General features: G+C 33.3%; 6 protein-coding genes and 1 long non-coding RNA gene across 9 annotated transcripts; 3 read left to right on the plus strand and 4 right to left on the minus strand.

Moving 5' to 3' along the window:
* Positions 1–3,450: 3,450 nt before the first annotated feature.
* On the minus strand, positions 3,451–6,697 carry LOC107954393 (probable WRKY transcription factor 47). Its single transcript, XM_016889935.2, has 5 exons — positions 6,370–6,697; positions 6,128–6,199; positions 5,882–6,034; positions 4,888–5,244; positions 3,451–4,808 (listed from the first exon to the last, which is right to left on the minus strand). The coding sequence occupies exons 1-5, from the start codon at positions 6,601–6,603 to the stop codon at positions 4,044–4,046; spliced, it is 1,581 nt and encodes a 526-aa protein (XP_016745424.1). The 5' UTR covers positions 6,604–6,697; the 3' UTR covers positions 3,451–4,043.
* Positions 6,698–26,923: 20,226 nt separating this feature from the next.
* Positions 26,924–27,587, minus strand: LOC107956697 (uncharacterized). The gene is made up of 2 exons (XR_001700205.2): positions 27,326–27,587; positions 26,924–27,123 (listed from the first exon to the last, which is right to left on the minus strand). It is a non-coding gene; the product is annotated as an uncharacterized lncRNA (long non-coding RNA).
* A 21,775-nt stretch (positions 27,588–49,362) lies between these two features.
* Positions 49,363–50,660, minus strand: LOC107956698 (auxin-responsive protein IAA30). Its single transcript, XM_041096677.1, has 4 exons — positions 50,249–50,660; positions 49,992–50,176; positions 49,803–49,911; positions 49,363–49,644 (listed from the first exon to the last, which is right to left on the minus strand). Exons 1-4 carry the CDS (start codon positions 50,404–50,406, stop codon positions 49,599–49,601), a joined length of 498 nt encoding a protein of 165 aa, XP_040952611.1. The 5' UTR covers positions 50,407–50,660; the 3' UTR covers positions 49,363–49,598.
* A 13,402-nt stretch (positions 50,661–64,062) lies between these two features.
* LOC107954394 (meiosis-specific protein ASY3) lies at positions 64,063–70,897 on the plus strand. Of its 2 annotated transcripts, XM_016889937.2 has the most exons (10): positions 64,063–64,356; positions 65,265–66,909; positions 67,624–67,761; positions 67,854–67,923; positions 68,030–68,179; positions 68,252–68,310; positions 68,845–68,979; positions 69,617–69,708; positions 70,174–70,299; positions 70,488–70,897. In XM_016889937.2, the coding sequence occupies exons 2-9, from the start codon at positions 65,271–65,273 to the stop codon at positions 70,255–70,257; spliced, it is 2,367 nt and encodes a 788-aa protein (XP_016745426.1). In that variant the 5' UTR covers positions 64,063–64,356; positions 65,265–65,270; the 3' UTR covers positions 70,258–70,299; positions 70,488–70,897. The 2 variants fall into 2 exon arrangements, with proteins under 2 accessions (XP_016745426.1, XP_016745425.1); XM_016889936.2 differs by lacking the exon at positions 70,488–70,897 and having other exon boundaries at positions 70,174–70,474.
* A 1,121-nt stretch (positions 70,898–72,018) lies between these two features.
* Positions 72,019–75,788, plus strand: LOC107954397 (transcription factor PHYTOCHROME INTERACTING FACTOR-LIKE 15). 2 transcript variants are annotated; one of them, XM_016889939.2, is made up of 8 exons: positions 72,019–72,509; positions 72,719–72,789; positions 72,882–73,599; positions 73,684–73,794; positions 73,911–73,976; positions 74,083–74,148; positions 74,240–74,742; positions 75,413–75,788. In XM_016889939.2, the coding sequence occupies exons 2-7, from the start codon at positions 72,758–72,760 to the stop codon at positions 74,666–74,668; spliced, it is 1,422 nt and encodes a 473-aa protein (XP_016745428.2). In that variant the 5' UTR covers positions 72,019–72,509; positions 72,719–72,757; the 3' UTR covers positions 74,669–74,742; positions 75,413–75,788. The 2 variants fall into 2 exon arrangements, with proteins under 2 accessions (XP_016745428.2, XP_016745430.2); XM_016889941.2 differs by having other exon boundaries at positions 72,724–72,789.
* Positions 75,789–75,835: 47 nt separating this feature from the next.
* Positions 75,836–78,229, minus strand: LOC107954396 (pentatricopeptide repeat-containing protein At2g03380, mitochondrial). The gene has a single exon (XM_016889938.2). It carries the CDS (start codon positions 78,227–78,229, stop codon positions 75,836–75,838), a length of 2,394 nt encoding a protein of 797 aa, XP_016745427.1.
* Positions 78,230–132,270: 54,041 nt separating this feature from the next.
* LOC107954398 (transcription factor MYB61) lies at positions 132,271–134,383 on the plus strand. Its single transcript, XM_016889942.2, has 3 exons — positions 132,271–132,756; positions 132,837–132,966; positions 133,041–134,383. Exons 1-3 carry the CDS (start codon positions 132,624–132,626, stop codon positions 134,071–134,073), a joined length of 1,296 nt encoding a protein of 431 aa, XP_016745431.1. The 5' UTR covers positions 132,271–132,623; the 3' UTR covers positions 134,074–134,383.
* Positions 134,384–144,179: the final 9,796 nt, after the last annotated feature.

Consider the following 144,179-nt stretch of genomic DNA (forward strand, 5'->3'; position numbering starts at 1 on the left):
CAACAATCTTCCAACAAACCTCAGAAACTGAATCAATACTACTCAGTCATTATGTCATTGTATGTTTTATTTTTTTACTTTCATTTTGTGTAGAAGTTAGTCGGAAATTTTCATGAATTTATTTTAGTTTTATTGTTTTTTTTCTTTCATTTGTAGTATCACTTTTATGGATCAAAAAGTGACAAGTTTGCCTTTTAGCTCTTAAGTTGCCTAATAAAAAGTGACACGTCAAGTTCTTTCATAAGAAATCTTTGTAAGAACTTTTTCTTTTAAATATTGAAATAAGTCTAATTGCCACTCTAGTAAACTTCTTTTATCATAAAATTAATTACAAACCATGGATAGTGAAATTTGATGATAGTATTTTATCATAAAAATGGGGTCTCGACTAATCATGTTGTCAAGAGAACAATTAAGCGTCTCATTGTCACTTAGAATATCTTGATCTAGTATCCCCAGTATTATGCATCGCCAATATGTGATGCAGCTAAGAGAGAAATGAAAAAAGGTGACGAGATTAGAAGAGTTAAAGAAGTTAAGGTTTATTAAGAGAATGTCCAAGGACTTGTCATTGCTTCCTCAAGTGGCTGTTGCAAATGATACTAGGATTGGATTGATTGGTGCACTGGGCTTAATGTGACGATGATTTCAGTAAGAAATTAATTTCCCCTTGCTTTCATCGTCCTTTTTGGATTGATAGAGTTTATTTCTGAAAAATTAGTTCATAGTTGCTCTTTGGTTTATAACAACAATTGCCGCAAATATTTAAAATAAATATTGAATAAAACTTATATGTAAGTATATGTGCTTGTGTTGTTTTGTTAAAGCCATTTTGGAGAAATCAGAACCATCATCTTTCTCTTCCTCTTCTGAGGTCGACTGACAGAGAATATGGGGAGGTAGTTGACATGAAAACTCCAACAAGTAATGCTTTGAGACCACCACAAGACATGGAAGGCCAACGGTGACAGAGGAAGCATCACTGGCTAAGTCACTATTGGATCTGATTTGGAAGTGAATGTGACAGTACTTCAATATTCAAATGGCTTCAAGGATGGTGAAAAAAGTATCAGCAAGCATTATGGAAGGAGGATCAACCAAGAAGGGTGAAGTTTGCATTGGTGGCAAGTGCAAGATGCTGGGAGCTGCTGCTTTGTTAGACACGTTTGAGCGTAAGGTTGATGTAGAGACTACTGTTGTCGTGTGTAAAGACTGCTCCAAATGTTAAGGGTCTTGAACTCTCCTAGTGGAACTCCAACTGAAGCAAAAATAAAGTTGCACCCTGTTACACTTGGGATTAAGCAAACATGCACCAGTGTTGGGTTGATATAAAAAATAATATGAATATCTGATGCTCTTTTCTCGAGTCTTTGGTCTCTCGTTGATGGTGTGCTAAATCCACATATTCATGTGCTTTATTTTATAAACTTTTGGACACGATGCTACTAATTTTAGTGTTTATTACTTAAATTTTATGTAGGAGATGGTTCACATGAAGATTTGGGTATGGGCACAAGAATTTGACATACAAAGGCTTTTTAGACTACAGCTCTTGTGTATGACTTGAATTTGCAGACAGAGTGTTATTTTATCATGTTAGCTCCTCGGTTTAATAAGAAGGTATGACTTGAATTTGCAGACAGAGTGTTATTTTATCATGTTATAAACTGGTGTGCATCAGGCTGTAGTGATCAGGAGCTACCAAGAGTCTTTATCTGTCAAAAACTGCAAAAGATTACTAGAAATTTTCAGAAATGATGCTTAATTTATGAAGAGGAATAGGAGTTAATTTTCATATCATCATAAATTTTAAAGACTTTGTCCTCCATCCCAGTTGAAGCTGTGTTGAATTCATTGAACCTGGACCGTACGTGGTTATTCTGGTTGGAACTGGAAGCTAATTGAACCCAGCCTTATCTGCACTCACAAATGACAAGTATGGAAGTAAGCTTTAATTTAGTGCCAAGTTGATGAAAACGTGTGGAAAAATGCTCCCAACGTAGACAGGCAGACAGGGTTGATGCTAATTGGTTGTTAACTTAAGTGTTCCTACTTATTGTTTAGCTGCTGCAGTCTGCATCATAATTATTTAGTAAGGGACGCAACTGAAAATATCTTTTATTTTTGGTACGTAGCAGACAGAAATAATATCGAACTGTTGAAAGATGAAAGCATATAATAGCCAACAGGATTGGACTTTATTCCATTCCCACGCTTTCAATTTACTTCAAGAACGCCCCTTTTCATATTTCAGAGAACTCCATTCAGTGTAGATAAATAAAGCCAAAAACAAAAACAAAAACTGGGAGATGAGAGAGTGAAAGTTGGTGGTTTAGGGGTAAAGGTCAATACTTCTTTATGACCAAAACCTTTCCTATACAAATTATAATAACCTTTTCTTTTTTTCTTTTTTAATTAGTGAAACGAAAATCTTTGATGTAACCCAACCTCTTCAATTTGTTTTTGGATTTATCATCTAAAACGTTGTTACAAATTTTGGATTCTTGCTTCACTAAGCTGTTGGTAAAGCAAATTTAAATTATATCATTGCTATTTTTTTTTTATTTTGTGTCATTAAATACCTAAATTTTTTATTTAAAAAGTTTGGTCCATACGTCCAATTTTACCAGTTAGAGCTGTTGACATGACAATTATAGAAAAGGTTTACCTTTACACTTTTTATTTTTCAATTTTAAATATTTTTATTTTAATACTTCTTGGTTTTTTTTAAATAGTTTTTAAAAATTTTAGGATTTCTATTAAAAATAAGAACCAAAAAATTTTAATTTTTTAATACACATTTAAAGAGTAAGGACCAAATTGATAAAAACATAAACATTTAGAGCTAAATTTTATTTTAACTTTTTAATAAACTAAAATTTTTAAATAAAAAAAAACTCAACAAAATATAAACACTTAATTTTAAATTTCAAAAGAATTAATATATTTAAAGAAATCAAATATTAACCCTCTATTTTCAATCAATATCATATATATTGTGATCATGGTATTTATACAATTATTTTAATCATTTTACTAAGTTAGTATCATGGTGATATCAATTCAGTTATAAAATTATTAAAATATTTTCTTATATATAAATTAAATTATATTTTTTTGAAAGTAATTTTGTCTTTTTATATAATATATCAATAAAAATTTAATGATAGTGAGATTTAAACTCAAAACAAATAAACAGTTACTTAATTTTTTAATAATATACTAAGATGAAGTATGGCTGAATCTAAAGTGGAGATTTAGGCGAAGGATTATTATTAAAAAGTTTAATAATATAAGGCAAAGGTTTGGCAAATTAAAGAAAAATTTGTATACATTAGGACGAAGACAGCCTCAATTTGTAACTAACTTCTAGTTTGAAACAAATATTAATTAAACATAGAAAAGCTAATTAATATTACTTTGCCATATATAATCCTGCAAAAGTACTGGTGAATCTCTTAATAACTTATTTAATTTATATGTACGAAAAAACAAAATCATCTCCAACACCAAAAAAAAAAAAAATTGTTTGTCCACCAATTCATTCTTACACCCCACTCTATCCTTTCACTATGCTTAAACTGCATGTGGTAACATATATAATATTCTCCACAGTATAAAAAAAGGATATATATATAGCCATCTTTAGATTAAGTATGAGATCCTGAAACCCTTTCTTAAGGCTATAAACATGGGGAATTGATTGAGACTAGTGCAAGGCCGATTGAACCACTCACCAACCATCAAATAGACTGTTGTTGATCAAAAGAGCTTCTATGAAATTTCTTCTATATATATCCCTGAGGTGTAACAAGATTCAACCCGCACGTCAAACCTTGCTCTGTATATTAATTCTACCATGGTCTTGTCATATTGAATTGTCTGGAACTACCACTTAATATGATCATAAATGATAGATGCATGGGCTCCTTCCTCTCCAACGGCCTACTTATATACCTAGCATTAGCAAAAGCTTATGCAAAAACAAGTGAAAATTTATCCAAAACCCTGAGCATGCATGCCAAGACCCAAAATTTAATTAATCACCCTGGCTTGTTTGTGCATGCCTTTGAGGAGAATGTGGTGCATGACTGTTGAATCTGTGGTGATCCTGGAAGGGCAGGCGCACCCACCCCATTCGAGGAATTGTTATTCTCATCATTGTTATTACTACTGTTTCCCTGGTTTCTTGGTGGCCCCATAATTGTCGAAATGGCTGCTGCTAATGCTGCGGTGAAATTCGGATCAGAAGCAATGGCTGCTGTAACTGTTTCCACCATGGAAGCTGGACGTTGCCCTAACTGCATTGCCGGTGATGCAGTAGATAACTTGGGAGGACCGAACATAGGGTTCCCTAAAAGCTGCGGATAACCGTGCAAAGGTAATGGGAATGAAGCACCGGAAGGCGGGGGACGTAACAACTGAACGGCATTTGGGCCCTGAGTTAAGTCAAGGGTTATGGTGGGAAAGGGGGCGGAGGCGGAGAGGGTGGCCATTGATGATGCATAAGGTAAGGAAGGGTAGTAGGCAGAGGTTGGTAGGCCATCCTTACTTTTGGTTGAACCTGATAGTAACATGGCGGCCGCAGCTGACGTCGTGTTAGCCATAGCTGTGGCTGCTGGTGGGAGAGGATGATTGTGGTTTCCCTCGTATGTTGTGATGAGAATGCTTTTATCGTCGGCACATCTTTGCACCTGCTTACGGACTGGGCAGCCAACAGCCATGGTGCAACGGTAGTAAGCTCGAGGACAAGGGTTACCCTTTGCCATCTTTTGACCATATTTCCTCCATTGACAACCATCGCTTATCTGAACCAAACCAAGAAATATAATTAGATCCACCCTAAGTCCTGCAATTACAAAGCTGAAACAAAATTATACAACTCACCAAGGGAGCTTCTGATCTGGCTCTAACCGACACCCTGGCCTTCCTAAAAGGACCTTCAGAGACTTGGTCTTCATTCTTTGACTGATCTATCTTCGGACTCTTGAGTGATCCCCAACTCTGAGATGTTTGATCAGTACCATCTTCAATAGAAACCTGCTTTCCCGGCATATTTTGAACCATTCGATGGTCGTATTCCTTTGAAACAATTTCTATAGTATTTTCGGGAGATGCTGACAACTCTTGCGTCTTGTCGTCAGACCCAGAAGGCTCGTTGACATCTAATGCAGCCGAAGGCCGTGGGTCCATGAATTGTTGGACTGACATTATGGTACTCGCCATCCCATTTACTGCATCCTTCTGCTTGGAAACCAAACTCTTTCATTAGCCTTAACCAATTTCCTCCATCAATAATATCAAGCGGACATTTTTTTTATTATGTAAATTTAATCTTTCACAAAATTAAGAAGTTAAATTAAGCCTTTTATCATATGGGATCTTGTAAACAAGTACAGTGCACACGAGGGGTTTGGAAAAGAGGCTAAAAGGTTGAGCTAACGCCGCCTATTCTACCGTAGTCTTGACTCTATATCGTTTACTAGGACAACTGGTGGCACACATGCTGAATCATTTATATTGGGGGATCCATTTGTTTATGAATTTAATGAAGCTTTCACTTTGAAATAGATAGGATAGATAGAAGGGTTTCCGAACTTCAATGTGGCTTTGCGTGATAATCATAATAATAATAATAATAAAAGTACAAACCTTTGATTAGCAAAGATATATTACGAATAAGATATTGAATAAAAGATTATACGGGATCAAGGGAGCACACATTCCAATTCAATTGAAGCACGTTAACCAATTTCTTTTATGAATTAAAAAAGAAATATATTTACATTGAAACAAAAACTCTCCGCTCTAATTTTTACCCAGGTAGTAAACCGGTGATGATGATGTAATCAAATAAGGCATGTTTGAAGATAAATCGTACCTGGTCTTGTTGATTTCTGTGGGCCTGTTTTTGCAACGCCATTAATAGTTGACCTTGTAGTTCATTGTAATTTTTGGTAATCTGATCCAACATGCTTCTTAGTCTCCGATTCTCTTCGTTTAACTTTTCTAACTCCATTTTGAGAGCACTCTCCTGAAAATCCCAGGTTTTCTTAACGAGTTTAAACTCAAAAATCAAAATGAAAATTAAACCAGAAAACAGTTCCATGTAAACAAACAAACTTACTTGAGCTTTGGGTTTCTCTTCATTTGTTGCCCTTGAAACTCCGGGGCTTGAACTGAGAAGATTTAATCCAATCTGAAGCAGGTAGCATATATTAAGTCAATGATAAGTAAACTCAAATTTCCATAATACTTCCAACCAGAACCGTATGTATATCACCGGATAGGTTAAATGAAAAACATAAACAAAGAAGAAAGGGAAATTAAATAAATAAAATAAGTTGGGATGATGATCCAAAACCTTACGTTTACACTCGAATCAATAAAAGAAGATGATCCATTATTATTAGTGTTGCCCTCTTGATGATGATGATGATGATCATGTGATTGATATTGAGAAGAAAAGAAATCCATCTCCTTGATGTGTGGCTCAACATGATCCCTAGAATCGTCAAGGGTACGATCGGCCACACCAGAATTCTGCCGGAGGGAGTCACCGGAGTGTAAGAACGTTAGTTCTCGACTGTGCTGCTTCTCCATGACTAAAAGAAAGGAAAAAAAAAAAGAAGAAGAAAGAGAGAGAGAGAAGGGGGAGAGGAGTAGTTATATAGCTTTTTCAAGCTTTCAACAAGAAAGGAGTAATTACAGTAGTAGAGTAATATATAATAGTAATAATAATTCCCAAAAAGAGCAATGGCTTTAAGGGGTGGCCCAGAAAGAAAAATTATTAAAGGAGATATTAGAGAGAAAGGGTAAGCGAAGACCAGCCGTTTTTCTCGCGGGAGATATGACGTAACAGTTGATGCAGAGGGAGACGTGGCGTTCCCTGGGTGAGGTAGCACAGAGGGAGGAGTGAAACGGTGGGGGAGAAAAGGACGGGAGGAGACGGAACGCTGTTAAAGTTAACGGATTGGGGATTTGATCATTTTTACTCTTTTACTTGTGGTACAGATGGATAGGCCACTCGCTTGCCAAGTGGGGGACGTCGTGTTGAGGTCAAGGCAGTTGACCCACGCCTGATTCTGAATCTGACGGTGGTTATTTTAAGGAAAAAAAGAAGGTCTAGCTACTCGACATTACCTAATACCACACACTTATGCTACCTTCTTAGTCGTCTCTCTTTACCCGTAATTTATTTCCACCATTAATCATTTTTATTATGTATTAGGTTTAATTCTGCCTCCAGACCCTGTACCCTTTGAATTTTTAAAATTTAGTCATTATATTTTAATTTTTAAGAATTTAATTCTTTCTATTTCTCTTATTTAAAAAATTAAAGTCCAATAGACAACCTTGTTAATAATCTTCCATTAAGTTTGAATATGTAGCATTCTATTATTCAAATTGATAATACATCTTTAAATTTAATGTAAATCAATTAACTAAAAATGTTGTTAATCGCCAACAACCTCTTAACCTAGTGGCATGAGAGCTTGGGTTCAATCCCTAACAGCCTCACCCCTACCTCCAATTATCAAAAATAGATAATGTTGTTAATTAAATTTTAATTTTTGAATCAAATAAGTAAATGACTATTCTTGTATAATTAAAAGTAAACGGGCTAAATTTCAAAAGTTTAAAGAGCATAAGAACTAAGGGTAGAACAAAACTTATATGTATTAATTTTTTTTATATAATCTTGATGAGATGGAGGTAACACGGTTCGAACCCGTGTTTGACAAGAATTGTAATCACGACTAAATACAAGACAAAACAAACTTATATGTATTAGTAATATCTATATTAGATGTTTTTAAAAATATAATAAAATCTTATTAATAATTTCCACTAGTATGTGAAGATGGGGAAATTGGGCAGAAGAAAATTCATAAGGGATGAGCAGATAATTTTGACTTCTACTTAGGCTTTCACCCCCTCTCTCTCTCGCAAGATGATTTCAATAGAAAGAGCACATTAGTATTATTATTATTATTGCAAATTTCCACAATATGGTTTGCTTTGCTTTTATCTTATCTCTTTTAAAAACGATTTGTTGGTATGTAATGGGTCAAGATTAATTTTAGCTTCTTTTTTCTGGTTAAGATTTATTTTTTGTTTTAGTTTTTTTTTTAAAAAAGAAAAATACCCTCTATTGAAGATGTTTATGACCAAAAAAAAAAAAAGAATCATACTCAGAAGAAAATGCAAATATATTTATTAATAACTTATTTTTTATGGGAAGATATTTAAGATAGAGGGCAAAGTATAGCAGTCTTAAAAAATGCTGGTTGACAAAGTTGTGATGGTATATACAGATCAATGTAATTGATTGCCTAGAAATATATAATCTTAACGTTGAGCAATAAAGATGAGAATGGATTCCAATAGCTATATATATATATATATATATATATTTAAAATGGACGGTTAAAGTGTTTTTTATTCATTAGCAATAAATGTGTTTTAATTTCTCAAGTCATTTTTAATATTTTTATATTTAATTACATATTTATTAATCTTGACGAGTTCAAAGAAGACCTCTGGGAAGAGGAAAAAAATAATTGAAACGTGCTAAGAAGTAGACTATATTTAAAAAACAAAATAAATAAATAAAAATTGAGCATTGCTATGTAGATAGAATATTTAATTTGTTTTGTTTTGTTTTTTTTTTGAAGTTAATTGATTTTGGCTCAGTCATTCTATATCACGCGATAGGTGCTTCCATATTATTATTACATTTCATAAATTTTATCTTTTAATGTGTATCTCTTTTCTAATTCCCTTATTATTATTTTTAGTTAATTTTTTAAATTCAAATTTCATCATTACTCTTAAAAAATTTATTCTTTAAAACGTTAAATTTTTAAATACAGAAATTCGTATGGTAATCCACGTGTATTTCATACTAATTTTTTTTATAATTTTTTTAAATTTTAAGATTTTTCTAAATATTTTTTTATAAGTGTTAAATTATTTCTTGATGTGACATATAAAACAAATAGTACTATATCAGCATGAAGCACATGGATCACCACACCAATATTGTTAAAAAAATTAATGTTTTAGTCAACATATTAGAAAAAGCAATTTGACTCTTTTTAAAAGATTAATGGCCAAATTTAGCTAAAAAAATAAACATCAAATTGACAAAAAAATTTGTAAACATTGAAAACTAAATTTAGGGTTAAATATAACATTGGTACCTAAACTTGTCCATTGATACTTAAGGTTTTTTTTATCCCAAATTGGTACCCAAACTTTTTCTCCATCAACTAGTTTGATATATTTTTTAATACCATTAAATTTGAGATAGGTGGCACAACAAGGTTGTGACACATGGCATGATGACTCCATCATGATGTCATAATCTAAAAAATATATTATAAATTAATAAAAATATTTTTAAAAAATATTTTCATTTTTTTCTTATTTCCTTCCTTTTCCCATATTGATTTCTTCCTTCTTCCTCATCACTTTGCCTTTTTCTTTTCTGAGTTCTTCCAACATTTCTGAATTGCTTTGAAAAGAAATTTAAGAACGTTTCTAGGTTTTTTTTTCCCTTATTCCTTCTTTTTTTCAATAATTCCTTTTTTCTTCCTTCTTTCTCTCGTCACTTTTCCTTTTGGGGGGGGGGGGGTTCATTCAACATTTCTAGGCCAGAACATTAAAACAATAAAAACTTGTAATCAAAAAAAAAATTTGGGTTCATTCAACATTTCTCACACTAAAAAGAAAAATTACAAAACTCATCAATCCATTAAAACACAAAATCTAGAACATCACAAACAAATTAGAACGCCTATCAGTCCATTAAAAAAAATCAAGAAAATTAACATCACAAACAAAATCCATTAAAAAATTAACATAACAAACAAAAATCCATCAATCTATAAGAACACAACCAGCAAAAAGAAAATGATGAGAAACAAATCAAAACCAAGACCCATTTCAAGTTTTCGGGTTCTTAAGATTTAGGCTACGGTTGATAAATCCAAATGGTCAAGACGTTCAACGCGGTGAGGAGAAGCCACGATCAAAGTTTCATGATTATTCAACGATGGTGGCTCGGTTTGACGTCGAAAAGTAGCGGTAGTGAAGCGATGACCAGAGGCTTTGAAAACAAAAATAAAGTAGAAAAAATAAGAGTAGGAGCAATAAAGAGAAAGGAAAGTCGTTCGGTACTTCTCTGATTGGTGAGGAAACAGAAACAGGTGGTGACGGCATCAGAACAAGGTGATCGGCGGAGGAGAATCCCAACGGGATTTCAAGGAGTTCTCTATGAAAACAAATTAGAAATGAAAGAGCAATAGGAAAACTTTGACTAGTGCCATTATTTGGAACGGAGAATGAACACCGGTTGCAACGTAGAGTGTGGCTGTGGTGCATGCCAGCGACAGGTAGGGTTTGGAAAGAGAATAGGAGAATAAGAAGAAAATAAATAATAAAAGAAAATGGAAACTGGAATAGGAAAGAAAAGGGAAAGGGAAAGGGAAAGAATAAAAGAAAAGGGAAAAGAAAAAAAATGAAATAGAAAAATAAAGTCATCATGCCACGTGTCACAATCTTGTTGAGCCACATGTTTCATATTTAACGGAGTTAAAAAAAGTACCAAACTAGTTGACAGAGAAAAAGTTCAGGTACCAATCTGGGACAAAGAAAACCTTAAGTACCAATCTAGGAGAAGTGGACAAGTTCAAATACCAATATTATATTTAACCCTTAAATTTATCATTATGTCAATCATTATTGATAATTATGTAAATGACATTAAATTATTATGGAATTGAAACCCACATCACAATGCGGAAATTGTAATTCCAAGCTATACCTTATTATTTATGGTACAATTTTTTCAGAAGAAACGTGTGGAAAATTCATATTATTATGAATTAAATTATTAGATCTATTATACAACCTCCACACATCAGCCTCAAATGTCACCTCATCAGACACACCTTCGCTACCAACCAGCTCCATTAGAAGTAAAACTAGTTGGCACCTAACACCTAAGACCCTTCAATCATGATAAGACAACCATCACTTGTCAAGCCACCCGCATTGTCACATAATTGATCTACAAGATCATATTGTTGCCTCTACAATGGTAGAAGAAGGTGACTTATTCGCCAATGAGATGTCTACACATGGCATCCCATACCTCTTATATAAAAACCCTCTCACCTCAATAAAAAGGGGATAGCTAATTTTCTCTCTCTTAACTCCTTTAACAATCTCTCTCTCTCATTTCTTCGCCCTCAAAAGGTGACTCACCTTGTACCTTCGCCAAGCTCTTCCATTGTTGATTATTATTATCAACAATTGGGATTATGAGCATGAACGCTCAAGGCTCATCCATATTTATATATCATTGTCGTTAGAAAAGAGAACCCCCGTCCTAAGTAGCGACAACTTGTAAGAAATCTCATCCAAGACCAACTCTAGAATAGTGCAAGACAAATGACCCAAGATCTCCAGTATGCACATCGAAACATGTACCTGTAGTATTATCAGTTTCCACCACCCTGTACTACAACCAACACACTCAAAGCCATGCTAGTACCCCACAAGGTGATAAAAAATATCAAAATCCTCATTTAGGCTTTCTATAACTTACAGAAATGCAAAAAAAAGTGAAGGCACCTGAGGAGCAATTGTTATCACAATAAAAAAAAAAGCCTTTACCAAGAATACTAAAGGCTTTTCCAAGAATAGCAAGAGCATTGGTGTTAGATGAACTAGATGAATGAATGAAATAAGTAAATTATTGAAGAGTTAAGGGCAATTAGAAACGCTCAAAGGTAGAACCCTTAAAAGTAGGAGGATGAGACTATGCAATCATTTCATATGGGATAGCATAGTTCGCAACATAAGGATTATATGGTGTGTAACAACCCATTTTCAGAAGTGTCAAAAATAGTGGTTTTAGGACCACAATTTCGACGCGTGAACCCATAAATATTATTTATTTAATATTTATAAGGTCATTATAATGTCATATTGAAATTTTATCCAATAATTTTGATGTTTAGTTAGTTAATTAAGGAAAATGACTAAATCGTAAAAATCATAAAAGTTAATCAGTGTTGGTTTTTATTAGCTAAAATGCTTAATTGGTTAAAATGGAAGGATTTATATGGTAATTAGACCTTAATGAAACCTAATGGACAGTTAGTGGATGTTTTAATTAAAAATACATTAGATAAAAATGTTAATTTAATAAACAAAGGTAAATAAAATAATAAAACAAAAGAAAGAATCATCAGCTTCTTCATTTTGTTTTAACTCCCATCGAAAATCCATTGTTGTTAGAAAGAATCATCAGCTTATTCATTTTTTTTAACTCCCATCGAAAATCCATTGTTGTTAGTCTCCAAGGTTCAGCCAAGCTAAGACTTTTGCATGTAATTAAAATTTCCACCCATTTTTCATGAATTTTATGTTTTTGATATCGTTGTAGCTTAATCTAGCTAACATAAGGACTATTTTGAATTTTTATTAAAGTTGTGAGAAGTTACCATTTTTATTCTTGAAGGTTTTTACATGTTAATGCTTGAGTTTGAAGCTTGATAATGATTTAAGACTATTTCGTAAAATGATTTTGAACAGTTTTGAGTTTAGGAACTAAAATGATAAAATTGGCTTGGTTTTCTTGTGAAATTTCAGTACTAGAGGGTTGATTAAGGATGAATATGAAATCAACATTTTCGTCCAGGGATTAATTGTGAAAATAAGCTTGTTTCGATTTTAGGGACTAAATTGAACCAAGTGCAAAACTTTAAGGGACTTGTAAGAAATATGAATAGGAACTCATATGCATCAATTGAGTGTTATAATATAATTTAGGATGAAAAATTGAAATAAAATAATTGTATAGATCAAGAACCAGTTGATAATCGTGGAAAAGAGAAAATTATTGACTAGTCCCTAATATTACTATCTCTGTTGTTTGGCCTTGGTAAGTTCATATGGTAGTGTGTTGTATATTTTGGTAATGGTATTATTGAAATTCTGTATTTTGGTGACAATGATTGTAAACATAAATATTACGATTGAATTGGAGAGAAAATAGATTGATACGGAAAGTGTTATACGATTATATGTATTGAGCCTAGATGAACATAAGATAGGATACAATTGGTATGTCAATACGTTATTCTGTGTGTTGTATGAGATTGGCTTGTGATGAAATGATGATATATGACATTTTATTATACACTGAGTATACTGGAATTCAACATTTGTTGCGGATTACTGAGTTATATTTACAGTGATCCTAGTGTGTTTCTAGGGGCGGATGTAAAGTCTACGGGCTTGGCACTTGGTTCCCAGGCATATTTTGGAGGGATGTTAGCCTACGGGCTAGGCATTTGGTGCCCAAGTGTGTTTTTGGTTGGATTGGCTCGGTTGAGCATTCTAATGTGTTTTGGGTGGATAACTGTGTATCTGTATCTGTTCATGTAGTTCATTAGGCTGAGTCTTGATGGTTAAATAATATTATGATGCATATCCTTATCCATATCTCACACAAGTTGACATTATAACAGAGTTGCTCACACAAGCTCATATTATATTGAGGTTATCTGTCTGGGCTAAACCTACGATACGTATAACCTGAGAATTTGCAACAAATGCTAGATCTCGTAATAACACGTAATATCCTTGATCAAACGTACGTATAACCCTAATGACATGCCATACGTATATTGACCTTCTACTAAGTTCACACAGACACCAATTTTGTATACATATGACATAACCAATATCTAGACATGTTTTTGTATTTCATTTACAAATCATGTAATCAATCAATATTTACATTTGCACCCTGTACTATTTCATGATAGTCAATATTTACATGACTTTTCAACTCAGTCCCTTTTAAGCCACATATGTCAAATTCACTAAATTCTATTTAAATCTAATATATAGATAAAATCAAACATAATTTATACATAACATAATATAACATAGGATAGTAAATTCCATATGAACTTACCTGTTCAAAATGTGAAATAAGGATACTTTATGGACTAATTTGAAATTTTAGCTTTTCCCCGATCAAATCTACTTTGATCCAATTATTGATCTAAACAATTATTCTATATCATCAATCAGTACCAAATATCACCATACTATGCTATGATATGCATTAGAGGTGCTCATGGGCCGGGCCGGGCCGGGCCCATAAAAAAATTTCGACCCGGGCCCGGCCCGAAATATGGGCCTAAGATTTTGCCCAAGCCCGGCCCAGGAAAAAAATCATAAGCCCGGGCCCAGCCCGGCCCGGCCCATTTTTATTTTAAAAATTTTAAAAAATTAAAAAAGTATTTTAAAAATATTTTAAAAATATTTTAAAATTAAAAAAAAATTAAAAAAAGTATTTTAAAATTATTTTAAAATTAAAAAAATTAAAAAAGTATTTTAAAAATATTTAAAAATTTAAAAAAATTTAAAAAGTATGTAAAAAATATTTTAAAATTAAAAAAATAAATATATTTATTATATCGGGCCGGGCCCGAGCCGAAAAAGTGGTGCCCGAGGCTCGGCCCGTTTTCTAAACGGGCCTCGTTTTTTTGCCCAAGCCCATATTTCGGGCCTATATTTTTACCCAAACCCTCCCATATTTCGGGCGGGCCATCGGGCCGGGCCGGGCCGCTCGGCCCATGAGCACCTCTAATATGCATGGACCAAAATATGAACTTGATTTTTTTATATTTTTAAAATTTTACATTTTATTTAATTTAGTCTTTGAACTCGAAATAATTATAGCTTTCAATTCCTAGCTTCGGATAAAAATCTAATTTCATATATTCTTATTAGGGAACTTATACTTTCTATTCCTAACATAATTTCATGACAAGTTTTACATTTATTCAATTTGGTCCTAATGTAACAAAGTTAACAAATAAGCTAAACTAACTTTACCATTTTGTCGTTTTTATATTCTAAACTTAAAATCTATCAATTTAAATCCTAATTTTTTAAGAAATCAACAATGGAAACTTTCCAAAACTTTAACAATTTTTCAAACATGGGTTAGCTAAATCAAGCTCTCATGACTCCAAATTCATAAAATAAAATAAAATAAAAAAGACTTGAAATTACCTACCAATTGATGGTCGAGAGTCACCAAAAGCTCTAGGTTTTCTTTCTTCAATTTTGGAAATGGAAAAGATAAATAGGGAAGATGACTTTTTTTTACACTATTTTAATTTATATAGTAAGATTAAAAATTAATTAACTTGATTAATTAAACTAATCATGCTTTGTTTAACTTAATAATTTTTAAACATACTTATTGGATTCTTTTATCACCATCCATTAATTTCCTATGAAAAATGGTTTAACTACCATTTTAGACCTTTAGTTAATTGTTATTTAAGTCATCAAGCCTTTGATCAATTAAAAATTTATAGCGATTGAATTTTACGATTTAGTCCCTAAGCCTTAAGTAACTATTAATTCAACGAATTTTCTCGACCAAAATTTGATGTAACAATATATTAGACACATAAATATTAATATTTAATATTTAATATTTACGGACTCGGTTTACGAAAATGGGGTTCCGAAAGCACATTTTTTGGTACCATTGAAAATCTGACCGTTACAATTAGCATTATAAAGAAGCATGAGATTGAGACATTCCCCAACCCATAATAAATATTCAAAGGCTGAACCTCCGCCACATCCTCATTGGAACTGATATCTACCATCGAATGAATAGTAATTATGTAAAATGATAATAGCTTTTCAGCTTCACAATACCAAATTTGCTCGTACAAAAATCAAATAACCTACATAAATAAAAGCAATTAATTAGAATAGAATCATAAAATACCTTTAGCGATTGAGTCAATGTTTGATCTCGTACATGACCCAACATCCCTAGAACCTCTGGTAGATGAATCCCCGCTAGATTGACCCACACGTATTTTCTTTCTTGGTCGACTCATAAGCTTATATGGTTGCTTTGGCTTCTTTAATTTGTCACTTTGATTATCTCATTTCACAAATAAAAAATACTTCCAAATATTATGCAAACTCAAGGTGCCTTCTACCTTCAATGGCGAATGTTTGCACAAACGAAGATACCAACAAAGCTTCGCATCCGTGTTAGGAATTATTAGTGCTCAGATTGCTTGAGTGTATGCACCAAGAAATGGGGAATGGAAAGTTACCACCGCAATGTTAACGTATCTTAATATAATTCTCCCTCGAGAGTTGTCTATTGCTCTTGGTATTGTCTAGCATGGCACTCTTACCCTTACGTGCCATGAAGAACACAAAGCCTTTTTGGTGAATTTCACTCGTTGGAGACATAATGTAAGATTTGCAAAACACATCAACAAAAGCCCACTATAAGGTCTTTATCAATTATCTAAATGCAACTCTGTATGAATTTAAAATTTCGATGGAAAAGGGATGAAGGGAAAGATGAAACCCCACTTCAAAAACATAAAGAAAAAAAAAGAAATATAGCGAGCCTTTCCCTTTTAGGCCAAATTCGCTTAACTTATGTCTCCCATCTGGTTCTGAAAACTTGCATCTAAATTTTGAATAAACTTCCACTCCCCTACACTTCGACAACCTGTTTATCTTCTCCACTGTGGTGCTACATTCAGACTCATTACTTTCGGTAGCCATATTGTGAGGTCTCCTAGGTACCCTTTTGTGTTTAAAAACATGTTTACCAACCATAACACTCAAGATAACAAAAATAAATGTAAAGTAAAAATGAAAAACATATGAAAGAAGAAAATATACCTACCAGATCAAATAAAAGCAACCTAAGCTCTTAACCACTGTAGAAACAAAGAAAAAGGAAAAAGTAGAAAATCAAACCAAGTTATAAAATGAGCAAAACAATATAACTTTCCTATTCATAAATTAGAGATTTCTCTTGCTATACCCAAGTTGCAAATCAAAAGAGCAATCACGCGTGACACTTGTGCGTATTTCCTAAAAAGCGCAATGAAACTCTCTCCCAAGCAGTGACATGTCTTACCTCATTATTGCTAACCATGGATTAAGATGACTCCGCAAAATATGCATCACCATTTAACGCACACCACCAACTATTCATATTGGCACCGAAACTTAAAACCTATGAAAAAAAAAGGTCAAATTTTAAGATATAATATCCAAAACTTTAAAGTTATCTCTAACATTTACGAACTTTCCTATAGGACCCTTCAATCACCTCGGTGGATGTCACTTTAAGACCTACCCCTTGACAAAGGGGGCAATTGTTATACCACCTTCGCACATCACCCTCGAATGTTGCCTCATCAAGCACACATTTGTCACTAGACACCTCCGCAAGAGGCAAGACCAATTGGCACCCAACACCTAGGGCCTTTCAATCATGATGAGGCATCCATCACTTATCAAGCCACCATACATTGTCACATCACCGATCTACAGGATCACATCGCGACCTTTACAATGGGACAAGGAGATGACCCATTCGCTAATGAAATGATATGTCCACACATGGTATCCCAAACCTCTCTCTCGACTCTTCCAGCAATCTCTCTCTCCCCTTTCTCCTTCTTTTTTCTTATCCTCTCTTGTCACCTTTGAGTGAATTGTCTTGTACCTTGGCCAACCTTTTCTTTTATTGATTTTGTCGAAACCATTTTTAATTTTTTTTAAAAACGGGTATCGACTTTGAAAATGAAATGGGAGTCGCCACCGATCTTTTATTAAGGTGTGATCGGTTCACCATTAAAAATGATTTTGGTCTACGAAATTTGAGAAAACAAGTTCGGGAGTCGGTTACGCATGAGGAAGGGTTAGCACCCTCGTAACGCCCAAAATTGGTACCAAATTGATTGTTTAATGTCTTAGTGCCGAAACTTTGAAAATATTTTAAAATACGATCTTTTGGTGAGAAAACTCGAATGAACTAAATTGAACGATAGGACGCACTTATTTCGTAGAAATAAATTGTCACACTCAGTGAGTTAGGGTGCTACAATTCAATCTTTGAAATTAAATTTGTCCCCTTTTTTTTTAAAGAAAATCATGTATTTTAAGAAGGTTATTTGATTATTTAAGTCAATCGAGAAATCAGAATCCAGTAAGTCAGGGTTCAATTTCTCGAAATTCTTATACATCAAATATTGCCTCTATTTTAAAATCGAGATAACAAAATGTCGTAAGTTAGGATCCAATATTTTGAAATCTTAAGAACTTTATTTTAACAATTGTATGGTTTTAATAAAATGAATACTTGATTATCTAAATTCGTCGAGAAGAATTGAAGCCCAGTAAGTTAGGGCACAATTTTCTCGAGAATCGTGAGTATCGAGTATTTTGACAATTTGCAGAATGAGATGATTTTAATATTTTTATTAAAACACGATTTTTTTTAAAAATGTAATGTAATTAAATGGCAACGCACCATGCAAGATTCAAATATAAAAGATACACCAATGAGTGATGAACAATAAGTAAACATAAGCAAGTATAATAACAATAATTTCAATCATACATTATGCAAATATCAACATCAACATTCAAAAATTATTAATCTAAAAGAAAAATAAAGTGAAAATCATAAAAAAAAAACAAAAATACGAGAAAAGAATTTTGGAATTATAAAAATACGTATACAAAATTATTCGTTCTAAAAAAGAAAAAAAACAAAACAAAATAAGTAAAATGAAATAGAAAATTTAAAAGAAAAAAAAAGCATTTATGTCATGAAAAAAAAGAGTAAAATTTGCCATTTGAAATTAATAACATTCTATCGTATACATATGTACAATAAAATACTTCAATATAAATTATGTATACGTATAGGAAAGGATCATGGAATGCTGTTGTGTGAACTTTTAAAGTCAATTGTATATACATATATGAAAAAATGTTTAAAATAAAATATTTGTATAATTTAAGTAATAATATACAAAAACATAAAATAATAACGTATAATAAAATAATAGAAACCATAATAAGATTAAGTTTATTGATATATAAAAAAAATAATGATAGTAACAAATAATAATAAACTAGTTAATTTAATAATAAAAGGACAAAACAATAGACAAATTTTGAATTAAAATAAATGTGCAATCGAACGAAAATGAGAACCGACTAATATCAAAGGGACTATTATAGCAATTTAACGCGCAAATCCCCTTTGGCATACGGATCAGAATCTTCGAAATGGTGCCGTTCAAACATGGATCCAATTGAAACAAAAATCCAATATAGTGTATAAATTAAAATAATAATAAAAATTAAATTAAAACAATACAAATCACAAAAGGACCTGTGGCGCAAATGGACCATTGAAATAAAACGCGTGGATCCTTCCCTCGGATCGGGTCACCACGCGGATATGAACCTCTAAACGGCACCGTTTTGAAATCATCAGATTGGCATCAAACAACGACGTTTGTTTCACTGCTTATAGACCGAACCCTAGAGCATTAACAACCATTTCATTCTTAAAAAACCTAAAGAGAAGTTTTCTGCGCTGCTCTGTACAACGATCCTTCAAAAATGGATATCTGAATCCTCGCTCAAGCTCCGAATGCAACGGAGAGAACAAGGATCTGGTCACAAGGTATTTTCTTCCCTTTCTATACTCTCCTTTTTTGTTATACTGCTTGAATACTGAACAAATAATTGAAGAAAAGAGAACCTAAGGAAAAACAAAAAATAAAAATAAAAAAGGCAAAAGAAAAATTCAGATCACCTTTGGAATTCTCTGTTTTTCTCTTTGAATTTTTTTTCCTCTCGTATTCAAATATTCTGTGTGTGTGTGTTGATATCGTAAAAAAAGGGTCCTTTTTACAGATTTCGTTGGCTCTTTTTATAGCCGAATAAAAAAAAAACAGAAATACAATGTTTTTCTTTGTCTCTGCTGCGTTGTTTGCTCTGTTTGCAGGTACGTTCGTACGGTGACGTGGCGCATGCGTACGGAGGCTTGCGTGTTGGTGGTGCACGTGAGGCTTGTGTGTGAGGGCAGTGGCTGCTGTGCGCATGGAGAGCGGCGGCGACGGCTTGCTGCAAGCTGCTAGGGTTTTTGCAATCGGGTTGGGGATTTGGGCTGTAATGGATTTGTAATTTGGGCCTGGTGTTGGGTAATGTAATTAGGTAATCAAGTTTGTGATATTGGGGCTTAGTGGTCTGATGTATTTTGGGTTTGGGTAAATTAATTGGGCCTACTGTTGTAATAAACTGGACATTTATTTATTTTATATATATATTTATATTTAATTTTAATACTTGGGCTTGGGCCGGGCGAAATTTGGGTATTATAGATTCTTAGTATCAATAAAATCAATATGATTTTAGGATAGTTAGTTTTTTTATATAAAAAAATATAATTAGAAACCTTACCTAAAATTTGTGTTTGAATGTAAATTACAAACGGAGCAGTTTATATATACATTAATTACAATATATTCAATATGTTGTTGTCAGCTAACAGATATATCTGATATGCTAATCAACACCATATATAAAATTTTTATATAAATAAAAATCTCAGTTTAATTAGTCAATATATATGTGGAAAAGTTTGGTCAATTGTTGAAACTTGAAAGATGTCATTTGACACTGAAAGCCACAGCTGGATCCTGGAAACTTCTCTCTCTGGTTTATATAAAAAATAAATAAAAAATAGAGGTATTTAAGAATGATCAGATTGTCTCCAGCTTTACACAAAGAAAATTGCCCAAATCTAATTAATATATAAAATTTTCCATGTGAAGGACACCTTTAAGTCAGTGTGATACATTAAACAAGCCAACAATAGCCAACTGATCATTTTTTTTTCTCTATTCAATAATTTAAAATTTATTTATTTTAGGATCATGACTATAAAAAAAAAACATTGAACTCATTAATGATGAAAGAAAATTATATTTAGTGGCTTTCTCAATGTCCTTGAAAAGTAATTAACTCAATTAGCAATAATGTTGAAGGAATTTTAAAACCAAAAAAAGATATACAGGGTATGAGGTTCGTGTGGAAAGCAACATTTGGTTATTTCAAAAGCGCCCTTGTCATTGTTCCAACCAAAAGGGAGACAAAATGGAGAAAAACAAATTGTGGCGAAGTTCCAAGCTCTTCCATTCACACACAATAATAATATCTATAAAAGGCTGTCCCTCCTTTTTAAAAACCAAAAACAAATATGAACGTAAAAGGACAAATCTCTTTTTGACTATCATCAACCAACCAAACAAACACATCAAATGGTTCTTTTTATCTGTCAAGCAATTAGTAATTCCCATATGAGGTCCCAAAAAATAAGAAGAAATCTTCACTTCTTTTGTCATCAATATTCCATTTCATCCTTTTTTGTGATGAGCTGAAGCAAGATTTTGAATTTCACAAATAACAGTTGGATCAAACCCTTCTTTTAATATTATAAATTAAGAGATATAGTGCCATGTTTGTGAATGAGTATGAATGTGTCAAAAAAAACCATTTTTTTTAATTTTTATTTTTGTTTCTTAATGTATCCACGTTCTGTAGGCCCATTAAGGGATAGACGTTGACTTCGAGTTTTAAAGTTGCTCTATACCTAAGGCAATGATCGAACTCTCGATGACTTATTAAGTTAAAAGAGATCCTTGCTATCTCACCTAACTCTTGTGGTTAACAATAATTATCATTATTGTAGTGGTAAAATTTATTTTTATATATTAAGTATCATATTTTTACCAATAATTTGGAGGGATAAATGATTAAAATCTCTTGTTCGCACCTCAAGAACATGGCTGGCAATTAGATGGGTTCAAATCGAGTTATTTTAAGTTTGGACTTTTTCAGGTTTGGATCTTATTAAGTTGATTTTTTTTTTAGATTTGAGCTTTTTTAAGTTTGAGTTTTTTATATTCGATGTAATTATATATACATAATTTAATTTTTACATCTCAATATAAATTATTAATTTATTATATTTTCAAGTAACTTTTTATTGTACCAAAAAATGATATTTTAATTATATTTTATTAAAATTAAAATTAATATTCTTATTGTTATTTTTAATTCGCTCTATAACTTTAATTGTGTTAAATCATTTTATTATAAAGATATGATATATTACACATTAATTATATTGATTTTTAAAATAATAGTTAGTATTTGCTATACTGACAATGTAATTTTTTTATTCAACAAGCAACTTTGAAAAATTGACATGTGCTTTTTCTTTAAATATTTATTTTTTAATTTACTATACTCCTATAGGACACTTGTCAACCCCTAACCCTACTTATAGAGTCCAAGTGTACCAAATAATTTCTAAAATAATTGATAAGAAAAACTTTATTCTCAAAGAATACAAAAGGAGCGAGTGTTTTTTATATTTTGTATAATGAAGAAATTTTATGCTTATGAAAAATAAAGGTTAAAATATGTCATAGGTCTCTATACTCTTCACAAATTAGGAATTTAGCCTCTGTACTTTTATTTCTAGGAATTTGGTCTCTCTACTTTTTCAGATTTCAAAATTTAGGTTTAATTGTTGACATTATTTAATTTGTTGGCGTGACATTTTGAAATAAAAAAAGTACCTCCTTAGTAGCCATGCAACTAAAAAAATAATGTTATAATGAACCTAAATTTAACAAAATAATTTTAACATTGTTAATAGTTACACCTGAATGTTGAAATCCGAAAAGTAGAAAGACTAAATTCTTAGAAATAAAAGTAAAAGAACTAAACTTCAAACTTGTGAAGAGTACAGAAATTTTTGATATATTTTAACCAAAAATAAATAAATTTTACATTATAAATTGAATTAATATAAAATTTTGATATGATATAATACTATATAAAATATATATATATATGTTACTTTAAATTCTAAAATTTTGCTTTTGTACTTATGTGTTACTCCTCAAAAATTGCAATTTCATTCAAACTCTTTAAATTTGAATGAATTTAGAGTATAGGAAGAAATTAAAGATCATAATTTCATAATGATAATAAAGACTAGTAGCTAGGCATCTAGATTGTAGTTGGTAATTTGAAGGGAAATGAAAAAGATTCAAGGAATATATCATCACATGCAAACGTGGGATTACTAGACTTTTGGTTAATTAGAGTCAAAACTTCCAACAGAAACCAAAAGAAATTTTGAATCTATTAACACATTAAAGTCAGAGCGGCGCTTATAGCTTCAGCATTCAAAAACCACAGCCAGAGGGAGCCGTTAGAGAAAAACCATCCCCCGCTGGTCCCTCCATATATAAATATATATGATGCGAACCACCCCCCCCCCTAGCCCTTCTCTACGCCGCCCACCCCAAGGTCCAAACCCTAACAAAAACAAAGAAACCATTGCGGTCTATTACTCACGTTGACGCCTCCATATATAAATATATATAAAGTATAAAATTGAAACCCTAAAGGTACTCTATAACCCCCCCGCCCCACGCACGATCAGTCGTTAGGTTAACAGCTAGCCTCGCCCTATTTTTGGCCTTTTGCCTCCAATTTAGGTCAACTTACGTATACATGACGTTTTTACATGTATCTTTTACTACACACTAGTCTTAACTAAAACATGTACTGTAAATGTTGTTAGTGTTTCCTTTTTTCTTTTTTAATTTTTTAAAATTTGAATATTTAAGTCTATATTAATGATTAATCTCTTTATTGTAGATATTTTAAAAAAAATTAAAAAACTAGACATGTACTTTATTTTTATGAGTAAAAATTAAACCTTAAACTTTATGATTAAGGAACGAGATAAATAATCATCACACGCACTACCATCGTTTATATTTCATTTTATATCATCATAATTGTGATATTATACTAAAATGCTTGCATCTAATTGGTTGGATTGTTTATTCAATCGTCTTAAGAAATGATATTTATGAGATCCGAAATTAGAAATGGTTGATACAAACATGTTTTTGGTGGTGGGTTTCGTGTGAAACTCATCCAAAGCGATGGAAAGTGACAAAGAGATGCTTTTGTTGTCATTTTGTGATTGCAAATGGGAGAGAAGAGGCTGACTTTATTTTATCCCAAAAGTCACGCTCACAGCTCTCTCGTCCCGAGGGACCAAACTTGAAGGGATTAGCTAATGAAAAGGGCCAATCCCCTCTTAGCAACTTTGAAAAGGAAGCGACCTCTGAAAGAGAGTGATTTGTACGTACTACTACTAACTATAAAGACATGACGATATGAATGAATTTAATATATTATTTATCTATGACCAAAGTCTAATGTTTTCATATTATTCCATGTTAATTTGGATTTAATTATATTTGGAATTGAATTGAGACATTTGTTTTAGTGTGATTGCAATTTTTGCTTAAAATTATTTATAATATTTTTTACCATTAAGTAAAAAGATAAATACGTATTAAAACGAATCTACATCTTTTTTTCTTCTACATATATATGCTAAGTGAGCAAAAAAATCAATGAATTATGATGGGTAATTTCCTTTTTTTTTTTTGCCTTGATATAAAGAGAACAAAAAGTGGGAGATGCAACATGCTATTCTAGTTGGGTTTCCTTGTATGAATGTTTGAGATCCGGTCAAGCAAACAAGACGTTCCAGCAAGGGAGTGGGTAGTCAGGGGATTCTACCATGAGCTCAAGAAAACGCACAAAAAATTTCTAACTTATACCAATATTTAAATTTCTCATAAATTTAAGAAATATTGGTATGAGCTTAGAGGTAATAGTAGAAGTTTGTAACAGGGTCTGTGGCACCTTCCAATCCAACCAATTTTTTTGACTAATAATTAAATCAATTTCGAAACATGGAAACCCATGTCTCCATTACATAAATAAAATAGAGAATGAAATTCAAAGTTAAAGGAAATTAGGAAAAGGGCAACATTAAGTAGAGTAGGAAGATTAAATTAAAGAAGTAGAAGTGGTATGTGGTAGAGGGAGATTGCATGCAGTACAATCTTTTCCAAACTAGGGTTTGGTGAGAGATAAGGAAAGGGAGTTAATTAATTAGTAGAAGCAAGTAATAGAAAAAGTGTTGAAGAATGGTCTTTGATGGGGACGAGAGGAAAACGGACTTCATCTATAAAAGGCAATTTAACTCCCACGTTACTAGCTGCATTCAAAACATGAATGGGCCTTTTGCCTTCATTTTTCAAAATAGAACCACTTTCTTTTCCTTTTAGCTCTACATAATGTCCAATTTCTTCAAAACCAGGACCACCTTTTTTTTTTCTTTTTGATTATAAAGTCTAACCTTCCCTTACCTCTTTTCCCCCTTTATTTGTTTAGTCTTCAGCACGAATCCATAATGGCCAATTTCTAGAGGATCACTTGACTTAGATGAAAGTCTAGCTTTTTCTCTCTCTGATGTTTATTAAAAATATTATTTATTTAGTGGGGCATGCGATTTCAGCTGAGTTGGGATCTTCTATACCATCAACTTTGGGCTAATATATTACCGAAAGAGAAAGGGCGAATACATGGGTAGGTGTTGGGTTTCGATTAGGTATGGAACCCATAAATAACACCCAACGCTTCCTTGCACATCATTCCGTATGAAATATTCAGCTTCTTTTATTATTATTATTATTATTATTATTATTATTATTATATAATATATGGCAGTTCTTGTTGTGATGTACTTGTAATTGCCATAATATTTCTTTATGAAAAATTATAATAATTTGATTGAGAAAAGATAACGAAAAATATTAACATATTATAAGCATATTTATTTATTTCAATAATTTTTTAGACTTAAATAAATTATATTACAATAATCTTGAGATGAATGTGTGATTAAGTGAGAGATTTAATCTGTTTTGGTTGTGGGTTTGCTGGATAAAGATTTTATATTTTTTCTCTAAATTTGCAAATAGGTATAGTAAGGAAGCGAGGTTGAGAGATGATGTTAAATCTATCAACATTTTGTAATTGGTATTTTTGTTCTACCATCCGTTGATGTTGGATGTATCCAATGCCGACCCAAATCAATTTGAGTTTTGCTATTTATTTGTAAGTATAATAACAAATTTAACCCTTAATATCTACCTCTTTTGTTTAATTAACCCTAACTTTTTTAAGTTAAATTTCACATTCAACATTTAAAAAAGAAAGTTGAATTTGATCATCAACAAAAAGGTTGAATTACTTTTTTTAACAAAAATACTAACTAAAACATTAAATTTTTTTAATATTGAAGCCAACATAGCAATTCACTGTACTTCATGTGTTTTTTTTTTGAGTTTTATGAACTTTTTAATTTTTTAATTTTTGTAATATTTAAATTATTTATTGATATGATATATAAGACAAATAGTGTCATGCCGGCATGAAGTACACATGGACTGCTATACATATTGTCATGCCAACATCATTAAAATTTTAATATTATAGTCAACATTTTTGTTAAAAAAATAATTTGACTCTTTTTGAAAGGTTGATGGTTAAATTTAGTTAAAAAAAAATAAATGCCAAATTGTCAAAAAAAATGTAAATATTAAAAACTAAATTTGTAACTATGCCTTATTTATAATATTTCCAATCAATTTTAATTATTCTAAATAGTTAATATTTTCATTTTGGACTTTGAGAAATTTTTTAAAAAGAATTTAGAGTTTTTTATGTAACAGTTTTAGTCTGTTAATTGTTTTATATAGGTATAGTGATAAATTTAACTCCTTAATATTTACTATTTTTATCATTTTGACTTTAATTCTTTTTTTTTTAATTAATTTGGTTCTCAACTTTCAAAATTTAGTTAAATTATTATTTTTTAGATGAAAAAGTTGACTAGATTATTAAAATTTTTCTAAAATAAATACACATAGACTATGATGCAAACGGTTATGTAACACTTTAATTATCTTTTACAAAAAAAAATGTAATTGAAGATTAAGAAGCAAAGGAGGTAAAATTGATATCTCTTGTAAAAAAAATTCCTTACCCCACGTGACTTTTCAACATCATATAATATGAATAATTATAGAATTAAATGAAACTGATTTATAGAGCACTTACAATTATATTATGAGTTTGATGAATATAAAATACGCAAATCTCAATTTATTTTGTTCCATTATTTTCCTTGGATATGACTACGGTGACAGCATAGATGCTTCCCGGCAGAAATAGTGCCATTGTCAAGCAAACACTCAGCCAGAATTGTCTCTGCAATAAATTCCCCCCAAAAAGGCCTTAGCTTCACTCAAATATAGCTTTTCCAACACATATATCAAAATCAAGTTCAAAGGATTTATCTCAATGTAAAGACATCTGGTATGTTTGGGGGTTAAAATATAGATACAACCTTTAACTTTGTTTTATGATTAGGAAACAGCTTTGTATGAAAGAAAAGAAAAGGATTCATTACCTTAGGTCCTCTTTTTCTGAGAACTCCAATGGGAGGCATGACCATGGCTAAGATCAAGTCGGTGCAATTGGCATCTCCGGCCTTGCAATTACATTTAGCTTTGCAGCAGTCGCATCTCACACATATGCACATGCATGGTTGGTTAGATCGATAAAAGATGCAGTAAAGTGAGGCTTCACATACATTGATTATATACAGCTGCACCCCAAAGGATGCTTTCGTAGTTTGGGTGACCACCATTTTATGACGTCAATAAGGGATCAATCAATCCACAAATCCTCAACGTAAAAATACCATGGAGACCCCTGTGCATTAAGATTTAAATTACATTTTACCCTTTATTAAAAAATGGATAGAATAGTCCCTAAACGTTAAATCAAAGAATAAATTGGTCATTTCTATTAAAAGTACCATAAATCTCTACTGTTAAAATTTAACGTGGTTAGTAGAATAGCTAGAAAGTTACACGTAGTGTGCTCCACATGTACCTTATTCTAACGTATAGGGACTGGTTTTTAACAATAGAATTGAATGAAATTTTTAACAAAAGGATGGGTTTGTTCTTTGATCTAATGCACATAAACTAATTTATCTAATTTTAAAATAGAGGAAGCAAAATACAATCTGATTTCTAATAAAAGGCCTTCAAAATAATTTTACCCACATATATTCCTTCCCTCCTATATTTATTAGCTTGTGCTCACCAGCTCATTCATTTCCTTTTATTGTAAAGAATCGGTTTGAGAATAATACACTAACACTACTAACATTATAATATTATATATATGTGAATAAGTGGGGAGTGAATAGGTTTGGGCATCTATTCCTCCATGTTCTCGTGTTTATGATCAATATCAGGCTTCCCTTTTTGCCTTCAGCTCCCAACTTAATAAGAATTAAATGTGTTATCAGGACACCCATTTTTTCACAATTGACATTGTAATCCCACAGAATTGTAAATCGAACTTTTTAAGATTTATATTTAAATGTACTATTTATTTTACAATTTCTTTAGATGATTTATTCGGCACAATATTGCAATCTGAATAAATTTAAAACTGCGGCTAGTAACCCAATAGTCTTGGGCATTTCAAAATGGTCTCTTTCTTGGGTTAACAGCAATCAAGGATTAATCTTTTATAATTAAAAAAAAGCAATTAAGGATTAATGATTCACATTCTTATGCATTGGTAACAATGTTAATATCAATCGAGTTAAGACTCAATCAATTTTTTATTTCAATCTTTTATTTTTAAAAAGGGACAAATGTTAAATTTATACATGAACTTTTGATTAAATCTGCAATTTGATACATAAACTTTAATTTGTGCAATTATATAAATGAAACTTTTATTGTGATTAATTTTGATTCTATTATACACAGGGGTGAAGACAGAACAATTTTTAGGGGGAGAATAGAATTTTAATTTTTTGTAGTCTATATCTTTATAATTTTTGGGGGGCCAAAGTGTAATTTTACCTTTATTAATTTAAAATTTTAAAAATTTTAAGTGGCCTCAATATTAATATTTTATTTTAGGGGGGGTCGAAGCCCCTGCCAACCCCCTAGCTTCGCCTCTGATCATACACATTTTAAAAAATAAATACATCAATTTATTTTTATATTTGATGAATATAATTATTTGTGCACACAATATATAAACATAAAATAATGTTTTATCAATAACTTTGTTAATAATTTATGAGAATTGGATCAAATCAAAATTTCATGCATAAAATCAAAGTTTATATAAATTTATTCATATGCAAGGGATGGATTCTTTTTTATTATACTTTCTATCCTTATATTTAAAGGATTTTTTCTTCCACTATCGAACGTCGTCCTATATTACTGTAGATGCCCAATTTAGTTCTGGCCCAAATAGAAATCAAACCAAAAATAATAAATAATAATAATAGTCCAAAGTCCAATAGAAAAATAGGGTCCATTTACAATAAATATGGCCTAATATGTTACAAGCCCAAATGGCCTAAATAACACAAGCCTGAAGTCCCAAAAACTTAAACCAGTTTCAGAAAAGCCAGGAACCCTAGGGTTTCTGGCGCCGCACCCCCTCTTCATCGCCCGAGGCTCCTCGTCCCAAGGCCTGACGCGCATTTGCCACTATTGCACCAAAATGGCAAAGATGCACGTCCCATCCATCTGTTGACCCTCCACCGCCACCTGCAAAGAGAAAGAAAAAAAGGACAAAAGTAGAAACAACAAGAAAACAACGAAGAAAATGCAAAAAACAAATAAAAATAACAACAAACAGTATGTAACTCATGGCTATAAAGGCCAATACCATAAATTGTAAGTTTTTTATGGAGAAAAATAAAAAAAAATCAAAAAACTACAAGAGTTTTTAAAAAAGAAAGAAGGTATCTTCCCTTTTTTATATTTTAGAGCACATATATATACATAAATATATATAATACAAAAAGATTTATTTTTTACCTAAGCTGCCGTAGTCGGTGATTCTTCCTAGCATAGAAGACGGTCGAATCCTTAGGGATTCGCCTAAAACTGCGTCAAAAAGGAGGAGAAACTTAAAGGTCCCTTCGAGGTCTTGGTCAGACGGTGACCCTTTTGCGTGTTTTAACCCCAGATCTGTGTTCTATTCGAAAAAGGGGCTAAAAAAAGAGTTTTTAGGTTTTTCGGCCACCAGGAACGGCGGAGCCGTCGCCGGCGATCGGTGGCCATCATGGGGAGTTCGCCGAACTTGGAGGCCGGCCTAAATTCTACTTCAGAGAAAAAAACAAAGGTTTTCGATTTTTTTTTCAAAAACTGGTGTCTAAAATAAAATTTCTAAAACTTTTCAACTTAAATAGCTTTGGTAAAACGGTGTCGTTTCGTCCAGGCCCTAAACTCCCCAAAATGGATTCGTTTTGCGGCCGACCTGGATCCCTTGGGATCTGCGTGTTTTTGTAAAGTGGTTTATTTGCGTCTTTGGTCCTTCTGCTTTTACGGCTTGTTTCAATTTAGTCCTGTTTTATTTTTCAATTTTACCACTTAGTTTTATTTTATTTTCATTTTGGTCATTAGGCCATTTTTAAGAAATGGGTACATGATATGGTGCCGTTTCAGCTGACCAAATGACCTGACCTGAACCACCCTAGGATCCGCGTGTTTTTTAAGGGGGATATTTTTATTTTTAGTCCTTCCGCTTTTAAATGTTTTTCAATCTGGTCCTATTTCTAGCCTTTTTCTTTTTTTAATTTATCAATTTAATTTTATTTTTTTTCATTTCGGTCCTCTAACCATTTGGTCTCTTGGAACGGTGCGTTTAGGGGTCTAGGAATAATTTTCCATTTAATCCCTACTCTTTTTCGCTAGTTCGATTTTGGTCCCTTATTCTACCATTTTTTATTTACAATTTATCCCCTTAAATTCCATTTAAATTTCAATTTAGTCCTTTTTATATTTATTAATTTATTTTATTATAATTTAGGCTCTTAATTTCATTTTATTTTTGATTTAATCATTTAATTTCAACCCTTTATAGATTTTTATATGTATATTATTCTATTTTTATTTATCTATTTATTTATGTATTCATTCATTTATTTATTTCTTTACTCTTTTTTTATTTAAAATTTATATTGTTCTTTATTCCTTTATTTGCACATTTTATTATTATTGTTGTTGTTGTTGTTGTGATTATTGTTGTTGTTATTTATTTTTCCTTGATTTTTATGTTAGTATTATAATAGCAAATATAACATGATTATCGTCATTATTACAAATTGGTTTTTATATTATATTTATATTATTGTCATTTACTACCACGACATTTTATTTTCTATATATCACCATTCCATTTTTATACTTCTATTTAATTTTATTATTGCTACAACCATGTCATGAACCGTGTTCAAATATATTTACCCGTTTCTATAACTATGCCCGAATAAGCTAAATACACATTTCTTCAAGTGTAACGTTCGTTTTTGCACGATGCATAAAAATGGAAAATTTTTAAATCGAGGCAATGTTCATTATTTTTGGAATTAAAAGAGTCGTGTTCCTAACTTACGGAATATGACTTCTTTCTAAAACCAAAATAGTCGAATATCTACTTTAAAGATAAAAAGAACGAGATTTAAGTAATGATCAAATGGCATTCATTCTTGTTCTCGAGGATTTAAGGCATTGTGTCCTAACTTACGGGACATGATCCTTTCTTCTTAATTAACTCGAAATAAGCCTTTTTCGTGAAAATTAATTTAGTTAAGTAAATACAAAAAGGTATCGGGTTTTAAATTCCCTTCAAATTTTCAGTTCTCGACACTAAGACATTGAGTAATCCACTAGGTACCAATTTTGGGCGTCACGAGGGTGCTAATCTTTCCTTGTGCGTAACCGACTCTCGAGCCCATTTTCTAGATTTTGTAGACCGAAGAGCATCGTTTTAATCTAACATTTTATTAAAAAGTTTTGAGGTGACTTGATCACACCTAAATAAAATGATTGGTAGCGACTCCATTTTTGTTTTTTGTTAAATTAAAAAGTCGATCTAAAAAAGAAAGTTTCGACAGCTTAGCGACTCCACTAGGGAAAAAATAAGAGAGTCCAACTGCGAGTTGATTACTTTTGGTCTTTTTTTCGAAAATTGATAATTTGGTTTAAATTTACGATCCCTTCATTGCATTTCATCCTTGTGGTCTTCATCATTTTGTTACGTAATGATATGTTTGCTTTATTGGTTCGAGTCTCTTGGTATATTTCCACATATTGCATTGCATAATCGTTCGATCTTGCCCTTCTTAAATGGGAGTGAGAAGCTATTCTTTCGTGATGTCTTCACCTCTGTATAGGATAGTGGATTGCTTTTGGGATACATACATACCTATGTTTTCGTGAGATCTTCATCTCCGTATAGCCATAGGGAAATGTATTCCCCTGAACCAAACTCAATCCGTATGAGCCTATAATGGGTGAGGATCGATGAATTTGTTGGTTCAGGTACCCTTACTTTATAACCGAACCGCATATAATGAGCCCTAAGATCTACCCTAGGTAGAACCATACCAAACCTCTAGTGGTTACCTTAATAGGTGTTCTATTTATTATTTCTTGCTTTGAATTCTAGCTTTGAATGAAACGTACTGACTTGTTTTGTTTTGTTTTGGTCATGATTGCATTGCATTTTCATCATAGAAAAGGGTGTTGGTTCACGTTTAGTTGCTAAATAGAGAGCTTTCCATGGAAAAGGGATTTCTTGATAAAGTGGAAGACAATGCGGCATACGAATATGGTCTGAGAGAACACAACAAGAGAAGGGTGATAGCTTGACGAAGGGGTACATGTCAGAATTATAGGACTTCACTTGCATCAGTGTGACTCAGAATGATCTCCAAGAGTTGAAAGAGGTATGAGACTAATGGGAGGATGAAACCAAGTAGTTATTCTACCGATACTATGGCAATTTGTCTTATTTACTCGATGTCAAAGTGGATAAACACTTATTCCGAGCTCTTACCCAGTATTGGAATCCCGCCTATAACTACTTTACTTTCGGGAAGGTAGATTTGGTGCCCACCGTGGAAGAGTACACAACTCTGCTCCGTTGCCCAAGAATCCAAGCCGACAAAGCTTATTCTAGAGCCGCCAATGTCCTAACTTTCTTAAAGAGGCTAATGAGCATCACGAAAATGAACGAGCAATGGGTTGCAGCCCGAATTAAACAAAAGGGATATAGTAAATGCATCCCTTGAAAAAGTTTACGAGACTTGATCTTAGCACATTCGAATACGAAGAAAAGAGTCGACGTCTTCGCCTTGAGTATTTACGGGTTGATCATCTTCCCTAAGGCACTATCGCACATAGATGATGCAGTTTCACATCTATTTGACCGGCTTGACAAAAGGGTTACGCCCGTCCCGATAATTTTGGCTGAATTTTTCAGATGTTTGAGTGCATGCCAGAGAGTAGGTGAAGGAAGGTTTATCGGGTGTGTGCAACTCTTGTTAGCATGGTTCTATAGCCACTTTTAGAAGGTAAAAAATGTCTCTTATCGAGTATTTTTTGAAAACTACTCTCCGCTGAAAGAATTCGTGGCTACGCCAAGGTGAGACAACATTTTTGAAGAAAAGTGGATGGTGATTCTCCAGAGTCTCCAAGATAAAAACATTGAATGGATGACCTCTTTGATGATCCCTGATGAGATTTTTTATCGATGTGGAGACTTCGACTGGGTTCCTCTACTCGAGATATGGGGAGCTATTGGATAGGCCCTTCTACTTGTATTGAGGCAGTATAGGTCGAGGCAATTTATACCCGTAATACAAAGGTTAGATTGGTGTGAGTTTGCGTACAAGGGTGGTAATTACAAGAAGAAGGTTCGTGAAATATCGAACGCTTGGAACCAAACTTAAAAAATGAAAAGATTTACCTCAAATCCCATGACGACCCCCAAATATGATTGGTGGCGGGGTAAAAAAGTCAATGACAATGTTCCCGTGTCAAGTTAAGAAAACACTCGACCAATAGAAAAACATCTACAAATGATCTCGTCTGAGTTAAAGGTCATAAAACAAGACTTTGAAAAGAGGAGATCAGAGCTAGGTAAAAAAATAGAATAATTGAAAGAGGAAAAGATGCGGCTAGGATTAGATGTCGACTTCCAGAAGTTAGAAGCCGAGAAAATGAGAAAATGAAAGAATAAGGCTGAAGAAGACTTGGACAACTTAAAATAGATTGTAAGAAACTGTATTTGTTGATGAGGACTGCCGGATTGGGTAAAACATCGGAACAATGGCTGCAAGAAATCAAAGAAGAAAATATTAGAGCTAATGAGTGGGAAAAGGAATTTCAAAATGCTCGAGTTTGAGAAAATGCTCTAGAAAGGGATTTGTTAGAAAGCCGAAATGAAAATGCTGGATTAAGAGTCTGGGTAGTAGAATTAGAAAGGTCACTGCACCAATATCGTAGTCGCAACTCCGCAATTGAGTTGAAAGCAAGCCTAAATAAGATTGAAGAGTTGAAGGGAAAGATAGAAGAGCTCGAGACCGCATTGTAAAATTGTGAACTTGAAGTTGAGCTTCTTGAAACGAACAATGAACACTAGAAAGAAAAATTTCAATGCCCTCAAGGTCAGAAATAAAAAGACCCTAATTAATCGAAATTATGACAGTTACCTTCGAAACCAACAAGAATCTACCAACTGAATATCGTTACGGTACCTGCGACAAAACCAAAGCAATGGATCAAAGATTAAAGAGATTAGAAAAAATTCAGAAGGACATGCAACATCAGTTGCAAGTGCAATTGCAGGAATAATTAACTAAAATACAAGAAGATATGAGGGACAAATACAAGAGTCCCAACGAAGCATGATAAGCCAGTTGACCCAATTGTTGGTTGGGGGATTGAAAAAAGGAAAAGTATTGTGGTTAACTCGGGGGATGATATTGAGGACCATACATACCCTCAGGCTTTACCCTAGTAAACGTCCAAGCCCAACCAGACACATATCCATGAAGGGTACTCGTTACCATAAGACCTCAACAATACCAGGCCGGTACTTCAGCGCTGGTGAATTACCCAACAGGTTTAGGTTTCAATCCCGGGAATAATCTGACTAACCTCATCATTTCAGATTTAGATGACATGGCAGAAATGGATAGAGCAAGAGTAGAACTGCCTAACAGCTAGAAGATCCATGCAAGTGGTTGGAGGAGAAATTCAGAGTTATGGAGAATGCTGACCACCTTTGCAGGGTTGATGCTAAAGAGTTGAGCTTAGTCCCAGATCTAGTATTCCCACCAAAATTCAAAACTCCAGAATTCGAAAAATATAATGGGACTAGTTGTCTTGAAGCCCATATCACAGTGTTCTGTCGAAGAATAACGAGATACGTTAATAATGACCAATTGTTAATCTATTGCTTCTAGGATAGTTTGATCGGCTTAGCTGCCAAGTGGTACAACTAGCTAAGTCATGCCAAAATTAACTCATAGAAAGACTTGGCACAGGCTTTCATGAAACAATACAGCCATGTGACTAACATGACACCTAACAGAATTACACTGTCGCTTTAGGCAGTACGCTTAGAGATGGAGAAAGGTGACAATGCAAGTCCAACTACCTCTTCTGGTGAAGGAAACGACAATGCTTTTCATAAATACTCTGAAAGCTCCGTTCATTAACCATATGTTGGGAAACACTACCAAGAGCTTCTCAGATATAGTAATGTCTAGTGAGATGATTGAAAATGCAGTAAGGAGTGAGAAAATAGATGCGGGGGAAAATGTCAAAAGATTAAAAGCCCCAAAGAAGAAAAAAATGAAGTGAATACCGCAAATGTGTATAATAAGAGTTATTCAAAACCGATCACTATAGGCCAACCAAGGACTGAGACAACCAGCCATCAAGGCCTTTTGAGGCAAAAATCTAACTTAAGGCCAAACATTAAAAAACTCTAATTCACACCCATCCCGATGACATATAAAGAGTTATATCAGAATTTGTTCGATGCGTATGTGGTATCCTCATTTTACTTAAAACCCATGCAACCTCCGTTCCCAAAATGGTATGATGCAAATGCTCAATGCGAGTACCACGCAAGAATAGCGGGACACTCAATTGAGAATTGCACTGCATTTAAAAAGTTGATTGAAAGGTTCACCAAGATGGGGATTGTAAGGTTCGATGATTCATCGGGACCTAATGTAGGAGGAAATCAGTTACCCAGTCATTCAGATTAAGGGGTAAACGTGATAATTGAGAGTGGAAAAAAAAGGACCAAAATCGATGTTGCAGAGGTGAAATCCCCGCCAAAATAGGTCCTGCAAAAAATGATAGACATGAGATTAATCGTTCAAGATTCGGAGGAAGTACCTAAAGAGGTGTGGAACTACTGTGAGTTCCACGCTGAACAAGATCATGAGATCTAGTAGTGCACTGAATTCAGAGCTTTGGTACAAAGTATGATAGATAACAAAGAGATAGAATTCTTTGAGGATGCGAAAGGCTCGGAAGGAGGAGACATCTGCAGTTCAGAGGAAGGATCAATGGAGAATGTCTACAAGGTCAATCACCCGGTTGTGATTATTTCACGATCAAGAAATAATGAAGCAGGAACACAAGCTGTGCCGAGAGTCATAATTCAGAAACTCGTGGCTTTTTCCTATAAAGATAGCAAAATGGTTTAATGGAATTATGATTGCAACGTGATATCTCGGAAGAAGAAAGCTCAGTTAGAACCTCAGAAGAGGGCCAGGATATTGGTTTTTTCACATGCAGTGGTAGGCACTATGGCCCTATAAGTGTAAGAATCGAACCCATTAAAGGAAAAACTCAGGCAGTTGAGCATAAGAAAGAGAAGACGGTTAGGCTTGAATCACCTGTTAATGAGCCAGTAACTGAGAACGGGGCTAAGAAATTTCTAAAATTCTTGAAGCATAGCGAGTATAGTGTTATAGAACAGCTACACAAATAATCAGCTCGCATATCAGTACTAGCTTTGCTCTTAAGCTTAAAGACTCATCATAGCGCGTTGATGAAAGTGTTAAATGAAACTTATGTCGCTGATGATATCTCTGTAAACATGCTAGACAATCTACTTAACAATCTGAGTGCCGACAATTTCATCTTTTTCAATGATGATGAAATACCCCTAGGGGGCATGGGATCCACGAAGGCTCTACATATCACCACTTGCTGCAAAGGATATACATTGTTAGAGGTGTTAATGATAATGGATCTGCACGGAACGTTTTGCCTCTATCTACACTAAATAGGTTGTCAGTGGAAAGCTCTCATATGAAGACGTGTCAAAATATAATAAGAGCATTTGGTGTTACAGAAAAAAGGGTAATAAGAAGGATTGAAATATCTCTTTTAATTGGCCCGAACACATACGAGGTAAAATTTTTGGTGATGGATTTCAAGCCATCTTATAATTGCTTGTTGGGTAGACCTTGGATTCACTTGGCTGAGGCAATTTCGTTTTCACTACACCAAAACCTGAAGTTGGTAACGGAGGGTTGACTAGTGATGATAAACGCTGAAGAGGATATTATTGCACCTGTAACTAGTGACGCACTATACATAGGAGCAGATGATGAGGCAAAAGAATGTTCCTTTTGATCACTGAAATTTGTTAATGCAACTTTCATTATCGAAGGAAACAAGATCCTAATACCAAAAATATCCAAAACCACAAAGATAGGCCTGCAGTTGATGGTTGAAAAAGGAGCCTTACTGGGAAGAGGACTCAGAAAATACCTACAATGAAGGGTCAATGCACCAATACTGATGGACAAATAAAACTGCTTTGGCTTAGTATATAAGCCAGATGAGAGGCAAAAAAAAAGAGCTGGAGAAGAAGCAAGAAAGAAGAAGAGCGCGACTGAGTGGGGGAGAGGTCAAATATGAATCGATGATTTTTCCCCACATATCCAAGACGTTCGTGTCAGGAGAAATCATTTATCCTGAACGAAAGATGTCAAAAAAAGAAAGCCTGGAAGGAATGTTGTGAAATCTGAGCATCAATGTCTTATCCGAAGAAGAAATTGAGGAAAATCTGTCAGGCATTCGTCCTTATATCCTTAGAAGTGTTCTGAACAATTGGACGCAGAAGAGATCCCTGTAATTTTTAGAACTAATTCAGAGTAATGTTCAAAACACACTTATTGTTCTAAGCCTGGGAGCAATAAGAATCTTTTTGAGAAATAGGGATATATCTAATATCTTTATTTTAATAAAATACATATTTGTGTCTCATTTTGGAAAATATTCTTTTTTTTTCATTTAATTCATACTCATACTACACAGATAATTATTCTTAGATTTATTTGTTCTTTGGGTCTTCCTTCGTTCCCATAAAAGGTCCCTAGATATCAATGATACGAACGACACTGCTACTAGCTCAGAGTTTTCTTTTAAGTAAGATATGTGTTTAGAGGAACCTCAAGAATTTGAAGATGATCGAGATTGTAATCTATCTCTTGATTTTTTAAGAATGATAAAACAAGATGAGAAACAAATCCTACCTTACAAAGAGTCAGTAGAAGTTGTGAGCTTAGGAGACAAACAAGAAAAGAAAGAGGTGAAGATCAGAGCTTGCATCACCCCAGAGACAAAGCGAGACCTCATTGAGTTATTCCAATAATTCAAAGATGTCTTCGCAGATTCATATCAAGATATGTCTTGGCTAAGTACTGATATCGTGGTACACCGGCTTCCCATAAAGGAAGAATGCAAGCCAATCCAACAGAAACTTCGAAGAATGAGGCCCGACGTTCAGCTGAAAATAAAAGAAGAGGTCAATAAGTAATTCGATGCTAGTTTCTTACAAGTGGTTAAATACTTGGAGTGGGTAACCAATATAGTTTTCGTCCCTAAGAAAGATGAGAAAGTACGAATGTGTGTGGACTACAAGGATTTAAACAAGACCAGCTCGAAATACAATTTTTGGTTGCCTCACATCGATAACTTAGTGGACAACACGACAGGGTTTTCATTGTTCTCCTTTATGGATGGCTTCTCCAGTTGCAACCAGGTAACGATGCATCCTGAAGACATGGAAAAACCACATTCGTAACCATGTGGGGGACATTTTGTTATAAAGTTATGCCTTTCAGACTGAAAAATGCGGGAGCGACGTATCAAAAAGCCATGGTAACTTTGTTACATGATATGATGTACAAGAAAATCGAGGTTTATGTCGATGATATGATTGCAAAATCTTGAACAGAAGAAAAGTATATACAAGTCCTGAGGAAATTGTTTGAGGTTGAGAAAATTTCAGCTAAAGCTCAATCCACCAAAATATACCTTCAGCTTTAGGTCGAGAAAATTGTTAGGTTTGTAGTCAGTGAAAAGGGCATCAAAATCAACCCGGATAAATTCAAGGCTATACCGGAGTTGCCTTCGTCGCACACTCAAAAGGAGGTCCGAGGTTTCTTAGGGAGATTAAATTACATCACGCGGTTCATTTCACACCTAACCGAGAAATGCAACCCCATATTCCGTCTCCTTAAGAAACATAATCCAGTTATATGGGATGAAGAGTGCCAGAAAAGTTTTGACAATGTCAAACATTACCTGTCCAATGCCCTAGTATTGATGCCACCTAGTCCAGATAAGCCACTGATATTGTACTTGGCAATATTTAGGAATTCTATGGGATGTGTGCTTGGCCAACATGATGAGTCAGGGAGAAAAGAAAGAGCGATATACTATCTCAGTAAGAAATTTATTAAATGTGAGATAAGATATTCGCCAATCGAGAAGTTGTGTTGCGCCTTGATCTAGACAACCTGAAGACTGAGACAATACATGTTGTGCCACACAACTTAGCTCATCTCAAAAATGGACCCTCAAAAGTACATGATGGAGTCGACTGATCTGAATGGAAGAACGACCCAATGGCAAATTCTGCTTTCCGAATTTGATCTAGCCTATGTGAACCAAAAGGCAGTAAAGGGAGTGCAATATCATATTTCCTAGTCAGTAGAGCTCTAGAAGATTATGGACCTTTAAATTTTTATTTTCTGAATGAAGATTTGATGTATGTTGCAACCACTGAAGAAGATACTCAAGACGAATATCCTTGGAAATGAAATTTTGACGGAGCTTCAAAAGCTTTAGGTAATGGAATCAGGGTAGTCCCGGTATCCCCAAATGGAGATCTTTATCCCTTTACTAGTAAATTTGATTTTGATTGCACGAACAATATGGCAAAATACGAAACATGTATCATGGGTATCCGTGCAGCCATAGAACGCAAGATCAAGGTACTAGAGGTATATGGGGATTCTGTATTAGTGATCTATCAACTCAAAGGTGAATGGGAGACAAGATATCCTAAGTTGATGGAGTATAGAAAGTTGATCTTGAAGTTAATTAAAGAGTTTGATGACACCACCTTCTGCTACCTTCCGTGAGAAGAAAATCAGATCGCTGATGCCTTGGCTACCTTAGCTTCCATGGTCAAAGTGAATAGACAAGAGGATGTAAAAACCTATCTAGATGAGTATTTATGAAGCGCCGGCTTATTTTTACAACATCAAGGAAGAGGAAAAGGATGATCACCCTGGGTACAACGATATACTACGATATGTAAAGAATCGTGAATACCCTGATCAGGTGATCGAGAATTATAAAAAGATGTTGAGGAGATTGGCCAATGACTATGTCTTAGATGGGGTGATCCTATATAAAAGAAGAAAGGATCAAGTGCTACTAAGATGTGTGGACACCGTTGAGGCCAAGAAGATTTTGGAAGATGTCCATGAGAGCGTTTGGGAAACGCATGCAAATGGTTTTACAATGGCTAGGCAAATCACGAGATTCGAATATTATTGGTCCACCATGGAAGGGAATTGCATCAGTTATGCCAAGGGATGCCATAAGTGCCAAATTTATGGAGATAAAATTCATATGCCTCATTCACCTCTTTATGTTATGACTTCTCAATAGTCCTTTTCTATGTGGGGCATGGATGTCACTAGGTCGATCTCGCCAAAAGCTTCAAATGGACATCGATTCATCTTTGTGGTCATCTATTACTTCACCAAGTGAGTAGAAGCCGCTTCTTACACCAACATCATGAAGTCGGTAGTCAGCAAATTCTTAAAGAAATAGATCATATGTCGGTATGAAATGCCAGAAAGGATTATATCTGACAATGCATTGAATTTGAACAACAACACGATATCAGAAGTCTACAGTCAGTTCAAGATCAAATACTACAACTCGTCACCATATCGCCCAAAAATGAACATTGCAGTAAAGGTAGCCAATAAAAACATTAAGAAGATAGTGGGGAAAATGACAGAGACTTATAAAAATTGGCATGAGAAGTTACCATTTACCCTCTATGCTTATCGAACATCTGTCAAAACGTCCATTGGAATAACACCTTTTTCATTGGTTTATGAAATGGAGGCGGTTTTGCCTATTGAAGTCAAGATTCCTTCTTTTTGAGTTTTGTCAGAGTTGAAGATAGATGAAGCAAAATGGATCCAATCCCGATTTGATCAACTGAACTTGATTGAAGAGAAGAGGTTGAAAGTTATCCGTTATGGTCAAATATACCAAAAACGAATGATGTGAGCTTATGACTGAAAGGTTTACCCTAGAAAATTTCATATGGGGGACCTAGTATTGAAAAAGAACCTTCCCATACAAAAGGACTTCAGAGAAAAGTGGATGCCAAACTAGGAAGGACCTTATGTCCTAAAGAATGCCTTTTCTGGAGAAACGCTAATCTTGACCGAGATGGATGGAAAAAACTTGTCTAACCCTGTGAATTTGGATTCAGTTAAGAAATACTTCACCTAAAAAATAAAAAATAAAAAAAGGGAGGAGAGGCAAAGGCGAAAACTCGTGAAGGGCACCTTGAGACCAAAGGGGTTTTAAAAATTCTGGGAAAAGGCAACTCAAATTTGGATCGAAGATTGGGCATATAGTAGTCAGAAAAATGTTACATCTTGGGGCATCAACAAAGTACTCTAGATCTCTTAAACACATATCAGGCTTGAGAGGGTCCTCGAGAAGTTTGTACAGAGAAGCTCATGCTACGATATTTGGGACACCTATTTTCATCTTACTCACTTTGTATTTTAGCAACATTTGCAATTTTGATTGATCTATTCATTTCGAGCTCCCAATAAATTTCGATCTTGTCCATTGTTACAACCTTTTTTAAGCATTTTTACATTGAAATAACGATTAATAGACTAACAATATTCAAGTAAAAGGATTTTTGCATATTGCTCTAAAAGGTTTTTTAAGTAGTACAAGGACCTGAATTAGGACCACTAGTTAGAACTAACCAAATCAAAATCTTACCGAATTCACAAGTATACACATACCAAAATGACATTTCATTTGGTCACCTATATGTCTCATTTATGCCAAAATATCATTTATCAAAATCACTGCAAAATGAGCATAACACATAAAGTTTTCATACCAAACCAAACATTTCCAATCCAAGCCTTATCACATAACTTGATCAAACCCCAAAATTCATACCACATTCACCAACATAAAAGGCCATATAATTCAACCCATAAACTAACTTATACATGCCATATTTACATTATTTACATAAAGTCCAAAAGTACCAAATATCGTTTGGAGAGTGTGATAGCAAATCTCTGACCTCGTCCGAAATTGAGCTAGCTTCTGAAATCTCGTATTTGCTCGAATACTTTCGTCTACCCGTCTAACTTTTGTTTCCCCTGATCAAGTTCCATTATTTGTTTATCTTGAACTTAATTAAGCCACACAAGTCTCGGATGGTTTAAGCATTCAAAACCCTATTCTTTTCTTTAGTTTTGGTTTAAAAAGATGAGAAAAAATGAACCATTTTGTTATGTTTTATTATAATTAACTTAAATATATAATTACCACTTTAACCTTAATGAAATAAATGCATAATTCACATATTTTAAGGTCATTTATGACCAGCACCACTATCATTGGTCCAATAACATAATAAGGACATCACATTCAACTTATCATAGCAAATAAATACTCTTAACTTATAGTATGCTACTTTTGCATTTTACGCGATTAAGTCCTTTTTATCAAATTAAGCATTTAAACGGTAAAATTTCTTAACGAAAGTTTTATACTCTCATTCTATCATGCTATAAAACTTATTAAAATAGTAAAATAAATATTTTGATTCGGTTAAGTGGTCCCAAAACCACTGTTCTGAACAGACTCAGAAACTGGCTGTTACAACTCTTCCTCTCATTAGGGATATTTATCCTCGAAAATCTTACCGATAAACAAATTAGGATACTATTTCCATATAGCTTCCTTGGGTTCCCACATAGCTTCCTTTATCCCGTGTTTATGCCAAAGAACCTTCACAAGTGCTATACGTTTATCTCTCAATTCTTTGATATCTCGGGACAAAATTCTGATCGGTTCTTCGTTATACGATAAATCTGATTGTATTTCCACATCAACGGGAGAGATCACATGTGGCACATCCGATCAGAATCGACATAGCATCAAAACATGAAAAAAATATGTATATTTTCAAGTTTAGACGGTAATCATAATGGATATGCTACAGGCCCTATTCTTTCAACAATTTTATACGGCCCGATGAAACGCGGACTTAACTTTCCTTTACGGCCGAAACAAATTTTTTTTTCCACGATGGCACTTTCAAGAATACTCGATCTTCGACCTAAAACTCTATTTCTTTACGTTTCAAATCCGCATATGATTTCTGTCTATTTGAAGCTGCTTTAAAACAGTCTCGAATCGCTTTCACTTTTTCTTCGGTTTCTCTGATCAATTCAACCCCGTGAATCTTTCTCTCACTAAATTGTGTCCAGTATAACAGTGTCTGACATTTACGATCATATAAATCTTCGTACGAAGCCATTTTCAAACTCTTCTGAAAGCTGTTGTTATATGCAAATTCAATCAGAAGTAAGTTTTCTCCCAGCTACCTTCAAATTCAAGTATGCAACAACGTAACATATCCTCAAGTATTTGTATAAATATTTTGAACTGGCCATCATTCCGAGGATGAAAAGTTGTACTGGAATTCAATTTTGTTCCCAGAGCTTCTTGTAATTTCTTCCAGAATCTCGATGTGAATCTCGGATCTCTATTAGAGATAATAGACAACGGTACACTATGTAATCGTATAATCTCAGATAAGTACAATTCAGCTAATCTATCCAAGGAGTAATTTGTACGAATCAGTATGAAATGAGCAGATTTCGTCAATCGATCAACGATAACCCAAATTACATCTTTCTTTTTTTGGAGTAAGGGGCAATCCCGATACAAAATTTATTGTAACTCTATCCCATTTTCATTTCGGAATCATCACCCGCTGTAATAAACCTAACGGTACTTGATGTTTGGCTTTTACTTGTTGACAGATTAAGCATTTTGATGCAAACTCTGATATATCTCGTTTTATTCCCAACCACCAGTACAGTTGTTTCAGGTCATTATACATTTTAGTGCTACCCGAATGAATAGAAAAACGACTACTATGTGCTTTGCTCAAAACTTTCTGAATTAGTTTAGTATCTTTAGGTATGCAAATTCTATTCTGGAACATTAAACAATCATCAGTTCTAATACTAAATTCAGAATCAGAATTAGACTCACATTGGATTCGTTTGGCTTGCAACTCTCTATCATTTTTCTGAGCCTCGCAGATTTGTTGCAGAAATATCGGTCTAGCTTCTAATTCAGCTAGAATAGATCCGTCATCACATAACATCATCTGAGCGTTCATTATCCGCAAAGTAAATCGGGACTTCCGGCTCAAAGCGTCAGCTATAACATTAGCTTTTCTCGGATGATAATCAATTACAAACTCGTAATCTTTCAGTAACTCAAGCCATCTCCATTGTCGCAGATTCAAATCTTTTTCTGACATCAAATACTTCAGGCTTTTATGATCTCAAAATATTCGGCATTTCTCATCATACAGATAGTGTCGCCAAATCTTTAATGTGAATACTATTGCAGCTAATTCAAGATCATGTACTGGGTAATTCTTCTCGTGTGGTTTCAACTGTCGAGAAGCATAAGCTATCACTTTTCCGTCTTGTATCAATACACAACCCAGCCCATTTAACGATGCATCACTGTAAATTACAAACTCTGTACCCGATTTAGGTTGAACTAAAATCGGTGCCTCTGTTAATAGTGTTTTCAACTGTTCGAAACTCTGTTGACACTTATTAGTCCGCTCGAATTTCACATCTTTTTGAAGTAATCAAGCTAACGGTATTGTAATCATCGAGAATCCTTTTACAAATCTCTAGTAGTATCCAGCTAATCCCAAGAAACTTTTGATCTCAGATACATTTTTCGGTGGTTTCTAGTCTATAATTGCAGATATTTTGCTCGGATCAACTCTGATACCTTCCGCTGAAACAATATGACCTAGAAATCTGGCTTCCCGAAGCCAGAATTCACATTTGCTGAATTTAACATATAGTTGTTTATCTCTCAAAGTTTGTAACACAATTCTCAAATGTTCAGTATGCTCCGTCTCATCACGAGAATAGATCAGAATGTCGTCAATGAACACAACAACGAATCTGTCTAAATACGGTCTGAATATTCGATTCATTAAATCTATAAATACCGTAGGAGCGCTAGTCAAACCGAAAGGCATAACTAAAAATTCATAGTGACCGTACCTTGTTCTGAAGGCAGTCTTCGGTATATCTGAATCTTTAACTTGCAACCGATAGTAGCCTGATCTCAAATCAATCTTTGAAAATATGGTAGCCCCTTTCAACTGATCAAATAAGTCATCAATCCGCGGTAAAGGATACTTATTCTTTATAGTTACTTTATTCAGTTGCCTGTAATCAATACACATTCTCATTGATCCATCTTTCTCTTTCACGGATAACATCTGGAGCACCCCAAAGTGAGAAGCTCGGTCATTTTGTTATGTTTTATTATAATTAACTTAAATATATAATTACCACTTTAACCTTAATGAAATAAATGCATAATTCACATATTTTAAGGTCATTTACGACCAGCACCACTATCATTAGTCCAATAACATAATAAGGACCTCACATTCAACTTATCATATCAAATTAAATACTCTTAACTTATAGCATGCTACTTTTGTATTTTACGCGATTAAGTCCTTTTATCAAATTAAGCATTTAAACAGTAAAATTTCTTAACGAAATTTTTATGCTATCATTCTATCATGCTGTAAAACTTATTAAAATAGTAAAATAAATATTTTGATTCGGTTAAGTGGCCCCGAAATAACTGTTCTGAACAAACTTAGAAACTAGCTGTTACATTAAAACTACAAATCCAATACCTCTGAATTTGCAGTGGGTTAGAATGAAGAGCACCAAAGAGGTCAAGATTCGGTAGGACCAAACAAAATCGGTCCTCCTTAAGGTTTTTGCTCCATTCTCGTTACACGACAATGAGCAAAGAAGGGCAGTTGTAGAGGCCCAATTTAGTCTAGGTCCAAACGGAAACTAAACCAAAAATAAAAAAAATAATAATAATAACAATCCAAAGTCCAATAGAAAAAATAAGGTCCATTTACAACAAATATGACCCAATATGTTACAAGCCCAAAGCCCAAATAAAACAAGCCCTAAGTCCCAAAAACTTAAACCAATTTTAGAAAAGTCAGAAACCCTAGGGTTTCTGGTGCCGCACCCCTTTTTCACATGTACGCTGCCCAAAGCTCTTCGTCCCAAGGCGTAACGCACCTTTGCTGCCATTGTACCAAAATGGCCAAGGTGCATGTCCCATCGCCCTCTGTTGACCCTCCGCCGCCATCTGCAAAGAGAAAGAAAATAGGATAGAAGCAGAAACAACAAGAAAACAATGAAGAAAATGTAAAAAAAAAAACAGTATGTAACTCATGGCTATAAAGGCCAATACCATAGATTGTAAGCTTTTTAAGGAGAAAAATAAAAAAGCAAAAAAACTACAAGAGTTTTCAAAAAAAGAAAGAATGTATCTTCTCTTTTTATATTTCAGAGCACATATATATACATAAATATATATAATACAAAAAGATTTATTTTTTACTTGAGCCGTCATAGTCGGTGATCCTCGCTGGCATAGAAGGCGGTCGAATCCTTAGGGATTCACCTAAAACCGCATCAAAGAGGAGGAGAAACCAAAAGGTCTCTCTAAGGCCTTGGCGGGCAGTGACTCTTTTGCTTGTTTTAACCCCGGATTCGCGTTATATTCGAAGAGGGGGGCTAAAAAAAGGTTTTTAGGTTTTCTGGCCACCAGGAACGGTGGAGCTGTCGCCGAAGACCGGTGGCCGTTGTGGGGAGTTTGCCAAACCTAAAGGCCGGCCTGAAGTCTAGGCCCGATTACCCGATTACCCGACCCAGATCCATTGGGATTCGCTTGTTTTTGTAAAATGGTCTATTTGCGCCTTTGGTCATTCCGCTTTTACGGCTTGTTTCGATTTAGTCCTGTTTTATTTTTCAAATTTACCACTTAGTTTTATTTTATTTTTATTTTTATTTTTGTCCTTAGGCTATTTTTAAGAAATGGGTACCTGAAACGGTGCCATTTCAGCTGACCCGATGACCCGACCCGAACCAGCCCTAGGATTTGCATGTTTTTTAAGGGGATATTTACATTTTTAGTCCTTTTTCTTTTAAATATTTTTCAATCTGGTCCTATTTCCATCCTTTTTCGTTTTTTAATTTATCCATTTAATTTATTATTTTTTCATTTTGGTCCTCTAACCATTTGGTCTCTTGGAACGGTGTGTTTAGGGGTCTTGGAATAATTTCCCATTTGATCCCTGCTCTTTTTCGCCAGTTCGATTTTGGTCCCTTATTCTACCCTTTTTTTATTTACAATTTATCCCCTTAAATTCCATTTAAATTTCGATTTAGTCCTTTTTATATTTATTCATTTATTTTATTATGATTTAGGCTCTTAATTTCATTTTAATTTCTATTTAATCCTTTATTCATTTAATTTCAACCCTTTATAGATATTTATATGTATATTATTCTATATTTATTTATTTATTTATGTATTCATTCATTTATTTATTTCTTTACTCTTTTTGTATTTAAAATTTATATTGTTCTTTATTCCTTTATTTGCACATTTTATTACTATTATTATTATTGTTATTTATTTTTCCTTGATTTTTATGTTAGTATTATAATAGCAAATATAACATGATTATCGTCATTATTACGAATTGGTTTTTATATTATATTTATGTAATTGTCATTTACTACCACGACATTTTATTTTCCGTATATCATCATTCTATTTTTATACTTCTATTTAATTTTATTATTGCTACAATCATGTCACAAACTATGTTCAAATATATTTACCCATTTCTATACTATGCCGAAATAAGCTAAATACACATTTCTTCAAATGTAACGTTCGTTTTTGCACGATGCATAAGAAAGGAAAATTTTTAATTCGAGGCAATGTTCATTATTTTTGGAATTAAAAGAGTCGTGTTCCTAACTTACGGAAATGACTTCTTTCTAAAACCAAAATAGTCGAATATCTACTTTAAAGATAAAAAAAAACAAGATTTAAGTAATGATCAAATGGTGTTCATTCTTGTTCTCGAGGATTTAAGGCATTGTGTCCTAACTTACGAGATATGATCCTTTCTTCTAGATTAACTCGAAATAAGCCATTTTCGTGAAAATTAATTTAGTTAAGTAAATACAAAAAAGGGATCATGTTTTAAATTCCCTTCAAATTTTCAGTTCTCGACTCTAAGACATCAAGTAATCCACTAGGAACCAATTCTGGGCGTCACGAGGGTGCTAATCCTTCCTTGTGCATAACCGACTCTCGAGCCCATTTTTCGGATTTTGTAGACCGAAAGGTATCTTTTAATCTAACATTTTATTAAAAAATTTTGAAGTGACTCGACCACACCTAAATAAAATGATTGGTGACGACTCCATTTTTATTTTTTATTAAATTAAAAAATTGATTTAAAAAAAAATTCGACAACTAAATTTTAAAAAGGTCACTGACTATTGATAAAAAAATTATTTTTCTCATAAAAGGAATAGTAGGAATAATATTTAAAATCCAATAATTTGTCAAAGGATTGCATTGATCAATTCCAAAGGAAATTTACGTACAAAATGTATCAAAAGCTAATTGCATGGATTTTAATATTACTATAATGTAATACAATTTCCAGTATACTTTGATTATTTTTTGTTTAATGATTAATTTAATATTCATATTAAATAATATTATGTGATTTATTAAATATTTGACACGTGTAATCTATTATTAAATTAAACATTGAAGTTAAACTCAAATATTTAATTAGGATAAAAAAATTATTACTAAAGTGAACACTAAAACTAAACTTAAATACTAAAGTAGAAAAAAAAAACCTCTGATACGAAACTAAACATTAAAGCCTACTTAAGTAATTAATAGTATATTAACCAAAAAAATCAGTTAATATTACAGATCCTAATAACGAATCCAGAGCCATTGATGCAATTCTGAATCTGAATTACAATCTCCTGAGGCATTTCGTTTCATTAAAATACTCCACTTAACAGGCTTTCATTAAAAAGAAAGAGAGGCGCTTAAAGCTCAAAGGCAAAACTGATGCTTGTTACTTATCATTTTATATTAGTATATGGCAATGTACATTCCAAATCCTAAACCTATCCCACCCTACATATTGTTTGCCTACCTATTGATTTTCACTCCACAGCAAACACCAACACTAAAAACCAACCCCCCCCCCCGGCCCAAAAAGAAAAAAAAAGGATTTTGTACCAAAATTTAGCACTTGGTGATCTTCAGTCTCCTCACAGATGACAAGAACATCCTACACACGCATAAGAAAAAAACAAAACAAAAACCGATTCAGCTCTGGTTTTCTATAAAGGAATATCATCATTTTTATATATAATGAATAATTTGATTTTGACAAAAGGGAATATTTGTTGTATATAAATGGAGATGAAAATGGTTTAAAATACTTACTCCCAAGGAACATCACCAACCATCATCCAGTCCCCTTCCTTGTCTTCGTATGTTAACACATGGTATTTTTCGTAACGATCTCCATCCATCTCAGCTTCAGGTTCAGCCCCTGCATCTCAAAACCATCACTACTCGGAAGAGGTTATTCAGTTTCATTTCAAATAAAAAAATGATGAAATGAAACTTAACAGATAATGTTTGTGTTGAACATGTTCTCCAGTGTCCTTATCAGATCATAGTAATTCTCGTGAGCTAACAGGTTCAGTTTTCTACCAATAGGAATCCCTTCCATGTACACCTTTACGAAGAAAGTTGCACTGTTGCACTCATTTTCTTCTTCAGAAACCACCTGCCTTAACAGCGATGGCTGCCCCCTGACATACACGCTCACTCATTAGCACAAAACAAAAGAAAATTGAACTATACTGTGATGATTAGGTAAACACCTTGCGTAGGGACGAGAGGCTGAAATGCTAAGACCAAGCCTGAGATCAGTGCTGAGGTCCCTCTGCGAGGAAGAAGACGAAGAAGCACCATTGCTTGGAAACCCAAAATGGGTGCTGCTCTCAATGGAAGATGAAGAAGAACTGGTTGCCCTTCCCATTTTCTAAGATTTTTGGCGAAGATTCAAGTGAAGACAAATGAGCCGCCACCTTTGGGTTTAAATAACCAGAACCAGTAGAAAAACTCGTATTTAGTCAAATAGAAATACAGGTTTTTAATTGGAAACTATGTACTAAGCTAGCTACTGAATTTTGTCCATCAAAGAAGGCCAATTCTTAGTTTTCACGATATAACTGGCTGTGGTTGGTTGGTGGGCTGAAATGTTGACAAGGCAGCCGACACGTACACGTGTCTTCTACCACATTAATCATGGTTATAACATTTTTATTGGAGTTTGACTCCATGAGGTGCATGGGCAGGCAGTACCATGTTTGGTGTTGGCTTAGCTCGTGTTATGTTCAAGGATTCACGGGTATATAGTTCGTATAGTTTGTAGCATACAGCACTAATTTGCGGCATCCCTCTCGTTGAAAAAGGTGCTTTTTTGTCAACTGTTAATTATGTAATCTAAATGGTATATATGTATATGCTATGAATTTAGACAAAAGCATCGATTTAAGAAACATACGTTTTGACATAGTAACCTTCAAAATCCTGTCCCGAATCAATGTTCAATGGATATTATTATCGTGCTGCGTGTAAACTACCAACAATTAAGGCATGGTATTACTGGTAACGATGATTTTTAGCTTTTACTATATATGCATTGTTGCTATGCTAATTAAATGACATGTTTTTTAAACACTAGTTACAATACGTATATATTACCAAAATAATATGTCATCACGCGCAAGCGCACGCGCACGCACACACACAATTGAACGTTCAAAGGAAGACGCTAAACGTTTGGATGTCTGAGATGTAGGAATTAATGGGTCCCTACTGCTTCGTCCATAAACTTTTTTTCTTTTGCCATTTCTTCATTTTTTTGTTTGTTCGTTTGAATAAAAGTTTTCTGTCATGCTTATCGATCTTCATATAATATACCTTACGGCTTGACATGCAAAGGTTTTGATTTCACAATAAAAATCAATATGTTCATCAAGTGTTGAAAAACAGTGAAGAAATATCTTTTTTTATAATAAAAATTAATAAATCCAACAAACTACACGTAAACACTAATGTTCTCCTTAAAGAAAGAAGCTAAAGATCTCATCATGGAGGTATATATGCAATCAACACAATTTTGGAAGCACAAGAAAAAGAACACACACTCACAGAGGCCACTTTTTTTTTTTTAAAGCATTCGATCAAACAAAACATTCCCACGTCTCGAAGAAAAGTAACTCCAGCCCTCTAAATTAAAACCAAACTTAATCATTAGTAATTATTTAGGTCTCTATAAACACTTATTATTTTATTTGATAATCTTATTAACAGTTATTTAAATATTACTTGAAGCCAATTGAATAGGCTTAAAAAGTTCAGTCTAGTTGTCAGAATTAGTCAAAAGTTTTGAAGAATTAAGTATAATTTTTATTTGATAAATATATTTAAGTATAATTATGTCCTTCAAGTGAGTATTATTATTTTTATTAAATGCTTCAGCTATCCATAATCCTATAATCCTGAGGATAATTACATATTTATTAGGAGTTTGAGGAGATAAAAATGATAGATTAAAAAGATATATAAAATATTAAATTTATTATAAAACTAAGAGAATTATAGTAAGAATAAGAGAGAAGAGTAGGCACAAAAGTGAAAGGATAATTCTACTTTTTCTTATATTTAATAAGCTTGTACATGCCTTCTATTTATAGGGCCTCAATTACTATAGGTTACAAATACATAATAAAGATAATTAAGGTACTCTATAAATTCTTTAGGGGCTATAAGAGTTACAAAAGAATAAATTTGGAGGTTTTGGGAGTTATATGGGCATCCATTTATCAATAGATTTATAACACTCCCCATCGGATGTCTATTAATGAAAATGTGCCTCATTAAAACCTTATTAAGAAAAACCCTATGGGATAAAAACCTAATAAAAGAAAAATAGTACACAATCTCATATTACAATCTGTCTCGTTAAAAACCTTTACCAGGAAAACCCAATGAGACAAAACCTTGGTTAAAGGAAAAGAGTACAACATGTTTTAGACTCCCCCTAATGGCAAGCAACATCACATTACATCTTTGAGTTGACGCTTTAAATCTTGTATACTAGTCTTTCAAAATAAAACGAATTTCTTGAACTTCTATATTACCTTTCTTCTCAAGATCATGAATGAAGAATAATTCTGGTGAAATATGTTTCGTTCTGCCACCTTTGATGTAATCACCCTTTAATTGAGTTATACATGATGCATTATCTTTATATAAGATAGTTGGCATCTTTTCTGTAAAGGTAAATTACATATCTTCTAGATATGTTGGGTTAATAACCTTGGCCAAACACACTCTTGGCTTGCCTTATGCATTGCAATTATTTCTGCATGATTTGAAGAGGCGGCAACTAATGTTTTCTTTGTTGAATACCATGATATGGAAGTACCCCCACATATAAGTAAATATCCCGTTTGAGATTGACCTTATGTGGATTCAATAAATATCCAGCATCAGCATAACTGACTAATAGGGATTTTGAATCATTTGAATAAAATAACCCCATATCAGTGGTCCTTCTGAGATATCTGAATACATGTTTAACTTCATTCCAATGTCTACGTGTTGGAGAAGAACTAAACCTTGCTAACAAGTTTACAATGAAAGCGATATTAGGTATTGTGTTGTTTGCAAGATACATCAATGCCCCAATAACACTTAGGTAAGGTACTTCAAGACCAAGAAACTCTTCATCATTCTCGCAAGGAAGAAATTAATCTTTATTCATATCTAACGATCCTACAACCATCGGGATACTCAAAGGATGTTCTTTATCCATGTAAAATTTCTCTAAGATCTTTTCAGTATAAGTTGACTGATGAACATGAATTCAATATTTTAAATGCTTGATCTGTAGGCCAAGATGAAAATTTATTTTTCTAAAATCTTTCATATCAAATTCTTTCCTTAAAAAATTTACTACATTTTAAAGCTCTTCAAGAGTTCCAATAATATTTAGATCATCAACATAAACAACAATCATCACAAAATCTGGTCCAAGTTGTTATATGGACAAATTAGATAATTTTTTATCAAGCAATTTTCCCAAGAAACTCTATATCCTTCTGAGATTTTAAATCATTCAGGGATTTATTAATATAAATTTCACTATTAAGTGAGCCATACAAATTGGCTGTAACAACATCCATTAGATACATATCAAGTTTTTCACATACTGCCAAAGTAATAAGATATCTAAACGTGATTGCATCCACCACAAGAGAATATGTCTCTTCATAATCAATGTCGAGCATTTGCGAAAATCGTTATGCTACAAGTCATGATTTATATCTCACGACTTCATTTTTCTCATTTCTTTTTCACATAAATACCTATTTACATCCTACTAGCTTTACATCTTCAGGTGTTTGGACTATGATCTGTCGTAATTTGATATGATAAATTTTTCTCGGTATACTTAAAGAGCTTATTCTCAAGCAAAGTAGCGTCTTTTCTGTAGTTTTTCGTATTTTTTAGATTTGAAGTTAATAAGTGTAAATGTATTATTTTTACTCATTTTGGGACCTAATTTGGCCAATAGTGCCATTGGGGGCCCTAATGTATGGTTGAATGATGTAGGGATGTGTTGGAGGTCGAAAATGAGCGAGAATGACACCAAAGGAGAGGGTATTGCGATATCCAAACCTTGGAATTGCGATACCTCCAACAAACTCGAGAATTGAAGACCACCCTTTAGTGGTTTCGAGATATCCACCCTCTAAAAAAACCCTTAAGTTCAAAACTATTCGAGGTATAGCGATATCCTCTTATTTGGTATCACGATACCAATACCGTGAGGGGACAAAATTAAATAAATAGGGTAGTTTTTGTCCACTCGAAACACCAATCATTGAAGACTCATTCAAGGGTATTTTGGGCACACAATTGGCCAAAATAGCTGCTATATCAGCCAAAATTTGGTTGAGAGAGGGAGGAGGCCACATTACCTTAGTTTAGGTTTAGTTTTCTCTAGTTTTTCTCTTAGCATTTCTTATTCTTCTTCTATGGTTTTTTATTTTCATTTCCTTAGCTATAGATTTTACATTTCCTAGCAACTTTTCTTCTTATTTTAGTTGTTCTTAATGTTAGTTAAATTAGTTATCACTGTATTTTAAGTTTATTTGCACCTTTGGTCTATATACCTTGGTTGTAAGACATTTTCAGATTTAGTTTAATGTATCTCAATTTCTTTTACTTTGTATTTGTTAAAGTTTGCTCCTTTTATGTTTATTGCTTTAGATTTTCTTGTTGAATGCTTTTCTTTACACGTCTTTCAAATTTTCTTGTATAAAAATCTCAACTTTTATATTTTTCTGAAGCTTTACTTTAATGGCTTCTTTGCTTTTCATTTCCTTGGCTGTTAGTTTTACTTTCAGCATGAGTAGTTAAACTTTTGAGGGAGTTAGTTGATAGAGATGTGGTGACCTGATTTTTTGATGAATGACCAAATTGTAATAAATTGGACTAATTTGAATTAACTTAAAAACTTAGGATTGACGACCCTAAGGGAACATTAAGGCAAGTGATACCGAGAGGAGATCTTGTTGGGCACCAATTCATTAGTCCCGGGTTAACCGGTGAGATCAAGAGATAATCTGGATTAATTTGTCTAACTTGGTAAAGTGGAGACTAAGAGGTAAAACGGAGCCATTTTGGGAGTTGTAAACCACGTCAATTTCAACCAACCACCAATTGTTATTTAGTTGTTAACTTTGTAACTTTGCATATTTTACAATTTAGTCCTTTTTAGTTAGATAGTAAAGTAGATAAAATTCTCTTAATTTTATGATTTGCCATAATATATATTTTTTCAATTAGTTGATTAGAATCTTTATTTTACACCCACGTTATTTAGAAATTGTTCAATCCACAATTCTCATGGGTTCGATCCTTGGAACACTACATATATTACAACTGACCTGTCACACTTGGAGTAAAATCATGATTTTTATATATTATTTTAATTCTCGAGTGTTGATCCTTCATATCTCTCTCCCTATTCATTTGCGAGGATGGATAGAGAGAGAGGTGGTCAGACTATAGGTCAAAAGACTTCACGTTTAGAAAGTAAATTCAATTCTACTTGAATTGTGTTTTTCCGTTTTGGTTATTCTTTTTTATTTCTACATTTCTCAATAAATTTAGGCTCAGGATCTTCGTTTTTCTTTTACTATTTCAATAGCAACATTATAAGTAAAATTATTGTCGACAACTATATTTTTTCGATTCCATCTTTTTCTTGTATTGACATAACTTATTGAGATCTCTTTATTTTTATCATTTTTATTTTCACTTCTAGGTACCTGAATCTCTTCTTGAGTTTTATAATTAGTTATGTCATGGGTTTCTACAAGAACCCCCACATCCACTATATGACCATCTTGAATGTTTGCTCCTTTCTTTTTACGAGAATTTTTATCTTTGGAATTGACTGGTCTTCCACGCTTCAAGCGTGGATTACATTCTTTTGCACTAATAGCTTGCCCTATTGAGACATCAATTTGTATAGGAGCATTTTTAGCTGGTATGTGAGATTTTGTAATTCTGTTTAGGTCAGTAAATGAATCTAGTAGTTGATTTGTAAAATGAATTATCAGCTGCACTTTTGGTTCACATTGCTTTGTACAAGGATCTTAGAGAATGATAATTCATTTCAAGTACTTTATTCATCCAACTTTTTATTATATCCCCTTAATGTTGGGGAAACTATCTTATAATAATTGACAATTCATGTCATAACTAAATCTCGAATTAATAGCTCAAAAATATTTAATAATATAAGGAGACTCATATCAATATACATTCCCGGTATCCTATGATGACTCATCTTTGTTCATTGTAGTGGAGCAATTGGAACATATACCGCACATCCAAAAATTCTAAGATGAGAAATATTTGCCTCCTGACCAAAAGCCAATTGTAACAGAGAGTATTTATTATAACTTGTTGGCCTAATGAGCATAACTGTTGTTGCATGCAAAATAACATATCCCCAAGCTATAATAGGTAGATTTGTTCTCATAAGTAATGATCTAGTTATTAGTTGGAGGCGGTTGATAAACGATTTGACTAAATCGTTTTGTGTGTGAACATGAGCGGATATTTAACTTTTATCCCAATTGACATACAATAATTATTGAAATCTTAGGACGTAAACTCACTAGTATTAACAAGATGAATTGTTTTAATTGTATAATATGAAATTAATCATTTAAACAAGCAATTTCGTAAATGACTAGTTGCAAGTTGATAACACATGTGATTATTTTATAGATGCATCTACCAAAATCATATAATATCAAAACCATCCACATGGTGGATGAGTGTGGCCCATATTCATTTTAGAAATGCAAAACATTAAACCTCAACTTTAGCTAGTGAGTTTTTAATAATCAATTATCATTGAGAACAAGCAACACATGAGAATTATTTAAATTAAAGAAACTTGTGGTTCTTTAATGAATGTCCATATGAATTTTCAATTAATTTTCGTATCATATATGATCCAGGATGGTCTAAAATTGTCGTGCCAAATCGTAAATGTATTTGTACCAGTAAACTTCTAGTTTACTTTAACATGCTTTTTAATTGTACTAATAATATCAATATAAATTTTGGTAATTAATAATTTTATTACTATTCCTTCTACTTTGCATCCACGTATAAACAGTATTGTGACATTTACTTTTGGAAATGTCTAAATCAATGTGAAGTCCATAATGTCATAAACTCAATAAAAGAAATATAATTTGCAAATAATTATATACAATATTCACTTCAAGGAATGTGCAAAAAATAATTCGGACAATAATGCAAGCATATATCATATTTCTTACCAATAAGATCATATAGATATCAGCTGCTTCAAGGAATGATTAATTAATATAAATCATTGATCATTCTATTCTAAGAATGAATATTTAGCAAAATTTTGAATCTTCTATATTCTTATCTATTTGCCAATAATGACAGTATGTTCCATTTTCATAATTGTTATGTATTGCTACATTCACTTTAAGGAATGGAGTAGAATCAGTGGAACAAATAACTTGTTGTTTTGTTTAGCCATAAGAATGCATGAGATCAATTTATAATACTTTTAAAATCATTTTCACAAGAGTTTTGCATCATCAATTAACTAGAAAGAAATAGTCAAGTCATGCATGGAGTTTATTGTAAACCAAATGTATGGATAAAACTGACATCTAAAATATCAAACTTGATATAATGCTAGTGCTAGAAAAAAATTCATAAACCATTGTAGACATGCATGAATTTTACTTCAAAATAATACATTTCATGTTCACTAAAACATTTTCATTTATAATTGATCATATCATTTCTCTAAATAATTAACAAATGAAATAATATAAAGTGTATGAACTAACTTTAACAACTCTACAAAAGTAACATGTTTTTAGGGTTGTATAGTAGGAAAAATATAAGTCACTTACAAAATTAAACCACACAAATTTTTTTTTTATGTTTCTTATCAAACAACAATCGATTAATACAAACGAGATCCATATAAATGCCAATGGCCAAATTAATATAATAATTTTTATTTTTAAATTTATGATAATGTTTCCAACCAAAATAATTCAAGAATTAAAAATGACATCGATTAAACCTGAAATTCTATATTAGTATCAACCCAAAAATCAATTTATACATTCTTCAAAATTGTCTTTGGAACTATGCATGTATTATTATTGGAAAATTTTAAATTATATAACCAAATTAAGAAGAGACACTAGAGGAACATAATCTATATTTGAACTAAATCAAATATGGACAATCATAAAATTCATTGGTTTATCAATACAAATTTGTCTACTAAATATGTTTTAGTCAAATATATTATTTAATTATAGAACTTATTATAGCAGCAACGTAAATAAGTCCATCAATATTCATTTTTATGAACGAATAATATGTTTAAAATAATAAGTAGCCCATGAAATCAAAATTTAAAAAGGAATATCATCTCAAATATTTTAATCATATATCAAACCAATTTAATATTTAAAGATGCTATTGTTGAGAAAAAAAAACCCGTAAAGATAGAGATCTAATAAGTTGATATATCTTTCTTGTTTGACATTGAGTCTTGATGATTTTATCAAAAAGTAAACAAATAAAGCTCCAGTAGTATACTTTGAATGCAATTAAAATTCATCAATAGTAAAATTTCAAAATAACTTATATGATACAAATACACCCCAAGTTAAGAACACAGAATCAAAATTATATCGATATCAAAATCCAAAAACATATGTTGTCTATAATTTAGAATATATATATATTCAAATTGATACCATCAAATAAACACATAAAGCAATTAATTTAATGATGATTAAGAACCGATGCAAAGTCACATATTATGATAAACCTTAGGCTTTAATTAATAAAAATGATCGATAAAATTATGTATCACTATTTAGAAATCTATCAACATATAACATTAAAATTAATCTATCATCATCCAAACATAATCACCAAGCAATTATCAAATATCATATATTAAGAAAAATAATTTTTTATGAACAAAAATTGATACGAATTCGCCTCGATGATGATTCAAGTCGTTTAGATGCCCGATCGTGAAATTAAGTAAGTGATGAATTAAATCAAAATAGGTTGGAAAAATGGAAAAATAAGTTTGAAAAGGCTAGAAATTAGATTCGAATAAAGGTCTTAAAGATAATTTAAAAGATGGATGGAAGCTGTTCGGTTAAGGCAAAGGCTGAACCAACAATATATAGGATTGTTAACCCAAGTCTTAAAACCACTTAGATGGACAATGGTAGGTAAAAATAGCAAACAAAACCTTGACTCGCTATCTATCGAGATAGGAACCAAAGGTATAACGAATGCCACACTTTGATAAGTGATGAGTTCAGATAACAAGGAAAGAATGACGCCACAAGCTGAGCTTGATAAGTTGTTTCAGTCCAAGAGAGAACAATGAGAGTTGAATTCTCACAAAGAACAAAAGTTCATATACTTAGCAAAAGAGTCCCCAAAATAATTACAAAAACAAACTATTTATAGGCTGAACATGTTCCAACCGAATTGACACAAACTAATCAGCTTAAATGAGTTATTGATGAACTTAATTAAGCTAATTAAAACTAAAAGACCTTTGAGAAACTCTAACATATGTAACAGCTATGAACAACTTATTTAATCTTCCCAATTAGCTAATAATTAGCTCTAATGAACTGGATGAATTTGATTCAATGCTTGATCAGCTAAAAAGGTTATAATAGCCTTTTATTCTTCTTGGGCAACCGAATGGACAGCAACAACAATTGGCTTAAATCTGGCACACAAACAACCTCTTTGCATGAATGTTTGAAGAAAACTGTTTCAAGGTGTAAATGGATGAATTGGAACAACCATTAACACATAAAAATGTTTGGAAGCTGAATGGTTTGTGTAATCAACTCCTTGTCCATTAAAATCTTCAAATAGTTACTTGAATAAGCTCATAACAGCTGCTGGCCTTTAATTCAACTTGTTAGCCTTTAATTCAACTTCATAACAGCTGAACTCATTCCTCCCTTTAATGCCAATCCATGTAACAGCTGATTTAAATGATTAATTGACCTATAAGCACAATTAAACAAGTTAAATGGCTGTAGCAAATTAATTAAGCTGGAACATATTAAATGCCGAAATTATTTAAGCAACTAAAATTAAAACAACTTAATTCATTAAACTAATGATTTAAGCAACTAAAGAAAATTAAAAACAACTTAATTAATTAAACTAATTTAATTAACCACATTAAAAGTTTAATCCAGCAACTAAGTGAACTAAAAACGCATAAATTAAGTATAGTTAAATTTGAGCTGAACCGAGTTAGATATTCCAACAAATTGATGCACAAGCTAAAACCGAATAATATTGAGCTCAATGAGCTATGAATGAGCTGAATGAGCTTGTAGCAAATTGCATAGAATACTTGAATCGGACTTCTGTGATTGTTCGATTATTCCAGCGATGGTTTCCAACCCAAACTTGCTTAATTAAGGCCTACACAAAAATTAACAAATTAAAATTAAGCTTCATTTTGCTCTTAGGCCCCTCGAGTTTAGGTCAATCTCGATGGCGTCGAGTTGTATCGTAACATGATGCGACCAGGTTCGCATAAAAAATCTAGGTACATATAAGCATGTGATGTGATAAGTAAATTTACCTAAATTTATTATCTTCTACTAATGTTTCAATAGCACGTCAAGCAATCCATAAAATTTAACATAAAATTACTTTTGATCAAAATCTATATTGAGATCAAATCTTTTACCACACTTAAAATATAGAAATCAAACAAATTAAACAAAATCGTCATAATTATTCAAGACTTTAAAAAAATCCAATATGAAACGTTAATAAAAACTCCCTGCAAATTTTTTTGCATCTTGTATCTAAAGCTTCGAATGAAAAATCATGAAGGATAAATTTGATATTTAATAGATAATAATTTTACTTCTAAGCTAAATTGTGTTGATAACATATTATAAAACCAAGAGAATTATAGGAAGAATAAGAGAGAAGAATAGACACAAAAGTGAAAGGATAATTCTACTTTTTCTTAGATTCAATAAGTTTGTACATGCCCTCTATTTATAGGGCCTCAATCACTATAGGTTGCAAATGCATAATAAAGAAAAATAATGTGCCCTATAAATTCTTTAAGGGTTACAAGAGTTACAAAAGAATGAATTTGGAGCTTTTGAGAATTAGATGGGCATCCATTTATCAATAGATTTAAAACAAAATTAAAATTAAAATTAAAATTTATTTGATACACATGGCAACATTTATTTTTGGCATAACCATAAGTGTCAACAATAAGTGTTCTAATCTATTTTACTATGTGAAATGGGGATGATATTTAAGTGAAACTCTCTCAACAACGAAGAATTCAATATTCAAACTTAGCCTAAATGATTGGGGAAAGAAATCTATTTTCATTTCTTTTTTTTTATCGTAACTAAGATATCCACCACTGGTAGCAATAATTAAACTCCTTAGTACAGGTGTTTTTAGAAAAAACTAAACTACTTGTTATCACATATATTTCATTTCCATGAGCGGAGATAAAAGATGAATCATTTCTATTGGCTATAATTCAACCTTGCGGAATAAAAGACTTTTAAAAAACAATTAATCGGTATATGCGGTTTTAATAATAATATCACCAAACACTTGAGGGATCTGCCATGCACGTCAATTAAGAGGAGGGAACAAGAAATATTGCTTACACCAAAAGAAACGCCAATTGTAGGGAAGGAGAGGGAGAGAAAGGACAAAGAAACTGGCGAAGTAAACAAAAGGAGGAGAAAAAGCAAAAGCTGATGTTCCCCACCACCCCTACCATCAATGTTGCTTCAAATGCCATTCCCTTTTTACTGCTCCAATGACTTTTTTTGGTTTCTCTAAATTACCCTATTAACGTTTAACATTAACCCCTTTTTAACAAATCCAAGACTGACACACCCCCACTTTTCCAGAACCCTCGTATCTTCAATTCTTTTCTCAAAAGTTTCCTCACCTCTCCCTTCAATGAAAATCCCCTTCCTCGTGTCAAACCACCTATGGTTTTGTTTTTTACCCGATGCATTGAAATGTCTTCAAGGATAGGCCCCGTGGTGGGAGCATAATCTCATGTTCTGGCTTTGCTTTTATCTAACCTTTACTTCAAAGGCTTTTGCTTTTGGAATTAATCTCTTCTTTACAAGAAATATAACAACTCAGCTCAGCCGCCTACGCAGTACTAGGCTAAACATTATGCTTCCCTACTGTCCGAACCGAATCAAGTCTTTTGTTTTGTACCCTTTTCTAGGGCAGTTACTAGAATAATTTCGTTTACACATTTTAAAGTAGAATATCCGTATATGCGTGCATGGGTTGGGGGCGTGGGCAGAGTTCCTTGCGCTTTGCTTGGACAAATTACTTTTAAGCTTTAGCGTATAATGTCAAAGAAAGCAATCTCCATGCATGCATGCCATTCATTTGCATGTAGCAACTCTTGGAATTGGTTCTATCAAACGATTTGATGATCATTTCATCTTATTACCTATGTCCCACCACATCATCTATGGCCTATGGGTATAGGATCTTATTTAATAAATTATTGTAACGTAATGCATAAAGAAAGTACACTGAATGAATTAAATTAATATTTAATACCTGCTATGGCTAGACTGCTCGTTAAATGGTGGCATCAGTCAAAGAGGGAAAACGAAGAACATAATGAAATGATTGCTTTGGGGTTTTGGACTGGTCACCAATTTGTTGAAATGAAAGTGAAAAGAGAAGAAGTGAGTTGCCTGAGGAATGAAAGACAAGGCTGTGGTGGCGACGGCGAACAACAGCAGGTTACTATTGATAAGTATTTGTCTTTATAGAATCACTCTCTTGTTAGCTACCAAAATTAATCCAAAGTATAAATGCAGACAGATACAATAAAGTAAAGGAAATAAAAGGACTTGCTATTGCGTTCAAAGAAAACCTACGTAGTAGTAAGTGAATAAAAATAGCATATGTTAATGGCAAGAGTTGCTGCAAATGAAATACATAGAGCAGCCTCTAATTTCCTGCATGAAGAGTGAAACATCAACGGAAGACTTTCTTTCTTGCTTAAGATTTGGGTCTAGAACAAAGGACATGTTATAAGCATTGGGCCATCTCCTTAAGTTTTTGTTTTTACGCCCAATAGCCCATATTCACCTATTCAAATACTATTAATCTATTCTTTCAAAAAGAAATACTATTAATCTATACATTAATGTAATTTTCACGATTAATATTTTAATATTGATGCGTTATTAATACTATTAATCTATACATTAATGTAATTTTCACGAGTATAATCATGTTATCAAGTTACGACACGTTTTTTGTGAAGGGAATAAATGTGCTGAATTTTTTGCGATGAGAATTAAAGGCAGTGAGATGTTCCTTCTGATCCCTTAGTTTCCTTGTGGCCTAGGGGAGATTCGTTTTTAAGTCTCTTTATTTTCATCTTTTGAATACAGAAAATTTAAATAAAATAAAAATCTACCTAACACACTGTATAGTGAAAAGTGAAAACTTGTATAAATAAAAGGGATAAACTAATATCTGGTCTTTGAACTCGATAATTTTTTTTAATTTGATCCATAAATTTTTATTTAGTCCATATTGATTTTGAAAGTCGACAATTTTTACCAATTCGATCTCTAAATTTGAATTTTATTAAAATTGAATGATGCAACTCTCCAACATTGTATCACATTATTATTTAAAAATTTTATTTTTTTGTATTTTTTAAGTTTTATATTTTTAAGTAATGATGTGATATTTTGAGAGGATGTCAAATACTGAAATTTTTTAAATAAAATATTGAGTAATGGCAAATGTGAGAATAAGAAGATGATATACATTCCTGCTTTTCTTTTCCTGAAAATAAAGTGATATAAAAGAAATACAACATCATTAATTTCAATTTTGATGGACAGTATAAATTTGGTGCTGTTTTTTTTTTGAGAATAGGAATAAATTGAAAATTTATTCTGATAACATATTTTCACATGGACAGGGATTTTGCAGGACGGGCCGCCACCTCGTCGGCTATATAGTAATGAAAAGCTGATTGCATGGGCAATATAGACAATTAGCTGAATTCAGATACGTGCACAATGCGCAGCGGACGTTGCAATTTGGAATTTTCGATTTTAAGAAGCTCTGAACACATTCCCATTTTTCCCGCCTCTTTTCTCTTCCGCAAACTCTTAAATTCCACCTTATTTCTTCCATATTTTCTATTTCAAAATCCCGAAACAAAGTCGAAATCACAACGCTCTTCAATTATCAGCTGGAGAATTGATTAGTAAGATCTTACATTTTTCGCAATTCTTGTTTTTCTTTCAATTTCAGATTTTCGTAGATTTTGTATGCTACTTTGATCTTAGGGGGTCTCAATTGGCATTTGAATTTATGATTTTTTTTCTCTTTTTCAAAATTTGTTGTTCACGATTGTGATTGTGGTGAACTGGATTTAATTTTCTTAGTTTTACTGTTATCTTACTTCTTAGAAGCATGGGATGCTTTGGTTTTTTAAGCTGCCTGTATACCCGTTTTTGATAATTTCCCTTTCGAGATTTTTTCTTTATATTTTGTTTAACTGCCTGGAAAACAACAGATCAGACGAAAATGGGGTTAAAATCCTAGACATTTCAGGAAACAAACTGAGTGATCTCCTGAGCTTATCCGAAACTAAGAAGTGGAGTTGAACTAAGAAATTACTTTTCACGTTTCTCAGTAACCAAACAGAGTTTTAGAGATGTACCTTTTGCTTATTTGTTTCTTTTTATTAACTTCAATTGTTCGCACTAAAGGTTGCTTAAAGAGTTTGTACTCGTTAATTTAAAGAACAACAATTTTTGTTGCTAGCAGAGTTTGTTTTTAAGTTTACTTGACTAACATATTAATTTTACAATATTTGATGGAGCATAATAATACTTAATGGTTTTGCAGTCATATCCAATTTATGTGCGTTGATTTTCCTATTACTAGCTTCATTTCCAGTTCTTGCAATTTGTAGGTCTTGTTTTACTTGATGTGCAAGTTACTTTGGTCTTGAACTCTCAGAGAACGAATTTAGCTTCATATAGAAAAAAATAACAGGACTTTATTTGTTATTACTGCATTCACGATTCCAGTAACTTATTACAAGTTGCAACTCCAATACCTGCTGCTAGAAATAACTGTTTGATGCTCTACAAATTTATATTTCAGGATCAAATGAGTGACTGTCGAAGTCTTGGCAGCAATTTTCATCCGTCCAGCCAATCTAGGAAGATTTCGATCGGAGTTATCTTAGACTCCTTAGTTGAGAGAAAACTTGGAGACATCAAAGAAGATGAGTGCAAACAGTCAAACACAGAAAGAATTAAACCTGACAATGGAATTTATGCTGAGGGTAAAAACAAAGGGGAACCTGCCACAACCTCTAAGGGGAAGCAAACTGAACATGCCGAGCAGGTTAAATCTCCATGGATTACTCCTGGAAAATCTCTTGCTGCAAGGACCGCCTTTTCCAACCTTGGACAGAAGAAACACAAAAAAGCGAAGGATGTGCCAGTTACATATTCGGTTCAATTTTTTTCTAACAAAACCTTCAATGCACAGAATGTCAGAAGTAAGCAGAATAGTTTTGATAGCTTCATCGATGACCTTACCTACAAAAGGAAAGGAAGGAATGATGGCAACTCACAGAAGGTGGAGTTCAATCTAGCAGATGCGGGGAAAGTTCTTGAGTCGGATAAACTGGTGTTAGAGGGCAAAGCAAATAAAACACAAAACAAACCAACAGAAACTTTGAAAATGAAGCTGCAAGAATTATTGGGAAATGTTTCTTCACCAGAAAGTCAGCTATCTCGTTCACAAGATCAGGAGGCAAATGCCAATAATTTAAAACCGCAGATAAGTGCTGATCATATGGGACACACAGTTGTAAAGCCCAGACAAAATTCAGATACCATAGAAACTGATTCAGAGAATCCTGATCAGATTATTAAGAGGCCAGTAACCAATTCTTTGACCCGAAAGCGAGCTCCAGCCGAAGTGCAAACAAACAAGACTAAAGTTGGTTTATCCTCCAAGCAGAAACATCGAGAAAGAATCGTCTCTTTTCGAGAAGGAAGATCTACAAAGCTAGATGGTGCTGTCAATACTGGCTCAAAATTGTCCAGGAAAAAGAAAATTCAGAAGAAAAGTTCAAAAATTGATTCACGTAATATCTGTTTTGCTGAAGAAGGTAATGAAGATGAGATTAAGCAAACAAGTTATAGGAGCGAAACTCCAGTGCCAGCGGGGAAAACTTCTGTACTTGGTAATAAGATGGAAAACTCCCCTAGCTTCTTTAGCGAGAAAAGGAGAGAAAACTTTGAAAGGGTGCAAGAAAATCACTTTTTTAGCTCTCCGGTGACCAACAAGAACCAACCAGTTAATTTTGAAAATCCAACATCACCAGAGAAAAGGGATAAACAAGAAGATTTTGGTAATATATCTTTGAGGAATGTTGTGCACACCCAGGACAATTTTCCAAGTCCAACTTTTGGATTCAGAACACCTATTTTAAACACTTCTCCAAGCCCAACACCAAAAACTATGGAGAGAGAGCAAGTTGCATGCAGTCCTGTACCATCAGAGAGAGGATTTACCACAGGAAATATCCGCTGCTTCAGGAATTTCCAAGTTTCAAGGCCTGTTTGTAATAAATCAAATGCACAAGCTCACTCACCAGTATCCTTAACTATTCTTCAGGATTCTGATATGGGAATTGAACATATTAAAAGATATGCGCATTCCAAACCATCATCAGAAGAGAGGCTGTCAGAGAGCTTTGAAGATTGTTCGCCCATTATTAAAAGATACAATTGTAAGTAGCAAAAATGCTTTTTCTGAAACATGCTATATACATTACATTTCTTTGAGAATTCTGTTTGGGATATGATTTACCTTTAGTTACTTATAAATAATCAATTGATTAGGATGATAAGAGTTCATATATGCCCTTCTGACTAACGTGCTTACAAGACATTCCACCTGATTTGTTTTGGATGGGCATTATGTTTCAAAAGTAGAAAGAAAAGTTGCAGTTGCAGTTTTAAACCTTTTTCTCTTCTTGATGTTGCACCTCTGCTTATGGCTTTGTGATTCTTTGTTTTTTTTCTTTTGGTAACCAAGTTAGAGCAAGTTGGCCAAAAACACGAGTGTTTTGAGCAGAAATCATATCCTAAAACCACAATACCTTCTGACCACTGTTAATTTTATAACATCATGCCAATGAAACTAATCTGCCTTCTTTATTGCATGTGAAATTCATGGTAATTTGCCACTTCGGAGAATAATTATTGTTAACTTTGTCAGATTAGGCTATTGCTTCAAGATTGATTATTAATCTACTTGATGACTCCGTTTATTAATTTCCATGGCTTAAGTGACTCAAAACTTCCAATCAGTCTGTATTGCATATAGTGATATACATCAGCAGTTCAGCACAAATTCTTAATTGCATTTTCTTTTCCGACTTATTCTTCTGAATTTTTCTTTTTAATGGAAGATCCTTTGGTTCTTTTCTGATGTTGTCTAGGTCATACAGAAAATCAAATCTCACTAGACACTGATGTTTTTGAGAAACCAAATTTCAGTCGTTGTCCAATCAAATGGCTTCGAAACCATGAAGATATCACATTTAGTGAATGCACTCCCACCACAGCCTCTCAAAAAGGTTCAACTTCTTAACATTTGAACATCTACATGCTCTTCTTATTCTCACATTACTTCGTTCTAAAGTAGTTTCTTCTCTATTTTTCTCCCAAGGGGCAAGGATTGGAGAAAGTGTTTGGTTCCATGAACCCTTAGAACAGGACCAAGAGGATGAATTGACAAGGTTCTCATTTATATCTAAGAAAAGATTAGGAAATACCTGCTGATACAATCTGTGGACTATCACCTTTATTCTTGATTGAGTTGAGGTTTTCTTGGCAATGTTTCAGGGCTGTTACACTGTTTACTTCAGCTTTAGAAACCTTTGAAAGGAAAATGGATTCAACTACTAGCAAGAAGTCCTCTGAGATTTTGGTGTCCATTTCTGAGGAGATTAATTCACTGTTGCTGAATGCTCAGTCTGAGATTGAATCTGATGTGTATGCATTTGAAATTGAAAGTCTTGCAAACCCAACATGTTGATACTTACCTTTGCTTCCATGATCTTTCAGGGGGAAGCTAGCTAGTCTCAATAAAACAAAAAAGAAACGCCTGGAAACAAGATTGCAAGGTGACAGTTTGAATTTAATGAATAACTTGATCGACTTCAATTAGATGTCATGGGTCCTAATAGCTTATTTGTATAATGTCTTTGACTATTACTTTTATCTCACTGATCTTGGTTTTACGTACTAACATCCCCAAATAAGTGCCTATCTACTTGTAATTCAAAGGTATGGCACAATGAGTTACAATTAGCCACGATGTTTGTATGTCCACTCTGATAGCACAAATATGCATCTATGGGTTATGTATCACTGGCGAGGTTGTTTAAGAGGCGTGCTATCTAAATGTAGTTTGCCCTGATACATTAGTCATCTTGTCTGCTTTTACTGTGAGCACACTACATTTAACAAAAGATGTATGATCCTATTTTTTGTAAAAGATGATTCCTGATATGTGGTGGAAAGCAAGTCATAATAAACTCCATACATGAGTGCTTTTGGTCTTATGGAATCCTTGTATTTAGTTATTTGTGTTGGTAATTTAATTCTATCTCAAGAAGGCCTTGATTTTCCTTTTTATTTGCTCAACTTTTTCACAGAGCAACAAGAACAATTAAAGCTGATACTTCAAAACTTCAAGGAGGATATCCATCATTATCTCTTGGACTGCAATAGTATTCTTGAAGGGATGGAAGCTCACCAAATTGAGTTAAAGGGAATCATGAAGAAACAAAGTATGTGAACTTTATTTAATTTGAATAAATTCCTTAACCATGAGAGCATTATTGCATCTTGTTGTGTAGGTTTTTCCATTTTGCTTAAGCCAAAATGTGAGGACTGTATACAAACCTGTGAACCCCATTTTCTCCATCATAAGATGATGTCCTTCGTTACTTGCATGTGATCTTGTGGTGAAGCTAAATTTATATGAAAGTTTTAATTGGTGGACATAGAATATTTCTTGGGACATCTCACTGGGATAACATTGATTCAGTCCATGATTTTTCATGCAAGGCTTTTTAGTATGGAGAAATTAATTGTCATAGAGGTTCTTGGATATGAAATCACCAGGATCTTGCGATGTATCCCAATTATAAGCAATAGACTAAAGAAATTTTTATACTTGATTAAAGAAACACGGTGTTCTAGGTCCCATTTGAAGTTTGAACACTTGAACTTTCAATACTCGACTTTAGAGGCCAAAATAGGTTACAGTGTAGCATTAAAGGTTCTAACTGGATTTCTGATCAACAACAAAGTGACAGACTCTTAAATTTAAAATCCGGTGCATGTGATTATATGTTTAACAGTGTAATGCTTAAATAATATTCTAGTGTATCTTGCACACCTGACTCTGTCTCATATTTTCAGAAGTATCACACCAGAAGCTTCTCATGCACGTTAAAGAAGCAGCTGAAATCCAACTTAATAATGCTGAAAGAAGAATCACTTCTGTACATGAGGCACGTTTGTTGTTTCTGTTTATAATAACATAAAAAAAAGTTTAGCACTGGTTTTCCATAATTCAGGTATGGTCTGTGTAGTCCATCCACTATGCGGGGTATCTACTGGCCAAAATACTTGGTTGTGGAATATAGCCATACATCACAGTTAGCTGACCTTGGTGAGAAGGTTAGGTACATTACTTGGGGGCCACTAGACGGTGGAGTCATTTGGGCTTGAAATCTATGCTGTTGAGTATAATGCTTCTATCGAATTTGCTCGCTAAGTGCCTGCTTAAATAAGAAGCTTATATATTTGACGAGAGTTTATACTGGGATACTGTTGCTACTTGCTTCCTCACCTTATGTGGAGTCCTCATACTTAAGATGGAGCTTATAGACTATATAAATTCTTGGTTATAAATTAGAATTGAATGTTTTCTATATTGGTTGATTAATACATTTTATCATTCTAACTTAATGCAGTCAGCAAGGGAAAAGATGCTCCAGCTGAAACATGTAATAGCCGAGTGCTTGAAAGTAAATACTGAACCAAAAGAGGTCCGATGAGCAGAGACTTCCATTTGTCCCAGGAACTAAGAAGTCGACTTTGTAAATTTTACCTGCCCTAAAATTTTCCTAATACCTTGTCCATCTGTCAATTGTTCAATAGAACCTTATCTGTAATAGTGAACATATCATTTTGCTTTCCGAGTGGCCTGTAACTTGCACTTGCGGGAGCTTTGGCATTTATAACTATGGTGTTCCATTATTTAGCTTACAATCATCTTCCTGTCCAGGGGCTGCTGTTGTTCACGAGTTAAGCAACTACATCTACAATCATGGTGAGATATAAGTCTTTGATTTTCTTCTTTTTTTCCTCATTCTATTTTCCTACTGCACGCCCCCACCATATGATGTTTGGTGTGATGTAACGAAATTGATTACCAATTATAACTTCCGGTCTTTTTCATTAGTGTTTAAACAATGTGGAGTCTTTTTTAGGTTGAGCACTATTACAAGAGACCCTGGCCGAAACTTTCTGGGGTTTCTAAGGCACACACGTCAGCCTTGAAATCGGAAGACTTAAAAATATTTCGGGCATATTCTACATGAGATTAGATTAGGTTCTACATCTGACACTTCTTTAATGTCCGTTGAGATGGGGACTTTCCTTATCATCATCATTATGGTGGCCTCAGCCCCTGCCCTCCTTTGAACTGTCGCTGTCCTCTGGTTTTATTCAAGGACTGGTCACGGTTTTGTTTGGTCTACACTTGTTAAATCTTGCCTGGAAGTGGAAAATTTTATCCTAAAGAAATGGAAAATTTTCATTTTTTTAAAGTTAAAAGACAAGAAAACATGGGCCACGTGAACCATTGGTGATCACGTGAAGTACACGCTTTCTTCTTTTTTCTTCTTTCTTAGTGAAACGATTTTGATACGAAAATTCAAAGGTGGTGACTAACTGATAAATTGGGTTACATGTCGCCACTTGGCGGTGGCTCCACTTTGGACTGTGGCTAGTCCTGGTCCTGACCCCCCAAACCCACGTGAGTGTCTTAGATTCCATTATGGGCTCATAGAAAAATTTGCCCACGTCTTACTCAGCTTACGAACTTTATTTTTAGTTTCAAGATAATGAAAGATGATTTGTCACTCTCCCTACCATTGGCATGCTTGTTGTCGATTACCATGAACTTTTAGTATGATTAATCAACTAATATATATTAACATAATTTTAAAAATTCACTTCTCTTTAGAATTAAAAAAATTCACTTTTAATTCAATAATAAGATATCATATAATTTCACAAAAGAAAACAATAAAATATCATATCATATCGTTTTAAAGTGTATGAATAATAGAATGTATAAACAAATACTAAATTAATTTTTATCATTTTTTTTAATTTTAATAAACAATCAAATAAAATAAGAAAAATTCAAGGATTGGTTTTCTTTTAAGATTGAAAAATGTTTTTCTGAAAAATTTGATAATGTTTATTATTACTATAAAAAATGCTTTTGAAAAAATATTATTTTAAACATGATATTTTTAAAAAAAATTTAATAAGATAAAAAAATTCATTAAAAAACATTTTTTTAAAAATTAAAAAATTTAGTTTTGAACTGAATTCAAATCTCAATTTAAAATCAAAATTTATTTTCTTTCTTAAAATTCCTATCTAAAAGTTAGCCTGTAAATCGAAGGGGACTTTACGGCCAAATGAAATTAAAATGCTGTCTATCACCATAGCTTCTACCGTAAGACATGAAAGGACAAGATATTTTATTTATATTTATAATTTGAAAGCCAGTCAAATATCAGTACATCACCATTCAAGAACATCTCTTTCTCTTCTATTTGGCTTCCGCTGCCTAATATTTTTTTTTGGGGAGACTAAAGATGCTTCTATTCTGCCTAGGAACCGATCGAAAGAAATGGTCCAGCTCCCTTTACATTGAAGAAACATCTCTTTTTCCAGGGAGTGAGTCATTAGTTAAAATACCACAATTTAATGGTCCCAAAAATCTCAAAAATGACGAATTATTTTTAGGAATATCTTCTCTTTGCTGGTGGGTCAATGAATTTGCCTCCTTCTCCAGTGTGGATACCTAACCTCCACGCAACAACATATTTAAGATTAGACAGGCTTCAATTTTTTGTGGACGCCTCATTTTTCACCACAGGGTTCTTCCAAATCCCACCGTCTTATCAGTGTTGTATAATAATTTTACAAAGAACCCACTATTTCTAGTGCTTGATTTGATTCCCATTCTCACTTTCATTCATTTCTAGGATTTCCAGTGCCTTAGCAGGTAAGATCCCCCTCTAAACCTGTCTATGTGGAGTTTTCTCGTTGGTTGGGTAGTACAGAAAGACCATCTATATGATTTCTATTCAACTTTTTTCCCTTGTCCTTTGTCACCACTGTTCTTCCTTTGGAAAGAGAAAAAAAAGACTCCTGGTCATGAAAATGGAGATTAATTTGTTGGCAGAATCTCATTGTTGAGCATTATTGATGTAGGATAGGTAGGCTAGCTACATTCAGCTGCAAACACCAAGGATGGCATCCGACTTGCCCAATGTACCTTCCATGTATGATTTTCTTTGTTTTTTTTTTCCCAAGCTCTACAATTTTGTTATATATGTATTGAATTTATTGATAGAAGTTTTTTCTAATAATGCAGGCGCGATCCTGATTTCATGGAGCTGGTATGGGAAAATGGTCAAGTTCTCATTCGAGGTTTATCGTCCAAGGTAACTCAAAAGAGTTCCCCGTTCTCATCGCGTTCTACTGCTAATGGATCAAAGGATGGGGGGGTTGCAGATTCCACCTTCGCCCATCCCATATCAGGTCTCTCCAGTCTCTCAAAACTGGATCGTCAAGGCGTGGATGCTAATATTGTTCCAGTAAACAACTTCAATCGTTTAAAATCAAGCTACGTGCCCAAGCAACTTGTAGAAGACGAGGTACCTTGCTCTTCCTTGCAGCAGTTTAAGGGATCAAAGGAGGAAAAAGATAGGGTGAACTTTTCCATCTTAAGATCAAACCATGCAAGCTCTGGTGCAATGAGCACTCCAGGATTAGCTGCAGGTGCTGAGGATTTACAAGGCAATAAAGTCAGATCTGCGCCTCCAATGAGTAGCAACATTCCCTTTGGAAATGAAGGTGATTTCATGGCGAAGCGAATGAGGCCAACGTTACCAGATTCTGAGCCTCTAAAAGAATCATTCCCTGATGAGCAATCCGAAGCTGTTCCAAATACGAGATTAGCGCCGGATGATACAGCTTTTAAGGGAAATCCAGACCAAATGGTGGCATCGTCTTCATTATGTTCCCGTGGGGCTTCAAATTGTCCCACGTACACTTTTAAAAGGAGATATGAAGACACTGATCTCAGTAAAGTATGCATTATCTTGTCCATAAGAAAATATAAAATATTACAGTGAACTTAATTCTAATTCAAAGGATGTCCATATGTGGTGCAGAATACAACAATGGAAGAAGCCGAGGGAACGACAAAAGCAGCGCCAGTTCCACGGGGAAGCAAAGGTGCTAAGAGAAAGAGAAAAACAGAAGTTCACAACCTCTCTGAACGGGTAAGATCAGTAGCAGCCAACCACAAAAAATTAACTAATATTTTGAAAAGTAAAAAAGGGAAAAAAAAAAAAAACGAAATCTGATAAGCTGTTGGCTGTCTTCTGCTTATATGTAGAGGCGAAGAGATAAAATCAACAAGAAGATGCGTGCATTGAAAGAGCTTATACCCAACTGTAATAAGGTAAGTACAAAAATCCATATTCACTCCTTCAACCTTTTGTTCTAAGCTTTTCTAGTATTATCTAACTTTGACTTCTCTCGGTTACTCCGGCCGATGTGTGACTTAGGTGGATAAAGCTTCGATGCTTGATGAAGCAATCGAGTATTTAAAGACCCTTCAGCTTCAAGTTCAGGTATAGCCATTCCACTGCTTGCATTACAATTTTCTTCTTCTTAGATTCATGTAGTCAAAATGAGGGCGTTAACCATGGGATATTGGAACAGATGATGTCAATAGGAAATGGGGTATATATGCCACCGATGATGTTCCCTTTGCCATGGGCAATGCAACATATAAACGCACAGCATTTGGGTGGGTATTCTCCTATGGCACTTGGGATGGGTATGAGAATGCAAATGGGTCTTGGGTGCGGCGCCCCACCACAGTTCCCAACTTCACTAATGACAGGAGCCCCAGCTGTGCCTGGGAATCCGGAAGCTAGATTCAACATGCTTGGGTTCCCTGATCAGATGTTACTAAGGTCCATGTCACATTCACCTTTTTTATCTTCGGCTGCCAGTTTCACCCCACAGTCGGTCCAGCCACCTGCGGCTGTGGTTTCGCAATCTGCTGCTCCTCCTGCGGCGCAAGTGGACCTTCTAGGTGGTGCTAATCCACTTTCGACATCTAAGGATTCATATCCAACACATTAACTCAATGAATACTCAACGCCAATTCCATTTCTCATGACTTCCAAAAGCACTCCTCGCTGGCCTCCTGTCATCAGGTTTGTCAACTTGCCAGTTGCCATTTACATATTATGCTAATTTTATATATAATTTTTAAAGTTAAAATTTACAACTATAATCGACTTCACCCGCATAATGGTAATTGCTGTTCTTGCAGTTAAACCAAAGTAGCATTGGCAATATTATGTTAATGCATGAAATGAGTGCATTAGATGAAGAAAAAATATTTTACATATAGTCTTGGCATGAATCTTATCCTTAATTAGTGAATAAATATAACATCTCATTATTAAATAAAATAAAAAAAATAGTAAATAATTTATAAATAATAATTAAATAAAATTATAAATATTTATTTACAAGTCTTCAAATGTTTTTTTTGGTAACATTATTCAATTAATGAAACTCATGAATTGTAAGTAAAACATTATATAGTGAAAATCACATTATTTACTTTATTTTATTTGAGAGATGCATGGTAAAAATTGCGCTCATAATGGAGACTACTTCCAAAAGATCATAGAAAAGCCTTCCACCCGTTTGGCAATTAGCATTTAATTCATCATTATTTTTCTGTTGACATTGTAGTTTCAAAATTTCATTTTCCTTGTGTGCTTTTTTCTATTCATGCAACAAAACGAGAGTGTCTGACTTTTAATGTCATCAATTAATGCAAAGCCTAATTTCAATAATCTTTTTCTGACGCAGTGGACCATATGGGAGACCCTCAAGCGTCTTTGGCTTGTTTCTGCACCATTCGTTTCACACCCAAGATTTGAAAATGGAGTGTTACAGTTACGGAATGAGATCATCCATGGAAGGCCCCTTTTATCATCAGAAATGTGATTTACCAAGCTGTGACAGATTATATGTTAGAAGAGCTAAACGGCTCAAAATCCAGTGTGATTCAAAGAATGAGAAGCCACTTTTCTAAATCAAGGCACTGAAGACTGTCAGAACATGTAGTTACCCAAGAAAAATTCACCCTGGTAATGGTTTGCAAGATATTGCAACTTTTTTTATTTATTTATTTTCCTTTTGTACATTACCACAAGGGGTAGAATAAAAACTTCATTTTCTAGCAGTTTTTGCTTGAGAGTTCTTCACTTGAATAAATAATTGTTAACAATTTCAGCTAGCATCAAAATTTGTCAAATCATTAACGTCATACTGAAGATCATCAGATGAGAAACTTGGATCAGGCATATATCCTTCATTCCTCATCCCCAACAATAGCTTTTCCAAAATGTCTTGAATCTTACCTAATTCGGACTGCGTAGCATGGAACATATACATTCTAGAACCTACCTCAATCCAGCTACTTCCAGGTCTCTTTGGCAGACGCTTCTCTTTTATCATTGTTCTGACCTTCAGGGCATCTTTCCATCTTCCTGTGGAAGAATATATATTGGATAACAGAGCATAATGGCCTGAATCTTTCTGATTTTTCTCTAGAATATGCTTCTCTAAACACTCAGCCAGGTCAACCCTATTATGAACTCTGCAGGCACCAAGCAAACTTCCCAAAATGTTCATGTCAGGTTCCACTGGCATTTTTTTTATAAGATCATTTGCATCATCAAGGTGCCCTGCTCTACCAAGAAGGTCCACAATGCACGAGTAATGTTCCATGTCTAGTGGAATATTGTAATCATACACCATAGCATGACACATTGACCAGCCTCTATCAACAAGACCACAATGACTGCAAGCTGTCAAGAGCGCGATAAATGTGACTTTATTGGGTTTAATTCTTGCCTCCTTCATTTCCTCAAAGAACTGAAAAACATGTTCTCCAAGTCCATAAATCCCATGAGCAAAGATTATTGTGTTGTATGTCACTATATTCCTTTCCTTCACCTGATTGAAAACTCTTACTGCAAGTTCAAGACTCCCACATTTGCAGTACATATCTATTAGAGCATTTCCAACAGAAACTGCTGTTCCAAGACCACTTCTGGTTGCAAAGGCATGAATTTCTTTCCCATATCTCAGAGCTCCAATCTTTGAGCAAATTGGAAGAATGCTGACCAGGGTTATCGAATTTGGTTTGAGATTGAAATCCCATATTCTCTGAAAAATCTGAAATGCTATATCAATCTTACCATTTAAAGAATATCCAACGACTATTGAATTCCATAATGTAATGTCCCTATCTGACATTAACCTAAAAACATGCTCTGCTTTAATCATTGACTTACAATTGGCATAAAATTCAATCAGTGCAGCTCCAACAACAACATCAGATTCAAACCCTTGTTTTAGGATGTAACCATGCATCTCCTTTCCGTGCTTCAACAGTTTGAGCTTGGACAATACAGGAAGAACAGTTGCAGCAATAACTGCATTCGTTCTTATTTCTGCATCATTCATCATGAGATACAGCTGCAAACTCTCAAGGTACTGGCAATTCTGAGAATAACCAGCAATCAAGGTACTCCAAGAGACTGCATCCTTATTGTCCATGTTAGAAAATAAAGAGTAGGCAAAATGAGTGGCACTGCATTTGCAATACATATCCATCAGAGCATTAGAGACATACAAATCACTGTTAAAACCACACCTTATAGCACATCCGTGAAGGGTCGGTCCCATTTCCATATCTTCCAGTCGGCCGCAAGCTGGAAGAATGGCAGCCATAATTATTGAATCAGGTCTTAGGCCGTCTAATACCATCCTTTTAAATAGAGACAACGCCTCGAGCCACTCTCCACTCTGCACATTCCCACAGATCAGTGCACTCCAGCATGCTAAATCTTTCTCTCTTATTCCTTCAAAAATCTTTCGGGCTTCACTTAGACTGCCACACTTGGCAAACATATCTATCATGGCACATTCAACATAAACATTGTGTTTCATATCATATTGACTCTCATTCCACAGAATAAAATCTCGAAGCTTCTTACCTTCTTCAAGATCATTCAACTCAGTACAAGTCTTGAAAACAAGTGGGTAAGTGAAATTATCAGGAATCAGTCCTTGACTAACCATCAAGTGAAAGAACTGAATTGCCCTGGAAAAGCGACCCACGTCAAGAAAGCCTCTCAGGATTGCATTCCATGCAAGATTAGTCCTTTGGGGCAACTTATCAAACACAACCAGTGCATCTTGTAAGAAGCCAAAGGTAACATAAACAGTAACAAGCTGTGAACCAAGGAACTTATCAGCATAGACGGAGTTTAAGAATCCATTGACAATCAAAATAGCATGTAACCTTTTGGCTTCAGAAAGATTCGGCAGTGACTTAAGTTGAGAGGATAGGGAGCTATGCAAAAGAGTTTGACGAGCGAATGACTGTGGCAAAGATGGAACATTTGTGGGAAGAAAGGTTTTGTTAGCTTCAGCAGTGGAAGTACGAGGTGGGTTTTTGCTTGGATTTGGGTTAGAGGAGAGGGTTGATAATAGTCTGGCAATAAAAGGGGATGATGATCCTGTAGGTAAATGAAGTGCTAGTTTGTGAACCCTGGTTGATTCTTTGGCTATTACCGGCAACATATTCTTTCCAATTTCGAGGGGGCGACGCATTGTTAAAGTATAGATAGCTAGACAAATCCATCCTCCAAATTGTCTTCGTTTTCTTCCATATATCTGAAAGAAAACAGGCTTATCCAAAGGTTTTCCTTTGGTCCTGACTACAAACGTGGTCACATGTCATTACTGGAATATTCTCTCATGCCAATTAGTTTTAAGGATGTCTGGTTCAAAGAGAGAGCGGAGAAGGGAACTCTTCGTTATTTACATATATTTGACAGATACTCATATTTCATGCTAAAAGAATGGGGTGAATTTGGAGAATAATCTGACATGATATTATCGCTTAATGTTGTTTTGACCGACTATAATTACTCAGACGAAGCACTATATGCTTAGATAAACAACAGGTCCATTTATTTTGAAATTTTTAGTGATTATAATTAATACTTGCATTTTTCTTTTTAAATTACATGAATTCTGACATTAACGTTTCCATATATCCATTTCTTTTAATGATATTTGAATAGCTCCTTTTTTTGAATTTATTTGTATCAGTAGTATAGAGCCAAGCCATTATCTTAATCCTTATCGTGAATAATACATCTCTGTAAACCTTTTGAATTTATTTGGATGAGTAGTTCGCTTATCTACGGTTAGCGTAAAAATAAAGGTGACGATGAAATTAAATATTGTAGCAATACTATAGTGTAAGATAAAAAATAAAAACTAAGCGCATCGTACTAAAAATAAACACCGATTCAAAAGAACCCTTAGTCTAGAGTTAAATTAATCGGACAATCCAGAGTTTTTTTTGTTAACTAAAAACATATTTGTTTCATAGTTAGAATATACTAATAGTAACTAGTATTGAACTTATCATATTGCATAATATGTTAAATATAAAAATATAAAAGAATATACACTATATTGTTTTATAATTTAGACTTTATCAAGTACACTTCTATTTTTCTTTCGGAAATGCAAGCGAAGATAATGTGATACCATGTCCTTGTTTGAAGTATGCTAACATTAATTTGCATGTACATCAACTTGTACATGAACATTCAAATCGTGTTGGTTTTTTTGGGTATTACAAAATGGTATTTCGTAGAGAATCTATACCTTTTAGTCTTCTTCTGGATTTCTTCGTAATAATCAACAACATTTCATGAAATAAAATGACATGGAATACTTTACTTGTCCTGAGGTACGATACGCATATTAGATGTTACTGGAATACATACAAAACAAAAATCTTGAAGGTTTTTAAAATTTCAAAAGTTAAAATAATTTTTAAGAATCTTAAAATCTAGTTTAAATCAATTTGGGCTTCAAGAGCATTTTAAAATCCTTTAGACTCATTTTGTGGGTAATTAGAGTTGTCCGAGACCAAAAATGAGTTTCAACATGCTTAAAACTTACAAAACAATGCAGTGGCCCAAGTTTAAGGGATATGTGTCGATACATAGAATCCATGTATCGAGACCTCAGGTAAGGTTCCAATACACAGATCCTATGTATCGGCACCTAGAACAAAAACTATAGCCTTTTGCTATTGACTTGCCTTGTTCTGATACTTACAATATATGTACCAAAACCTAGGTCCCTGAAGTTAAAAACTAGTCAAAAGACACTTAAAATCATATCCAAAGACTCCCATATCATTTCAACATGTCTCAAAACACTATTAAACACATTCTAAACCCATTTAAGCTCGAATACACATTATAATCATAGTCAAAATGAAGTGGAACAATTCTTGTTTGTAATACCATAAGAATTAGAATTTACAATTCAACTTTACAAGTGCAACTTCAAGCTAAGTCTTTATTTACATGTCAAGATCCTTAAACGTAACACTCCTCGCCTATCTCGTTGTACAATACAAATAGGAGATGTCACAAGAGCACGTACTTATAAAAAATCTTGAGATTAATTAAAACTTCAAACTTAAATAAATTTTATAAAATAATAAAATCATAAAATCAAGTCTACAAAAATTTGGGAGCAGTAGAGACACTTTAAAATATTTTAGAAAAAGCTCGAAAGTGATCGAGGTTGTCTAGGACCTCAAATGAGCCCCCGGAAGCTAAAATAGGCCAAAATAGTGCAATGGCCCAGGTCTGGGGTAGTGGTATTGGTACCTTTAGGGAGATATACCAATACAACTCATACAAAATACCCATTTCAGCCCTCTACCTCAGTTTTTCCGAAACAATTGAGTAAGGTATGAATACTTGAACCCCTAGAGCTGAAAATCAGTTCAAAAACACTCTAAAACATCCCCAAACACTACCAAGACATATCAATAAGTTTCAAATAATTGTAACACAAATTGTAAACTCATTAGAGCTCAAAATACAATACATAAAAACATTCAATTTAAATAATGAATCAAAGCTTGATTAAAATGTAACATCCTCAAAATAAAAAGGGTTTGGTTCAGTGACATGTCGGGTTAGGAAAATTAGAGAATTTTTAGAAATAGATTAAATAGGAATTTTAGAGTAAAAGTATAGAAAGAAATTAGAGCTGATAGGAAATAGAAATATTTTTGGGATAGGAAAATTTGATTTGAGGTAATGACTAAATTGTAGGAAAATGAAAAATAGTGGGGAAAAAGTGAGAAAATAAAAAAAAAGTTAAGTTAGTAGAATGAGATTGGTGGAAAATAAGGAGGGACTAGAGAGGTAATATCACTTAAATGAGATGTGATTCATATATGGAAATTGTATAGATGATAAAGGATAAAATGGTAATTATAAAAACAAGATATTTTATGATAATGATTAGGGTCATAATGTAATGATGGAAGAAGGGAGGATTAGTTAGTAATTTAGCCATTTTAAATAAAAATCATGAGATTTTTATTTATGAAGAGTGTAGAAGAAGGAAAAAAAGATGAGAAAGTTTTCATCTTTCTTTTCCCCATACAATCATCACTTACCCTTCTCCGAAAACAAAAAAATTATCTTAATTTCCATCTAAGTCCTTTTCATCAATTGTTGAGTCCTTCAAGTTTGTTTCTTCATTTTTCTCTCATGATTTCTCAATCAAATCAAGAGTAGAGCAAAGTAGTTACTTTAGCTTCATAAAATATGAGTTAAATGGTTTATTAATTTTGAATGAACATGGAATTGAATGGCATAATGTTAAGGACATAAATGTGTAATTCATGAAAGGCATTGAATGTTTGAATGGCTTAAAGATAGGTATTTGACAAGTAACTTGAATTGGTTAATTCTATTGTTATGTTGAATAAATTGGTTTTTCCATTTGCTACATGTATGCTAATATTTTTATATGTTAATAGAATTGTTTGGCATTATAGGACATGGTTGGATAGTCATTGAGTATATATGTTTTGTGACATGTTACTAATGCTTGTGTTATATTATATTGAATCATGATAGTATTACTGAGCTTTATCGCTCAGCGTACAGTTTTGTTTATTCTAACCACAGGTATAGGTAATTCTCGAAGGCCTAAGAGGTGAATTCAACATCTGGTTCACAGCCTTCAACTCAACAAATTTTGTAAAACTCTTTCCATTTTGTCAAAAGGCACGTACTAAGGAATGACTTGGTCCAAAGTTGAAAAAAGTCATATTGTATTTATTTGAATTGTGGATATATAAAAATGAATATGGTTAATGAACAAAATTGGTTTTAAGACCAACTATCTTTGATGTATGTTAAGGTTGAAAACAAACAGAAATTGGCATGGTAGTATTCTATGAAGGAAGTCGCGACACCACCCTTTAGATGTCGCGACGTCCTTTGTTTGATGTTGCCATGCCAACTCGAGGAAGTTTTGGAAACTTTACAATTTGGTCCTCAAGTTAGAAAGCTTGTTTACTAGTTAATGGGTCGTGACACCACAACCTTATGTCGCGACACTGACCTAAAATGTTTAAAAACCTTGCAGTTTGTCTCAATTCGACCCTGGGTTAGCAAGTGAGCTTTCGAAAGCTCGTATATGACCCAAAAATGATTATATATCATATTATATGTGTGCAATATTCATATTTGAATGATTAATGATTTAATTTGTGTATAATAGAATCGTAGTTGCTCTAACAACAAATGCGACATCCTATAACTTAGACTAGTGATCGGGTTGAGTATGGGGTGTTACACTTTGTGAACTCATAACTAAGTCTTTATGTTCATACCAAGATTATTATACAATTGACAACCATTATAAGTACATTACAACCTCAAGTTTGATGGGTGATGCGAAGCTTTCAAGTCGAAACCACAAACTCCTCGATGAATCCATGACCTACGCATATAAATAACCAGCGCGTGAGCTTGAAAATCTCAATTAGTACTCAAGGATTACCCTATTTATCCTATCTGTCATTAGTGTTGAGCCTCTTAGAAGTATTCATCACAAAGTTCACTCATGCCACAATTTTTTAATGCCACTAATAAATTCAATTCTTTTTACGAAATTATATAGGCCCAACTTGCATATTAATGGTTCATTAACCATTTACCTTATAAAGTCTAGATGAATAACTCCTACGAAGTGCTTAAGTAACGATCAAAACAAGTATATTTCTTAAGTCATAATTTCTTGTCACAACTATACATAAGTTTCCCTTAAGGCCCATTTGTTCCATACTCATAAACAAACTCTATACGTCATTCGTTCATTAAGAACATACAAAAGTAGATATTTCAATCTCTCATCCTTATTTTAAGGTTTTTATACAAAGCTTGGTTCATAGTTTTACTCTTTTATTGTTGAGCATTTATTCATTTAGCTTAATCAACTTATAACAACTTTATTTGTTCAATTTTCTTTTCAACTTATTAAACTTTTAGTACATACCACATTAGTAAAGATATAACAAATTATATTCATAGGCTAATCTCATTATCAAGATTTTAATTTATTTTTCCCTTAGTAAAACTCCAACAAAATGACTCGGATACACAAGACTTCATCCAAAACACTAGAGAGCACATAACACTAATCTTCCAAAACACACCAAAGAGTACTGAAGTGCTAAGCCTGAAGGCAATAGAGATTGCACATAAGTGCAAGGCTCAAAGGAAACAAAACTCCAATTGATATCAGAACTCAAAATCACGACCAAAATGTGCATATAAATCCCTATTGGCAAGTCAATCATATCCAAATTATTTCACTAGCTTTACTAGGGCACATTATAATCATGAATAACTTAAATTAATCAAGTCCAATCACATAATTATTATCCAAACGAAGGCATATTCAGAGTTACAGAGTTCGGAGATTCATAAGATTTAAAGTATCATTTGAAAACTCATTGCCTAATTTCATATATAGGAACATTGGGTGTCTCACATAAATACACATTTCACATAAAGACATTTTAAGTGCTTTCACATATACGTTGAAATTCATACTTTAATTTAGACTTTATAAACATGTACACTTTTCTATATTTTTAACACATGCCATAAAAATATATTCTTTATTCTTATTATGGATTCATAACAATGAAGGGTCACAATTTCTTATAATTATCATATTATGTATAGTCCAACTTAAAAAAGTGTAACACCTTTAACCCGTATCCGTCGTCGGAACAAGGTTACAGAGCATTATCGAAATACACAGATCAAATATAGACATTTCATATTATTTAACATTCATATAATAAATTATTCATAAAGTCCCTTATATGAGCCTTCGAGGCCCAAAATATACCTTATAAACAAGTCGGGACTAAACTGGCTACTCAGAGAATTTTTTACAAAATTTTAAAATTTGTCCTAGGTGCAGGGGACACATGCCCGTGTGGCTCACACGGCCAAGAGATGCACCCATGTCACTGGTCGTGTGGGCATTCGAAATAGGTCACACGGTCGTGTCCCAGCCCGTGTTAATACCTGTGTAACTCTCTGACTTAGGTCACACGGCCAAGTCACACGCCCGAGTGCTAGGCCGTGTGAATATCATTAAATAGATGTAGGGGTCACACAGCCAAGCCACACGCCTATGTGCCAGGCCGTATGAAAAATCCTTAGTATTCTATTTTAAATTTTAAAGATGCAAGGGACACACAGCCGAAACACACGCCCATGTGCTAGGCCGTGTGCCACACACGGCTGAGACACATGCCCATGTCTCTGCCCGTGTAGACAAAATAAGGTCATTTCCTAGACTTATTTCTCTCCCGTTTTTAGCTTCAACCTAAACACATCAAATAGCACATATATAATCCATAACCAAGCAACCAAAACAAGCCAAATATATAGCTTAAACATATCATATTACCTTATACATCCAAGTATCCAATCTTACCAAATTGATCAATAATATATAACTCATTTGCATTAACTACACCAAATAAAATCATACCTATTTGGTAACTATCATTTAAACATACCAAAACACATATCAATTACAAGCCATACCAATAGCTTGTTTCAACCATACATTTACATGCCATCATTGGCCAAATTTAGCTTATACATGCCATTATAACCTAAAATTAAATTTTACTATTTATACCGAAAAGTCCGAAGGATAGTGTGATGTAGCTCCGACCAGCTTCCATCCTTTACGAGCCTTCAAGTACTATAAAACAGAGGAATTAAAATAGAGTAAGCATTTAATGCTTAGTAAGTTTGTGTAACAGGAATTTAACTTACCAATTAAATTCACATTTAAGGTAAGCAAATAAACATGCTCAAACCACATTGGCCAATTGCCTAGCACATATCCTCATCAAGCATGTTAGTTAAGTAATTCACATGAATATCGAGAACATGAATGAGCTCATCAATATTCAATTTCCGCATACATGTATTCATTACTTCAAGTGTCCATGAACATGTACATTTCATATCATATCTTTGTACTTCAAGTTTTCTCATAATAATTCATCTTGAATTCATATCATCTCATATCGAAACTTTACCCGTTTAATCCTTTAATATATCGATGGATACAAAGGTAATACACATGAAGTGTACAAATCTAAAATTCATTAATTCATATTCGGGGGTGCTCATTTGAGCACATAATCGATAAGCTCTCTCTCAAGCCATATAACAAGAAGCTCATATGAGTAATGTAACGGGAAGCTTATCCGGGCTGTATAACGGGAAGCTCATGTTAGCCAATAATAGGTAGATCTAAAGTGCTATTAACGAAAAGCTCCGAATAGCCATATATTGGGAAGTTCAAGCGAGCCATATTGGGAAGCTTCAGAGAGCCATTAATCAGGAAGCTCACAAAGAGCCTTTGATCGAGAAGCTCACAAAGAGCCATATATCAGGACGCTTATAAGAGTTGCGTGATATATGGCTCTTCGTGAGCTTCCCGATTAAAGGCTCTTTGTGAGATTCTTGATTAATGGCTCTTCGAAGCTTCCCGATATATAGTTACTTTTTTATTTCTCAATTCTTTCGTCTTACATGCCAAAATTTTGATCGGTTTCTCACTGTAAGTCATGTAAGGCTGAATCTCAACCTCTGTCGGGGAGATAACATGTGAAGGATATGACCGATATCATCGTAACATAGACACGTGAAAGACATTGTGAATCTTTTCTCGTTCTGGTGGTAAAGCCAATCGGTATGCAATATGTCTGATTCTTTCAGTAATCTTATATGGCCCGATAAATCGTGAACTCAATTTTCCTTTTTGGTCAAATCGAGTAACTTTCTTCCAAGGCGATACTTTCAAGAATACATTATCGCCCACTTGGAATTCTATTTCTTTTCGTTTAAGATCCGCATAGGATTTCTGACGATCAGAAGCTGCTTTCAAGCTATCTCGGATCACTTTCACATTTTTTTCAGTTTCTCGAATCACATAAACTCCATGTATCTTTTTCTCACTAAGCTTAGTCCAATATAATGGAGTTCTACATTTGCGTCCATATAAAGCTTCATACGGTGCCACCTTAATACTTGACTGATAACTGTTATTATATGTGAATTCAACTAAAGGCAAATATTTTTCCCAATTGTCTTCGAATTCCAAAATACAATACCGAAGCATATCTTCAAGAATCTGAAACACACGCTCAGACTGACCATCAATTTGAGGATAAAATGCAGTATTGAAATGTAGTTGCGTGCCTAGAGCTTCTTATAGTTTTTTCCAGAATCGGGATGTAAACTGTGGATCTCTATCATAAATAATAGAAACTGGCACACCATGTAATCTAACAATCTCAAAAATATATAATTATGCTAATTTGTCCAGAGAGTAATCCATATGTACCGGAATAAAGTGTGCAGATTTCATCAAACGGTCGATGATTACCCAAATGACATTTTTTTCAGTGATAAGGGTAATCCTAACACAAAATCCATGGTAACTCTTTCTCATTTCCATTCCGATATCGTGACTGACTGTAATAATCCCGAAGGTACCTGATGTTCAGCTTTAACTTGCTGACATATCAAACATCTAGACACAAATTCAAAAATATCACGTTTCATTCTTAGCCACCTGTACATCTTTTTCAAATCATTATACAACTTATTACTCCCCGGATGTATAGACATAGTACAATTGTGAGCTTCATATAAAATCTTCTGTACAAACTCTAAATTTTTTGGAACACAAACTCTGCCTCTGAATAACAAATAGTCATCAAGTCCAATCTAAAATTCTGAATCAGAAGTCGATTCACACTGTACCCGTTTAGCTTGTAACTCACTATCACTCTTTTGAGCTTCACAGATCTACTGTAGAAATGTCGGCTTAGCTTTTAACTCAGCTATGATTGAGCCATCATCAGACAATGATTATCGAGTATTCATTATTCGCAAGGTAAAAGAGACTTTCTACAACCACATTTGCTTTTCTCGGATGATAGTCGATAACCAGATCATAATATTTCAATAATTTAAGCCACATGCGCTGTCACAAATTCAAATTTTTTTGCGACATCAAATACTTTAAGCTTTTATGATCGGTGAATATATAGCATTTTTCACCAAACAAATAGTGTCGCCAAATTTTCAATGCAAATACAATAGCTGCCAAATCTAAGTCATGTATCAGGTAATTATTTTCATTTAGTTTAAGCTATCTAGAATCATAAGCTATCACTTTACCTTCTTGCATCAAAACACAGCCTAAACCATTTAATGATGCATCACTGTAAATTACAAATTTCTTACCCGATTCAAGCTGAACTAGAACTGGTGCTTCAGTCAACAGGGCTACCAATTTGTCAAAACTCTACTGACATTTATCAAACCATTCAAATATCACATCTTTTTGCAATAGTCGTGTCATCGGTGAAGCTATCATCGAGAACCCTTTCACGTACCTCCGATAGTAACTAGCTAATCCTAGAAAGCTTCTAACTTTGACACATTTTCTGGTGGTTTCCAGTTAACAATAGCTGAAATTTTATTCGAATCCACTCTGATCCCTTCAGCAGATAAAATATGTCCAAGAAAACCAATTTCCCGAAGTCAAAATTCACATTTACTAAATTTAGCATACAACTGTTTTTCACACAAAGCTTACAAAATTATTCTCAAATGCTCAGCATGTTCGGCCTCACCTCGGGAATATACCAGGATATCATCAATAAACACCACCACAAATCTATCCAGATACGGATTGAAAATTCTATTTATTAAATCCATAAATACTGCAGGTGCATTAGTTAAGCCAAACGGCATTTCCAGAAATTCATAATGCCCGTACCTGGTTCTGAAGGTTATTTTTGGCACATCCGAATCTTTCACTCGTAATTGATAGTAGCCAGAATGGAGATCAATTTTTGAAAACACTGTAGCACCTTTCAACTGATCAAACAGGTCATTAATATGGGGCAATGGATACTTATTCTTGATTGTAACTTTATTGAGTTGATGGTAGTCAATGCATAATCTCAATGATCCATCCTTTTTCTTGAGAAATAAAACCGGTGCACCCCAAAGTGAGAAACTAGGTCGAGCAAAGCCTCTGTCAATCAGTTCTTACAACTGCGCTTTTAACTCTTTTAATTCAGTAGGAGTCATTCTATAGGGTGTTATAGGTATCGGTGTTGTCCCTGGAACAAGATCTATAGAAAATTCCACTTCTCTGATTGGTGGTAATCCGGGTAATTCTTCTGCAAATGCATCAAGATACTCACAGACTACTGGCGCTAATTTAATATTTGATTCAGACACCTTAGTCCAACACATAGACAAGATAAGCTCATAAGAGCCATAATTGAGAAGCTCATGTGAGCCAATAACCGGTAGCTCCGAAGAGCCATTAATGGGAAGTCTGAATAGCCATATATCGGGAAGTTCAAACGAGCTATACCGGGAAGCTCCGGAGAACCATTAATCAGGAAGCTCACAAAGAGCCTTTGATCAATAAGCTCACGAAGAGTCATATATCGGGAAGCTTATAAGAGCTGCGTTGTGCCCACAACACATGCAGGATCACAACCGATCAGGATGCTCTGAAGAGCTATTAACGAGAAGCTCGTAAGAACCATATAACGGGACACTCTTTCGAGCTATGGTGTGACCGCAACATATGCAGGACCACAACCAATACGAGAACCCTGTATCCAATTGAATTTCATTTATTCAAACGAGACTTAATATTTTTTGGGCATTGTCGGATATGTAATCAATTTCATATACATAAAAAATACACAATTCACATATACTACATTTATTTCAAACATATAAATATACACAAATTAGTTACACGAACTTACCTTGACAATTGTTCGTATACGTAAAATCCTATTAATCCGACACTTTTTCTTTTCCTCGATCTATCTTCGTATTTGAGTTATTCGGATCCAATTAAGCTAAGTAAGCTTGCTTGGGTTCTCTTCTCTTACCTAGGGTTTCCATGTAAAAATAATTTAGGAAAGATGATAATATGATGATATTTTCATTATTTTATCATTTATCATCTTTTATTATTTTACTATCCAATTTCATCTTTTTCTTTATTTAATTTTCCATGGATGAATCATCATACTTATCTACTAACTCCTCTTAATGGTCTATTTTCCATATAAGGACCTCCAATTTTGAATTCCATAGCTATTTTATACTTATAGCTACTAGAACTCAACTTTTGCATTTTATGCAATTTGGTCCTTTCCATCTAATTAAACATGTAATCGGTAAAATTTTCTTAACAAAATTTTTATACGATATTTCTATCATACAATAGACCATAAATTAATTTTAAAATAATTTTTTATGAACTCAGATTTGTGGTCCCGAAACCACTATTCTAATTTAATTGAAAACGAGCTGTTACAAAAAGGGTCATTATAACCTCACATATTGATGCAAGAAACTCAGTTCAATTCAAATGCCATAATAGAGATGAGTTTAGTTTCCCTCAAGGCCCAATTGCGAGATCCAAATCTAAACAGCTAAAGACAAAACTCAACTTATTCGTTCAAGACTTTATCATGAAAAAAATTTAAGAACAAAAGTTAAAGATTCAAGACGATAGATTTTGAGTAATGAAGAATTAGAAAGGACTACTTTTGTGCGTGGGCTTAAACTTTAAATCCATGATGACAAGCCCATGTGGAAAACGTTAACAAGCTTAGGCACTTCACTTCAAGGACCCCAATCGATCCCATAAGTCGGTTTCATATTGGGTTCAGGTTTTAGGCTTAATTTTTTTTATATATGAGTCCAATATTGTGTTTATCATCTCTTATTAGTTTATTATTCTGAATTGTTAATAATTATTAAATTTAGGAGTTTTATATCAACAAGAAAGTTTGGTTTAAAACTACTTCTTGTTTAGATTAACTAGAATTCTAGTATACTTAAAAGTTTTATTTAGATTTATGTAGCTAGCCTATATATAGGTCATTGCATTGTACACAAATCACACAATTCATTATTATTCAACTTCTCTTTTGAGTTAATAAATTCTCTTTGAGTTTTCTTTTCAAGAATTTCCCTTGAGTTTCTTTTAGAAGAGTTTTAACAATTTTTTCAAATTGTGGGGGTCATCTTCAAACTTTTTCTTGCCAAGTTCTTTTTTCTTGGAGGGAAAATTAGAGCCGCTTGAAGGGGGTTGTGGATTCTTCATGTTTCTAAGGCTTCTTAGGACTTCTACATACCACGTCCTATCTTTCTATGTATCTTCTTTATTTTCTTCATTATTGTTCTAATACTAGATTTATTGTTCTATTTTAATTACCTTAGTTATTTTTTAAAATTGTTTTATCTGACTTGGACTTGATTGCGTTTCAGGTTGTGTCAAAATCCAAGTTTCTTTCCCAACATCTAGCGTTCTAAGTCAAATCTGTGACTTGAACAAACTTTACGATCCGTTTCCGTCCTACCACTCTCATTCTTGATCACATATAGTTAAGCCTCTAATTAAGGCCACACAAATGTTACCACATATTAAAATTATGTTCATAGCAACATGTCAACCTTATTGAAAATCTTTGCAAAATTAATAAATTAATCACATAATTGACTTTGGTCACAGATTAGCATATTACCTCATTATCGACACATTTGTTCTTTATTCACAATTCACAAATCACATTTATTAGCCATTCAATGTGGTAAGTGCATAAATCTAAATTTATTTGTGATTATTTTTCCTTTGATTTGTGGTAATTAAGTATTTAATTATTTGATTTTGTCTCATACTTTGTTTTGGTTTAAGTGAACAATTTTAGAAAAAGGATCATAAAGTTTTTTTTTTTTACAAGTTTTTGCAAATTGGACTTTCAACACAACACAACTTTAGTATTTTGACCATAACATGAGCTATAGGGTTCTGTTTTGAGCACATAACACACCATTTCAAAGGTAATTGAAAGATATAACCAAAGTTATTTCACAACATAAGCCCAAAAAATGTCTGGAATGTGTCCAAAAATAGCCTGGAAGTTTGACATGAAATTAGTTAAACTTTACTCTTAGTATTATTTTATTTTTTTTGTTTTATTTATTTTAAGGATTGCTAAACTCTTTTTATAGTCGGATAATTTGTGATTTCTAACTACTCTTCATATTCTCTTTGTTTTTTAGTATTTGTATGCCTTCTGATTTAATTACAAATATTCAGGTTTGTTGACTATTGGTATTGTATTCAATTGCTTAGGATATTTTCCTTGTTAATTAGAATTATTAAATCTATAATTGTTTAATGGTTTAAATGTAAAATTAGTACCTAAACTTGTCCATTTCTCCTAGATTGGTATTTAAGGTTTGTTTCCAAAAATGTTACCCGCACTTTTTTTTCAGTCAATTAAATCAATACTTTTTTGTAATGTCGTTAAGTTTAAAATAGGTCATAGAAGAAGATTGTGACATGTGGTATTAATGACATCATGATGATGTTAAAATATAAAAAATATATTAAAAATTAATAAAAATTCTTTTAAAAATCATAATTTATTTTTAAAAAAATTAAAAATCTAAAAATATATATAAAAATGATAAATTTAAAAAATTCTTTTTAAGATTTCTTTTCTTCCCTTTCCTCAGTTTCTCCTTATCTTCTTTTTTTCTCATTCTTCCTCCCTCAACCCTAGCCAGCACCTAGCCCACGCCACCATGATTAGCCTATTTTTTGTCCCAAAAATGGCATCTAATTGTTGCTCTCCACTCCCTCTTCTGAATCCTTCGATTAGATTTCTCGAAAAATTTCCCAAAAGCCACAAAAATGGCATCAACTGTAACACCCCGAATTTTGGGTTAGGTTTTGAACAAGGGAACAAATAGGAAATTGCACATAAATATTTATTTGTGCAAGGAAGTGACATAAATGAATGTCCGCTTCAATGGTTAAGAGAATTAGGAGTGTTTGGAAGTGTCTGAGAAGTCAGGGGTTCAAGCCTTGGCTTATGCAAAAAATTTTTATTTTAAGTGAATAAAATCCTTGGATCTAGATAGTAGGTTCTTAAAGTATTGTGGTGAAAATATGATACAAATGAGTTGTTGGTCTAGTGGTAAGGGGCATGTGGAGTGTACATGGGGTCTAAGGTTTGAGTGGTGGTGCATCAAAAAGTGAGTATTGTTGAAATACGACGTTGAGACCACACAAGGTGCGATCGCTCGTGTGGAAAGCCAAACCTGCGCATGGGCGATAAACTGTAGAGGCCTCCATAAGCATTTTCATGGGCTTAGGCCGAAATGGACCATGTTGGCTCAATGGGCTTGTGGGCCCCACACGGATGAAATCTACTATTTAAGACAAATATTGCAATTATGTGGATTCCATAGCCGTGGAAAAATCTGGGCTGAGCGGGCCGCACGAGCGTGTGGGCCCACTTGGGCCGAGTATTAGGCCTTAGGCCCATTTATACTGTTATGACCATTTAGGTTACCTAAGTCGCTCAAGGCGACTGCAGACCTTTTAAGAGGTCAATAAATGATCGAATTACCCCCACAGGGTAAAATGACCGAATTATCCCCACAGGTTAAAATAACCGAATTACCCCTATAGGATAAAATGACTAAAATACCCCCATAGGGTAAAATGACTATTATACCCCTAGGAGATGAAATGACTGTGATTGAGCATGACATTGTGCATAGACGTACGATATTATGTCACGACATATTGCATGGGGATGGGTTGTTATATTTAGAGGAAGTGTACCATACTGATAAGGTTGCACGGGTCGCCCAAAAAGACTGTGGACCTATTGATGACTATATGTTGTTTATTTTACTAGCAGCTTTGGTGCGATATTGGTGTGTTGGCTGGGTGGGTCAATTTTATCCCCACATGGTGTATTGGTGGTACGGAATGGTGTGTTGGTTGGATTGGGATGGGTTGATATTGTACTGTACCGATACTGTATTAGGCTAAGGCCCACATTGTTGCTGTATTGGGCTAAGGCCCACATTGTTACTGTATTGGGCTAAGGCCCACACTATACTGCTACTGAATAGGGCTCAGACCCAAACTGTCACTGCTTGTTGTATATTGATTGACTGATAGGGGATTACATACTGAGTTTCGTAAACTCACTGTTTCCTTTTAACCGTGGAGATAATCCTCAGTATTAGGCGATTTGGTGCTGCGAGAGACTCGGAGGTGGCCACACAACTGCAGCAGTTCTACATTTGCTTTCATTTAAATTTAATGTTTATGTTGGGTTTTATTTTTGTAATAAGGCCTTTAAGTTTGTTTAAATTTTTAATTGGGCTCTTGCTTGCTTATTTTAAACTGCTAGTTTAGGAGATGATAAATTTTTAAAATAATTACTGTTTTTAAAGACACAAAATTTAAACATTAGAGTTTTCAAAAGCTTCCGCGATTTTATATCAACCTTTTATATCAAAAGCAGACAACAAGGTAAACGTTTTGGCTAGATGATTTTTTAAATAATAATTACGGGGTTTTTAAGCCTAGAAACAAACTTTTACCAACGAGTCCAATCTTTCGAAAGACACTTCAATGTGACACACCAGATCCAACCATAACGTCTAGGCCGGGTTTGGGGTGTTACATCAACTTTTTAACTTTTCTAACGCCACTATAAATATCCGATCGTTAAATCATATTGTAACTTTGACTACGACTTCTCCTTAGTATGATGAACTTCTTCATTGCTCAGATCTCTCAAAGGGGTTTAAAACAAACTGACCTCCAAAATTAGAAACATTAGTTTCCTGTGCTTGATGGGTTGGCTATTACAGCCATGCTGGTCAATGTTTAGCCCTTAACCAAATATATTTTGTAGCCATGGGGTTTGAAGGTCTCGATATTAATTAGGATTGAAAGGTTGGTTTGGGGGTTAGGAGTAAGAATCAAGCCTTTAAGAATGCTCACATTCTACAACAATCTATTCTTAACCCATGCCTACCTATAGAATTTTTACCTTTTCATTCTAATTGTCTTCGATTTGGGAAACTATTAGCTCAACAAAGGCAAAACTAGTTTTCAAAAGGAACGAAACAGAGAAACCATACCTCAATCCAAGAGTGCCAACACAAAACTAAAACCACAAATAAAATAATATGTCTCTACAAACTCCTAACTTAGCAAATGAGTTAGAAAATTCATTAGCTTCCCTAAAAACATTAACAAAGGTAACATATTCTATAACAAGGAAACAAACCTGTCAATCATTACAAACACATTCCAAAACCTCTAAGGTCGAGTTTCTTTTTTATATAATCTGGTTTGTGATATTTATAGCAATAAAATTTTTCTCGAAATCGCACCCGTGTTTTCTGCTAGATGGATGTTGGAAAAAATTTAGTTTGAAAACAGTTTTCTTGCATAACGAAAATTAAATTTTTTTAAAATTGACCCGATTTGTGATATTTTTAGCAACAAACCCTAGACGATATCATGCTTGTGTTTTAGGATAGACGGATCCTTGTCGTTCCCGACTTTCAACTAAATGACCTTCTTCGCTATTCTCGTACCAACGAAGGTGTAAATGTGGATCTTCGGTAGGCTTTCACAATTGTCGGATTGAGTCTATTGTATAAAGGCACAACATATTGGCAGATGGGGTAGTCTTAGTCATTAGTAACAATGACCGAATTATAAGCGTTGTAAAAACCTCATTGGTTTTGATTTTGTCATAGAGGAAACATAATTACCTGAAAATAAAAAAAGATATAAAATAAAATAAAATAAATTTAAACCAAGTTGCAAAATAATTATATTCACGAATAATAACAAAATACAGTCCCCAGCAATGGCGCCAAAAACTTGTATCGTCACATGATTATGTGCAAGTGTACACCGTCGTACAAATAATAAGTAGTAAGTAAAAAAAATTATCTTTTCCACAAGGACTGTGTGGTAATTATTTGCAAAGTTAATTTTTAATCAAATTGGTTAAACAAGATAAAGAAGAATAATTTTGATGGAATGTTGCAATTTAAATTAAAGAATTAAATCAATGTTCAAATACCCACAAAACAAAACAACATACATTGCAGAAATGATCACAATAGAAAATAAACACAAGGCATAATATAACATAACATGAATGAACTAAAATAAAATATTTCACTTTAACAAGAATTCATTAGTAATCGTAAAAAGAATCTTACGAGAGATTCGTGGCAATATGAAAATTCATTCAACTCATTTTAATTAAAACATAAGCTTCTCCTAAAGCCCTATTAGGCCCCTAAGTTAATTAGCATATCCCTATGTCAAAAACTAACTTATCACCCTCCCAGACATTTACTCAATTTATGCATACAATAATTATCTTCCGAAATCAACATGATATGCTCCATTTAGATTTTATGTCTATTAATTATTACCTTTTCCCATATTAAACAGTTAATTCAATAACTTATAAATGTTGGCCATACATTCACAAGTATAAACATGCTTTAAACCTAAATGAATGAAATAATCATTTGCTCGGAAGATTCAAGAAACATCTAATAAACTCAAATCAAAATTCATATCCATTTTGAATAAACAAAATTAAGTCAAGTCATATTAAACTGAAAATATAAAGATGAGATGCAATCTTATCTCCTGACATAGAAAACAATAATTTAACAAGACAGAGAAGGATAAGAAAGAGTAGTTGAGGCACTCTATCCATGGCTATTTCACAATGTAAAGAGTAAACAACTAAATGCAAGGGATATCTGCGACTACTCCTTGCGACTTCCCACAGTGGCTTCCCTCCTAATTTTTAGGTTAAAAATCACTTAAACATCTTTAAATTGATCTCCTAGCTGCTTTCATTTCGGCAAGTGATTGCCTTATTTTGTGGACTAAATGTCTAGTAAGCATGAGAAAGGCAAAAAACACTTAAAATGAATTTTTCTCTAAAAACTAATTTGAGAAAATGATGTGTTGAAATGATGAACGAAGGCCTCCTTTTATAGTTGAAAATCCCCAACTTCCCATGCCAAAAATAGTAAATAAAATCTCCCCATTATCCCCTTAGTCATTTCGTCCCTTGTATGGTGGAAGAATGAGTCTTCCTTGCTAAATTTAGCAAGTTAGCTTATTTCCCTCTCTCCTTAGTTGTCATCCCTTGGTGTGAGGAAGAATGAGCCTTCCTTGTTATTTTTAGCAATGAAGTTATCTTTTTTTTTCTCTCCATGCATGGCTGATCACATGTGGTCCAAGTGTGGTGGATTTTTTACTGTTATTTTTAGCAGTTAGTTGATGGTTGAAGGCTTAATTCAAGAAATGTTGGTGCTAACTTTTATTTGGCAAAATATAAGTCAAATTTGCTATATATGAGAGTTGAATGGCTAGTTTAGAGGCTGCTAATTTTAACAATGAATAATTGCCAACTTATTTTTCTGGTAAAAATGGGCAAGTGGAATTGGTTTTGGACCTCAATTTAAGAAAATATTGAGCTTCCTTGGAATTCATACTGGATCATCACCATTTTGAAGTCCATGTGACTGCAATATTAATCTTTTAACATGTACATGTTTAAGACCCAAATACAACAAAAATTTTGTCATCCTTTCCCTTATCCCAATTAATCAAAAAAGAAGAAGTAAAATAACATGTATTTAACATAAATTCACTAAATTAACACATTCCTGTGGAAATAGTAAAATATAACAAAATAAGGTAAAAAGCCATAGAAAGTGTTATTTTTATACTCAGAATTAACATGGATTGTACATAAAAGAGTGATGAAATATCTATATATTTTGGCGTTTACAAAAATTGGACATATTTTTTTGCATAGAATCATGCTAACAAGAATGAATCCAATAAGGAATGATTTAAAGAGATAAAAAAAATGAATCCATACCACTTTCACAAAGAACAAATATCTATGTCAAGTCCATTTATGCATGTGGCACATATATGACCATCCACACTAAAAATAAATTCTCATTAATAAGGAGATAGTTTACAATCAAAATAGCTAATACTAATATAATTCAAGCAATAAGAACAACCAAATCACCTCAAAGGAAACAACATAATATAAATGTTTGCCACTAGACCAGCACAATTCTTGCCGTAGGCAAAAAAAAGTCAATAGCGAGATCAAAACAACTAGAGCAAAGGAGCAGACAAGTACTAAAGGCATGAAAATGTTCAAAACTTGAATGATAACAGAGAAACCTACAAGAGGGACTTCGAAAATGGAAAATAAGTTATATAGGCAAAGTGTCCAAAACCAATAGAATCACATCAACAGAACCAACCAATACAACAAAAACAACATTCTTAATATCCTCAACAACTCAAGACATCAACAACAGAATTTAAATGGAAAGATAATAACAACATAAGTTGAGCAATTCTCCAAGTATTCATATTTAAAGGCTCAAATATTTTTTAATTTTAAAATTATTTATTTTCAAAATGCTTTAAAGTGAAGATTGCTTAATTTTGGACACAAAATTAGGGTTTTTTTTATTGTAATATCTTATCATATTGTTGTTAGATTTTTTTTATTTTCAACAAAAAGATATTGCTTTGATATACCAAAATTATGAAGATATTGAGATCAAGCAACGATCTCGATTCTTATGAGGAACATGCTAACAAAGAATTGAATTAGAAGTAAAACAAAAATCGATCATCTTTTCACTTTTACATTTAGTTTTCCTATTTTTCTCTTTTTTCTGAAAAGAAACAAAATTATAGAACTAGAAAAAAGAAAATCATACAGAGATCCTACAGAACAAAGCCACATACAAACAGAGGAACCCAAACCAGAAATAAAAGAAAGTCAACAAATTTTGAATAAATACCTGTAATTTTTTAGTAACAAAAAATTGAAGCCTGCAAGATAATTTATAAAATAGAAAATTGATGAGATTGAAATAGAGTTGGAAGGGTTAGGGATTTGGTCATTGGGAAAGATTGAAGAAGTTCGTGAGGGGCAATGATGTTTAGGGCTTTGGAAATGGAGAAGGGAGTGAATAAGGAAGCTGTAGTTGAAAGTGCACAAAAGATGATAATGAAAAAATGAGGGCAAAAGTGAATAAGTTAAATCTTTTAGCATTCCTATTATGCTCTGAATGGGCAATATAGAGGGTGGGGAAAAGAATGGTATTCAACCTCTATTCAGTGATTAGTAGGAATAGAGAGCTAAACAAAAACACCCGTAATAGACAATTACACTATACTAAACTTTTGATTTGATGTAGGCCTTTTGAATTTAGGTAGAATGCATGGTTCATTACATTGAACCAAACATGCTGTAATGATTTTTCAAGTACCAATCTCAAACTTATTCGCATATCTAGTTAAAAGCCAATAACTTACTCTCACACCAATAATGGTAATGTGGAGTCCTTTTTTGAAGAACCATGATCTGAAAAGTACTAGTTACTTTTTGATTGCTCATATACTTTTACTCATAAAACACGAATATTCAACACTTTTAAGCACGACAAACTGTAAGCATGATGGTATCAAATTTTTATATATTAGTTTTATAATTAAACACTTAAAGCAAGTATTCCAAGTGTCATTCTTCCATAGGTATTGATAAGGAATTATGCAATAGTCACTCAAATCACTAGTTAAATGATTGTCAGCTTAATCGATTTAAGAATTATTAGTCCAATTCAATTCAAAGTCATGAAAACTATTTTAGATTATCTACCAAGTACACTAACCTAACTCTTCTTTCCTTGCCTTAGACTATACAATTAACACAAAGATGGTTAATCGGTCAACTAGTTACTAAAAAAGTCAACATATATGTCTTAATTCATTCGATTTCCATCATTAAGTAGAAATCTCCTCTTGGTCTCATCCTAACCACCTAAGATCTCTTTTTAGTCTCACCTAGTTCATAGCTCACCTTATGATCTCATTATTTAGCCTGATTGGGTTAAAAATTTACTCGATAAACCCACCTCCCAGTTTCATCTATCTAGATATTTAACTAGAGGCATCAATTCTAGCTTAATAAGAAATGCGACACAATCAAACGATCAACCAATCATTAACATGTCTATTAACAACACTTAGAAACTATCATTCCAATTAAAAATCAATAAAATCTAACACAACATGGTAATCACAACACATATGACCACTCTATACATTCAATCAACATAAACTAATTAAGCACAAGTTTAAAAATGTTCATCCATGAAGAAAATTCCACATTTGGAGCTAGAGTTTGTATCGAACTTTGTATTATGTTGCCATCAACAAGAAAGGGATGGAAAAGTTATAACAACTTCAAAGTTTCTACAAAATTTCCTCTAAAAGCTTTCTAAAGTATGAAAATGCTCTCTAAATTCTCTATTCTTCTCGTAATTATGATTCAAGACAAGTTCATATAGTAATAAGCTAAATGACTAATGCGTCTTTACTAAAATAGACTTTTCAAATTTCGGAAGTCAAAATTCCAATAAAATGTTGATATGTGTATGGGGGCCAATGTTCATCCTCAGAACATGTTGGGCTTAACCTTCTACAAAGCATACTTGGCAAGCTAAAATGACCTTGTGACTTGCGATGCATTTTTCGATGGGATCCAAACATTTTTAGGTCGATATTCTATTGATCAATGAAAGATCTATCTTTTAGCTTTGAAAAGCGCTTTGAATCACCTTATTTTGAGTTTGAGAGCTCAAGTTATGTTTGTTTTAGTGAAGGCTGTGCGAGTAGAATTTCTAGACAAGAGTATTACGGGAAATTACATATTTTGGCCTTTAATTTTAGTTTAAATAAAGTTAGGTTTGATTTTAAAGCTTAATTTTGATTATATATGAGCCCAATAATTTATTTATTAAGTTTCATATTTTGTTTATTTATTCTGAATTTTAGGATATTTAAAGTATTTAAGTTGTTTAAAAGTTTTATGCTTTTTAGTCAACAATAAAGTTTAGTTCAACTAGAACTACTTCTTGTTTAGATTAATTAGAACTTCATTATATTTAAAAGTTTTTATTTTGATGTAATTAGGTAGCTTATATAAAGGCATCTTCATTGTTCATTAGGTATGATGTTTGATTATTTGATTCAATACAACTCTTTGAGTTTCTTTCTTTGCAAGATATCTTTCATGTGATTTTTGGAAGTTGTTTTCTTCTTGGTTTCTTCAAGAACCATGCGATACACTCTTCATGCTCCAATTTACTAAGGTTCAACCTTAGGGGGTTGGTTAGAACCATTTGTAAAGCTTGTTGAATATTCTTCTTAAAAAGGTTTTATAGGGCATCGCCTTTTCATTACCTTTTATCCAATCTTTTTCCACATTCTTCATATCTCTATTAATCTTGATTATGTTCATTAGAATATTTTTTCTAATGTTTTATCTTCTTGTTTGATTATAAGTTTTAAGATCCTAAGTTATCCCTTCAAATCTATTAATATTTATTCATTTAATTTTCTTAAAATGAACATAAAATTACCCTTCCTAAGTATTGGATTTGTTGCCCTAAGATTAGTATTTTCATCTATGTACACTTGTAACTTTTTCGAACAAATTGGTTAATAAAATTATTCATGAATTACATTAATACCCTTTATATATTTTCATCACATGGTTTTTGCATGTAAAATAAAATAGAAGCAAATATTAGCTCATTGGTTGTCTAATGTTTAACTAATACTAAGTGGTTTTATGAGGTCAAATTGTAATACGAAAAGACAACTTATATTAAAAGATGAACCTAAACATGTCCTTAGTTTAATCGAAAATGAGCAAACCGATTGAAATACTAATATGTCATCTATCAAGTCCAATTGGGGAGATGCCTTATCTTGGGCATCAGAGTAGATGACTCTTAGAAGATAGATATATAGATGTGACTGACTAGACTGACAGTATATTGGACTGCACCCAAGAAGAATAGGTCCTGAATCTGTTTATGGATTTATTCACTTGTGACGTTCAAAGTGTGACATGCCTTAATCCTGAGTGGATGATGAACTATGTATGTGTGACTTGTATACTTTGATATAAGTAAAAGCCTGAGTTCAAATAAATAAGGAATTGAAAGTTGGTGCGTTGGCTATACGACTTTTGTAGTATGTAGCGTCATTCAAAACAACGGAATTCATCACTCGAAATATGGGTAAATGATATCCTTTCATTGGCATTACATAATAGATGAAAAGTAAACGTGACCACAAGTTATTCTTCTTTGTGATGAATGACTTGATTACTGTTTGATAGTAATTGACTTTTCATGAAAGAAAATGTAATGGTTACCATGAGATAAAATAGGATCATATTGGGAGAGCGGATTTATCCCAAAGAGATTAAGGATATCCTATGAGGGTAACACACTTATGACAAAATCATTAGACAAGCACTGATCGAGTTGCATTCGTAATGGTATGTCGTTAGGAAGAGCTCAGACACAATACTATAATGGAATGATTTCGTGATCAAATGAGTTTATAATTAATAAGCGAAAAGTTGGAACTTAATTATAAATCATTTGAGCCTTTATTACATATGTCCAATCGGTCCCTTTGCTAGCTTGTTGAAACCAAAAATGAATTGTATGTTGAATTAAATGAACAAAAATGGATAATAATGATAAAGTTGGAGAAATAGGAAATATTCGAAAATAAATGTGGTTTTCTCATTAAATGGAAATAACCTAAAAAATTAATTTATGGTTTTTTGAATTATTATTTATTTAATTAAATGATTGAAGTTAAAAAATTAAATTAAATTAATTGGCCATAGTGAATTCATTGAATGTAAAAATATTAAATATATTTTCTCATAGATTCTCTTACAGTAAAGTTGCAACGATTTTTAACGGAATTAAAATCAGATTGAGAAAATTAGTTAATTGGATATTAATTTATTTAAATTAGTTTATGATTTTATTTTGGAAAATAGAAAAACATGTATTGGATTGGATTGAATTATAAAGCGTTGGGGTACTTATAATTGGACCTAATATGAGAGAGGCCCAAAAGCCCCTTGTGCTAATACATGGGACGACAAACCCTAGTATATTTAACTAGGGTTGACGCACTCTCTTTCTTAGTTAGGTTAGGACTTTGTTTTTTTTATCACCGGTAAGGCTAAAACACACAACTTTAAGATATTGTTATTCTGTCCGAAAATAGTGAGAATTTATTTTAAGTATAAATTCTATTTTCTGGCATAACAATTTTACCGGTTTCTATTAAAAAGAGAGTTCTGCTTTCCCACTGAAAGTAAAGTAAATAATTTCTGGTTCTATGTTTGATTTGAATCCGTTCGAGCCCACACTCGAAGTAGTTTGTGATACGAGAATAGCGGAGAAGGTCGTTTGGTTAAAAGTCGGGAACGACAAGGATCCATATAGCTAAAAACATAGGTGCAATTTTAGTAAAAGGTTTATTGCTACAAATATCACATATCGACTCGATTTTCAAATTTTTAATATTCCACTGTGTAAAAAATCGTTTTAGAATCGGAGTTTTTCCAACACTAAGTATATGATAATCCCACAGAATAGCTATTTTGATTAACCCTTATTGCATACCTTACTAGTGAGGAAAATAAGTCTAAAATAAAGTGGCATCTGCAGTGTTATTTACTTAGAGTTTTCCTCAAATTCGCCATTTTTAAGTTAATCGCCACAAGTTTCTGGAACATTTTTTAGTCATTATATCATTTGATAATTAATTATTTTTTCTAAATTGATATCTAAATTTATTTTCAATATTCAATTTGATATCTAGATCGAACGGTATCATATGATCCAGTGAATTTTTGAAAAATGTGTTCTAGTAAAAACATATTAGCACTTAAATGTGAAAAGAAAAAAAATTAAGTACCGAATTGAACGTTGAAATTAATGGCAAAACCACATTTTGGGTTGACCCCACAAAAAAATTCTAAGAAAAAAATTTCTTTATAAAAAAATAATATAAATAGTAAATTGAGTTATTGACTCACAAAATTATTTGAAAAACACCCACTAAAATTAAAAAATTAAATATTTTCTTATTTTCTTTCAACATTCATCATTTTTTTTTCTCAAAATTTTCTTATTCTCTCACACTTAATCCATAATTTTTACAAAATAGATTATCAGCCTTTTAATGCTTTTAAGTAGGTTTCTCTAATTTGATAACTATTCTTCTTTTCTTTTCAAGCTTTGATCTCTAAAAAATTAAAATTGTGACTTTACTTGTTATACATTAGAATTTTTATGCAAGATTAAGTTTTTATTGATGGAATGATTTGGGGATATTGATTTTGTATGAGATCACTAATATCTTGATTGACTTATATTTTTTAGATAACATTACTACAAATCCTTGAAGAAATTAGGCTTGATTGTTTTATAATCTCATATTTCTTAAATATAGATTAAAAATTAGAACTTTTGGTTAAAAATTATTATTAGTGTGATTTTGTGCATCTTGTGTTTGTGTTCGTCTTGTGTTTTACACAATGCATTCTCATGGCACCAAAAGTATTTAATTAGCTTTTATTGTTGTGAAGGGAATTATGTTTTATCCAGTAACTACCGGCGAGAATTCTGAAATAAGATTTTCTTGTGATAAAAATCGTATGCATAAAAAATAATTTTATTTATCCCTATTGATTAGAATATTTAGCTTATATAAATTGCTATTAGTCTAATACTAATAATATAGTTTTGACCATATTATGCATTAATCTATATGAAATAGTTAGAAATATTTATACATTTTAACTTTTGAAACTTGACCCCACAACCACAATATCTTGCCCCTAGTTGAAGCCAAACTCATTACTTGCTTAATTAGGACAAAAGATGTAACACCCCATAATTTGGGATTAGAAGTTTTGAGGTTTGTAGTTAGGATCTGTGAGAAGGTCGAGCAGTTGAGTTTATTTTCACGTTTTGTTGTCAGATTGAGTTATTGGTTCAGTGGTTATGTGAGTGTCCTTGGGTTCCGGGTTTGAGTCCTCATGTGTGCTTTAGAGGAAGTTTACTTTAATTTTGTGTCTTTGAGGATTGAATTAACTTTATTTATTTATTTTTATTTTATTTGACTTTTATTTAGTGAATTAAAGAGAAAAGGGTAAATAATTTCAAATCTTTCTCACGTTTTTTTTGTTGTTCTTCACTGCTCTCCACATTCTTTTTCTGTTATTTTTCTGTTCTCCCCAAATTTTCAGTTCTCTTATTTTCTTGCTTCTTCCGTTTTACAATTTATTATTGTTTGTTAGTCAAGAGTTTATGATTTCTTCGCCTTCCTTCAATTCGATTTCGAGACGGCGATGTGTAAGTGTAGATCTTCTTAATTTTACAATTGGGGTTTTGTTTTCTTGGATTTGTTTAGGAAGGTTCTAATTGTGATAAATGTTGGTTGTGTATATTGGTAGAACTGAGTTTTAGATTGAGGTTGTGGTGGTTCATTGGATGTTTTGGGGTGCTTTAAATTGCAAATCAGGTGTGTTTCTAAACTGTTTGAATTCAGTAGCCAATTATTGTTGGATTTTGGGGAAATCTGCAAAATTCTGATGTGTTCTGAATGGTTAGCGATTGGGGTTCATTTTGTTGTTGCAAAACCTCGATTTCAGCCCGTTTCGCTGTGGTTTCCTGACCACACAGGCGGTCCACATGGCCGTGTAACATTGGGAATTAAGGATTTTGGACGTTTTCCAGTGCCACACGACCATGTGGCTACTGTTTGGGGATTTTTTCAATTTTCACACAAGCGTGTGCCTTGGACACACAGCCGTGTCCCTTAGCACACGGGTGTGTGAGATTTCCACACGGACGTGTCTACTCCACACCTTATTTTGGCACTTGTGGACAGTGAGTTACACGGGCAACTCACACGATCATGTAACTCAGACACACAGGCGTGGGTCTCTTCCACACGGACGTGTGCCCTTTCCACACGACCATGTTGATCTTCACACGGCTTAGACCCTTCCACACAGTCGGGGCATACGGCCGTGTGGCCCTGTTTCACAGATTTTTGTTCAGTGTTACAAATTGACTTCTTTTATGTTTCTGTGTAATTCGACCATCGATTAAGCCTTGGTAACTGTGCTCAGGACTCCACTACAACTTGGACTCATGTGTGTATTTGAGTTTGTAGGATTTAATTTAACTGTATGTTTAAATTTTAATGTGATTTACCTAGTAATTAAATACAATCATAACTGATTCTGAATCTAATCGACTGAGTATGTGTATTTCTGTTTCTGTATGATTGACTGTATGTAGTGTGCATTTCGCATTTGCATGAAAATTCTGAGATGTTGGTTGAGAAGAGAAGGAAGACTGATTTTGCATTTGCATTTGCATTTCGCATTTGCATGAAAATTCTGGGATGTTAGCTCAGCTGCATATTTTTATTTGAGTGGTTTAGTTCCACAATATGTGGTGTGTAAGGTGGATGAACCTATCATGGTCCTATATGGTGTGCAGGGTGGTCGAAGTGGTGTTCAGATAGTTGGGGTGGGTTTTTGATTCGTTACATTCTCTATGCATTTGAATATATGTCTGATTATGCGAGCATTGAAATGTTGGTGATATGGTAACTATGAAATGATGTGTTTTAATTAATATGCATTTTGGTATGCTTTGGAAGCACCTTGTTGATTGGATTATCGGTTGATTTTTTCCGTTTATGATTTGTGTTCATATACTGTTTTGGAATATTGTTGTGTTACTCCGTCTTTTACCATCTATTGTGTTTCGGACTCACATTGAGCTCGCGTGGCTTATCCCTTTAGTTTCTCCCTTTCAGGTAAATTCTGTGTTTTGAAGTTAGACTCGACGATCGGAGGTCTTAGATTGATAAGTTTTGAATTAATCAAATAAAGTGTTTCTTCAATTCTTGAATTAGTGAACTGTTTAGGACTGTAAGTATTTATAGGAACTGTGGTATAAATTTTATTTTGGACTTTCGTAAAGTGTTGTTTGGACTGAACTTTAAAAACTATGGATTTTATATAGAACCTAAATTTACGAAGTTCATGCGTGGGTTTTACAAAAATGAAACTAATATGAATTTTTGAGACTGTGATGTTTTTAAAGGCTCCAATTTGAAATTGTACAAGAAACATCAATTTGATTTATTTCTGAATGTTCTTTTTATGCCAATTAAATACAGTTTCAAAACATAGCTAAGTTTTTATTTAATTTCCTAAAGATGAAGCAAAGAAAAGGAATTAAAGTTTTTGTTTCCGCCACTTTTGGTGGCCAATGTAACCTTCGGAATTCGGTCTAAACTTCTAGGCCGGGTTGTGGGGTGTTACAAAAGAAAAACCTCAAATGAAAAAAAACTTAAGTACTAAAATAAATATTAAAGTGAATTTCAAATGTCAAGTTAAACATTGAAATCAAATTCAAGTAGTAAATAATATATTAACTTTTTTTTTTCCTCTAACAGATCCTAATAGTAACAGTGCAAGCCTTCAAGTTTGGTGTTTGTAAGCCCAGTCCAAGGCTCATAATTGCTAATTTCAGAGCTGCAAAAATATTTCTTCTTATGGGTTGAAAAAACTTGGTAGCATCGCGGAACAGGCTATAATTGTGAGAAATCGATAATAATGGGATAAACCAAGCAGAAGTAGGATGACGGAGTCTTAAAAGGAATAGGATGAGAACATGAGAAGTGAATCATGATGAGATTAGACGACAAATTTATAAACCAGTTCCTTCTTGTTTGCCAAAGTTCCCGAGTCAGTGAGCCTCTAATTTAGCCCAACACTGTTAGCCCAATTCGAAACAGAAATAATGGATTCAGTTTCCCTGTCTGGGTTCAAATTTAACTCCAAGTCACTCAAATAGTACCATATTTACCTAAATGATCATCAGTAATACATATCTCTTTCATTTCTACTATTACTTTTACCTACCTTTTCTCTTTTCTTCCGACAGGATACCCAAGTGAAATTAGTTTCCCAGTTGACATGCTGCTCTTTTATCCCATTTTTTAATCTTCTGACTTTTTGCTCCTTGAGTCAATGCCACTCCGCTCCTCATCAAACGGCTCATGTTGCGTATGTATATTATTATTATTCTGAACTGGAAAGGGAAGTATATATCAATCAAACGCATTGTCCTTGTCACCCCCACTTTCTATTTTATCTTCAAAATCCTGCCCTTTCTTAATTATTGCCTTTGACAATGAAATTTAACGAAGGAAGTTGCTATTTCAACCCTGGAGAACAAAGCAGTTGCATCCTGGGAAAACAATCTAACATCAAGATGATATATAATTAGCAATTCAGAAAGAAAAAAAAAGAAGAAAGGGAGGGGGTTCAATGATGTAATAATATGTGATGAAAGTTGACTATCGTTTTCCACTATAATAAAAAAAGAGAGGGAGGTGTAATTATGCAAAAGTTAATGGAAAACAAAACAGGGATTTTAGTTTGACAAAGCAAGACAAGGGCCTTTAATCAACTTGCCAAAGCCTTTTTATAATTATGTTAATCCCCCCTTGTTAAGGCTTTGTTGCTTGTGTGATTAAAGTCAGTTTCCCCCATCATGTTTTTGGTCTCTTTAAATCAGTTAAAAGCATATTCCATATGTAATTTTTTGACATTTTTATTTAGGAGGGTGAATCATGGTTTTCAGTTATGACTAACTCATAAAAGATTCAGGGCTTGTCTATTTCACTAATAATGATGCCAATTTCACTTTTAAAAAATAAACAGCTTAATTATTAGTTGTTGAAAGGCGAGCTTAAGAGGTGGAAGACGATAACGATAAGGTCAATTGGTACAGGTTAAGCTGAAATCAGCGTTAGTTTGAGTGTTTAATAGAGATGTATATGACAAATGCATGTGCTTATGTTGCCTTTAAATGTTAATGGGGCTGGTTTAGTGGGATACATTAAGGGTCATCCTGAATAGACCCCTCTCTCTAGGCACGTAAGGAGGAACGTGATGTGCTTCAAAACAAGAAAAGGTGAAGAAACAACACTGTGGGTCATCATCCTGTAAAATATATTTTGTCCAATTATTTGCCGCTTAACATCAAGTTTCAGATTGCGACTTCCTTCAAGTTACAGTAACTTTCATTTATATTTCATTCAGAAATGTGACATACATAAAAAGTTTTGTTTTAAGTCCACTAGTAACTTAAACGTAAATTAGAAAAAAAAAGGTTTGTTTGTGAAATTATTAAGGACTTTAATCAGTGAAATTATTCGGGACTTTAATGAGGACTTAGCATAATGTCTAATCCCATTATCCCAAAACGATAGTTGATCTTTCTTGTCGATTGGTTGTCATTGTGTTGAAAAGATAATGAAAATGTGATGTGAGACACCTCTTCTTCTTTCGTTCAAAGACAAATAGATTATGGCCATTTCATATTTCAAACAATTTGTTGATTACAAATCTTCAATATCGTTCGCTAATATCCCATCAAACTGAGTCAATTAATGGTCGATATTCATCTTTCTTTTAATCTAGATGAATCATGACGTTTTGGTTATATATATATATAGCTATAAGTATGTGTGTATATCTATACATAGACAATCATTTTAATTTGTTCTTCCTCCGAATAAAAGAAAACACACTCCATGATTTCCATTTTTCTATTTTCTTTATACTCATCCTTACAGTTTAGGATAGTTTAGAGTTTAGAGTTTAGGATAATTATGTTTGATAAAAAAATTTATTTTTTTATATTATACAATAATCACCAAATTTATATTCTAGTTTTTATATAATTTTCTATATAATTATATATAAAAAAAAGGTTACACCATATAGAAAAATAGTTTAATTCTAAATTTTATTTTTATTATGTTTAAATTTGATATTTAATTTCTATAATATTATTTAGTCCAAAATAATTAATATTTTTGACTTTTCAATTAAAATGTTACATGATTATATATAATTTGTAAATCCTGAGGTCTTGGAGACTAACATGTCGCTCCCATTCTTTTTGGGTTTGCTTTGCTATTTTCTTAGATTATAAGACAATGATCAAATTGTAATTTTGGCCCTTATATTATGTTAAAACTTGAGATTTAATTTATATTCTTTAAATTTTCACATAATCCGGTCCATTTACTTTTATAATATCATTAGTTAGTATAAAGAAGTAATATTGTAAACTATTTCAATCAAAATGTTGATATAAATTTTTCTTAAGAACATTATTGCAAAAAAATTATTTTATCATTACTAGATTGGATAAGTGTTTTTAAGAAGAAAAAAAATGGGCAAATGACCAAAAAAAGCCCTTTTTTTAAAAAAATTACCGAAATGGGTCAATTATTTAATTATTTACCGGAATGGTCCATTTTCTGCAAAATTGCGTCCACGTCAGCGCGATGTCAGGGTACGCGCCAGGAAATCGCGTCCACGTAAGCGCGATTTGCTTACGTGGACACAAATCGCGCCCTCTAGGACGCGATTTGCTGACGTGGATGAACAGTTTCTCATTTTTAGCTTGGAAAACTTTGAAAGGCCTTAACTTTTCGCTCGGTTGTTCGATTGAGACGATTTTTTTTTATTTCGAATAACTTTTCGAGATCTACGCGCTGAAAAACTGCGAAAGGCAGTTTGCCGCACTTTTTGTCAAAAAAGATCCCTTTTATCCCTAAAATTTGATTTTTTCGATTTAAAATTAAATTTTGAAACATTCAAATCATTATTTGTAGTGTGTGTATATGTTAATAGTTACGTACAGAAAAGTCAACTGAATATAATTTTATATTAAATTCATTTAAGTTCTTCTCAAATGACCAATGATTCTAACTGTCTTAATTATATGAGTTACAGATGCCTTTGCCTAAGCATCGATGAGCTAACATTTTATATAAGTTATTTCTAATTGTAATTAGCACTTTCTATCATTATGCAGGTTGCTTTTCCTAACTTGGAGAAAATCACAATCTGCCATTTGAGGAACGCAAAGAGGATATGGCACAGCAAATTTCATAAGAATTCCTTTTCTATTCTAAAAGAGTTGACTGTTGAGGAATGTGATGTGCCATTTGAATCTTTTTTGTACTTGTTGCTATTGATTCAGAAAAGATTCAAAATTGTTACCAACAAAATTCAAACCAAGGTACTAAGGGAAAAGAGCAAGCATCTTAACCAACTAAGCTAAACTAATTAATTGATATATTATAAAAATATTGTTATTATCTTAATTATATTACTTACGTTCTAACGATTTATTTGACCTATTCCATAGACGTGTCAAATAAGAAGAAATAATACAACAATTCTGTAAAAAATCCAGTGTTTACTTCAAATAAATAAGGAAAATAATGATTTGAATGTTTCAAAATTTAATTTTAAACCGAAAAAATCAAAATTTAGGGGCAAAAAGGGATCTTTTTCGACGAAACGTGCAGCAAACCGCCTTCCGCATTTTGTCAGCGTGTAGATCTCGAAAATTTATTCAAAATAAAAAAACTCGTCTCAATCGGACAACCGTGCGAAAAGTTATGGCCTTTCAAAGTTTTCCAAGCTAAAGATGAGAAACTGTTCATCCACGTCAGCAAATCGCGTCCTAGAGGGCCCGATTTGTGTCCACGTAAGCAAATCGCGTTGACGTGGATGCGATTTCCTGGCGCGTACCCTGACATCGCACTGACGTGGACGCGATTTCGCGGAAAATGAACCATTCCGGTAAATAATTAAATAATTGGCCCATTTTGGTAATTTTTGAAAAAAAAAGGACTTTTTTTGGTCATTTGTCCAAAAAAAATCACATAAATATCTTCATCATTATTTTTATTGTTACATACCACCAAGTAATTTTTTTTATTTCAAAATGCCACCGTTGGTGAATTTAATAGAAAAACTTTAGTGGTGATAATAACTGAACTTAAAATTTTAAATCTCAAAAGTAGAAGGGCTAAATTTCTAAAAATAAAAACTTAAAATTACTTTATAATTAAACAGAAAGTTTTGGTGAGTTTATGAGGAATATCAATCGTATTGGGAGAGGCCTCAGCAGCATACAAACTCTCGCTACTTGCCTTTCTATTGCTTCAATTTGGACCCTATCTTTTCAATTTTTTTTTCTTTTTACAAAATCCTCAATCATTTATATCCTTTTCAGTATACAACGCAGAAATTTTGAATAAAATACTAATAATAATTTGTATTTAATCTCGTATTATAACAAATCATGGATAAATTAACAAGTAATTTTAAAATTTTTAACGAATGATCACTTGTGATTTTACACCTCATCGATATATTAAATGTGAATAAGATTTAAAATTGTTGTTGTGCGAAAAGAGTAAAAGAGTAAGTTGTTGTACTAGAAAACTGTAGTAGATTTAATTTCCAAAAAAAGATTGGATGGGTCACAGATGATCTCACTTAAGACCCAATCTCTTAAATAGAATCTCCCTTCAATATAATTTAATACCATAATATATTACTACAAATGTACCCTACAAAATATTAAACGAAAAATAATAAAGAACACCGGAATTTTAACGAAGTTTGATAAATTACACCTACGTCCTTGAACACTACCAAATATATTTTACTACAAAATATATAAATAAAAAAAACTACAAGTAAAAAGAGGGAAAATTGCCTTAAGAAGGAAATGACAAATTTAGGGATTATTTAAGGGTGGAGAAACCACCTCTATTTATAGTAGTACCACCACTCCACAACCTTATATTTTTTAGATGTTGGATTGTGCTATTTCAACAATTAGGCATAAATTTTGATCCAATATACAATTTGATACATGAATTTTAACTTGATGCAATTATACAAATAAAACTTTGATTGTGGTTAAAATGTATAAATAATTTTTTTTATTTTAATTTAATTATATATTTTAAAAAATTATTTCTTTTTATATTAAATAAAAATAATTATTTATTTATGTCATATGTAAATATAAAAGAATGTTCTAACAATAATTATATATTAGTGGTTTGTGATTGAATAAATTAAACTTTTATATATAAAACTAAAATCAAATTTATGAGGCATTGAATAAAAAATCATGATTAATTTTAAAAGTTGTTTAACAAAATATAAATTATAATAATATTTTATTTATTAAAGAAAGAAGAACTCCATCCAAATTCTCCTACCACCGTCACATCTAAACAAGATCCAAAATTCATATTTTGGAAAAAAGAAATTATATAGTAGAATGAAATTTGTTTATATTGTTTTATTGAAAAAAAATCGAATACGTAATTAAGTAACAAATCTAACATTTTTAATTTAGGTTAGTATATGACATAATGATGAATTGAGTTTTAGTCTAATTAGTATAAATATTATTGTTAATATAGGAGGGTATGGGTTCGAGTGTTGTATCGCTTTTATCCTCTTATTTAAAGGTTGGAGAGGAATTATGAATATTTCTAAAAGAGAATTACACTGTCAGTGAAGTTTTTAGACTCCACAAATAAGAACAGATAAATTTTTAATGCTACTTATGGAATAAAAAAAATACACTTACTAACACTGAACGTGATAATTACACTGTGAAAAATGTATTTCTCTAATATTTTAATGGTAAATAAACATTAATATTAAAAAGAAGTAAAATAAGATAATGTTAACGTCATGTGTTTAAACAAAATAATACTTATGGAATCTACCTAGATTTTAAAATATATAATTTTATAATATTATATACGTGGGACAGTCTAAGTTAACTGTCTAGCTTTGAGACTTGAATAAATAATCCAACTGAGGGAATATTTAATTGTAAGTGGGCAGATGGCAAGTGTTTGTGGTAATATAAATGAATAGTGTGTCTCACATTATTCAAACTTGATAGTGTTCTTCTCATTTGATTTAATATAGAGAAATACAAATGTTGGTGTTGAAGGTGGTGGCATCATTTGTGGACTCAAATTTCTATTTGTTATGAAAACACCGAAATCAAATATTACGTAATTAAAATTATGCAAATTAAGAGAGGTGGTACGGATGGATATGTGTGGTAGGGTGACCCCGACAACACCCACACGTGTTGCAGAGCCAGCCATCGACCCATCTTTCTTTCTTTCACATTGCTCTCTGGTCTGCACCTCTGGTTAAACCAAAAACCAACTTCTTGGGGGCAATCATTAAACCGTTACTAAAGTGGTTTTTGTGGGACTGCGCTTTTTACGCTGCCAAGTTTGCTTCCTGGTTAGAGAGAGGCCGGGTTGTACACTATGGAAATGAAGAGGAGTGGTTAAGTTAAAAATCATTATTTAATCTCAGACATGTTTCTTTCTTTGGATTTGTATGACAGGCATAATAGTAACTCAGATTTTGTGAGATATAATAAAAAAATAGGGATTCACTATTTGATCTCTTTCAAAGTTAAAACCAAAAGGCAAAGCTGCTTGCAGTAATCATATTATAATAAACATAAAAAATTAAAGAAAATATTGTTGTCGAGTCAACTCAACCAAAAGAGGCAAAAGTGGTATTGAATTGATTATCCTCTTTTTAAGTATTAATTAATACAAATAATGGCAGACAAACAGAGAGAAAAATATTCCATCACTGAAAAGTGAAAAGTGATTATTGTAAAAGAAGTAAGAAATGAGGTAAAAGTAGGGTTTGCCGACAATCTCTGTTTTTCAAATGTTACTTAAAACAACAATATCAAGTATAATACTAAATCCCCCGAAATATGGTCCTCTCTGGAAACTGGAAACAATGGATGTATTTACTTTTTGCCTTTTTTTTTATTTATTTATCATTATGTTGTTTACACCCCAAATCTAATATATGAATCCTCATCAAGATCTTTCAACTTAACCATTTAAAAATAAGATCAAATTAACTTACATTGAGGGTCATAATAATCTATCATTATTTTTCCACTGAAGGCACGAAACATCTCAAGTCATGGACTATTTGACAAAGGAGGGGAAAGGGCAGGGTCCCCACGATATATAGAGGACATAATCACGAGGCCTATTCTCGTCTACATATCCACAACTTTTTTGAAATTGTGTGTAAATGAATTGGGTCCCAAAACACCAAGTGTCCGAGGGAGAGCCCTAAGGAGAAAGGGGAGACTGCCCCTACGTTCTGTGCCTTTATTATTTTTTCAGTTGGCTTTCAGTTTCAATGTTTTCATAGAGCATTCTTGAATGATGATCGCAGCTTACCCTTTTGTGGATGCCTTGGGGTGTGTTTAGGTGTACTTGACAAGGAGAATGTGACATATCCTTAGCAATGGTGGCCACATTTGAACTTCTCTTTTGGGGCTGATTGGGTCCCTTCATTATTCCCCAACCCTATATTTTCAGGGTGTTTTTCCTTAGTATTCTCTAGAAAGAAAAAAAATAAATAACAAAACTACCAAGGGTCGGCTGCACAGTTTTTTTTAATTTCCTTTAAAGAATGGAAGATCCAGTTTGACCCACTTTCTGATGTTTAAATGAATCATTCCAAGTGAAGAAAACAGCAGAAAGATTAAGAAACAAGTAAAGCGAAAAATGGTTCCACCCTTTGAAAGAAAGTTCCATTATGTATGTATATATGTTGATTTTATTTTACCTTTTTGGCATTATTTTTGAAAACTTGAAAGGGGGAGAATGATTAAATTGATGGCCCCCTATAGGTGGGGCTTAATTGGGCAAATGTCACATATTCTAAACAACACCCAATACCAAAAACCTTATCTATCATACCATAATTTTTTCTTCTTTTTTGCTTTTCTTTTCCCTTGTAGGGATAAAGATGAAGTGCGTAACGTTTAAATGCGGCTAGATTTAGAGAGAGGAAGTTAATTGAATCCCCCCACAGCCCAGCTCAGCAAGTTGCGGGGAACAACAAAATATAAACCAAAGTACCTAAAATTTGATTTTAGGGTGGATCCGGCCGGTGATTACCACACTCGTGCAAGCAATGTACCTAGACATCTGATTTAGCCACATAATTTGCTTTGCTCTTCATGTCATTTTTGATTGTACTCCTTGTAGGCCATTGCCTCATCTTTGGTCTTAACCTTAATTCCCGCTTCACCCTTTTGTTTTTTTTATTAACAATTCCTATTCTCATCTCTCTGGCTTAATTTGCTTCACACTTTTCTTGCAAATTGGTGACATAAAATTATCGGATTCCTTTTCTTCATTTTTCTTAAAATAAATCTTATACGCATTAAACATCATAGGTGTAAAAATAGTTGCTAACTCCTTGTGTTGTTTAGAAGTGAGCAAATAACGATAATCAGAAATAGTATGATTGTTTCAAATAATACAGGACACATGATAGACTTTTTCTTAATAAAAAATTAAAAAACTCATAACATTAAAAACAACTTTGAAAAAAATATTTAAAATATTAAAATTTTTAAATATATATTAAAATGAGGTAAGAATGATGTTTTTAAGAGTTGGGGCATGTGTATTGAAAAATTGAACCATTTAACTCCCCTCTTAAAATTTAAAAATCTCCATTAATTTTACCTAATTATTACTTAGAATTGTTTGTTAAGGTCCAAAGAGACGAAACGTAGAAAAATGAAATTTGGGTGTCGCAGCAATTAGAGGATATTTATTTTGATAAACATGTGAAATAAGAAAATTAGAAAGAGAAAGGAAGTTATTGGGGGTGAATTATGAGGAGCCAAGGATTTTTCATAATTTGATTGTTGGATCATAACCAACGGACGTATTTTATATTTCTTATTACTTTTACAAAGTAAATAAAATAATGAGATTGCACTTCAACGTCAATCAGCGGTAACAGCATTATCATCTTTTCGGATTTCACAAATCACTACTTCAAATATTTCTTTAGACAACACACTAAGATCAAGGAGAGAGAGACCCCTGATTTGAAGTTTGTCCATCATTCTTCTCTACCAACTCTTGTATTTCTTTTTTCTGTTCTTCTTATTTTCATTAATTTAGAATTTAATTTCTATATTTTTATTTTCAAGAATTTAAATTTTTAAAATTTTTCAGATTTAATAATTCAATATTAACATTGTTAAATTTGTTGGTATAATATTATTTTGAAATTAGAAAGAAATACTCACTCGATAGCCATGAACTAAAACCATAGTGTTGTAATAAACCTGAATTTAACAAAATAATTTTAACAGTATTAAAAATTGTACTTGAATCTTTAAATCTGAAAAGTAAATAGACTAAATTCCAAATATACAAACAAGACAAGAATTTATAGCATATTTTCACCTTAGACTTTTAAAGAATGATTTTATACATTTTAATCCATTTAAATCAACAACTTTGAGCGAACAGAACTTTCACATTGTTGAAAGTTTACGCTTTAATGCATATGTGTACATTTTTAGTTTAGATTTTTGAAAAGGTTACTCTTTAAGCATGTGGTTTTGTGAGAGCTTTTAGTAAGCGAGATGATACTAGTTATTCTATTAATGTTAGTAATCATGTAGCTCAACGTTCTTTGCAGGAAATCACCTACCCTCAGCACAAGTTCCCCATTACTCACATCAATAACAGTCTAACAATGACTAAAAAGGGTCGACCTAAGATCATGGGTACCTCAATATCCCCATTCATGTCCAATATAACAAAATCAACAGGAAATATAAATTTATCTACTTTAACAAGTACATCCTCAATGATACCCCTAGGATACTTAATTGATCTGTCAACTAATTGAATAATCATCCTAGTGGGTTTTGGTTCCTTGACACCAATGATTTATACTAGCTCCCAAATCAGCCAAAGCTTTTTCTACATTTAAGCTACTAATAAAACAAGGAATAGTAAAACTCCCTAGATTTTTAAGTTTGGTGGGTTATTTGTTTTGGAGAATAGCTGAGTAATCCTCATTGAGCTGCACAATTGACAAGTCGTCTAACTTCCTTTTATTTGTTAACAACTCCTTTAAAAAATTTGTATACTTTGGCATCTACGAAAGGGCTTCAACAAAAGGTAAGTTAATATGTAATCTTTTTAAAATTTCAAGAAATCTATCATATTGTTTGTTCATGTGGTCTTTATTCACTTTTGTCGGATATGGATTTCGTGTTTATACTCTTTCTTGCTTTCGTCAATCCCATCATTTTTCTCAACAGCTTCCAGATTCAGCTTCTTTTCAGGCTCGACTAACCTTCCATGCTTCGAACAGTGATTGCGTGGACTTGCTTCTTTGGGTTGGTTTCAGTGTTACTAGGTAAGCTACCTTGCTGTTTCTTCGAAACCAGTTTAGCCAGTTATCCAATTTGATTTTCAAGCCCTTGAATCAATACTTGCTGATTTTTCAAAGATGTTTCAGTGTACTAAAATCTAGTTTCAGACACCGAAATAAATTTAGCAAACATCTCCTCAAGGTTTGGTTTCCTTTCTTGCTGATAAGGTTGCTAAAAATTCAGAAGTGGTTGTGACCTTTGATTACCTTGGCCACCCCAAGAGAAATTTGGATGATTCGTCCATCCTAGATTATAATTATTGCTACAGAGATTGTTCTGAGGTCTACAATTATTACCCATAAAATCGACTTGGTCATGCTTCATGTTAGACTTGAAGGGAAAACTTTCTAGATTGATCATCCTCACTCCAATCACATCGTATTGCATTACCGAATTCACCTGCTTAGAAAAATTCAAACCATCAATTTTCTTACCAAGAGCTTCAAGCTGACTTATCAACATAGAAACTGCATCAATATCAAAAACCCCAACTGCCTTGGAAGGTTTTACTCTCGTAACCTGCCACTGAAAATTGTTCAGTGCCATCTCGTCAATAAACTCTTGGGCTGCCTCAGGTGTTTTGTTATTCAATGTTCCGCCAAATACTGCATCAATCATTTGTCTAGTTAAGGGGCTCAAACTATTGTAAAAAGTTTGAAGTTGGAGCCACAAAGGTAGTCCATGATGAGGACACATTCTCAACAAATCCTTAAATGTCTCTTATGTATCGTAAAGTGTCTCAATGTCAAATTGAACAAAAAGAAGAGATGTCATTCCTCAACTTAGTTGTTTTAGTCGATGGAAAATATTTCCACAAAAACTTATCAATCATTTGAGCCCAAGTAGTGATGGAACCCCGTGGAAGTGAACTTAACCACTATTTTGTTTTGCTCCTAAAAGAGAATGGGAACAACAGTAAGCATATGAAATCATCAGTAATGTCATTAATCTTGAAAGTGTTGCAGATCTCTAGAAAATTAGCTAAATGAGCATTCGTATATTCATCTTGCAACCCATCAAACCGAACATACTACTGCACCATCTGAATTGTGTTCGGCTTAATCTCAAAATTGTTTGCATTAAGAGTCGGTCTGACAATACTTGATTCAGTCCCTATCAGAGTGGGCTTGGCATAATCATACATAGTCCGATGAACAGGACTTGTAGGAGGCTGCTGATTACCAATATTATTATCCATCTCCATAATAATATCCTTTTTGCTCTTGATCGTCTATTACAATCTATTGACCTTGCCTTGCTTCTCTAACCTCTCTACAATTTCTACGAGTTGTCTTTTTTATCTCACTGTAAAAAACTAATGGTTCTAACGGGTTCCTTCTAGTCATAAACCAAAAGAACCTGTAAGAATCAAACAAAAGAAAAAATTAGAATGTAAAAATAAATTTTAAAATAAAAAAATATTAATATTAAAATAAAAAATGGCTAAATTAATAGAAATAAAATTTTTCTAATATTCTAGTCCTCGACAATGACATCAAAAACTTAATGCGTCATGAAACCAACTAAAAATTTGACTAAGGCAAGTGTAACTATTAATTAATAGTGTAGTTACAGTAAGTAAAGATATCGTTCCCACGAAGACTAAAAATACTAGTAATTACTATCCTTCTATTATTTAACTGAATAATTTGAGTGATTGATTAAAAACTAAAGTGAACTAAATTAATTAACTAACGAACACGACAAAGAACAAAACAGGAAAACAAACGATTAACAACTAAGAAGCGAAACAATACTTAAGAAAGAATTCACCTAGATTTCATCTATAATTATCAATCTAAATTAGGCAATTTCTTTACTTAGCATCTTGATCCATAGAAATTCTTAAATTATGCTAATATCTCATCAAGAGTAAGAATAATGGACTCTAGGATGCTAATATCTTGAAAATGCATTTTCTGACACCCGTGACTATCGGGTCGTTACAACTAGTTATGTTAAGTGGGTGGCTTTGATATCAAATGTTAACCTGAACCAGTTGTTAATATGCTGAGAAATAAAGTACGAATGAAAGTGACAGCAGAAATGGGCACTTCTTATAACATTGTAATAAATAATAAAAACAATAGGGGGTAATAAATTATTTACACAATTCGGTTTCCCTACGTTTTTGAAGCTTTGCTAAATGAGATAAATCCACTATTTTTGAACTTAATACAACAAGTGACCTAAGTTCTATCACATCCTAGTATAGTAACCTCATTTTTGTATTCAAAGGCTAAATCTCACCGCTAAATTCTCCCCTTGAGAACTTAGTCTATAAAACCAACAATAATTGGTTTTTACTATTTCAGTTGCACTCTCACAATAATGCTCCTCTATGGACTGATAAGTGCTCTCAAATACACAATCCATAAACCTATACAAGTATTTTCAATATATAGAATTTTGTGTGACTTGGTAATATTCATAAGATCAATTACAATACAATACTTTTTAAGTAGTAGCTAGGAATAGATAAATACAATATAATAACAATAACCAAAGTAAAGTAGATTATTTGAAGATATGCCTTCAAGTATTGTCCCAATCCACCATCCTTGATCCAAAGGATTTGGTAAGATTTATTCGATCTGATCTGATCCGATCTGATAAAATCCTTAAGATATGTTCCTCTAAATGGATTGATTTTCATTGATGAGCTTGAATAATTCCAAAATATTAGCATAACCCAAATATTTTTTCAATAAATTTCCAACTTCAAATATGATAAGTAGGACCATGTTCTAGTGGTGATGGAAATGATCAGTTACATTGGCGCATAGTTAACTACTTCAAAAACTTGACTCAACATAATATAATATAAGAAACATAAGTTACAACAATAAATAGCAATTATTGTGCACATATCAATATTTCTATGATCATTTGATTCTTCCAAAAAAAAATGTAATAGATTCAATGTAAACTCAATAAACATGTAACAGCCTAGTTTTAGTTAAATCAGAATAATAGTTTCAGAACCATAAATTTGAGGTTGGAAAATTATTTTAATATTATTTTTGGTATTTACAACATGTGAATATATGTGTGTGAAAGTTTCGTAAAGAAATTTTACTTTTTGAATGCTTAATTCAGTAAAAAAGACTAAATTGCGTAAAGTGTACAAGTTGTGTTCTATAAGCTAAAGGTGTCTAATAGCTATAGAACATTAAAGTAAATGTCTTTAAGTAGTAAATAGGCCATTTATGAGTTAGTGGATGATAGTGGAGTGACATTTGGTGTAATTACTAAATTTTTTAATGGTAAAATAGTAAATAAGTAAATTAAAGATAAAATAAATAAAACAAAAGCCAAAATTTTGTTCATCTTTCTTCCTTGGTCAAATGTTGAAGAAGAAAAACTCAATTGAAGAAAACTTAGGGTTCGACACATACATAGCTTGATTAAGGTATGGTTTGAGCTTAGTTTTTGATAATTTTTACGTTTTTAAGATCGTTGCTTCGTATTCTAGTTAGCCCATGTCCTAATTTTTGAAATGGTTGATGAATTTGTGAGTTGCCATTCATGATAGCTTGATGTTTTTGAATGTTGATGATGGAAAATGAATAGTTGTTGATAGATTAATATGTTTTGTAAAGTGATTTTTGACAAAAATGTCAAATAGGGATTAAATTGTGAAATTTGCAAATTGAGGGGTTGAAATGTGAAATAAATGGAATTAATGGGCTGCTAGGGACCTAGGGAAGATTCAGCCAAGCATGGGTTTAATGAAATTATGTGTATTTTGTGTCGTTTTGAAATAGGAACTAAATTGAGAAAATGTGAAAGTTTAGGGGCAAATGTGTAAAATAGCCCTAATGTGTGTTTTGGATTAAAATGAATAAATAGTTAATTAAATAAATTGATTCTGATAATAGATATCAATATAAGTCGAGATTGGAATTAGATTGGGGAAAAGGAAAAGCCGACGAATAGTCGATAATTTCTATCCGAGCAACTTGAGGTAAGTTCGTATAATTAGAATCGAACTTTCATTTAATTGCAATTGTATGAAATGAATAGGTATATATATGTGTGAATTGAATGGTTGAAATAAATGATATTGAATTGCTTAATTTGAAATGTATTGAGTAATACCGAGCCTCGTTTGAACTATAGAAAATCGTAGGATACGAGTGACATGTCACTAGGGTTAACGTTTTGGTCGAGCTCCTACATTTGTTGTGGACTCACCACAGCTCGTATGAGCTTATCGATATATCAGCTCTTATGAGCTTATCGTTTCAGCTTGTTAGAGCTTACCGATCATGGCTCGAAATAGCGAAAATGATAATGAATTGATGGATTACCGATTAATGCACATTGTGTGTATCACCTGAGTATCCTTCGATGTTTCATTAGGTTCAACGGGCATTATACTGTTATCAATTATATGATTGAGAATGAAAAGGAATATGATCTATGTGAATTGTATAGATGAAATATGAGATGTGTTATGAGGACGTATGGAACTGGAAACGAGATTTTATGAAATGTACGAATGAAATGCTATGTGATTTGAATGCCAAATTGAATCATTCATGGATGAAATGTTAGTTATATGCATATTTAAGACTCTAACCTATTGAAGTGTATATGTGATAGGCATTTGAATATTTGAGTTAGACATATTGATTTAATTGCTTAAATTATGCAATGTGGTACGTTTAATTCTATTATATGGGCTTACTAAGCTTTAATGCTTACTCAATATTTCTTCGTGTTTTATAGTGGTTCGTTAGCTAGCTCAATTCAGATGACGTCGGAGATAAGCATCACACTATCCAGTCAATTTCTCGGTACTTTTGAACTCATGAAAGTTGTATAAATATGGCATGTATAGGCTAGTTTATGGGAATATGTTTTTGGTTACTTTAGCTTATTGCATAGTTATGTGTTTTGATGTTATTAAGCCATGAGATTTGGCTTAGTTGTTATAATGGTCAAATATGTATAAGATGATATTTTTTAGCAAGTTTGCTTATGAAGGATTTGATGCATATGATAATATTGGTATGTGATGAGTTGGTGATTGGAAAATGCGTGAATGTTATTTGATATTAGGATAGGTACGAAGTTGAATCATATTAGTTTGATGTGTTTTTAAATGCACAAATGGTATTGATTTGAGTTTGTAAATGATTGGTTTGAAATGGCATATATGTGCATTGAAATGGTTGTTTATAGTTGCTCATATTGTATGTGAATTTGGTACTATATGAATAGTTTAGGTACATCTATTTTGGGGTGTGAAAAGTGGCTTAAACCAAGCCTATTTCATGCCACATGGCCTGAGTACATGGGTATGTGACCCTTATTCAAAAAATTTTCTAAGTTTTCTCAAAACTTTTATATGTTATCGATTCAGTTCCAAACGTATGAATTAAGATTTGTATGCTCGGTTTAAGATTGTTATGAATATGAATAATTGAAAATTTCTGAAATGAAATTATTTTTGTTAAATGTTTGATGAATTACCAATCTGAATTGAGTTGAAAGTCCGGTAATGCCTCTTAACCTCTTCCGGCGACGGTTACGGGTTAGGGGTGTTACAAAATAAGTATGTTGTAAATAGAGTAGAAATAAAGTAATATAAGCAATACTAGAATGAAACCTTATCAAAATTAATGTCAGCCCAAAACCATACATTCTCATAAAGTCCATCATCTTATGAATTGAACTCAATATTAGTGTGTTCTGCATCAACTCCAACATTACTTACTTGTGTATTAAAGAGATGGTAAGTATATAATTATGCCCCACATTTCGACATTGTGAATAAGTATAATTTTATTTCTTCTATTGTTTGACGTTCATTGTATTATGAGTACAACTCTTTAGAGTGTTTTCAAATATTGCATATTTATTCACCTTTTTTTATTTGCTTTTTTCATCTCTAAACTTGTAGGTGAGTTAGTGAACACATTTATTGTTTGTTTAAATTCCTCTTTACTTTTAGATCTAACATAACACAATCAATTAAACATGGATACTCATGATGAATGGCTCAATCTCTCCATTTCATCATTTTTCTAGTTTGAATGAATTGTTAACATGATTTCCTCTTTGGCTTTTACCGTCCAATTATGCATGATGTAAGAATTAAGTATGAACTTAAAATGATATTTTTTTCATAATGAAAATTCAATCCCAGCACAAAATGCTTTCACTTTCAAACATACGACAAGAACTTGTAATATTTCCTTCTAAGTCATTATAAACCACTATTGTCCCTTTATCAAGATACAAATATTGAATTAAAGTATAAATTCTTTTGTGCTCATCCAACCATTAAATCTCACCTCATATTAAAGCATCTTGACGCTTAAGCATTTTCCTAAACTAATTGAATAAACTATAAGCGAAAACTTTAGGCTTACTTTGTCTTGAATAAAAATCACGCCTTAGTTCTAATCCGCACATATTTGTAGTAACACTCTTGGTTGAATGTAAAAATTGAAGTGAATATGGACTTCTCTTGATACACCTATTCAAACACAAGTTGTATACAAACGAGATATTTACAAACATCCAAAAAAATTACCAATAGAAAAATGCTTGACCTACATACTTCTCGCATTAAAATTTTCTTTAAGCCAAGCATTATCTTTGAAGTTACAAGTTTGAACCATGATGTTCAATTCCAAATAAAGTTTTTCTTTATTCCATGTATCTTTTAATTCCTTAGGCAACTTCAAATTTTTAGAGATACAAGGTATTATTCCTTGGAATGTTGCATACAAAAATCTTATGATTAACTTCAGGAAAACAACTTTTAATGTCAAATACATTGCCTTGTACTCATTGATAATCACTGAAATGCGCACATATAAACTCAATTCAAACACCTAAACAAAAGTCTCATGTTTTTTATTTACTAGAATTACAAATGTAAAAAAAATTGATGTTGATTTTTAATACAAAAAAGTAGATCATATATTCTTTTTGCATGATGTGTCAAATGCAACTACAACTTATGAATGGCTCTCCATGTTGTCTTAGGAAATGACTTTCTATTTTGTTTTCCAAATTGACAAGCTTTACATGTCGGTATGTGATCAACAAGTTTCGGAAGATCAATTGCCATCCTTTTGGACTTCATTTGTAGTATCCCTTGATGGTGACAATGTCTGAGCCTTTTATGCCACAACATAGTGAGACTTTATTTGCTTAGAAATGCTGATTACTCCTCCTGCATTGGATTGAGGGAAAAACTCATTCCTGCCATCTTAACTTCAAACATCTTCTATCCTAAAGCATCCTCTATCACACAAACCTTTTCCATGAACTTCACTTTGAATCCTTTCTCTACTAATTGACCAACACTAAGCAGGTTTTGATCAATATCAAATACATATAAAACATCAGTAATGAACATGGTACCTGAACAGCTTACAATAGCTATAGTACCCTTTCCTTTTACTATAATGTAGTCACCGTTCCCAATTCTGACTGTAATAGTCCGTTTTTAGTGAAATCAGAACAGTGGTTTCAGGACCACAAATTTGAAGTTGAAAAATTTATTCTTATATTATTTTAATATCTACAACATGAGAGTATTATGGTATAAAAATTTCGTTAAGAAATTCTACCGTTTGCATGCTCAATTTGTAAAAAAGGACTAAATCGCATAAATTGTGAAAGTTGTATGCTATTAGCTAAAGGTGTTAAATAGCTATATAACCTTAAATTAGAGGTCCTTATGTGGTAATTAGACCATTAAAGGTGATAGTGGATGTGCATGGCATGGAAATTATGCAATTTTTTAAAGTTAGGTAAAGTTAAAATGGTAAATAGTCAATTAATGATGAAATAAATAAAATAAAGACCAAGCTATCATCTTTTTCACTTCTCCCAACCAAAATCACCGAAGGAAGACACCATTTTTGAGCTTCAAACTTTTGGCTAGTGCATGGTGAGCGTTCCTTGTCTCGTTTTTTATGATTTTTATGTTTCCTGAATCATTGTAGTTTAACCTAGCAACCCGGGGACTAATTTGCAAAATTATTAAACATTTTAAGTTTTTCCATTGATTAATAAGTTATGGTTTTGAAGTTTGATGGAATAAAATGAATCATTGTTGTTAAATAGACAACTTTTGTTAAGTGAATTTTGATGAAATTGTTAATTAAGGGTTAAATTGAGAAATGTGAAAATTGTGTGGTAAATATGTGAAATTGTCAAATGTGTGGGCTGCTATGAGCACATAGGATATTCGGCTAGGCTTGGGTTAGGTGAAATTGCATGAATTTCATTTTATGAGCCTAGGAACTAAATATGTAAAGAAGTCACAAGTATAGGGGCAAAATGGTAATTTTTCTGTAATATGAATTTTGAATTAAATTGAATATAATGATGCTTAAATTAGTTAAATTTGATTATATAGATCAAGAAAAACAATGTACGATTTAGATTGAGGGGGAGATAAAGTTTTGGATTGAACGATCGTTTCTCGTCGTACGAGTTTGAGGTAAGTTCGTGTAATTAAGTTACGTATTTATATGCTTTAATTGAGATATATGTATATGAATGGTTTAATTATTATGTATAATTATCGAGCACATAACCGATAACATACAAAGAATACTGAGCCCCGTTTGAACCTTAAGAATTCGTAGGAAACAAATGACATGTCATTAGGGTTACCGTTTTGGTTGCGGTCTTGCATGTGTTGTGGACACACCACAGGTTGTATGAGCTTACCGATTTCAGCTCATGAGAGCTTACTGATTCACAGCTCGTATGAGCTTACCATTTTTCAGCTCGAAAGAGCTTACCGTTTACCGCTCTTATAAGCATACATGTACAATAATTGACGGATTTACAATTTAGTACACCTCGTGTGTACTACCCATGTATCTAATGATATTCTAAGTGGTTTAACAGGCGCAGTGTTATTACGAGATTATACAAGTTTGATATGAACTAGTACAAGTTTTTACATGGAAATGGTTTATATATGATATACGGATACACGGTATAGATGTTACATGTACATGGAATTTAATAATTGTTGAATTCATACATGGTTCTCGGTTTTTATATGAATACATGGCTAACTTAGTTATTGATTATGTGATAGGCTTTGGCCAAATTGAATTGTGTTAAACTTTGAGTTACTTACCTAAATTGTGGTTAAATGGTAAGTTTAATTATGTTTATACGAACTTACTAAGCTTAATTGCTTACTCTGTTTATTTTTTCATGTTTTATATTGATTCAGAAGCTTGTTCAGATTGGAAGTTGTCAGGGATCTCATCACACTATCAGACGTTATTTTGGTACTTTTGACTATATATTTTGGGTTAAATGGCATGTATAGGTCATTTTGGCTAATGGTAGCCTATATGTTTTGTTGTGTTTTAGCCATTTGTGTTGGCTTGTATTGTGGATATATTTTTGCTATGTAAATATGTAAATAGCCTTATTGTATGTGATGTATGGTTGCCATGCGAATGCCTTGGTTGTGATTTGGTATTTTGGGTACCAAATGTTTTTGATTGATAAGTGACAAGTTCTAAAATAGTTAATTGAGGTGTTAATTAGTATCATACTTGTATGTGATGTTTTAACAAGTTATAAGCTTGATATTGGTTGGTTTTGAATGTTTAATTATGTCATGGTTGTATGCAAATTGTTGTGTTGAGGTTGGTACCAATTTGGGTGAGAAATATGGCTTGGAAAATGACCTATTTTTTTCCATACAGGCAGAGACACATGGGTGTGTCTCAACCGTGTGTGACACACGGCCAGGTGACATAGTCGTGTGTCTCCTGCAACTTCTATAGAAAACAAGTCAGTAGCATCACACGGTCTAGCACACAGGCGTGTGGCTTGGCCGTGTGGCACAAGTCAGTATACCCTCCAGTTTTCACAAGGCGTAGCACACGACCTGGCACACAAGCGTGTAAGGCCATTTCGAAGGGTACACCACCTGGCACACGGGCGTGTGGTTTGGCCGTGTGACCCAAGTCAGTGAGTTACATGGGCTAGGACACAGGTAAGGACACGGGTGCGTGGCCCTATTTCGAATGCCCACAAGGCTTGAGACACGAGCGTGTCTATTGGCCGTGTAAGACACACGGCCTGGCCACACAGGCGTGTGTCCCCTGCACTTAGAAAAATTTTAATATTTTCCTAAAAGTTTCTTGAGTACTCGGTTTAGTCCCGATCTATTTGTAATGTCTATTTGGGTCTTCGAGGGCTCATATTAGGGACTATATGGATGATTTGAATGTGAAAAGTACATGAGATGTTTGTTTAATTGATTTATAAGTCCAGTAATACTCTGTAACCCTATTCTGGTGTCGAATACGGGTTAGGGGTGTTACACTGACCTTCTTAGACTCAATACTCTTCAGTTCTTTGAACAACTCTTTGTCATGTGTCATATAATTAGTGCAACCACTGTCAATGAGCCAGGTTTCACTTGTTTCGTGACTAGTGAAACAAGTTGCAACAAAAAGCTAATCTTCTTCTTCTTGATTTGCCACTTGTGCTTCATCTCCTTATTGTTGATTTTTGTACTTACAGCTTCATGTCCCATTTGGTTACATTTGTTGCACTTTGCATCTAGTCTTCTCCAGCACTTGAAAGGAATGTGACTTTTCTTGCCGCAATGTTGACATGGAGGATAATCCTTCTTTATTCTTGATCTTCTATTTCCATTTTTACTTTTGTTCCCAAATGCAGAGCTTTCTCCACTCACAGCGTGAATCTTTTTGTTCTTTGTCCTCCTATTCTTTCCATCATCTTGATGCTTAACTGGTAGAGCACCTTCGACGGCCCCTTCTTGCCTCATTACATGCTTTTGCTCTTGTGCTTGTAAAACACTTAAGAGTTCCGCCAAAGTAATCTTTGACATACCCTTCGTGTTCTCTAAGATGGTGATGGTAGCCTTAAACCTTTCAGGTACTATTACAAGGATTTTCTCCACAATCCTTGAATCTACTAGAGATGAACCTAGCAGCTTGACCTTATTGGCTATGTTAAGGAGCCTTTCAGAATACTCATTGACTATCTCAGTCTCCTTCATCTTCTGCAGCTCAAAACCACGTACAAGATTCAACACTTGTATCCCGCAAATTCTCTCATCTCCCTCGTACTCAGTCTTAAGATAATCCCATATCTCCTTTACTAACTTTAGAGACATAATTCGCATGAAAATAGTTGGTGAAACTGCATCAAAAAAATAGGCTTTTGCCTTTGATTTCCTTGTCTTTTTTTTCTTTTTGTGTTTTGATCTATGCCACGGTGGGATTGATAGGCAATGTAGGAATCTCGTAGTCTTATTCCACTACTTCCCAAATATCAATAGCCTCCAGGTAAGTCTCCATTCGCACTGCCCAAATCTGATAATTATCTCCATCAAAAATAGGCGGCGCAATTAAAAAGAAATTAATTTCAGCTTCCATAATGCAGCAAACACTAACACAAGACCCTTAAGAAAAAAGCTCTGATTACCAATTGTTGGTATTTTATCAGAAAATAAAACTAAACTAATGAAGAAAACTGAACTGATGATTATTATTCAGCAAGATTCACAATTTACAATAAGTGTAAATAACAACCCACTAACAATATGTTCCTAAACTTAAGCATCAAACATAAATTCAAATAACAAAACACCTAAAAATAGCAAACACTGAAAATAGCAGTCCTAAACATATCAACTAACACTTACTTTGTCTTGAATAAAAATCTTGTCCTCATTCTAATCCACACATATTTGTAATAGCACTCTCGGTTGAATGTAAAAATTGAAGTGAATATGGACTTCTCTTGATATACCTGTTCAAACACAAGTTGTATACAAACAAAATATTTACAAACATCGAAAGAATTTATCGATAGAAAAAATGCTTGACCTACATATTTCTCGCATTAAAATTTTCTTTAAGCCAAGCATTATCTTTGAGGTTATAAGTTTGAACCATGATGTTCAATTCTTGATAAAAAATTTTCTTTGGTCCATGCATCTTTTAATTCCTTAGGCAACTTCAAATTTGTGGAGATACAAGGTATCATTCCTTGAAATGTTGCATACAAAAATCTTATGATTAACTTTAGGAAAACAACTTTTAATGTCAAATACATTACCTTGTCCTTATTGATAATCACTGAAATGGGAAGATATAAACTCAGTTCAAACACCCAAACAAAAGTCTCATGCTTTTCATTTACTAGAATTGCAAATGTAAAAAAGAAAAGAAAATTGATGTTAATTGTTAATACAAAGAAGCAGATCATATTCAGCATGATGTGTCAAATGATGCAATTCTCCGAAGTAGACATAATTCGATCGGCTTGTTGAGTCTGCCAAAAAAAGAATATTTTGAAGACTATTCTCTTTATCCACAGTATATTTCATATAGAAACCAATATGTAAAATTAATTTTGCCTTAAAATACACTAATGCAGTATTTACATCTCCAGCTGCAATCGGTTTCATGAACCCTATATGTATAACTTATTTGAAAGATTTTTCCTCGTAAACCCCATGTTTTCACAAATGACATCATTTGACAAGGTCCATTGAAAACCCAAAAATTGGGAGCAAACGAAGACGGAAATGGTTAGATGAAAAAAAATTGCGTTTAGGACGATGATTTCTTCTCTTTCTCTGTTTATTTATTTTCTTTCAATCATTGAAAACATAACGAGGGTCTCCTTTTCTTTCACAGAATACTAAATTTTACATGAAAGAAGTCTACAAAAAGTAATGCTTGTTTTCCAACATGGCATCATTAATTTGTTTTCCAAACATTTAATGGGACGCATTTTGATTCACAAAGAAAAAGGCCGCATGATATTCAACACCAGTTTAATGTCTGAAACGAATGTCTCGCTCTTGCTGTTCCAGTCAAAAAAGCAACGACGTATTGATGCACTGTGTTGCAATGAGGAAAATTTGGTTGATTTCTATTTTTGAGGATCATAATTTTTACAGTATCCCCAATCCAACCTGATTTAAACACGAATTGGTTAGAGGTGATGAACTTCATACACTTTTTTTAAGTATTGCATGAATGAGATTAGAGATAAGATACATAATCTTCCTCGAATAATTTTTAAGACATTTGGGACCCAGAAATATGGTGTAGAGATCCATTATCTGTATGCAGATGTTGTGTAGTGCTCATTATCAAATGGGTCCATTCCTCCCTGGACAATTTTCCATGCACACGAATTGACTTCATCAACTCATTCTCAACCGTCTGATCCACCTCATACCCTGTATCTGCTACTTCACCATCCTGCATGGGACCAACTTCCCATGAAATCTCATTCCTGGAAAATCAGAAGGCGTAGCAGAGATCATTTTAACCTGAATTTTTTTGACTCATAATACCTTTGGTTGAGCCAATTATTTTGTCTATTCGATTAAAAAAAAGGGTCGTATGCATAATTGATGTTGAAATACTGTGTTGCCGCCTATGATCCCCATGGGTTTCACATTGCAATGCGGGCCACGCCGCCAGGGACAGCTAATGATTTGGAATAATTTGATGAAGAAAAAAAAACTCAAGGTGGTGTCCCTCGGAATTCTAGTTTAATCCATCTGTTCTTGATTATCTGAAATTTAATTAGGGTTTTTTGAGGTAATGTGGTCCAGATCAAGGGGTTAATTATTCATTTTGAGAGAGAATTATTTGCTCTATCATGCATTCTTGCTATAAACTTGTGATGATTAATAAATATATAAAACTAAACTCTACAACGAATCTTTTGTTTACTTATTTTATTGTTAAAACTTTGTCATATTGACATTTAAGTAAGCTTTATTGCACAAACTGACTTCATACAAATATCAAGGTTTAGTACTTTTGGGTGAGCATATGTCAAAATTAATGGAATAAAAGATTGCCAGGTTTCAGAAAAAAAATAGACAGTACTGAAAGGAACATGACAATGGTACCATAATGCTTTCTTTCCATCAATTTTAATGTTATTTCAATCTTGAAAAGTCCAACCTTACAGCTGCCAAATTTAAAAAAGTTAATACCTCTATTTTAATTTGTTTACAAAAATCATAAATTTAAATGCATGCATTTATGAATAATTAGATTAATTTGTTAGCTTCTGTAAAATGCAATACTCAAATTTAATTAGAGTAAAATAGATGGATGGAATAGTAGATGAAGTATGAAGTAATTTCGATTCAGGGGGGAAATAGGTAAATTACCATTATTAGTTGTTTTGGGGAGGGGACAAGCTAAGCTACCATTAATTGAGGATAAGAATGTATTCTGCTTTTGTGAAACTAATTTAATTTGGAATAAAAATAACAGTTATGAATTTTTATTAAAATTAGTTTGATCACCTACTAAATACATTCATATATTGGAATGAAAAATGAAGCTTCTAAAACTTGGGAGAGTGGGGTTGGCTGCAGAAAAGCAAATGGTGTTGCAGTTTGTGTTACTAAAAAAGAAATAAAAATCTAGTAGGAATTTGTTAGCTGATTTGATAAAAAAAACAAGAGTCACCTTCAACCTTCAATGTCTGTAAATCTATGAAGACATATATGAGCTTTAATTTGTTTCTCAAATTTGGTGATTGCCGTGGGAAGAAAGCATTGCCATCTTTCAATTAATGAGACAAAAGGGCAAATTCTTGAATCCCAAAGTAGAAGATATTCGTTGAGTTAGGTAATTAATAAGACTAAGTGGAATTCATCACAAACAGGAAACACTTAATTTTCAAAACAAAACCAAAAAATAATATATATATATATTCTTTCCAATTTAAACTTTTCAAAATGATCATGATTTTGCAGAATTGCCCCAAAAAGCTCGTAGATTAAAGAAGGGAGTCGGATCCTGCATATATATTATACAGCACTTTCTGTTATTTTCCAAGATTCCATCTTCATCTTGCTGGTTTGGAATTGGAATTTTCAGAAAAAGCAGGGACTGACTATGGGAACTGAAATTTACCCTTTGAAATTGGTTTGTAGTTTTCCAGGTCTGGAAATTCTTTCACTGACAGATCGAAGTTGAAAAGTAAAACTATGGGTTTTAAATATAATATCATGGGAGAAAAATATATGTCCCGCAGTCCCTGCAGAAGACATTAATTCTCGAGACATTTGATGAGACACATGCAACTCAGTCTTTTAACTCATCCCTACTACCCCTAAGCTAGCAATGAAATGAAGAGACGTTGAAGGGAAAAAAAATAATTAACATGTAGAAATATAGAAGGAAAACTATAGTATAGTATATATACATAAAAAGGAAGTGGGGGAGAGAGAGAGAAATTTATAACACCTTATTGAATGCGACTTTTCTTCCTCTTATATTAATTCAACTCCCTTTCTCAGCTCTTACTTCATTTTCTAGCCTTCCGATATCCAAACCCCCTCTCTCTCTCTCTTACAATTTTTTTTATTTTGTTAAGAACCCATCCCCAGCTGTTTCATTGCTGACAATTTTTCACCTAGGATTCAGCAAATTGCTGTTTTAGGAAAGGTTTCTTCCTCATTGTCATTTTGATCTTGTCTTGAAATGGGGAGGCACTCTTGCTGTTACAAGCAGAAGCTAAGGAAAGGTCTTTGGTCACCTGAAGAAGATGAGAAGCTCCTGAGGCATATTACAAAGTACGGTCATGGTTGCTGGAGTTCTGTACCTAAACAAGCTGGTAATATATATATATTCTTTTTATGCAACTTTAGCTTCTTTTCATTCATGAATTGTTTCTAAAATAAGACAAATTCGCAGGTCTGCAGAGGTGTGGAAAGAGTTGCAGACTAAGGTGGATTAATTACTTGAGGCCTGATTTAAAGAGAGGCACATTCTCTCAAGAAGAAGAGAATCTCATAATTGAACTTCATGCAGTTTTGGGGAATAGGTATTATTTCTTCTCCCCCCATGGTTTTGGATATTATATATGCACAGCTCTGTAAAAATTCTTTGAACTTTCAGGTGGTCCCAAATCGCTGCACAACTGCCAGGAAGAACCGACAATGAAATTAAGAACCTATGGAACTCTTGCTTAAAGAAGAAGCTTAGGCAGAGAGGCATTGACCCTGTCACCCACAAACCCCTCTCAGAGGTTGAAAATGGTGGTGAAGACAGCAAGAGTCAACCCACAAATAGCCTGGATATGGCAACTTCTGGTGCATCTACTGAACTGAACCTCAACACCGACAATCCTAAAGCAGGACCACCGTCGGTCACTGCACACCATTTCCAATTGGAAATGGAAGGCTCCCCTTGCTCCAACACAATCAACAGCAGCAATAACAGTAGCAAAGACTTGTTCATGGACAGCCAGCCATCTGATTTGGTGGGGCATTTTCCAATTCAGCAATTGAATTATGCATCCAATGCTAGGCTCTCCTCCACAACCTCAAACCCCACTCTCTGGTTCACCCAAACCAGTAAACGTTTCGATATCAATTCTGAATTCCCTTCAACTTCCATGTCTGCCCTTCTCCCACCATTGACCTCTTCTTTTCTCTCTGCTCCTATGGGGTTCAAGCCCTCTGATACCCCTTCAATCCCCTCCTTCACAAGTATCAATGGGTCCCGATATTGGGAAACGGGTGCCTCCGCTAATAACAGTAACAGCAGCAGCAGCACTGAGCTACAAAGCAACAATTCCTTCTTTGAGAACAACAGTTACTCATGGGGATTGACCGACTGTAGTACATCAGAGAAAGAGGCTCCAAATCCAATCCATTTAATGGAAACCCAAGCAGATGAAATTAAGTGGCCAGAGTATCTCAATAACCCATTGTTAATGGCGGCTGCTTTGCAAAATCAAACCCCACAGTCCTTCTGCAATATCGAGATAAAATCAGAAACAGATTTCTTCACTAATACTTCATCAAACACCGTGTGGTCTCTTAACCAACAGCAGCAGCAGCAGCAACAACAAGAAGCAGCTTTACAAAATTCCGATATGTGTGCGAAGGACATCCAAAGACTTACAGCAGCTTATGGACATATTTAGCTTAATTTGCTTTGCATTTATGAAAGGACCCCTCTTCTTAGAAGTAAAAGAAGGGTGACTTTCCTTCAAAAAAAAAATAAAAGAGATTTTTAAAAAAATGGCATTCTCAATATCAGGTGTGTACAACAGATTTCTCTCCCTTCTTTTTCATATATTTTAACTCATTCTCATGTATATAGGGGCTGAATCTGATACAAAAATTTATCCACTTTTGCTTTTGGACTATTTTGTGAGCAAAACGATTTTGTTAGCCCTTTTTCTCTCTTTTGAGTGTGGGGTAGAACTGCTGAATAAAGCTTGTTTTAGTGTCTTTTTACTCTTCTTTGCCTCCTTGCATATGCTCATATTTGTGCATTGGAATTTTACGTTTCTCTATCAGTAAACAATGGTTGATTAAAAGAAGAAAAAAAATCATTTCTTCTTCGTATTATCCCCATTGTTAATAGTTAAAGCAATGAATGGTTTTAAAATTGAAGAAGAAAAAAGTGTCACTGCCATCTCCAATTGGAAAATACATGAAAGTAACACTTTTTTCCAGTTCCAACAATCAAAATTGGTTATCTATCAGTGTCCAGAGGACACAAAGAAATCGTAATCGCTTTTATCACTTTTTTTGGTTTCTTGCTTTCAATTGTAGGTGATTTCGAGTAATTGAATCGATTAGTTGGGAGCTTCCTTTTGGCTTAAACAATCTTAGTACCCTTAAATTAAATTTTCAACCGCTTGCTTCTCAAGCCTCAAAAGGAGTAATTGACCACCACTCGGCCTCTCATTTTCTTTGCCCATCGTATACACACGCATGCTCACGTACACATCCTTAAACCATTTATAGACCATGAGCCTAAATTTTTTTAAGTCAAATTCGTATATGCATGTTGTAATATTCCTAAAACAAATATATTCTTTTAGAAACAAAAATTTAACAAGTTTAGAAATAAGAGATATGCCACATCATGCTCAAGTAAGCAAAGAAGAAAAAATAAAGTCAGTCGGTACATGGGAAAGTGACTATGAATCTAGCAAGGGCCATTTAACTGGTGCTGTCTTGTAACTCTTTTAAGACACTTACGTTTTCTAAAGAAACACCCTATAAATAGCAAGTAACTTGATTTGGAAGTTTCGGATCCCGCAGTAAATGCAGAAAAACAAACACCCAACTACCTTTTAAATTTTCAATTAAACACTAATTTCATAAGATAATTATTTATGGTCGGAATGGCAAATGTTTTTCTTTCCATTTGTATGTTATGGCCAAGTGGTTCAAAATCCAACGTGGTTGGGACAAGGAGAGATCAAAGAAAGTGGGAATATATCTACGTCAGTTTTGGAGATAAATAATGAGTAAAGTTTGCAAACACCCGCCAAGGTTCTATTGAGGTTTAAACAATTCAACGCTATGATGTTGGAATATTACGTGAAAAGTTGAAGGTGGTGACCCACTGCAATAATTCTACTAATTCTACTCATAGAGGCATCTTTTCTTCTCCACAACCATGCCTGCCGCCAAGAAAGTTTTTTCAGCCCTGTTTCTAAACCAAGAGTATAAATAAAATGACTTTAAAGTTTAAACTCGTTATCATGGAATCGAGTTTAAAAATTGTAATCACGACAGTTATTCACAAAATTTCTAAACTAATCATGCATACAAAGGGTAAAAGTTTTCAATATTTATGATATCGCCAATTAGTAAGGACTTAGGACAAGATATTATTAAACAAATAAAAAAAAAATCAAATCGTCATGATGTTGGATTTAAAATAGGTTCTGATATCATTGTCGCATAAATCCTGGCTCTCAGTGTCAGGAAGGGTACTAATTAATTTTAATCCTTAAACACCAAGCAATGGATTAAAAACAACAAATCTAAAATCAATACACAAAAACACAGTTTTTTTAGTAATTATATTCCTTTGGCAGTACTTTTTAATTTAATCTATTTGTGTATAAAAGCCCAAAGTTTGCAAAAACCCAATAATATTGAGGACTACTATGGGTGAGAGGATGATACTTTAGCTTGTAACTTAAAAAGTGTTAAAAGCAACATGTTTTAATTTTATTTTTAATGTATTTTAGGGTAATTATTTGATACCAATTATGAATTTAATGCTCCTAACCTTTAAATTTATGTTTTAATACTTGATAGAGCACTAAAGAGCAAAATGAGTGAAAAACGAGCGAAAACCGGAGCATCGGAGCAAGCTGCAAAAGCCACACATGTTCAACCATTCTACACGGTCGTGTGTCCATATGGGCGTATGGTATGCTATATCAATTTCACGGGATTACACATCGAATTACAGAAAATCACGATTTTTAGATTTTTTTTTAGCATTCTAAGACATATATATGACAAAAATAAGAAGATAGGAGAGAGCCATCAGAGAATACTCAAGAAAGAAACTCGAAAATACCATTGAAGCCGACTTTGAAATAGATTTCCATCAAGATTGAAGATTCTCAATTGATTTCTTAGGAAGTTATTATGAGTTTATTTATTTCTTTCGGTTATACTGTGTCTTGGATTTTTTTATTTTCAAACATGAACTATTTTTTTAAATACCTAAGGAGATGAACCCCTATGATGGATTCTGTCGTTTGATCTTGTTCTTAATTATGTGTGTTTAATTCTTGGTTTAATATTTCTTGCGTAACTGAGTGGAGTTGCATGCAAACCTAGAAATAGAATGACATAAATCTACCGAATTAGAGTCAAATCTAATAGGGGAATTCATAGCACGAGTTAATGTGATAATATGACTTTTAATTAGAAAGAAATTTCACTTAATCAACCTAGAGTTAGTTGTTTTTATGCTCGAAAGAGATATTTGCATAATTTAGGGATTTTTACGGATCAATATACTATGTAAAGAAATTACATAATTTAGATTGATAGTGACAGATGAAATCTAGGTGAATTCTTTTCTAGTTATTGTTTCATTTCTTGGTTGTTACTCGATTACTTTAGTGATTTGTTCTTTGTTGTGTTCATTAGTTAACTAATTTAGTTAATTTTAGTTTCAATCAATCACTTGAATTATTTGATTAAATAATCGAAAGACTGTGATTACTAATACTTTTAGTCTTCGTGGGAACGATATATTTGTTCACTGTAGCTATACTATTAATTGATAAGTGCACTTGTCTTAATCAAATTCTTAGTTAGTTTCGCGACGGATCAAGTTTTTGACGCTATTGCCTAGGACTAAAATATTAGAAAAAATTTATTTCTATTAATTTCGCCATTTTTTAGTTTAATATTTATGTTTTTAATTTAATTATTATATTTTAATTTTTTTTGTTTGATTCTTATAGGTTCTTTTGGTTTTTAACTAGAGACAAACCGTTGGAACCGTTAGTTTTTTATAATGAGATCGAAAAAACTGCTCGTAGAAGCCAAAGAGACGTTACTGAAGCAACGTCATGTCAATAGATTTTAATAGACGATCAAGAGTAAAAGGACATTACTATAGAGATGGATAATAATCCTGTTAATCCACAACTTTCTATACATCTTACTCCTCGAAGTATGTATGACTATGCTAAGCCCACTTTGATTGGGGATGAATTGAGTATTGTCGAACCGACTATTGCTATAAACATTTTTGAGATTAAGCCGAACACAATTCAGATGGTGCAACAATATGTTCAATTTGATGGGTTGCAAGATAAAGATTCGAATGCTCATTTAGATAACTTTCTGGAGGTCTACGACATATTTAAGATCAATAGCGTTACTAATGATGTCATACACTTACGGTTGTTCCCATTCTCTTTGAGGAACAAGGTGAAATAATGGTTGAAATCACTTCTATGGGGTTCTATCACTATTTGGGCTCAAATGGCTGAAAAATTTCTGGTGAAGTATTTTCCATCAGCCAAAACAACCAAGTTGAGGAATGACATCTTTTTTTTTGCCCAATTTGAGCTTAAGACACCATATGATGCATGGGATCATATGGGAGAGATTTAAGGATCTTTTGAGAATGTGACCTCATCATGGGTTACCTTTGTAGTTACAAGGTCAAACCTTTTACAACAGTTTGAATCCCTCGACTAGGCAGATAATTGATGTAGCAGTTGGTGGAACACAAAATTATAAGACACCTAAGACAGCCCAATAATTTATTGAAGAGATGACACTAAATAACTATCAGTGACAAGTTATGAGAATAAAACCAACTAAGGAAGCCGATGTTTTTAATATAGATGCAGTTTCTATATTGGCAAGTTAGGTGGAAGCACTGAGTAAAAAGATTGATGGTTTGAGTTGCAGTAAACAGGGAAATCCAGTAAAGCAATACAGTGCGACTGGAGTAGGAATGATCAATTTGGAATGTTTGCCCTTCAAGTCTAACATGGAGCATGAGCAAGTCAACTTTTTAGGTAATAATTCTAGACCTTAAAATAACCCTTACAACAATAATTATAATTCGATATGAAAGAATCATCCAAAATTTTCTTGGGTGGTCAAGGAAATCAAAGGTCACAACCCCCTCCGAGTTTTCAGCAACCTTATCAACAAGAAAAGCAGTTGAATCTGGAAGAGATGTTGACTAAATTTATTTCAGTGTCAAAAACTAGATTGCAGAACATTGAAACGACTTTGAGGAATCAGTAGGCATCTATTCAGGTCCTCGAGAATCAAATTAGCCAGCTTGCTAAATTGGTTTCAGAGAGACAACAAGGCAGTTTACCTAGTAACATTGAAACCAACCCAAAGGAGCAAGTCCATACAATCACTGTACGAAGCAGAAAGGTGTTAGTCGAGCCTAAAAAAAAGCTGAATCTAGACGCTGATGAGAAAAGTGATGGGGTTGAGGAATGCAAAAAAAAGAATAAGTTGATGGTTAGAGAATACAAACCACCAATTTCATATCCGGCAAAGTTGAAGAAAGACAACATCAATGAACAATATGGTAAATTTCTTGAACTTTTAAAAAATTTGCATATTAACTTACCTTTTATTAAGCCTTTTCGCAAATGCCAAGTATACAAAATTATTAAAAGAGCTATTAACAATTAAAAGGAAGTTAGACGAACTGTCCACTGTGGAGCTCAATGAGGAATGCTCGATCATTCTCCAAAACAAACTACGCATCAAGTTTAAAGATCTAGGGAGTTTTATTGTTCCTTATTTTATTGGTAGCTTAAATGTAGAAAAACTTTTGGTTGATTTGGGTGCTAGTATAAATCTAAAACCTTGTGAAATGTTTAAACAACTTGGTCTCAGGGAACAAAAACCCACTAGGATGAGTATTCAATTAGCTGACAGAACAATTAAGTATCCTAGGGGTATTATTACGGATGTACTTGTTAAAGTAGATAAATTCATATTCCCTATTGATTTTGTTATATTGGACATGGATGAGGATATTGAGATACCCATAATTTTAGGTCGACCCTTTTTAGCCACTATTAGAACTATCATTGATGTAGGTAATGGTGAACTTGTGTTGATGGTAGGTGATGAAGAGCTTACTCTTCAAGCACATGATGTTGTTAAAGTTTTTAGTGAGTGAGATGATACTTGTTATTTTGTTAATGTTAGTAATCATGAGGCTCAACATTCTTTGCAGAAAATCACTTATGAAGACTTGTTAGAACTGTATCCTATTCAAGGTGATATAAATTAAGGGATAAGTGAAGAAAAAATGGTGCAGCTCCATGAATTAGATGATAGTTAAGAACATACAAAGAAGTAAGAAAGCAATGACATGGTGTGCAAGTAAAGAGGACGGACTAATTCAATGTTGGAGACAAAATGCTACTGGACAATTTAGATCCACGAATGTTCCCTGAAGAGCTTAAATTGAGATGGTCAAATCCATTTGTGGTACGAAACATATTCCCATATGAAACCACTAAGGTAACACCCCCTGATTACGACACATTTAAGGTAAACAGTCATCGTATCAAACTTTATTTTAATGGTGATACTAATAATGAGAGAAAGGAGTTCTGGCTCTAAAATCTGAATTAATTGTGTATGTGAAAAGGAAAGTAAACCTTAAACTCTAAATAAGCGCTTATCAAAAGGCAACCCGAGTGTTCTTTTTTATATTATTTTTATTTAATTATGTTTTATGCTTAATACATTTATTTCTATTACAAAAAAATTAAAACTAAAAAATTTAAAAAAATAGGTCACACGACCTGACGACACGATCGTGTGGCCTACACGGTATGAACACACATCGATGTGCATACAAGGAACGATTAAAATCAAGTTCACATGGCTTGAGTGGATTCACGACCTGACTACATGGCCGTGTAACCCACACACCCTTATACACAACCGTGGAAGAAGCGAACGACAAGTCAACACGATCTGAGTAGAGACACGTAGCTTGACGATACGACCCTTTGGTAGACACGTCCTAGACACACAGGCATGTTACAAGCCGTGTGAATAATAGAGTATTTTTTTAATTTTTCTTGCAACACACACAACCTAAGTGGATTCACACAGCCATATCACTCACAAGATTAAGATACACAGCCATGTGACGATCGGAATAGAAGAAACATTTAGAGCCACACAGGCACAGTGAGTTACACAGTCAACTCACACGAGTGTGTGGCCCAACATGGTCCACATACACGTCGATGCCTTCATTTAAACTTTAAACCCTTTTTCTTGTATCCCACTCATTTTTTCCTCACTTAGTTGTCATTTTCTCACACAAAGACAACATTTTAAACTGTCACGCATTCATCCCTCTTCACCAACCATCGTCTCCTACATCACACATACACCGCTGTACTCTTCGCCCTTTCTCCATGCTTGCCGCTCTCCATTTTCCCTCCCTCTCCTTCCTCTTTCCTTCATTGACTCGATCACACTCATTTCCCACCGTCGACCATATCCTTTTTTTACTCGTTTCTTCTCATCTCCCCAAACATCCCCCTTTTTCGCCAACAACCGCCCACACCGCTGATATCTTTTTCCCTTCGTTGGCAACCATGTCATCCCTTTCTTCCCCTAACTCACAACCGTGAATATCCAACCTTCGTTCCTCAATTGTACCATAGTCGACCGACCTTACATTTTCCTTCTGCCGCCGCCTTCAATTTCCATCGTCATCGTTGTCCATCCACCCTACCACCGTTTGTCACCACCTCTTATCTTTTCTATATTTTATTTATTATTATTAGTTCTATTATTAATCTGTGCAGTTGAATAGTATTCGTATTAGATTTTTTTTCCTTTTGAATTATTTAGGTTTTAATTAGGAATTTAATTTTCGTTGTGGGGTGAATTGCACTTGATTAGTTTTGTTTTGTATGTCGATCAGTTCATCAACTAAATTATTTTTATTGGTGGGGAACCTATGTGTTTGTAGTATGTACTGATTGGTGCTGGGTTTTTTAGTATTGTTCATGCTAAATCTCTATGTGAAAATTTAGATATATTTTGGAGTAATTTTTGTCAACCAAATTTATTTCGATTTTTTTATTTTGCTGATAATTGTTGCCTATGTCGACTATGTTCATATAAGATGTATTTTGTCGATGATGATGATGCCCCAGTCGGTGATTCACTTCTCTTCTGATAGTTGGTTGTCATTTTTTTCACGTACATGATGTCGAACACATGATGAAAGAGTAAGGTACTCGCTCAATCCAAGAAATGAAATGAAAGGCTACAGGGACCTTATCTTCATCCTTTCAGACCGTAACCACTAGACACCGATATCTCATATTCAATCATCCAACCCATGAAGAAATGTATCAGCACCTTAAGGATAGATCATTAGGTTTGGGTCAGTGTATCGACTAGAAAGCCCTTTAGATAGTGGATCTATCCGCACGGGTTCACACTTTATTGGAAGTGACACCGTGGGAATGGTTGGTTGTGATCGTGAAACCGACGTATTCTGAGCTTACTTTAGAGTTTTGCTCCACATTTTCCCTGCAGGCCATTCTATCGTCAGGGGATGAACCTCGAGAGATCTCATTCTATCTTGGAGGTATCACTTAGTATTTGAGTATTGCGAGATATGGAGTCATTTTCGACATATATTATAATGACTTCTTAGGCATGCCTGAGATCTCCACCCTCTTAAGGCACATACATCGACCGACCCCTCTTTACTGGTTTGACATTGCTGAGGTTGCCACTTTGTACAACCTGAGCCATTCCAAGACTCGGTGCCTACCCTTGGCCTTGAGCTACTTTCACGCCATTGTAGCCCACACTCTAACTAGTCGAAAGGAGAGTACGAGCGTTGTGGATACTTTAGATGCGTACTTCTTATAGAGCATGCACAAGCAATATCCGATTGATATAGCCTATTTCATGGACCAGTGCTATCGACATCAAAGTGAATGCCTACAAAAAAAAACCTATCTATATGGGTCCATATGTGACAAGCCTGACTCGTTACTTCGGCCTTCTTAAAGACTCCTGAGCAAATCTGACCCTCAATCTAATTGGGGATATGGCACCACAAGGCTTAAGTATAATGAAACATATGAGGCTGGTCGTCTGTCAGCCCGGACCTTTCGGTGATCGATAGGTGTTGTTATGTCTAACTCAATAGAATGAGGATGATAAGCATCTAGATGACGACCTCCCACCACCACTACTGCAATCCATTCCCAGTCCTCCTGGTAGTCACTCCACTGCTGTGCCTCTGGAACGACGAAAATGTCCAAGTATACACAATCGCAATAAGTAATAAAGTAACAAGTAAATGTCGAGTTATCGTACCTATGGGGACTATGAAAAGAATTATTTATGAATGCAATTAAAAACACTTTGGTGAAGAAAAATATTTTGATTTGAGGAGGTGGTTAAAAACTAAGATTTTAACTAAGTAAAATAAATAAAAATAAAATAAAAGTTTCAATGCACGATTTCAAAAAATGATTTTAATCAAGATGGCATAATTGTGTTAGATTAATTACATTTATTAACTTAGAATTATTAAACTCATGTTCATGTTGTTACGAATAAATTCACGACAACTCGGTAATTTACTAACTTATGAACATACTCACCTACCAAAATCTATTTATCTCTTGACTATATCTCTATGTCAATTCAACCGATTAAATAAATTTTAATAAGAAAATGTGTTAATGCACATATATACTTATGAAATCAAAATAATCTTTTGTACATACCTCTATTCCAATTCAAACAATTAATTTAATTTTCAAAAGCACATAAAAGATTACGTGAGGTAACAATGTATTTCTACCTTGAAATAGTTTAATCATATAGTTAGATACCGTTGCTAATTTAACCCTTAGCTACCTTAGATGATTAAACATGTACTGATTAAGTATCGTGTCAATTAATTAAAATTTTAATACGTTTAAATAATTGATTCATTAGATACCTTACAATTGTAATGCAAGAATAACTTAGTCATGATTTTACTTAATCAAACATCTTACCAAGGCCTATAACAACACAAACACAATTTTAATAATTTAAGTGGACAAAATGCAATCAACCTAACACAAATTAAATTTAAGCCATATTAATTAAAGTAAACATATCAAAATCACAAATATTCATAGACATGTTTATAACAACAGTAATAAAATTAAAAGGATAAGGAATAATAATCAAATCTGGTGTTTCTCTGCAGTTTAACTAGTTTGCTCCTCTCCTCCTTCTCCGCTTGTTCTTGTTGATTCGATGCTTCCACGAACACTTGAATGCTACTTCAAATGGTGGTTGAAGGACTCTTTCTCAAGAGGTGAAATCTGCAAAGGAATGGGAAATAAAATGAAGAACAATTGAAAGGTGTTTGAAGAGAGAAAGTGAGAAAGAAATAAAGGGATAAGAGGGTTTGAGATGTGTTTGAAGTGAGAAGCCAATGGGGGTATTTATAGGTTGAGTAGGCTGTTAAAAAAAGCAAAAATTATCAGTCATAGAATCCCCCATGGCCGGCCATACATGTGGCAAGTTTGAAGGTTTCAAACTTGCTATTTTAAGGTAAGGGAAAATCTAAAAATGCATAAATAGTGGATGTACAAGCCCAATTTTGTGCCCGGATTCATTACAAACAAAACCCACCTAAAACTTACCCAAAACCCAATACCCGAAAGAAACAATTACAAGCCCAAACACCCTGGCCCAATGACCTAAA

This window comes from Gossypium hirsutum, chromosome D07, assembly GCF_007990345.1.
Source record: "Gossypium hirsutum isolate 1008001.06 chromosome D07, Gossypium_hirsutum_v2.1, whole genome shotgun sequence".
Lineage (NCBI taxonomy): Eukaryota > Viridiplantae > Streptophyta > Magnoliopsida > Malvales > Malvaceae > Gossypium > Gossypium hirsutum.

Coding starts and splice junctions, on each gene's coding strand:
- LOC107954393 (XM_016889935.2), bottom strand. CDS start 6,603: ATGGAGAAGCAGCACAGTCGAGAACTAACGTTCTTACACTCCGGTGAC. Junction 6,035..6,127: donor AAGAGAAACCCAAAGCTCAA/GTAAGTTTGTTT, acceptor TGGGATTTTCAG/GAGAGTGCTCTCAAAATGGA. Junction 5,245..5,881: donor ACAGAAATCAACAAGACCAG/GTACGATTTATC, acceptor GTTTCCAAGCAG/AAGGATGCAGTAAATGGGAT.
- LOC107956698 (XM_041096677.1), bottom strand. CDS start 50,406: ATGGGAAGGGCAACCAGTTCTTCTTCATCTTCCATTGAGAGCAGCACC. Junction 49,912..49,991: donor GTTCAACACAAACATTATCT/GTTAAGTTTCAT, acceptor TTTGAGATGCAG/GGGCTGAACCTGAAGCTGAG. Junction 49,645..49,802: donor GTTGGTGATGTTCCTTGGGA/GTAAGTATTTTA, acceptor ATGCGTGTGTAG/GATGTTCTTGTCATCTGTGA.
- LOC107954394 (XM_016889937.2), top strand. CDS start 65,271: ATGAGTGACTGTCGAAGTCTTGGCAGCAATTTTCATCCGTCCAGCCAA. Junction 67,924..68,029: donor CAAGAGGATGAATTGACAAG/GTTCTCATTTAT, acceptor GCAATGTTTCAG/GGCTGTTACACTGTTTACTT. Junction 68,180..68,251: donor TCTGAGATTGAATCTGATGT/GTATGCATTTGA, acceptor ATGATCTTTCAG/GGGGAAGCTAGCTAGTCTCA.
- LOC107954397 (XM_016889939.2), top strand. CDS start 72,758: ATGGCATCCGACTTGCCCAATGTACCTTCCAT. Junction 73,600..73,683: donor AAGACACTGATCTCAGTAAA/GTATGCATTATC, acceptor TATGTGGTGCAG/AATACAACAATGGAAGAAGC. Junction 73,795..73,910: donor TTCACAACCTCTCTGAACGG/GTAAGATCAGTA, acceptor GCTTATATGTAG/AGGCGAAGAGATAAAATCAA.
- LOC107954396 (XM_016889938.2), bottom strand. CDS start 78,229: ATGCGTCGCCCCCTCGAAATTGGAAAGAATATGTTGCCGGTAATAGCC.
- LOC107954398 (XM_016889942.2), top strand. CDS start 132,624: ATGGGGAGGCACTCTTGCTGTTACAAGCAGAAGCTAAGGAAAGGTCTT. Junction 132,757..132,836: donor TTCTGTACCTAAACAAGCTG/GTAATATATATA, acceptor ACAAATTCGCAG/GTCTGCAGAGGTGTGGAAAG. Junction 132,967..133,040: donor CATGCAGTTTTGGGGAATAG/GTATTATTTCTT, acceptor TTGAACTTTCAG/GTGGTCCCAAATCGCTGCAC.